A 144,179-nucleotide genomic window follows, 5' to 3' on the forward strand; every position below is an offset into this window, starting at 1 on the left:
CTAGGTAGTGCAGTAGTTCAATGTCAGGGCCTTGTCTCCATGAGCATTCCCACTTTGCTACCACTGCTGGAGCTGCACCAGCAGTACCAGTGGTGGGAAATATTAGGGGTCAGTGGTGACTATAGACACGGCCATATAGTGCTTTTTCTTCAAGGCCAGCTAGTGAGGAAATGGCAGAGCCAGGAAGAAACCTCCAGCTCTTCCAGGCTAGCGTCTTAAAAACTTCATCACATTCTCATCCTTCTATTACAGTTTGGGATAAATTCAGGTCCACTTCCCAATGGTCATCATGCTACAAACCATAGATGAGGAACAAAGACTAGTGAGTTGATCGCATCAGTGGCCCTTCGTCTCATTGGCCTGCATGACCAGTGGTGGGCAACCTGTGGCCCACAGGGTTCCATCTGGAGTCCATGCACCCCCTCTCTGCCCCCTTTCCCCATGCTCCTCTCACACACTTGGCCACTTCCTACTCCAGCCCACTTAATTAGCCTCATTAGCACTGGTCCTACAATTGACAGGTACTTTTTTTTTTTGTTATTTTCATTCCAGCTCATCTGATGAAGTGGGTTTTACTCATAAAAACCCCTGATACTGTATATTTTTGGTAGTCTCTAAGGTGCCACAGGATTATTCATCAAGGTATTGTGTGTCTAGCCACACTGGATGATTTTGAGTTGGTATTTGTGGTGTGCTGGACAATTTATAGTGAAGTGGTTAACAATGATGGTATTTAAGTGATCATAATTGGATTTTATGGTTAATTGAGATATAAACCTCTTTAAAATAGAATACCTCTTTCATCCCTGGAATCAGAGATTAAATAATTTTTTACTAAAGTGTTTCATTCTAGTTCATTGAGGAAAACAGCTAGTTAATATAGTGTTTGAAACCAAGAAGTCTTTTTTAATTGTGAAAAGGATGACCTAATTTCTTCCTCAAGATGCATAAGATTTTTTTATATGGGGAGATTTCTCTAGATACTCTGGTTAAGTAGGAATGAAAATAATAATGTTGGATCCTCAAGTAACAGAAGTTGTCACTGAAGTTGATATCCTGGAAAGTTATAATAAGAGAATCAATGTAATAAGAGAATCAATGTATCTTGGCATGTTTTACTTTTTCATCTTTGACTGTGGATCCAGTACTGAAATGGGAACCTATACATTCTGGACACATTCTGTAGTTGAGCATTTAAAATGGGCATTCACACAACATATGATTGATTGGCAAAAGTCAGGGTAGTTTAGGCATCCATGTTTGAAATCTAACTCCCTCATATGGTCACTATTCAGCTTCTTGCCCCTTTCAGTCATATAGCCACAGAAAATGTCAGCAGCCTCAGGGTAGAGATTTGCAATATAAACTTTCTTTTGAATTGTGTTTCAGAAATCTTTCAAGCATTGCATTTTACAACTTTGTACATGCAAAGAGTGTGTTAGCACAGAGTTTAGTAATGTAACTAAGTGTTGCATATCATACCGCTACACTAATTTAATCTTAATGCTTTATTTAACTTTGGAGTATATAAATTAGATGTGGAGTATTGGTTACATTTAGATCCAATTGAATGCCTAGATCTATTCATGGGTGATTATCTGAACCAAAGCACACCAGTACTCCATGTCTTCTGTGATTTGCCAATCAGCACTTGTAACTGTCTGTACTGTGACACATATATGTGAATTGCAGTCTTCATCTTTACTTTAATTCTTTAAAATGGTTTAGCGTCATTTCAGTAGGATAGGATTCATTCTGTTGGATCAAACTAACATTCATTTGTGGCAGCCTGTTATTGAATGCCATTGACTATAGGACCTAATATATATTCTATGCCATTCCATCTGCTCTAACCTTATTTGCTGTATAGCCGTACTTTCACCTTGTTTCCTGAAGATATCAGCCATTCTCCTAAACTGTCTCATAGATTCATTATGCATATGGCTAATTTTAAAAATATGGGTTCTTCGGACACAGCAAAATACATGCAAAATTAGTATTGCACTGTATTAATTATCCAACATGTTGACATATTAACACATATTAACAGGTCACCAAGATTCAGTATTGTATTTGAGGCTATTGCAGCTTAAGAAATGGTGATACAGAGTGGATCTGTTTTGTTTTACTAGGAAGCAACATAATTAGGGCTTGACTTCGACACAGGAAGGCTGAAGCAGACAGACATCTGATTTTTCAAATCATTCTCAGATGAATAGATTATAGTAACAGAAAATTTTACAAGCACAGATCAGTTCCCAGCATATTTGTTCTAATAAATACAAATTGTTTTTAATCATAAGCCACCATCAGGGGCTCATTTACCTGTACGTCCACTAAGGTGATATGTGACATCAAGAGCTATTAATGTCCCTCTGCCATGTATATTGGCCAAACCAGACAGTCTCCACATCAAAGGATAAAAGGACACAAATCAGACATCAAGAAAACCTACATAAACCCATAGGCGAACACTTTAACCTCCCTGGACATTCAGTAATGGATTTGAAAGTAGCCATCCTTCCACACACAAAAAGCCAAAACTCAATTACAAAGAGAAACAGCTGAACTGCAATTCATTTGCAAATTCAGTACAATCAAATTAGGACTGAATAAGGATTTAAACTGGTTAATGCACAATTTCCCACCTCTTGATAGTCACATCTCCCCCTCAGCTGTTATGAATGAGCCATATCCACCCTGATTTGATTAGCCTCATTAAAACACTGGTCCTACACTTGATAAGTAACTTCTTTCTTTTGTTGCACTTGTATGCATACCCCTTCTGTAATTTCCACTACAATTCATCTGATGAAGTGGGTTTTACCCACATTTTATAACCTAATAAATCTGTTAGTTTCTAAGGTGCTACAGGACTCCTCAGTTGCAGATACAGACTAAGATGGCTACCCCTCTGAGGGTACATCTACACTGAATGCTTATTTCGGAAGAAAAACTCTGAAATAGCTTATTTCGAAACAGAGCATCTATACAGGTTGGAGCCTCAATCACATTTAAAGCCCCCTGGAAGCACTGCAGGCAGGGTTTCAGATCAGCAGTCATTTTCTGTAGCTGCTTCCTAAGGTTCGTGCTTAAAGGGACCCCCCTGTATAGCCATGTCTCAGGCTCCTCTCTTTTGCCTACCTCCTTGAGGGACAGCAAACCCATTCCACTGCCTGCTATGGGTGCCCTTGGGGACACAGCATTCCAGCCATGGAGCCAGACCTGCTGGAAAGCAGTCAGCAGCTTCTGGACCTCCTGGTGCACCTCCTGGTGCAGTTTTTGCAGGCTGCTCTCATGGCACTGCAGAATCTGTACCTGCAGCTCCCTGCAGAGCACATCCTCATCTCTCTCCACAGACTGCTGAACAACCCAGCCCCTCCCACCCCGTGCACTGTCACTTCTGGCAATGGGACACCAGTTCTGACTGGAGGGACCAGATCGTCATGGAGTGGCGGGATGACCAGCAGTGGCTCCAGGACTTACGCATGTGGAAAGACACCTTCCTGGAGCTCTGCAAGTGTCTTGTCCCTGCCCTCAAGTGATGGGACACCCGCATGTGACCTGCCATCCCCCTCCAGAAGCAGGTCACCATTGCACTGTGGAAGCTCGCCACACCGTCAGGAAATAAATCGGCATGGGGAGATCGACTGTTGTGGCCGTGGTCATGCAGGTATGATTCTCTTACTATGTTACTGGGAGGGAGGTGAACTGCTGGAATGGGGAAGGGAAGGGTGGTGGTGGAAGCCTCCTCCCCAGGAAGTTTCTTAGTCTTGCCTTCACAAATCCCTGCTGAGTGTTGGGGCAAGTTAGGGGTTGTTCCTGGTGTAAAGGGAAGGGAGGTTGGGCTCGGGGAACTCCTGAGGGCCCTGGCAACCCAGTGATTCTCTTTGTCTCCTTCTCCAGGTGGTGAGGGTCATCGACACCGTTCTGCTGCGCCAGCTCATCTTCCTAGGACTTTGCAACCATGAGCTTGCCCAATTGCAGGGGGGCCATCGACGGCACTCACATCCCCATCCAGTCCCCCGACCACCGGGTATCCGACTATATTAACCACAAGGGGTACTTTTCCATGGTTCTGCACAATATTCCCGGTAAGCTGTGCGGCACAATATTCCCAGCCCCACCCAGTCAGAGGCTCAGGGCTCCATCTATGGAGCTGACTGACAGGGCGGGGTTGATTCATCACCTGTGAAGCTGTGCTGCCCCAAAGCTTAGAGGGAACACTGGGCCTGCAGGCCATCATGGACCATCAGGGCCACTTCACAGACATTAATATTGTGTGGTCGGGAAGGCGCATGATGCCAGCATCATTAGGAACTCCAGCCTCTTCCAGAAGATGCACACTGGCACTTTTTTCCCCGATCACACCATCAAGGTCAGGGACGTGTACATGCCGATGTGCATCCAGGAGGATGCAGGCTACCTATTGCTCCCATGGCTGATGAAGTCCTATGCTGGACCCCACCAAGGAGAAGTTTAACCCCAGGCTCAGCAGGGCCAGCATGGTGGTGGAGAGTGCCTGTGGGCATCTGAAAGGGAGGTTCTGCTGCCTCCTCACACAGCTGAACCTCAGCAAGCAGAACATTCCCTAAGTGGTGTCAGCTTGCTGTGTCCTCCACAATATATGAGAGAATAAGGGGGAGGCATTCCTGCCAGAGGCTGGGGCAGAGGCTGAGCAGTTGGTCAGGGCCTTTCAGCAACGGTACACGGCTGCCATCCGGCAGGCCCATCAGGCGTCTGTGCACATCTGAGAGGCCACGAGGGAGAGTTTCACACTAGGATACCCATGAGACTCTCCCCTGGGCTTCCTCACAAGGGGTCTCTCAGTGCCCCAGGGTGCCTTTCCTCCTTCTTCCCCCCCCCTTGATAAACTAAAATAAACTAGGCCTTTTTTTTCAAAGAATAAACTGTATTTTGTTTGGGGGTAAATGTAACGGGGATGGGACTGGGGAAAACCTGGGAGGGGGGAGGAAGGAAGTGGAAGAGGGAGGTGAGGCTAAGGAATGGGGCTGGGACTGGCACCTGTCTTGGACGGTCCCAGTGCTTCTTCTGCAGGGCTCCACGTGGCCATGGGGGGAGGCTTACGGGGAGGAGCAGGAGCAGGAGCAGGCGTGGGGCTGCTGGACCACTCTATGGGAATGATCATGTGATCCATGGCAGCTGTGTAGGTTGTGCAGATGCTGCAGGCCTCTTGGGCCAGGTCCTGCCAGGTGTTGAGATGTAGCTCCTGGTCCACTTCCCATCGCTGGTCCTGCTGGTCCAGAGAGTGCTGGAGTCCACATAGGCAGGCAACGTGTTCTTGCTACAGGTCCTCACAGGCTTGTCTGTGGCTTGTCTTGGGTGGTGTTGCGGGAACCTCACTCGCAGCTGGTCCAGCTGCAAAGAACAAAGAGTAGGGCAGTCATCCCAGGAGACAGGGGGCCTGAAGTCCAGCTCTCATCTCTGAGCTGACACCGAAAGGTCTCAGGTCAGACGATGTGCTTGGAGCAAAGCCATCTGTGGCCTACACGGTGGGCCCTTTCCTGCAATGGCACAGATGTCCCCAGGGGGAGCTTTGCTTTCCCCACACCCCACATGCAGGCATAGGAAGGTGCTGGCCATGGTGCTGCAGGCATGAGAGGGGTCATGGGGTGGCTCGCCTTCCCTATGTGCCATGCATACATCTGGCAGTGGCAGCATCCCACAGGGAGAGGACTTCTATCCCTGCCTGCTAGAGGTGGGAGGGGGCTGGGGGAAGGTGTATGTGAGCAGCAGACACCGCTTGCCACAGAGGGTGCTACTTTCTTCCCCTCCCCTAGCAGGGGTTCAGTGTCCTCCACCTCGCTATGCTTGCCTGGAAGCAGATGCTGTCCCGAGAGTGTGGGCCCAACCATATGTCAAGTGTGGCACTGCTGTGCGTGTCCCTGACCCCAACCTCCTTAATAGTGGCTTGTGGTGTCCCACCTCGGAGTTGAGAGTAAGGCAGGCCTCCCTAGAAACCCTGTAAGCAGGAGCACAAGGGTCCTTGGAGGCAGCCTCATAGGAGCTGTGTGCTCTGGACTGGCACCCACATGCACAGGCTGCTGCATGATTCCCAGGTTGAGTGAGGTGCATGCAGCCCCTTGCCTCCCGCTGTCTGTCCCGTGTATGTCTAGGGAAAGTATTGGAGCTCACCTGATGGGCCTTCCCCGGCTTCCTCTGATCCTTGAGCGAGATCCTGGGAGGGTAGTGCTGGCTGTAGGGAGTGGCTGAGCTCCTCGCTGGTGGGCATGGTGGCTTCATTGGCCTCCTTCTCCTCCTCCTTCTGAGCCCTGCCCCTGCCCTCTGGGAGGTTGACGATGGGTGTCTCCAGCCCAGAGTCCACAACTGGCGGGAGGGACTGGACCCCCCCCCCTTTCCAGGATGCGGTGGAACTGGTGAAAGTAGGGGCAGGTCCAAGGTGCTGCCCCTGAGCAGGAGCTGTGCTCTCTGGCCTTTGTATAGGCCTGCCTGAGCCCCTTGACCTTCATGCGCACCTGCTCCTGGGTGCACACGTGGCCCCTCTGGCCCAGGCTGTTGGTCATCTGGCTGTAGATCTTGGCATTCCTGCACCTGGTGCAGAGATCCTGGAGGTTTTCTTCTTCTTCCCAGCTCTGAATGCGATCCAGGATCTCTGCACCAGACCAGGATGGGGCCTGTCTCCTCTGCTCACAGGCAGGGGCTTGGGAGCCATGGAGAGCTCAGGAGGCATGCTGCAGTCTGCCAGAGCAGCAGGGAAGGCAGAGAGAGTTGCTGCTGTGTGGCACAGGGCTGGCAGGGCCTACGTTGTGCCACAAGCCCTTTCCCCTGGGACTGTGGCTTTAAGGGCTGCAGGAGAAGGGGAACTATTGCGTTCTGATGAGTGCAAAGATGGAGGCCACCAGGGCCCCTGTGGGAAGCCCTGGAGACTACTTATTTTGAAATAACTCCGTCTGCCCTGTTTACACACATCCTATTCTAAAGTAACTATTTTGGAATAGGCGTTATTCCTCGTACAATGAGGGTTGCAGAATTCAGAATACAATCCTCATTATTTGGAAATAATTTTGAAATAATGGACTTGCTGTGTACATGCTCACTTTGTTATTTTGAAATATCGTGAGTTATTTCAAATTAACATTGCTGTATAAACGTGCCCTGAGACTTTTGGATATGCTTAGTCTGGAAAAGAGGCGATTAAGGGGGGACATGATAGCAGTCTTCAGATACTTAAAAGGCTGCCAGGAAAAAGATGTAGCTGAGTTGCTCTCTTTTGCTATAAAGGGCAGGACAAGAGGCAATAGGTTCAAACTACAGCATAGAAGATTTAGATTAAATCTCAGGAAAAATTTCCTAACTCTAAGAAAAAGTAGGACTTTGGAGCAGATTGCCTAAGGAGGTTGTAGAAGCTTCTTCACTGGAGGTTATTAAAAGCTGGCCAGGGTGTCTGTCTTGTACGGTTTACAGTAGACACAGTGAACTTTGCATTTTGGCAGGGATTTAGACTAGATGGCCCTTACGGTCGTTTCTGACCCTATGATTTTATGAAATATTCTGATGGGTGTAAATTGGAGCACCGCTATTGAAGTTACCAATAGAGAATTTGAACTTGAATTCCTAAACACTTCCAATATGCATTTCTGTTGTGGATTAATATTGTCTTTCCTTTGGCCGATGCTCAATTTAACATACTATCAAAATGCTTTGTAAATTCAAACAATTCAAGGAAGCATGTCTATGAGAATCACTGACAGCATAATTTGGTTTTATTTGTATCATTGGCATTCATGTGTGGGATTTTCTTTTTTTTTTATGAATAGAAACATTCTATCAGGTAGTAGATTGAAAACTTTTCATTGCCCAATGTATAAGCAAGCAAGTAAACAAATGAACAAACAAACCCTCAATGTTATAGAGAACAAACAAAATAAAATAAAATAAAACAAGATAAACATTAGTACTTGGGTTTTATGTATAATGCATTGACCTAAAAAATCTGAGTCATTCTGTCCATATAAACAAGTGATAGAAGTAACAAAGTGCATGAAGCAAATTGCTAAATTTTAACTAAGATATTAAAATAAAAGTACTTTAAAACAATACTTTTAATACAGTTTCTTGCCATGATTCCATCATGCATCAACACAAATCAAATCCTGAGGCAACCTGTGCCTTTGACAGTCTTTCTGTATTACTATGTAAATAAATGGAAACAATGACCAAAACCTGCAAGAAGGTAACAAGCATTGGAACAAGTCTATCTATATTCAGAGTTGTAAAAAAAAGTCAAAGTGCACTGCTGGTACATCTCATTTGAACTTATTCAGGACAGGTACCCCACAGAGGCCAGATCCAAAGTCCAAAGAAGTCAGTTTCAATTGTCTTCACTGGATTCTGAGTCAGACACCAGGGGAATGAAAGGTGATGGACTTTCTGCTCCTAGCATCACTATAACTAGCATGAAAATCGGAAAGTTGTGCCATATTTTTGGGATATGTAAGTAAACATCCTTTGTATAATTAGGAGGTGCACACTCTTAAATTATCTGATAAAAGAAAATGCAGAGTACTGGTACTTAGTGTTTTGGTACCAGTACCAGACTGGTCCATTAATCAGCATTCAGATCTATCTCTAATGACAGAAAAGGCATATAACAAAAAGAGTAATACTGGTTATTAATATTTTATACAGTTCAGCAACCCAACCAATCGGATTTTACATTGCCAACTTTAACAATCTTCAAGCTTTTGTTTTCCAGTTTTAGATAATACCAGTCCTTGAAAAAGTAAGTGAACTCTGTGAAGAAAAGAAAGTATGTAAATATATTTATTACGGAAAGCACAATTCTTGATAATAGTTTTTGTTTCTTAATTATTTTAGCTAAATCTTTAGGAACAGATTTTTTTCCCTAAGGATATTAATAAGACACTGTTGTTTTTAATTGAGTTTTTAAAATTACATATGTATTATTATATAGATGGTGTCAAGTATCAGAGGGGTAGCCGTGTTAGTCTGAATCTGCAAAAGCGGCGAGGAGTCCTGTGGCACCTTATAGACTAACCGAAGTGTTGGAGCATAAGCTTTCGTGGGCAAAGACCCACTTCATCAGATGCAAGATGAAGTGGGTCTTTGCCCACGAAAGCTTATGCTCCAACACTTCGGTTAGTCTATAAGGTGCCACAGGACTCCTCGCCGCTTTTTTATTATATACATGTATGTGTAATGTATGTAGTAGAGTGCGACTGTCTCTGAGTCTGTTTGTTCAAGAACGCCTCCTAAATAGTCAGAGCTAGGGCCACAAAATTTGGTATGTAGCTTCCTCTCCTTCTAACTTAAAGCAAGGCCAGGTTTCAATTGTGCCAGGACAACCAGAAGCCCCCAGGAAAGGGACAGTTTTCCATAAAATGCAAAGGGAGGGGCTGTTCTGAGGGCAGTGATAAGAGAGTGTCCACTGGAGGCAGCGAGACCACAGGAGAGCTATCCTACAAAAGCTATATCTACACTGCAGTTATTTTTCAGAAAAAGGTACGCAAACTGCGAACTGCAATTTGCGTACCTTTTTCCAGTTCTTTTTTTGGAAGAGGCTTTTCTGACATTTGGCCCATCTACACAGGGCAAAGTGTGGGGGAAAAAACTCCTCTTTTGGAAGAGCCATTTAAGAGGAATACAGGGCATCCGAAAGAGCACACCTGCTTTTTCAGAAACTGATTAAAAAAAGTGGACGTGTTCCCTGGACATGGCAGAGTTTTTCTGGGATACCGCCAGTATTTTGGAAAAACTCTGTAGTGTAGACATAGCCAGAGTGTCCACTGGGGGGAGGGGAAGCAGCAGCTGTGCCATCAAGGGAGTGGCCAGCGGGTCTGGGGTTCCGCCATCTTTCTTGTGAGCACACCAGCAAATAGCCCTTTTGCCCCCAAACTCTTTACTCCAAACCCTTTGCCCCACTACCCGCCGTTGGTCGCAGCACCAGAGGGAGGGAGAGAGAGAACAGGTCGCAGGAGTGCTGGGAGGTCTCTGGCCCCCAGCCTTCTGCACCCCACCCCCACATCCTCAAGGCCCTGTCCTGAAGGACCGAAGGCAATGCCAGGTCAGTCTTCTAGTGTACATATAATTATGAAATCCAGAGAAGGCATCAAGGCAGGCCTGATTTTGAATGAAGCCCATTTTTTGAGCCTAAGTCTTTTGTGTACATTATTTGCTGGCAGAATTAATGGCATTTAAAAATGTAGCTACGTAATATGAAGGTGCGATCAGGTAGGCATGTCCATGAGAGCTCAGAAACACTTGTGCCTTTGAGGCTGTCAGTGCAAAAATGGCAGGACACCTCTGAAAACCATAGACTAGGACCTTATCTGTAGCTGAGAGACATTCAGGGACAGGAGAAGCAAAGGTGACCCTGAGCTATCTCAACACATCCCCCAAGCCTGGAGCTTACCATCGTCTTATTCAGAGCCTGGGAGAATTATAGCAGGGTTGGAACATGCTCTAAATGGCCACCCATAATTCCAAGGAGTCATCTGGGAAAATTTCCTGGGTAAAAGGATTCCCTGGTCATGCCCTTTCCTCCTGGAAAACTAAAAATCAATGGATTTCTTTGTACTCAATCCTGTTTCTAAGAGACTTCCTTTCTAAGGGATCAGTGTCAGGGGAGTTTAAATACTTTCAAATATCAATGGTAGCAGATTTTTAAAAATATTAAGTATTGCATAAAAGTGGTACTGATTTGAAGGCACTGATTTGTTTTTTAAAGGAACCAGAAATGTTCAGGAAAGGTCATAATTCCTAACTATTTTTCTTTAAGAATAAATTGAGAGGAATGAGGTATTTAACTGAAAAACTTATTTCAGCTGGCAGCATGCCAAGCAAAATGACTGAGTGGGCTGCCTGTTCATTAACCACCAGAAATGAATGTCTCCAGGAATTCCAGAAGTAGACAAGGGCAATACACACTTGAAAGGAAGCTCAATAATGAATTATACCAGACTGTAGCTCACCACTTCCTCTGAGATCCAGCACAGCATCTAAGTTATCGGGAACGCCATTCCAAGCATCAGCAATTAATTTAGGGAACCCAGGATCCATTTTCTTCTTTACTTCATTGTACCTATGGAAGACAACAAACCACAGTCACATTTCTTTATTTAATTGTAACATTTGACACCAACTTTCAGGAAGTCATCAGTAACTGAAATTTCACATGGAAATACAATAAACAGTGTTTTCACATTGTTTCCCTTTCTTGAAACTGGTCCAATTTTGTGAAAATCCTGGGAGTTTTTGCAACTTTCCCATTTGAAAATGCAATCTTTTATGGATTGAAACTGTGTGGAGAAATCTCTGTGATATTATACTTTGTATTAAGATCTTGTCCTTTTAGATATATCTTTGTTAAGTGTTCTTATAGAATCTCTGTAACATTTCTCCTATAACTTTGTATTAAAATATCTAGATCTTGTAAGAAAAAAATGTCTTTTGAGCTCTCCCCTTTCCTTGATTGCCCTGTTGAAATGAATGAGGTGTGAATGGAGAATGAAAGGTGAGCACCTCCAGCAGCAGTTGCAAGGGTGGAGAAGGTCTGGGAGCCAGATCCAAGACAAAACCTGCAACGTGAGCTCATTAAGAAGACTGGACATACAGACACCTTAGGAGTCAAGCAGCAAGTGCCTGCCCTTGGAAGAACTCTCTTTGAAGCAGCACTAAGAAAGGCCAGTTGATGACTAATTGGCTGTAGGAGAGGGATAAATAGGAGGCATCTTGCAGAGGGACCCCGGGTTTTTGTCTTGTCAACATGGGAGCATCGATCCGGATCGGCAGAAGCCCGGCTCCACCGCCTCCCCCATCTAATTCACCTGGCCAGTGCAGTTAGGGGGAGCAACTTTTGGTAACAACAAGATGGAGTGTGCTTGTGTATGTGTGAGTGCATGAGTGTGATGTATCATATGCATATGATAAGTATGGATTATTCTATGTGGGTATGTCTACACTACAATGTTAGTTCGAACTAACGGACGTTAGTTCGAACTAACATTCATAGCCGCTACACTAGCGCTCCACTAGTTCGAATTTGAATCGAACTAGCGGAGCGCTTAGTTCGAACTAGGAAAACCTCATTTTACGAGGATTAAGCCTAGTTTGAACTTACTAGTTCGAATTAAGGGATGTGTAGCCCCTTAATTCGAACTAGTGGGAGGCTAGCCCTCCCCAGGTTTCCCTGGTGGCCACTCTGGCCAACACCAGGGAAACTCTATGCCCCCCTCCCGGCCCCGGACCCCTTAAAGGGGCACGGGCTGGCTACGGTGCCCGTGCCATTTGCAAGCCTGCCAGCACCCAGCCAGCAGACCCTGCACCTGGCACGGCACAGAGCCACCCTGGACCGCAAGAGGCAGGCACCTTCCTGGGCTAGTGCGGACATCGTGGATCTCGTCCACGATCTCCGCACTAGGCACAGGAAAGTGGCCGTCTAGGGCAGGAGAGCTACCAGCCTGGCCACCCAGAAGCAGGTGTGCATGAAAATCAAGGAGGTCCACTGAGACCACCGACCCTGAGCCCTGAGCTTACAATGGCCATACTGGGTTAGACCAAAGGTCCATCTAGCCCAGTAGCCTGTCTGCCGACAGCGGCCAACCCTAGGGACCCTGGAGGGGATGGACCGAAGACAGTGACCAAGCCATTTGTCTCGTGCCATCCCTCTCCAGCCTTCCACAAACTTTGGGCAGGGACACCACTCCTACCCCCTGGCTAAGACTACTCCATGGACCCAACGTCCATGACTTGATCTCACTTCCCTTTCAACTCTGTTCTAGTTGTAGCCTTCACAGCCTCCTGCAGCAAGGAGTTCCACAGGTTAACTATTTGCTTTGTGAAGAAGAACAACTTTCTCTTACTAGTTTGAAGCCTGCTACCCATTCCTTTCCTTTGGTGTCCTCTAGTCCTTCTTTATGGGAACTAATGAAGAACTTTTCTGTATGCACCCTCTCCACCCAACTCCTGCTTTTAGAGACCTCTATCCTGTCCCCCCTCCGTCTCCTCTTTTCTAAGCTGAAAAGTCCCAGTCTCTTTAGCCTCTCTTCATATGGGACCTGTTCCCAACCCCTGATCATTTTAGTTGCCCTCCCCTCTCCCACCCTCTCTCTTCCCCTCTCCCACCTCCTTTTCTCAGTCTCCCCCAGTTTTGTTCAATAAAGACAGATTCCATTTTTGAACACAATTGTCCTTTATTTTGTACATCAAGAAGAGGGGCTAGGGAAGGGTAAGTGGAAGGAGGTGAGGGAGGAATGGGGTACGAGCCCCCGATGGGGAGGACTGGGCTGGCTCTGTGGGCTTCTGAGGGTGGAAGCTCTCCTGCAGCCCCCCCCAATTGCCCTCTCTCCCCAGCTGGCAGCCTGCGGCAAGTGCAGCCGGGCTGATGGCTGAGTAGTGTGATGTGCCCAGTGTGGGTAGTCCGGGCAATCCAAGCCAGGACTGCTTTGTAAGCGGGGCACCCCTTAAAACTGTCTGTCCGGGGTGGGGGTCGGGTCCCTTTAAGCACAGCCCTCGGCTAGCCTGAGACAGCATCTCCACACTCTAAGTCCTCCTCTGATGCCCTGCCGGCAGTGCTTCCGGCCATCCTTAAGCCCTGTTCAGAGTCCACTCAATGTGGACTTGCTAGTTCGAATTAGCAAAACGCTAATTCGAACTAGTTTTTAGTTCTAGATGCGTTAGTTCGAATTAGCTTAGTTAGAATTAACTAATTCGAACTAAGTTAGTTCGAATTAGCGCTGTAGTGTAGACGTACCCTGTGTGATCAATAAATGTGGCATGTTGCCTTATCCCCCTGAATAAGATCCCGAGTACTTCTTTTAAGTACAACAACTGGACCCCATTTTTTCCTATTTTCACCAACTGAGGATCCAATGCTTCACTCTAGACCAGCCTGTGCACAGGGAGAGAAACAATGCCAGAAGCAAGTGACTGTCCCTATGTGACCCTGGGGATACAGGGTATCCATAAGGGCACAGGAGGAGCAAAGGCCTGACTTTTCACCACACATGGGCCTACTGATTGAGGCTGCTTCCCAGAAGGAGGAGAGAGGAGATTATGCAAGGGACAATAGCAAGCTTCCCTTATTAATTCTTGGATCTGGACTTCCAACATTCTGGTCATCGGAAGAAGTGGTCTGTGCCCACGAAAGCTCATGATACCATCTACATGATTTATCAGTCTTTAAAGTGCTCCTAGAATATTTGTTGTTTTTTAAGTTTTTCCTGATTTATAGTGATGGAGCTTAGATCAAAATTAAGTCCACATAGTCAGAGATATTTAAAATAATGACTTTTTTATTACTGTAATATTTAAGCAAAACCTTTTGGGGGGGTCTAACCTACCCAGTAGTGTAGTTTTAAAAGTTTTAGCTGGGGAATGTATGAACCATTTGCTCTTGCCACTGGCCCAATGAACTTCCCTGGTTTAACAATCCTTCTTTAATTTGTGAAGATGCCGAAAGGGAGGCAGTGGGTTTCATTCTTATCCCTCTGTTTAAAGCATGCGATAATGACATGAAAAGGACTTTGAAAAGTAGTTATTTTGATACTATCTGGCAGAATACTTGTATAAAATAAAGCAACTGCATGTGTACTGGTTATAATGTCTGTGTTAAACACTGTTGCCTTTTCCCAAATGTTTTCTGCTTGCTTGCTATCTTCTTTAAACAGATATAAATCAATTAAGCTGTTTGGCTGCTTAACAATCAATTATACATTCTACAGTGACTGCAACTGATAAAGGGCTTTGATAGGAATAGTGTCTGAGATCAGAGTGATAAATTTCTTGGAGACTCAAAGCTACAGTTAATCAAAACACTGAGTGTTAAAGGAGGAAACTTGCAGCTTTGTTAACTCTTGGTCTGTAATCTAAGTTTTACAAATGGCTATATTACGAATATTGAAAACATTAAATATGATCAGCTGCATAGTTAATATTTTCAAAGTGAATAGGAAGTCATTTTTGCTTTTTAAGATCAATGCCTATATTTACAGATCATGGGTACAAGAATTGTAATGGTAATTAATCATACTTGTCTTTTAAATGGCAAGCTTTGTGAAAGGATATTTTATGTACTAACAGGAATTCATATAAAAGACACTTCATCTACTCCATTCACAATGTGAAATTATTGCTTGTATAAAAATTATTCATGTTCAAATTCACGTATCTTTGATATGTGAGAGAGCTTCCATTTCACTGGAAGCATATTTGAAACTTTGGGAACATATTACCAGACCTCTGTGCAGATAAAAATTTGTATCTGCATCTATATCTGCAAAAATGAGCTGCAGATATCCACATTGACATATGTGGATACTGGGGGATATACAGCCAATATTTGAACATTTGCAGGGTTCTTGATACAAAATTTGTATCCACAAAAACAAGGGGTGGATATTCGCATCCACATCTCCAGATGCAGATCCACAGCCACATCCGTGGATGCAGATGCAGAAACCCTTCCCCACTTTGATGCTTGGCTTGTACTGAACATACTCAGTAACACTATTGAACCCTCTCTCCTCAGTCCGCGCCCCCCATCACAGCATGCACAGGTTGGTGCTTCACCCTCAGCCACTAGAATCTGAAATTGCCCCCTGCAACAAATGAATGGCTCTTATTTCTACCTGGAACTTAAAGTTTGTTCTTAAAACCCACCTCTACCCTAATTCCATGTGTAAGGAAGGTCTGTCTGGTGAAAGAGCTGTCTTTTTCTTCTAGAACAAGTTACCCAAAGCTTCCTTCTGTGCAGTTCTTTGACTGTTTTATTATTTGGGAAGAAAGAGTAGTTTTCAGGAAAGCTGGTTTCAGTTCCCAGCTCTGCTACGGACTTCCTATATGAATATAGTGATGTCATTCCATCTCTCTGTGCTTCAATTCTCTTTCTGTAATTTTTAATCTCTCCCAGGCCTGGTCTGTCTTTTCTATTTAAAATATAAGCTGTTTGAATCATAGAATTATAGAATACTAGAACTGGATGAGACTTCAAGAGATCATCAAGTCCAGTCCCCTGCCCTCATGGCAGGACCAAGCACCATCTAGAACTCTAGATCATCCTTGATAGATGTCTGTCTAAAATGCTCTTAAATATCTCCAGTGATGGAGATTCCATACTTCCCTTGGCAATTTATTCCAGTGTTTAACCATCTTGACAATTAGGAAGTTTTTCCTAATATCCAACGTAAACTTCCCTTATTGCAATTCAAGCCCATTTCTTCTTGTCCTATCCTCAGAGGCCAAGGAGAACAATTTTTCTCCCTCCTCCTTGTAGATACTTGAAAACTACTATCATATCCCCTTTCAGTCTTCTCTTTTCTAAACTAAATAATAACTAAATTCTTTCAATCTTTCCTCAGAGATCATGGTTTCTAGACTTTTAATAATTTTTGTTGCTCTTCTCTGGAGCTTCTCCAATTTCTCCACGTCTTTCTTGAAATGTGGTGCCTAGGACTGGACACAATACTCCAAATGAGGCCTAATGAAGACAAAGTAGAGCGGAAGAATGACTTCTTGTGTCTTGTTCACAACACTCCTGTTAATACATCCCAGAATCATGTTTGCTTTTTTTGCAACAGTGTCATACTGTTGGTTCATATTTAGCGTGGGGAGATTAACTGTCAGGGCCGTGATTATGAAGGTTTGATTCTTTTATGATTGTCCTAGAGGGTGGTGAACAGCTGGAATGGGGTTCCCTAGGGAAGAGGGAGAGTGGACTCTCCCTCGTTGGAGGTTTTGAAGACCTGCCAGGGACAGGGGAACTTGGGGTTTGCGCCTGCTGTGGGAAGGGAGTTGGGCTCGGGGAATTCCTGAGGGCTCTGGCAACCCTGTGTTTGTCTGTATCCTTCTCCAGGTGGTGAGGGACATCCTCATGTGCAGGATAATCACAGAATCATAGAACACTAGAACTGGAAGGGTCCTCAAGAGGTCATCGAGTCCAGTCCCCTGCCCTTATGGCAGGACCCAGTAGCATCTAGACCATCCCTGATAGATGTCTATCTAACCTGCTCTTAAATATCTCCAGAGATTGAGATTCCACAATCTCCCTAGGCAACTTATTCCAGTATTTAACCACCCTGACAGTTAGGAAGTTTTTCCTAATGTCCAGCCTAAACCTCCCTTGCTGCAGTTTAAGCCCATTGCTTCTTGTCCTGTCCTCAGAGGCCAAGGAGAATAATTTTTCTCTGACCTCCTTGTGACACCCTTTTAGATACCGGAAAACTTCTATGATGTCCCCTCTCAGTCTTCTCCTTTCCAAACTAAACAAGCCCAATTCTTTCAGTCTTGCTTCATAGGTCATGTTCTTTAGACTTTTAATCATTCTTGTTGTTCTTCTCTGGACCTTCTCCAATTTCTACACATCTTTCTTGAAATATGGTGCCCAGAACTGGACACAATACTCCAGTTGAGGCCTGATCAGCACAAAGTAGAGCAGAAGAATAACTTCTTATGTCTTGTTCACAACACTCCTGTTAATGCATCCTCGAATCATGTTTGCTTTTTTTGCAACAGCATCACACTGTTGACTCATATTTAGCTTGTAGTCCACTATGACCCCTAGATCCCTTTCTGCAGTACTCCTTCCTAGACAGTCGCTTCCCAATCTGTATGTGTGAGACTGATTGTTCCTTCCTAAGTGGAGTACTTTGCATTTGTCCTTATTAAACTTCATCCTATTTACCTCAGACCATTTCTCCTGTTTGTCCAGATCATTTTGAATTATGACCCTATTCTCCAAAGCAGTTGCAACCCCTATTTGCCCTAGTTTATTGATAAGAATATCATGCAAGACTGTATCAAATGCCCTAAAGTCGAGGTATGCCATGTCCATAGCTTCTCCCTTATCCACAAGACTCGTTATCCTATCAAAGAAAGCTATTAGATTGGTTTGACATGATTTCTTCTTTTCAAATCCATGCTGGCTGTTACCTATCACCTTATTATCTTCCAGTTGTTTGCAGGTAAATTCCTTAATTACTTGCTCCATTATCTTCCCTGGCACAGAAGTTAAACCGACTAGTCTGTAGTTCTCTGGGTTGTTCTTATTTTCTTTTTATAGATGGGCACTATATTTGCCTTTTTCCAGTGTTCTGGAATTTCTCCCGACATCCATGACTTTTCAAAGATGATAGCTAAAGACTCTATCAGCACCTTGAGTATTTTAGGATGCATTTCATCAGGCCCTGGTGACTTAAAGACATCTACATTTTCTAACTGTTGGAGAACACTTTAATCTTCCTGGACACTCATTGATAAATCTCCAAGTGGCTGTTTTGTTTCAGACCAATTTCATAAGCCAAATACACAGAGAAGGATTGGAGGTTAACTTCATTCAAAAGTTTAACTCTTATGCCTATTGTTTGAATCAGGATATCAGGATATCGGATGGCTCGTATATTATCAACCAACCAAACAATGAAGGTACTAATGGTTCTTGATGTCTTTTTAGATTCTGGTGTTGGTCATCTTCCTGTCCAAGTGCTAACTAATAGTTCTTATCAGCCTCTTGTAACTATTTAGTCTTGAAGGGTATGTCTAGACTACATGGCTCCGTCGACAAAGCCATGTAAACTAGTTTACCCAACATAGTCAATGAAGTGGGGATTTAAATAATGCCTGCTTCATTAAAATAAAAATGGCCGTCGCACTGTGCCGACAATCAGCTGATCTAAGGCATAAGGGAGCGGTCGACAAAGGCTTCCCTTGTCAACCGATCCGCATCTAGACTGCCGTGCTATGTCGGATCAGCTGATTGTCGGCACAGCACGGCAGCCATTTTTATTTTAATGAAGCGGGGATTATTTAAATCCCCGCTTCATTGACTATGTCAGGTAAACTAGTTTACATGGCTCCGTCGACGGTCATCTGAAGAAGTGGGTTCTGCCCACGAAAGCTCATGATACCATATACATGTTTTGTTAGTTTTTAAAGTGCTACTAGACTATTTGTTGTTTTTTAAGTTTTTCCTGTTACAGACTAACTTGGCTATCCCTCTGAAATTCTTGTTACCCTTTATATGTCTAACTAGATTTAGCTTGTTTTGTGTCTTTGCCTTTCTAATCTTGCCCCTGCATACTTGTGTTGTTTGCTTATATTCATATTTTGTAATTTGACCTAGCTTCAACTTTTTATATGATTCCTATTTTATTTTTATATTGTGTAAGAGCTCCTGGTTAAGCCAAGGTGATCCCTTGCCATACTTTCTGTCTTTGCTACACAGTGGAATAGTTTGCTTTTGGGCTCATAGTAATGTCATTTGAAAAACTGCTATCTTCAGTGGTTTTTTCTCTTAGTCTTGCTTCCCATTGGACCTTATCTACCAGGTCTCTGAGTTTACTAAAATCTGCCTTCCTGAAATCCATTGTCTCTATTTTGCTGTTCTCCCTTCTACCATTCCTTAGAATCATGAACTCTACAATGTCATGGCCACTTTCACCCTAGCTGCCTTCTACGTTCAAATTTTGGTGCAGGAACTACCTTTTACTGTATGTAACTACTCTGCATAGCATAAATGGCTCCTATCTTTGCTAGAACCTCCAGGCACCATCATAATATGTGATGCAAAAATAATAATACGACATTTGAATTCTGGATTTAATTACTCATGTTACATAATATCATTTTAACTCCCTGACAGATATTTCCAACCTGATTCTTTGGGTAATATAATATTCACACAAGTATTTATGAGTATCTGTGGACATCCTTACAAAAAGTGTTCACATCACTATTCATAGAAAACATGAAAAGAATTCCAAATGCTGTCAAAATAAATTTCAAATTGAGATTTGACAAAAGAGTAACAGATGTACTTCTGTGGGATGTGCCCACCTCCCCTCAGAACCAGCTAGAAGAGTAAAGCAAATATGCTAGTCCTTTGTTATTTCAGTTGTTACAAGAAGAGTAGTTATCCCAAATCAAGTTTTATAGCCTTGTATTGTCCCTTTTCCCCCTAATTCTGTCCAGTGCCCTTCTGATATGGTGACTTAAGGGGAGATTTTCCAGAGGCACATATGGCAGTTAGATGACTGCTAGTAAATTTCACCTAGCTACTATATGTGCCTTTGAAAAATCTTAGAGATTTATTCCACACCTTGTTGCCCAATCACCTTGTTTCTGTGCTGGAAAGGGGTATAATCTTATTCAGTCTCTGTGTAGCAAAATATTTTGTAGCAAACAACTGAGCCTAAATGAGAACAAATCTCCATCGCAAAGGCTATGTCTAGACTGCAGGCTTCTTTCGAAAGAGCCTCTTTCGAAAGATCGCGTCTAGACTGTAGGCGGATCTTTCGAAAGAGAAATCCGCTTTTTCGAAAGAGAGCACCCAGCGAGTCTGGATGCTCTCTTTCGAAGACGGCCTCTTTACATTGAAGAACGCCTTCTTTCGAAAGAGGAACTTTCGAAAGAAGGCGTTCTTCCTCGTGAAATGAGGTTTACCGCCATCGAAAGAAAAGCCGCGTTCTTTCGAAATAATTTCGAAAGAACGCGGCTTGAGTCTGGACGCAGGGGAAGTTTTTTCGGGAAAAGGCTACTTTTCCCGAAAAAACCCCTGAGTCTGGACACGGCCAAAGGCTGCAAGCTTAGTTGAAGGCTCACCGCCTTAACAGTAATGTGTCTCACCTCCAAAATTTGTCTCCGGCAAAAATGTATGTCTTGCTGTTTTTGCTCCAGTTAAAAGCTGCATTGACCTGTTGTACGTCGGGAGGTAACCCCAGACTGGTGAGTTTCTTTGGATAGCCTCTCTCCAAAGTACTGGCTGAATAAACCCAGTATTCATTTCCTAAGTGAGAAAAAACAATTAGTTACATGGCACTTAACTCTGATACATATCTTCCCCTCTCTATGCCAGTTCCCCTCCTGCTTGTCATCTGGCTTATTTAGTTAAATTGTAAATTTTCTGGGAGAGGGAGTTCCCTTGTCTATGAGAATGCATAACAATGCCTTGGTCTCAGTTGGATTTATTATAGTATAAAAAATTAATGATAATTTGGTTGGATGATGAAGCAAATCTTAAAGCAGGGCAGTTTGATGGACAAATGCTGCCCAGATCCTGCCCACATCCACTTTGTCCATGTATCGGGGTTATTTCAGAAATTTATATTTATCGATCAACTTAGATAGAAGGGTATCACATAATAACGTCCATCGACCTTTTAAAAGGCCTCGGTTCTGTGATTTTTGATTTAGCAAAACTTTTGAATATGACCCAAAATAAATACAAATCACAGGGCCAATTTCTGCAACTTTTACATTGATTGCTGTCTTGCTCAGTGAATATTCCTATTGAGTCCAGTGAAATTATGCACTGGTGACCATGGAAGCTTTCACCATAATTACAATAATTATGAATGTCAGAAAGCTTTTCATTGACTTCACTGAGAGTTGGATACCAAGCTAAGTTAGACTGAGAAAGGTGTACGGTACAGCACTGAAGTTTCCCAGTTTCCAGGTTCAGAGGGTTAATTGTAATAATCTAATCTGACATGCATCAGACAGGCTATAGAACTAACTCAAAATAATTGCTAGAGCACATTCTCCATGGCCAAGTGTGTTTGCTCCACTGGTTAAATACTTTCACCATTAAAAATGTACTCCTTATTTCCAGTCTGAATTAGTCTAGCTTGAACTTCCAACCATTGAATTGTTTTATACCCTTTTGTGCTAATCTAGAGCCTATTATCAAATATCTGTTCCCCATGTAGATACTCACAGACTGTAAATCAAGTCACCCCTTAATATTCTCTGTGTTAAGCTAAGTAAATTTAGCTCGTTGAGTTTGCTATTATTAGCCAGGCTTTTTCATCCTTTAATCATTCCCATGGATCTTCTCTGAGTCCACCCTGATTTTTCAGCATACTTCTTGATTGTCAGTACCAGTACTGGACATACTGTTCTAGCAACAGTAGCACAAGTGCCACATATATAACCTTTCAGCTCTTCAGTTTGTACATGTCAGAAAGGCATTAGCTGTCTTGGTCATTGAACCATACTAGGTGCTCATGTACAGCTGATGATCCTCCACAAATCTCTCTCACAGGGTGTGTCTAGACTACCTAGTTTTGTCGACAAAAGTGGACTTTTGTCGACAAAACTATACCAGCGTCTACACTACCGCTGAGTTCTGTCGACATAACGTCGACAGAACTCAGCAGTTTTGTCGACGCTGGTATACCTCATTTTACGAGGCATAACACCTTCTGTCGACAGAACTCTGTCGACAGAAGGTGTTATTGCCTTTAACGTTGCGTCCAGACTACGGAGTTCTGTCGACAAAGCAGCTTGCTTTGTCGACAGAACTCAATGTGTCTGGACGCTCTTTGTCGACGGAAGTTTTGTCGACAGTAGCTGTCGACAAAACTTCCGTTGACAAAACGCGGTAGTCTAGACGTACCCACAGTTACTGCTTCCCAGGATAGACTTTGCCATCTGGTAAGTTACCATCATGGGTATCCAGGAGTAAAATATAGACTGGGGTTGGCAATGTACGGCATGTGTGCCATAAGTAGCATGCAAGATGATTTTTTGTGGCACATGCAGCATGGTGTAGGGGTGGGCGGCCTGATTCTATGCTGGGCTCCGCATCCCTCGGGTGTGCAGCTCCCGGGATCTAACAGGTTAACAGCCCTCCCCCTCCCCCCGCTACATGCTCTGCCTCCTGCTCCAGAAGGGGGCGGGGTTGGGGCAGCTCCACAGATTGGGGTGGTGCGGCTGGTCACACCAGGCTGCTGCTTCTGTGGGGCACCGGGGCTGGGGCCTGGGCTATGCTGTGGCTGCTCCAGTACCCTGCTGAACACGGCTGGGGGCTGGAGACAGCCCTGGGCAGCCCCAGGCTCTGTCTGCACCAGCCCTGGAGCAGCATCCTGCAGGTGAGGGGCAAGCCCCAGGCAAAGGGCTGGGTAGGGAAGTGACTTTGCCCCCCCAGCCCCGCCTTGCCCCAGCGCTGCTCCCAGGGGGCTGCGAATCCCAGTGCTGCTGCCCTGCCTGTGTGTACGCTGGGGGCACAGGGATGTGGAGAGTTTGAGGGGGTGAAGGAGGATGCAGGGGCAGGATGGGAGGGGATAGGGCTTGCACTGAGGGGGATGGGGAAAGTTAAATCTTGTCATGGCCCTTCTGAAAAGTTGCTGACCCCTGATATAGTTGCTTCTGTACAAAGGATTTTCAGATACTTGGGCTGGAGGCAGTTTCCTACTGGCCTTTAGCATTTGCTAGGTTTTCCTCTTTAGCATTTTTTTTAAAGCAATTGCATTTCCTTGAATAAAAGGAAAACAAAAATACCAAACCAAACAAAAAAACCTCCACAAAGTCCCCCACAACCAATAACCAGATTTATTGGAGGTGGCATATGAAAGCATTTTGTCTGTGCTGAGTTTTTATTTTTTATCATGTAGCCAATCAAACATGTGGAATAAATTACCAGTCCTTTCCCCCCTATGCAGAAAATATACAGCAGCAGCAACCATGTGTTTTTTTTACATGATAGGAGATATTTAGTCATGTTGCAGAGGATTCTGGAGCATAGTTTTGGCAGGCTCGGTTTTCCAAACAGCTGCACTAGTGTGGCCAGGCTAGCTGGAGTGGGTCATATTTGCAATCCTGATTTAAAATGGATAGTATACCGATTCCTATCTACTATTGTCCTCTCCCATCAAGCTAGCCAGCATGCCTGCTTGCAACCTCTCTTCCTGATGAGTGATCTAGGTTAGACTCCTGGAATGCAGAATATGAATTTGGCTTTGACGGAGAGGAGAGGTGCCACAGAACAACATGGGGAGGAGTGGAATTATATCTAAGACAGCCAGAGAGCAGTGATCTGTACCGACACCGTAGCTGGACAAAGTGAAGCGTGACATACTGTCTGAGTGAAATACTGAGCATTCACCTACGAACCAGTTCTGCATGTTGCTCAGGTTTCCTCTCAGCGCCCAGTGGGTTAATTGCAGTTAACGGTGTGCAGCAACTTGCAGATACTGGACCCTTAGTGCTTGAAAAGGAATGGCTGAAATCTGACATTATATCAGGCCTGATATGGCTGCCCTCAGAGATACATTTCTCTGACCCAGCTTCACATTAAAAAAAAAAAAAGACTCAATTTGAATGCAGCACTTATGCAAGCTATGTTTACAACTTCAAACCAATACCTGAAAAAAACACGGTCTTCTCTTCCTGAGGGGCCTCATAGACAGCGTCGATTTTTTCTGGCACCTCCGGCCAGAATGTAGCAACAAGCAAGGGACCTGTGGGTTTATTTCGGGGGTTTACAGTCCTCCACATGAATCTAAGCAGAACAGAAAATTGCACAGGCTTTACAATGAATTGATTCATCAGCACATCTGTTTCTCATCATGTCTGGCAACGGTGTATATGCATGCACAGGCACATGCTCTCACATGGTCTAGCAAGAGCAGCACAAACTTAGAACTGCTTGGCTATACCTTCAAAACAGTGCCTGAGAGGTTCAATGAATCCTTCTCCAGCATGTTAATGAAATGGTTGCATAATCTGCCGCATGCTGGACCCCCATGGAACTGGAGTAGATTGATTGCTGAAGGGCTCACATTGCTTCTTGTGCCAGACTAGAATGTGTTCTGTGCTTCAGTTATACAAATTAAACCATTTACAAAGCAGTTACACGATCACAGTTACCCTGCTGTTGCGTATGGAGCAGATGGACAAGCAGTTGACAAATACAGATATTTGCATTCCATGAACTGCTCTTACAATTATTATTGCAGTGACTAAAAGTTCATATCTAATAACTATATATCAAGCAGCTGGATAGTGTGCTTGGCTGTAAGAGAATCCTTAAGCATTAAAAATGTTAATTAGAGAAATGCTTATTTTATGTACAAGCAATAACATCATTTGATTTAAGATGTAAAAAGCTGTAATTATCTTTAAATGGCAGTGCATTGTGTAGAAGGCATTTGACATTAACAAAGGCACTACTGTTTTACTCCCTTATTGAAATAACAGCCTTCCCCCCCAACAGAACAGAAAGCTTATAGCAGTTTGCCAATTTTATAAGACGAAAAATCAACAAGCTAGCTGAAGCCCCGTTGCAACATACATTAGTTTGTAGCTAGTAAACTGATTATCAGGCCCAATCTTTCTTTTATTCTGAAAATTAGATGCTGAAAAAAGTGCCACTTTTCTCATCCCTAACTGGAATCCCTAGTCTCATGAACCTCCCAGAGACTGAAATTGTATTTCAGTTTTGCTCAAATACTGGAAGATCTGGCTTTAAATTGCCTTTGTAGATTGTGGTATAAAAATTAAAACTAAAAATTAAGCAGCTATGAAACTAGGATGTGGTAGCTGAAATGAGCAATGCAGAAAATGGCTAAATATATGTTACATTCCCTCTATTTCACAAAAATTATGTTAGCTATAAACTGAGATATGATCTTGACTGAAAGAACGATGTATGAGCGTATCCTATTTTTTCACCAACATAAACATATCAATTTCATTTTTATTGTTATTTTTAATCAAGTAATCAGAGTAGCAGGAGCAGGATAAAATCCAGCAAATTTAGAGATACAAAATATCCTGTTGCCTATTATATAAATATTTTCCTTCATAGAGAAGTAGATTACATGCAACATAAGGAATGACATGTAACACATCTCTGTCACTACCTTTATAGCGTTGCATAACTGATTATCCGTAGAGAAGGACCCAAGATGCAGAATTCTGATCCCTATTAGTAAGTCTGCTCCCCTTTACAAAGTTTGGATTCTGATCTAATTTGGGCTCTAGTCATTAGAAAGGGCCAATGATCCATATCCACATTAGGATTCTAAACCTCCCTGAGCCCAAAACAGTATGAAAGAAGAGATCTGATTCAAGCTCATTACTAATTAATGGTCCCATCAAAATAATTTTGCCACAACAGTTTTCTGTTGAAAAATTCTGTTTATTGAAAATCGATATGTTTTGTGGTTATATGTTGATTCCAGCACAAAATTCAAGGGTAAACAAGGAAAAATGAATTCTTTCAACTTTCTTGTTTCATTTAAAAAAATTAGTTTCACATTAGTGAAACAAAATGATTCTGTGGCTCTGAATTTAAATTTTTGGACTTTTCATTTTGCAGAAAATTTTGAAATGTTGATTTTTTTTTCGACTTGGCAGTGAAAACAGATTTCTAATAACTGGAATTTCCCACTGAACACAAATGCTTGGGTCCTTAGCTCAATTCATTTTTGTCTTTCTTCATTTAAATCATTGCTTGGGGGTGGGCTGAGGCTGAGGGCTTCAGTATGCAGGCTGTCCCCAGAGAGAGAGGACTAGCCTCTCTATGGCCACTGCAGCTCCAGCAGGTACAGCTGGGGGAGGGATGCATTCCCCTAGGCAGATCCAGGTTTGTCTACCTCTCCCCTTCCCCCCCCCCATGTGCTTCAGCCAGTGTGAGGAATGCAGCAAACTGTGCACTTTCCCTCACTCCATGATGAAGGGGAACAGCCAGCAATATTCACGTACAAATTGGGGGATGGGGGGAGCTAAAAGGCACCTGGGGAGTGGGAGGCTTGGGGCTGGGGCAATCCTGGATTGGGCTTGGGAGAGCACTCCCAGCCAGCCCCTTTCACATTCCTCTGTCCTATAGGTTCTTTGAGAAGCAATCCTGTTGTAGGCACATCTTGTTTTCCTGGCACAATGAAACCCTTACCTTGATTTAAGTTACGATAAGAGGAAGCTGTATTCTGAATTTGGCAATCTTCACTCTTACTATTTAGGAGGAGTTCTTGAACAAACAGACACATAGACAGACACACACACACTGAAAAACTCTCTCAAATATATAGTAGTTTGGAAAGGCCGGTAGGTCTTTTAATGCAGGGCCTCTTGCTGATGTAAGGTAATACATATTCACCATATTCCCTTCTCTCATTTATTGAGTCTACATACATTTGTATGGGGACAAAACAAAACAAAACAAAACAAACAAACAAAAAACCCCCTTTTAAAAAAAAAGTTCATCTGGTCTTTCGCCTTAATCATCACTCATCTTTTCTGTATGTAATATAACAATAACAATTGGATTCTTTGGTAATTTTTATATTGAGGTGGGTGAGTCATAAAAGTCACAGGCCCCATGATTCAGGGTTATTTCTTAATTTCAGAGTGGATCAGAAGGTTGTTTTCCGCTTTCCCCCCTTATGTTGGCAAATCTAGGAGACTGAGAAGCAAATGAGTTCCAAAGTAAAACAAATAAATTGTTACATCCTCTCTTTGCCGAATGTTAGATAAAGTATGAGTCAGTCTGAACAATTTGTTTTAGCCTTTATATTGTTCTTGGAACAATTAAGTTATACTGAGTGCATGTTGAATTTGATATTTTCCTATTATTGTATAGGCTATAAAAAGTTGAACTGACATGGCTGATACCTTGCATATGCACATTCATAATCCTTGCACATGAGCTTCACGTAAGAGATCTATGTGAATAATATAAAAGCAAGGCAGTTGTTGATTATGCTAATGCTATGGCTTGCACTGCCACTAGCAACCTGCAAACAAAGAAAGGAGGAGAGAGAGTTGACAAGAAACTGCAAGAGGCCGTGGTTAGGTTCAACAAAGATGCCCTCCATTAGGGAAAAAAATAAAGCATATAGCATATTTGATAACCTCCTCTCTTTTCCAGGAAAATGAATGGAGGGTTTTTTTTTTTTTTTTGAAATCTTGGGTTTTGGGGCTAGAAAACCATGTTTATTAGGATCTGTTATAGGAATGGAATTCCATTTGTGCCAGGAAATAACTACAGCTGTTTTTTGTGGACTATTAATATACAGTGCAGTCGTAAGTGCTTTCCTGAATCAGGACCTGATTTCTCTCCCTGCATTTAAACGTTGTTGTCATTTTGGGTAAAGGTGATTGACGTTACTGAAAGGCCATGTGTTTAGCTAAAAGGAAGCCTGAGCTATGGGCTGCCCTCAAATATCAAAGCTAGCAGAAGTGTGTATCCTATGTATGGTAAATAGGAAGTGGTTCATGTCTTGCAGCCCAGCCCTTCATAGCTCAGGCATGGAATAGTCCAAAGGTGGCTTTTTGCTCTCCATGGACTGCTAATACAGCTGCCCACAGCCCATAAGGGACCATTCTGGCCTCTGCACATCACCAGATTGTAGGGAAGCCCTGATCTTGTCTGCTTTTCTGGGGGCTGAAGGGAATAGTCCAGGAGCTTCTAAGGTGTCCCAATGCCAATTAAAAATTCCTTTCCATAGAAAAGCTCATAAGGTCTCTTACACTGACAATAGAACAAAGCAGCCTCAGCAGGCATTGCCTTTATAGTTTCTTTACTGGGTTCCCCTTGCCTCCGTCTGTCACCCCAGGTTCTGTTACTGAACCAGAAATCCAGTAACAGAGCAAAAGTTCGCCCTTCCAAACCTTGGCCCTTGATTATGATCTCTCGTGAATGTAAGTTTGGAGTCAATCTGTTGAATCATTGGAGGGACACCAGTGGAGTTACACAGTGGGGAATCAGGCCCAAGAACTTGCCTCTGACTTCTGCTTTTTCTCTGGATGGATGATCAAAGAATATAGCTTAGGCAATATTATTTCACAAAAACTCAAAAGTGTTCCAGCTGAAAATGAAACATGGAGGAGATTTCTGGGCATACGACACCAGCAGGCACAAATGATTATTAAATGGCCCTGAAACTGGAAGCGCCACTGCAGATATTTTGTGAGCATGCCCCATTTGGTTATTTAGTTCTGTTCAGTGGATCCAAGCCTCTTGTGTTTCAGCAGATCACATAACTGCAGTGGTTTCCAGCACTTCTGGAAAAATGGCCTTTAGGCCTGTTTATCTGGGACAATAATATAACCATCAACATTCTCATTCATGCCAATTTACAGCATTGCCTAAGCAGTTTTAAACAAGGAAATCTGCTTATTTTAAACAAAAGTTAGATTCATTTTTACATGTTATTGAAAAGCATGCTTTCTAAAATGAATTTACTCAATTATAAATGAATGTGGAGATGTATATCTATGTAGTCCTACATACACATTATGTACATAAACATATACATTTGGATTCATAGATGTCAAGGCCAGAATGAGCCATTATATGATTATTTAGTCTACTCTCCTGCATAACACAGTTCTCTATTTTTGTGGCAATAATAAAATATTGGATTATTGGAACAAATGAAAAGTTTGAATGTACTTTTCAGTCTTTTATTGTGTTCCTTTTTTTTTTGAAATGTATAGACACTGAAGTTGAATGGACCAGGTCCATTTAATAGTCTGGCCAGCTCATGTTCACTTTCTGGTCCTAACTCGGAGACTATGTCTACACTACAGAGTTTTTTTTTCTGAAAAAACTTGCAGAGCATTCACACCTCAAGCGTTTTTTTGCACAAAAAAATGGAAAGAAGAGAAGGGGTTTTCTGGCATAGGTATTCCTCATTCTATGAGGAAGAATGCCTTTTTGCAAAAGAGCTCTTTCACAAAAAGGTGTGTGTGGATGAGGAAGAGGTTTTTTGTGCGGAAAGAAGAAAAAGCTTAGGTTTCCTGGTGGCCATGCCATGCATAGAAATCACAGCTTTCTTTCAAGAGAGCGTCCATGCAGTCTGGACACTCTCTTTCACAAAAGCACATCGCTTTTTCGATGTGCTTTTGCAGTGTGGACATGCTCTTGCACAAGAAGTTCTGCGGAAGATCTCTTCCGATAAAAGCTTCTTGCGCAAGAAGCCTGCAGTGTAGACATAGCCTGAGCTGTTGTGTTTGACTTTGATACACACATATACTATGTGCACATGGCCAGAACCTCAGCTTTTGTCAGGGAACGCAAGGGGGGCAAAAAGGTGCTGTTTATACTCCCCCAATTAGAGCCAGTTGGGAATTTTCTGCCTAAGCAGGTATTCATTACTGATCCATCAAACCTGGACTCTTTTGCAGAAACTGTTTGTATCAATGAACTTCTGAAAAACATAGGTTGGTTCCAATGGAGTCCTGCCTAATTTCCTGCCTCCTTATCTGGTGTGCTGCTGGGAAGCCCAGGCTTCCAGGACCAGTAGCTCTTGGGAGCACCCTGCTATACAGACTGTCTCTGAATTGGGGACCTCAGAGCTTCCAGGCTCCCTGTGGCAGAGCCTAAGCTACTACAGGTATGGAAGCCTGGTTGGGAGCTCTAGCTCTAGAGAAACCTCCCAAACCTGCAGAAGAGAGTCTGGAAGCTCTGAAAATTGGAGGCTTCCAGGACTATTAGGCCCTTGACTCCCTTTCATATAAAAAACAAAACAAAAAAGATTATTTCAAAACTATCCTTCCTCTCCAAAGTGCACTTCATGGGAAATTTCAACATTTCTGCTTTGTTCTGAAACAGAACATTTGGTTTGTTTAGAATTTTGTATTTTCCCCTATGTGGAAATTTCTGTTTTTGACCGCCCCCTGAAGGTTGCTCTAGGTTACATCAGAGCCACCAGTGACCCTGATGAGCCTTTACGGAAGCCTCAGATCACATTACACTTTTTACTGGTGCTTGGCGCCATATGTGAAATCATTGACACTTCTATGTTACAAACACAGGAAAAGCAACTGTTTAGGCAGGTGACATCATAGCAACATCTGTGCTGCAGTGCATCATGTATTTATAAGTAAGACTCTGTCTCTATAATAGAGTATATACTTATGGGTCATTAGAGTTGAGCTACAAATTTCAGACCGTATTTTTAGATAAATATATGTCTCCATTGGCTATTTTTCCAGTTTCCTTGTAACTGGATTTGAAAATTCTACCAACATCTAAATGCAGACTAAACTGTAAAATCTAGGACACCAACCCCTATTGAATTCTTTTCAACACAAAATGGGGGAGTACCATTGCTGGATTTAAAGTACTTAGGTTTATGCTGTACAAGGCATTCAGAAGTGGTTTACAGGGAATAAATCTTCCATTGCTAGGGGATGGGTTGGATTCTAATGCATCTATTCCGGATCTAATTCTGTGAGTAACATTGAAGAGAGTAAACCATCAAAGGGTTGCAGTTTTTAGGTCTGGTTTGAATAAGCATTCACGAATTTGGGTTTCTTTGTACTATTTCATCCTCTTGGGATGAATTCATCCTTGGTGTCACTCGATAAAGGCTGGTGGAGGTACATCAAGTATAATTTTGGCCCTTTCAGTTTGCAAAATGGGCTGGAAATATGATGAGAAAAGGCTTTTTATGAGGTTTTTGGCATTTCTAGGTTCTGATGCTGGCTAGAATTACTGCCAGACTAGTCTTTGTCATGGCTTGGCAATAGCACTCTCAATGCAGACCACAAACCAGAAATGAAAAAAAAACCCTGAAACCCACAAGACCTTCCAGAATCTCATAGAAGTTTGGTTTTAAGAAGAGAAGAATTGTATTGTAACTCTTATTTTATAGGAACCTGCTTCACCCATTCCTAATGTTCTACATGATCAGATATCGAATCATAGAACGGGAAGGGACCTCAAGAGGTCATCGAGTCCAGTCCCCTGCCCTCACAGCAGGATTTTGCATGACAACATGCATGGTGTCATCTGCTTTCCCTTATGAATCCATTAGGATGCTTTCCCATAATTAAGCCGGGGGGGGGGGGGGGGGGGGGGGAGGGCAGGCACTGTTTGATTATAAGTCTTTGATTATAACCCTTCAGGTTTTACAGAATTGTTTTGACAGTATAGCACAAACTTTCCTTCTGCTCCAAGTAATTATCAAATCAAGGCTCACCTAGTGTAACCCCACTCCCAAGATGCACAGATACTCCAGCCACCAGTAAAAGAGCTTCCATGACCTCCCTAGGCAATCTGTTCCAATGTTCCCTAATTTTTTCCATCCATGTGTGGAATAAATTTTGTTATGTGCATGAAGGTGAATGTGGCTGAGCACTACCAATAGAAACACAAGATGCTAGCTGCAGGTGGCTGTGGGAGCTCTTCTAGTCAGCTGGGTGGCATTTGCTTCTTTCCTGAGTGTCTGCACAAGTGCACAGCTTACAGGGAACACTGCTCTGTTCCATTGTCCTACTATTCTTACAGTTAGGAAGTGTTTCCTGAGATCTATGTTACATTTGCTAAACTGTATTTGAGCCCATTGCCTCTTGTCCTGATTTCTGTGGCAAAAGAGAATGGCTTTTCTCCATCTTTTTTATGGCACCCTTTTACCACTAAGCAACTTCTCTCACTTACCTGTCTTTGAAGAAAAACGTTTCTCCTCTAATTTGGGCGACACCATCAAATACAATGTCTTGTGTGCATAACACTGGGGTGACAGGTCCAAGCGTTGGATCCGGACCTGGCCCAAAATCAGTGGATCCTCCTACAAAGAGGAACAGATCTATACAGTAATGTTCAAATGTATGGTTCTAGGAATGTGAAGACTCCAAACTGATATAAAACATGTAAAGGAAGCAACTACTTCAGCTGGGTGGAAGTTATATTGGATAGAAAATGCTTCTGGGAGTTTGTAGTTCAGTGAACAGGTCAGCAGGTTAGGACTCAGAAGGTGCTGGGGGCAGGGGTCTATTTCCAGCTCTGCCACTAGTATACTGTGTGACCTTTGTCACTTCTATGTGCCTGGATATCCCCTCCCAAAATAGTTGATCTAGGCAATTTACTTTGGAAGACTTCCAGGACAATTTTAGTAGCAATTTGTGAATATTATCTTTGAGAATTTCTCCTCCCCCTCCCCCAGCAATGGGGTAATTTAAAATATAATAAATCAGTTTCCTAGAACAATGCATGCCATTGTATCTGTGCTGATGTGCAGATAATTCTGAATACTCACCAGCTCCTTTTAGTGCAGTTTTCCCAGCCTGCTAATAGTTTGCAAGGAATAAATACACATTTTGAGCTACTTGTAGCCTTTCTCCCCTCATTGAGAATCAAAATGGTCTCTTCAAAACATGTACTTTGCCATCTGTTGGATTTTATTTTGTTTTGTTATTTAGCCATGACAGAACTGCCCGGTGAAGCATCTGGCTGCTCCTTAGCAATCAGGTGGTTTTCACATCATTAAACAAAATGCGACGCCAGCGGATGTGATGGCGCTCTGAATAATGCTAGAACATGTGTAACGAACAAAATCCCAAAAGGAAAATACAAGGAAAAATTTTTTTTTGTAAAGTATTATTTCAGTTAAAGAGGCAGGAAGGCCCAGGCCTGGGACTTAAGAGACATGGGTTAAATTCTGAGCTTTTCTAGACATTTTTCTTTATGAGCTTGTGAATATCACTTCACCTTACTGTGCCTCACTTCTGAGTCTTTTGGTAGAATGCTACATCCTTCTCTGCTTCTATCCCTTTGTCTTGACTAGGTAGATTGTAAGCAATTCCAGGCAGGGATAACTTTCCTATATTTATGTGCAGTACCTTGCACAACGAGGTCCAATCTTGATTGGGCTCACCAGACTTTACACAAATAATTAATTCAAGAGCTCAGAAATCGGAAAGACTGAAGATCCAAGTCAGGTTTTTGATTAAAGAATTTTCATCTGGTAGTTATTTGGTATTATAATGAGCATTTCTAAGGTGCCCAGAACTACAACAACTCTTAATTACAAGGCACCAATAATTAAGATGTGAGGCAGGTAGAAAACTGAGAAGCATGGCTAGAGAAATGATATGATCCTTTCAAATGGATCAGTAGCCTTCAGAGACATTTGCATCCCTACATTGTGTGCAGCCAAAATCATTGTGTGAGGAGCACTTTCACTGATCACCAGCTGCACCCCGTTATACAGCATTTTATTCGTTAATAACTTTCTCTGACACAGTGGAGCCAATAGCCTCTGCAGGTCCCCAGGCAAGGTGTGTGTGTGGGGAGGGAGGGGAGAAGGAGGGGGGGGAACTCTGTGCTCCCAGAAGGGGCAGGGCCCAAAGCACAATGTGTGTTCCCACCCCAGCCCTTAGTGCTTCCCAGAGCATGCAGGGCAGGGCAGTGCAGCAGCAGGTATTTAAAGGGCTACTGTGGCAGTGGCATTGGCCACAGTCAGGGGCCCCTTTGAATCACTGTCCCCCTTTATCCTCTCCGCCCTCCTCCCCCATCAGCGTGATGCATTCAAAATTGGCCAACTACTGGAAAAAGAATAGCCAAAATGGATTTGGTCTGGTTAGGTAGCTTGTACCTTTCCCTGCACCTCCTTTCCCCATCACTCCCTGGAAGTTTGTCTGATGTCTTTCATTGCAACCTTTTAAGAACACTGCCACTCTGTATAGTTCTCAGCACATCATCCCTGCGGTGCATTGTAACAGCTGTTCTTGAAAATGAACCTCAGATCACTGACTGCCTCTGTGGGCCCCTGGGCGAGGAGGGCGGCGGTTCTGCACTTCCCAGAAGGGGTGGGGCCTTGGGTAGGAAAGGTAGGGTCAGGAGCAGCCAGCCCTCTATGCCACCCAGAGTGTGCCACGCCGCCCTCCTCGATCCTTAGGGCCACAGGGAGTGAGAGCTGGGGCTTTCACAGCTCAGGAACTTCAGTGACTGTTACTGAATTGAGCCATTAACAGGAAGTAGGAATATCTTGAGTGAGGCAGTCAAGGAAATAGAAATTTGCATCTCCAATGCATTGCAAGCACACACTGTTTACAATAACATGAAAATAATAGGCCAGCCTGCACTCTATGGCGATGGATAAATGATTAATACTTTACCATAAAGTTCCTGGATTCCTTTAATATCATCCTGAGAAAGTCTGAAGTTCTTGGTAAAAGTGTAGATTGGAGCCATAAGTGCTCCAGGGTCCTCCGAGTGCTCTAGTCCCATGGCATGGCCAAATTCATGAGCAGCAACCAAGAAAAGACTGTAACCTGCAGAACACAAGTCAATAAGATTGCTTGTATCTGATATACTGCATCTATTATCATAGTGCCATGGAATTGCTCCTCCTCCTCTCTCGACCAGAAGATTCTCACAATCAATATTGTTTGATGTGGAAATTCATATAAAAACACTTTCACAGCCTCCAATCTCACATGCCATGCATGTTGCCAACTCTTAGGAAATTTCATTGGATAGAAAGGTTTTTTTTAAATCTTATTATACAGTTGACTCATGAATATATTTTATTTGTTTCCCATGTAAATTGCCCTTGAACATAGACTTAGTACTTCTGAGAAAGAAGGAAGGAATTCAAGTGAAATGGTTGATTTATTTAGCATGGAAGAATTAATCTACAATCTGGACCTTGAATCTTGCTTTCAATCATTAAAAACCATACAGGGCTACACAGATGTACTGATTTTTTAAAAAATATTTTAGCAGAATAACTGATTTCATTATTTGTCTAGGTTGAGTTGAAGATAAGATGAAGTGGGTGAAGGCCCAGGGTTAATGCAGTAATCTTTCACCTTTGAATTTCAGAGTCTGAAGCCTGGCTTAGGTCACTAGCATTTTTGTACTGCTGCCTTAGACTCTAGAACCTATTTGTTAACACCAAGATGTCCATATTAGTGCAGAAAAGCATTGGTTTAGTTCTGTTAAAGCAGTGGTCACCAACCAGTAGATGGGGATCTACTGGCAGATCTTGGAGCTCTGACAGGTGATCCTGATTGGTTTGGCCGGGAGGCTGTTTTTAGCCGCCTCTTCCCCCACCCACTGCTGTGCCACTACTGCCCTCTGTCTTGGAGCTGCCCCCAGGAACCTCCTGCTTGCTTTCCAGGGTAGAAAAAGTGGATGGGGGGGGGCACTGAAGTCAGGATGTCCCCTTTTCCATGTCCCCCATCTCCACAGAGTGAGTAGAGCGGGGCCTTGGAGAAGGGGCAGTATAGGTGCAGGGATGCCGGGAAGGAGGCAGAGCAAGGGTATTTGGGTTTGAGGCAGATCCTGTATTGACTTCAGTTCAAAAACTGATCTTGTGCTTAAAATGTTGGAGACCCTCGTGTTCAAGTAATACTGAGGAGTGAAAAATTATCCATATTACAAAAGGGCAGCATTTTATCAACAGCTACCCAAGTATCAGAATAGAGCAATTATTTCCTGTTCTAAAAAAATAGATAAATGGAGATATACCTATCTCAGGGTATGTCTACACTACAGCACTAATTCGAACTAACTTAGTTCGAATTAGTTACTTTGAACTAAGCTAATTCGAATTAGCGCATCTAGACTTAAAAACTAGTTCGAATTAGCGTTTTGCTAATTCGAACTATCATGTCCACACTGAGTGGACCCTGAACCGAAGTTAAGGATGGCCGGAAGCAGTGCCGGCAGGGCATCAGATTAGGATTTAGAGCGTGGAGCTGCTGCCTCAGGCTAGCCAAGGGCTGTGCTTAAAGGGACCCGACCCCCACCCCGACAGACAGTTCTCAAGGGTTCCCCGCTTGCAAAGCAGTCCTGGCTTGGAGTGCCCTGAGTGCCCACACTCGGCACATCACAGCACTCGGCCATCAGCCTGGCTGCACTTGCCGCAGGCTGCCATCCGGGGGGGGGGGGAGGGTCAATCAAGGGACTTCAGGAGAGTTTCCACCCCAAGGAGCCCGCAGAGCCTCCCCATCGGGGGCTCGTACCCCATTCCTCCCTCACCTCCTTCCACTTACCCTTCCCTAGCTCCCTTCCGGATGTACAAAATAAAGGACACGTGTGTTCAAAAATAGAAACTCTCTTTATTGAACAAAACTGGGGGAGACTGGGAAAAGAAGGTGGGAGAGGGGAAGAGAGAGGGTGGGAGAGGGGAGGGCAACTAAAATGATCAGGGGTTTGGAACAGGTCCCATATGAAGAGAGGCTAAAGAGACTGGGACTTCTCAGCTTAGAAAAGAGGAGACCGAGGGGGGATATGATAGAGGTCTATAAAAGCATAAGTGGGGTGGAGAGGGTGCATAAAGAAAAGTTCTTCATTAGTTCCCATAATAGAAGGACTAAAGGACACCAAATGAAATGAATGGGTAGCAGACTTCAAACTAACAACAGAAAGTTCTTCTTCACAAAGCAAATAGTCAACCTGTGGAACTCCTTGCTGCAGGAGGCTGTGAAGACTAGAACTAGAACAGAGTTTAAAGAGAAGTGAGATAAAGTGATGGAGGTTGGGTCCATGGAGGTTGGGTCCATGGAGTGCTATTAGCCAGGGAGTAGGAGGGGTAGGAGTGGTGTCCCTGCCCAAAGTTTGTGGAAGGCTGGAGATGGATGGCACGAGACAAATGGCTTGGTCATTGTCTTCGGTCTATCCCCTCCAGGGTACCTAATGTGGGCCACTGTCGGCGGCAGACAGGCTACTGGGCTAGATGGACCTTTGGTCTGACCCAGTACGGCCATTCTAAGCTCAGGGTCAGGGGGCTCAGTGGACCACCTTGATTTTCATGCCAACCTGCTCCTGGGTGGCCAGGCTGGCAGCTATCCTGCCCTAGATGGCCACTTTCCTGTGCCTAGTGCGGAGGTCGTGGATGAGGTCCACGATGTCCGCACTAGACCAGGTGGGCGCCTGCCTCTTGCGGACCTGGGCAGGCTCCCGGGAGCCGCCAGCCTGGTCCTGGGAATAGGTGGAGGGCTGGGTGACAGCGGGTGGCTGGCTCGATCCGTGCCAGGTGCAGGGTCTGCTGGCTGGCTTGCACCTGGCATGGGCACTGTAGCCAGCCCGTGCCCGCGGCCCCTTTAAGGGCTCTGGGGCCGGGAGGGGGGCAGAAGAGGTTCCCTGGTGGTGCCCAGAGTGGCCACCAGGGAAAGCTGGGAAGGGTTAGCCTCCCACTAGTTCGAATTAAGTGGCTACACAGCCCTTAATTCGAACTAGTTAATTCGAAGTAGGCTTTAGTCCTTGTAGAATGAGGTTTACCTAGTTCGAATTAAGCGCTCCGCTAGTTCGAATTAAGTTTGAACTAGCAGTTCGTGTGTGTAGCGCCTATCAAAGTTAATTCGAACTAACTTTGTAGTGTAGACATACCCTAGAAAGGACCTTGAGAGATCATTGGATCCAGTCCCCTGCCTTCATGGCAACACCAAGCACCATCCCTGACAGATTTGATTTGCCCACATTCCTAAATGGCCCCCTTACGGAGTAAACTCATAACCATGAGTTTAGGAGACCGGTGCTCAAACCACTGAGCTATCCTTCCTCCTTCTGTAGGTCTCTGTATAAGATAGCTGAATCTAGCAATTGTTGACCAATGTTGGAACTACTGCATGTTTTTAAACCTCAAACTTATTTATATATAACATCAAAGATGATTAAAATGAAAAGATTTTTTCAAATTATTTTTCCACTTTTTTGAGAATTGTGGAGGGGTTGCTACTCCCTTAGGGAACATGTATGATTAAAACCTGTCTTTTAAAAATATCATGCAAATATTTTTATGCATTTCTTTTGACAAGCTTTTTGCAAAACCTAACTTTGGGTGCCAGATGTGCTCCGAGAGTATCTCTTTATTTTTTTTTATTTTCAAGAGCAAAATATGCAGCCCCAAATGTTTAAGGAAAGTAATGCAAGTGAACATGAATTTTAAGTTTGGTCCAAGCTTATCCTGTGTGTAATACCAATTATATCAATTGCTCACATCAGTGTAAGCAATTGCTCAGTGTTCTTCTATTATTGGCTAGCCTGGGACAGATACAGGAGCAATACCCATTGTTACAGGGGTTGAAGTATTTATTTAAAAAACCACATTACCTTGATCTGGACAAAAGCCCCATTTGCGGTCATCATCATAGTTACTAGTGGAGGCACACCACATCTTGCCATCACTGCGTCCAGCACTTGTGCAGGATTCATACTTATTGCCAAGGAAAGTGAAAGGAAACACACAAGGAGCTCCTTCTGAATTTCCACCCACCGTTGACATTGCTGGGGGAAACAACATTTAAATACAATAAATAGAGAATCCTCCAGCTTTTGAGACATAAAATTGACTTTTCCACTTCTCTTACACCTAAATCCAGAAAGCATCTGGAAAATCTGACCTTTTTTAACAAACGCCGACGATGTGACTGAAAATAACAAATTTGAAAGGGAAATTGTCTGCAACAGAGAAAAAGGAAGGGAAAGTCTCTTCCCACAGTTTTTGTCTTTAGCTTCAGTGGCCCCAAAACTACAACTGAGTGACACGTGGGTGGAAGGAGAACTGATTAATTAACGTCCTGGTGTTAGCCTGATTAATCAGATCTTTTTTGGTAATGTTTTCAATTGTCTTCCACAAGTAGATTTATTGCTAGAAACTTTATAACTTTGTTATATATCAGCAGATTGTGAAGTGTCACGCTGAGGTTTAATTAGCTTTTGAGGACAGAAAGAGATCTTAGAGGAGTCAAAAAATCACGGCTTGCACACTGACAAGGTTGAGGTGTACTGACAGAAAGGATCAAATTAAAATCAGTGGTTTTAAAACTAACTCTAAAGCAAAGGATATAAGCTATATATGAACCTTTCTTTGGAGTAACATTTCCATCATAGGAGATCACAGAAACAGCTTTTGTCTTCCTACTTTACTTTGGAAAGAGGCACTAATATATACTGCAAATCTACAGAAATTTGAAACAAAGACTAATCAGGCCAGTTAGAATATTAGTAGTTTGCATACACCATTCACAAACAATAAATAAATGCAACAGTCTGATGACATATTTACTTCTCTATCTGCTCAAACTTAGTAATCATGTGTATTACTATTAGCCATGGCCAGAACCCGACTGTGCTAGGTCCTATACAAAACAGTAGAGAGAGGGTCCTGACAGAGTAAGCAATTAAACTACTACTGGCTATTGTTAAGATTATTGAGTAAGAATTCCAATATATTAGTCACAATACTTTCCTGCTCATTTAATTATCACTTAGATTTTTCTAAAACAACTGAAAAAATGGTCTGGTAGCACTTTATAGACTAATAAATATAGATGGTATCATGAGCTTTCATGGGCACAGCACACTTCTTCAGAAGACCAGAGTGTTGGTCATCTGAAGAAGAGGGCTGTGCCCACGAAAGTTCATGATACCATCTATATGATTTGTTAGTCTATAAAGTGCTACCAGACCATTTGTTGTTTTTTTAGTTTATCCCGTACAGACTAACTCAGCTACCCCCTGAAGCTTAAGATTTTTCTCTGTCCCATTACCAGTTATGCTAAATTTGATACTTTTATTTATTTATTTTTGACTTTTAATAGTAATGATGGGTGAGATGATCAGAAATAATCACCAACCAATCAAAATGCTCCAAAAACCTATTTTAAATAGAGATGGGATTTAAAAAAGGGTTGAAAATGGATGAAATCTCCTTGCTCATCATGTGACCATGGTTCCAGAGTTAGATTTAGTTGTGCTTTCATTATATTTGGTGGTTTCAGCTTGGCTCCTTGAAGTACCAAAAATGCTGAACCATCAGATCCTGTTTAAATGAGTGGTCGAGCCTTTTTTGTGTTTCTTAGAAAAATGATTCCCGCCAAGTTATACAATGCTTTAAACTCATTTTGTTCCTGAAACATGCTAGGTAATAATGGCGAAAGCAAAAAGATCATTCTTCTGGAGAGAAGAGGTATCAATTTGTTCCCTAGTGTGATGTAAATTCATAAATGCATGTTTAGTAAGTTATATTTGACTGTCCTAAACACTCGTTAAAAAATTTAAATGTTAAGCATTAGTCATTGGCTGTTTAAGTTTTACATTCCCTTTGCACTGCTTTTTCATTTACAGCCCAAGTTTCAGGGACATTAAAAAGTAATCATTTCCCCATGTAGATCATGGTAATTCACCATGGTAATAATTTACCATGTAGTGGTAGACACTTAATTTAAGGGCATGTTCCTACATACATGTGTATTTATACTCGTTCCTGATTTAGCTGTGCAAGTTCCTGAGGTCTATGGGCAAGCTACTTAAGATTGTGTGCATGCAGCCAAGATTTTTTCATCTGAATTGGATACATGCAGAAATGAAAGTAACCTTAGATGAATATGGCTTTACAAATTTGGGCCATACATGATTGGCTTATACAGTATAGCTCAAATATAGGACTGTTATTGTGGGTAAATCCATTTCCATTTGGAGACTGGAAGAACCAAGGAATCTGGAAAAATTACTATTTTTTACTTGCTTACGGCAGAAAAACGTAAGCAAACTCTTTCAAACCTCAGTAAGGCTTCAGCTCTGAGCTTTGTCCCAATGTTCCAAGTGTGGGTCTCATTACATCTGAATGGATATATTCATGGTTAGTCAGGTGACTGGGGAGGTGAAGGAAAAAGACATACCATGGCCTCAGTTCAGTTTAGGTTTAAGTCAAAGGGTTAGTTCTGATCTGTACTGCACAGCTCTCTCTAGCAATTTTCCAGCACTTGTGCTGAGTGTCCAGAGATATATGCATCTGAGACCTGCTGGAAGAGCATAGTCAGTAAAGGGGACTCAGTTCTGGAGCCCACTTTCCTTTTTGTCTAACAGAGCCCGACTTCCTACGTGCTAGGCATATTAAATAGCTATTTTATTTTCTCTGACTTTTCCTGAGACGCAGAAAGGACTTGAGTTTTTTTTTTTATTTTTCCTGGGGGTTGTAGGGTTGGATGGGAATTCAGTAATTCTTTATTCTTGTTTAACTGATGTTGCCTTGGTTTAATATTATATTGCATATAAACACACATATGTTTAATATGGACTTATCTATGGGTTATATTGCATATGTGCCCAGAAGTCGCAATCATCACGTATGCCCCTAACTCAGCCACTTTTAATTATACAATTAAAGGATGGAAAATTAAATGTGTGACATACAGGTCAATGACAAACTAGATCGATGACAAAATAGATCATACAGGTCAATGACAAAATAAACCAACAGATCAACTCAAATGTCCATTTACCAGTCTCTGGGCAGAAGCCATATTTTTTATCTCTGTCATAGTCTTCAGTAGTTCCACACCACCGGTACCCATCTGTCCTTCCTTCTGTTGTACAGCTGTCGTAGGATGTGCCTTGAAATTTGAAGGGAAACTTGCATGGTTGCCCTTCACTGTTTCCACCCATTGTGAAAAGAGCTGCAGTGAAAGTGAAACAGAAAAAAAAAGAATATTTTAATGGCTATTATATACATTATAATTAGAAATTGCTAAGAAAAACATTATTGGTTAATTATGTATAGTATGGCAGCATGTAGGGGCCCAGGACAAAGACAATTCTGGGAGAAAGGAAGTTATGTCCCCATTTCACACAAGGGGGAACTGAGGCACATGTGTTCACAATCATTATTAACACGACTCAAGTAAAGTGCACTGGGCTGATCAAGCTTATGGCAACATAATCTTTATGCCCTGCCTCATACGACTTGGAGAGAGTGTTCCCGGAAGCCATCTATTTTCTTTAGTGCTTTGCTAATTTATTTACACTGAGCTACTGAGGTTACTAAAATAGGATCTTAAACATGTACCAGATTTGTAGCTTGCCATTAATACTTTAGATGATGATTTTCCTACTGGGTATGTTATGTGACATTCCTGTTTGTTTAGATTGATGACTACAACAAAAGATATAAGCAGGGGAGGCCCCACCTGGGTATTTTTTTCGATCCCACTTATCTTTCCTTTAGCTCTGCTTCACTTTTCTGACTGTCCATACAACAGTCAATTGACGCTGCAGTGCTTGACACTATAAATATCTATGCTACATAGACTGAGCTTCACTTCTCTGACAAGAAGGATAGATAAGCATGACTCATGTGCTCTCTCCCAGTTAATACTCTTAGATGTGAGATGCTCCCCTTCAAGAAGTTCAGGTTTCACCCTCCCTGTCACCCACACATGACTCATGAACATTCCCAAGTTTTCTACAGTTACTGAGAATCCTTCTATCATATAAATGGGGAAGAAAGTTCTTGTAGTTTAAGGCACAGAACTAACTCTACGTCTGGACATCTGGATTATTTCCTCAGGTTTGCTACAGCCATGCTATGTGGCCCAGGGAAGGGCAATTAAATGGTTTTGGCCAGGTTTTCAAAAATATATGTGAGAATGAATAATGTATGTGTGTGCTAATGACTTGGTATCCATCTAAAGGGAGCATCAACCCCTGCTGAGCCCTGTCTGTCTCTTCTGCTCTGCCACTGTATCAGCTAGGATCAGCAGTGGCAGAAAAGCTCCTGTGGGTACCAAGCTACCAGTGAAAGGAAACACTAAGAATATCAAAATGAGCCAAGAACTGAGAACAAAAGATCCCCCTGTAAGAGTAAAGGGCCACAACATTCTACTGTGTCCCTGGGTTGTTAGGAGCAAACACAGCAAAGTGAAACCCTTCACTCCCTGCTCCCCCCCCCCCCCCGGACTTTTTCCCTCATTTGCAACCAGGTTTGAACAGAGCAAGAAAACAAAGCGTGTGTGAGAATCATTTAAATACTTTTCTGCACTATTTTAACCACATGTTCTGATTCTAAAAAAATACCTGAATGCTAATAAACTGGCCATGTGTTTAGCAGTGCAAAATCTAGAGGTCAGAGAGCTACACCTAGGGCATAGTATCTTTCTTTTGAGGTGTATGCTACTTTTAGCCTTATATTTCAGCCAGTTCTGATTACTGACAAATTATCACAGACACTTTGTATTTGTGGGATTCGTTTTTCTCTGGTCTTAGTCTGTCATGTTAGTAGGAAGAAGCCATAGTGACCTATCCATTGTTTCTTGGCTTCATTTGCTTTTTGGAGAAACAAATAGGCTAACAGAGCTGAGTGGCATCAATACTGAGTAGGGAAGAATTGTGACACAGGTACTGACTGGGGCATTAGGGAGCCGCTTTCCAGTTAGTATGATTAGGTTCCTTTGAGGGATAATGTTCAGAAGTTACCATGAAAGAACAAGTTATTGCTTAAATGTGTCAAGCATGGTCCTATGGTGTGACCATACCATCCTAAGCACAGGATCCAGGAGAGAAGGGCTTAATGCTATATTTATGCTTCCCTGATGCAGTCACATTAGAAATTTTCTTCCAGGGGGCACTGCATCCATGAGGGACCTACAGATCTTAAGACTGTCTGGAATACTCTAACATGCCCTCTATGCTCCCTGTGTTCTGGGATAGGGAGCCCAGCCACTGATTTGGACTCAGAGAGGATTGCATCCCATTGATCACAAATCTTTTTAATATCTTTAAGAAGTCATTCAGTGTTATCCCTCTCAACATCTAATGTAGCATTGGATGCTTCAATTACAAGATTAGTTTTGTGGATCATTTTTAGCAGCTTCATCCACATGGATGACATTAAAATGCATTCACATTTGGATGTATACTTTTGAATTGACTTAAGAAATCCCAAGCATTGTTACAGGCTGGGGACCAACCAACCAAGTAGCAGTTCTGCAGAAAAGGACCTGGGGGTTACAGTGGATGAGAAGCTGGATATGAGTCAACAGTGTGCCCTTGTAGCCACAAAGGCTAATGGCATATTAGGTTGCTTTAAGAAGAGCACTGCCAGCAGATCCAGAGAAGTGATTATTCCCCTTTATTCGGCTCTGGTGAGGCCACATCTGGAGTATTGTGTCCAGTTCTGGGCCCCCCACTACAAAAAGGATGTGGACGCATCAGACAGCATCCAGCGGAGGGCAACCAAAATGATTAGGGGGCTGGAGCATATGACCTACGAGGAGAGGCTGAGGGACTTGGGTCTGTTTAGTCTGCAGAAGTGAAGAGTGAGGGGGGATTTGATAGCAGCCTTCAACTTCCTGAAGGGAAATTCCAAAGAGGATGGAGAAAGGCTGTTCTCAGTACTGACAGATGGCAGAACAAGGAGCAATGGTCTCAAGTTGTGGTGGGAGAGGTCCAGGTTGGATATTAGGAAAAACTATTTCACTAGGAGAGTGGTGAAGCACTGGAATGGGTTAACTAGGGAAGTAGTGGAGTCTCCATCCCTAGAGGTGTTTAAGTCTCGGCTTGACAAAGCCCTGGCCGGGTTGATTTAGTTGGGATTGGTCCTGCCTAGAGCAGGGAGCTGGACTTGATGACCTTCTGAGGTCTCTTCCATCTTTATGGTTCTATGATTCTATGATTCTAAGCCTGTGCTGTGAGAGTAAGAGATTCAAACTCACTTAAAACCTTTCTCACAGAGTCCTAATGCTGTGCAACCAGTTTAACACCATCTGTTAATGCTGACCATCTCATTGTTGATATGCCATGAAGGGAAACAGGCAGATGCTGCTTCAGAATTTTCCACTTTGGAGGACTGATACTGAAGAGATTGTACAATTTCTGGATTGTTCCAAATTGTGTGCTTGCTTCCTTGCATGATTCAGAACAATCATCGCCAAGAAGATTTAGTGTGTGTTGCCACAACTGGAGAAAATACAGTTTGGATTTTGCTCAAGAAGGACAGTTTGTACTCCATTGTACTTCCCAGCCACATTGGATCCATTGTAATAAGCTTGGCCAATGCAGACTTGAAAATTTAATTTGAAGCCTTCCAGAATTTCTGATACACCAGCAGCAATTTCTTTGTGTGTGAAATTATCGAACAAAATAAATTGTTCTTCTATTGAAATCTTTGAACTTCATGTAATTTTAACATAATGAACAACCTAGGTTGTCTGTTCTTTATGAGAACAGTTTGGAGTTGCATCAACAATAATTGAAAAGTACTTTGCATGTCATATTGCTTCAAGAATTGTTGTTTTTATAATGTCCCCGCAACTCAATAAGCTTGTTTTGTATTGTTGTAGACAGATAATGAATTCGCATGAATTCTCTGCTCTCTTGTAATTCATGAACATGCTAAGGATGGCCTGATAAAGTGGGTCATACTTGCTAAGAAATCCAAATATACCAAGAAAGTTTCTGTTTGTAGGGTCACCGATACATTGACTGGAACCAAACAAAGCCACTCCCAGATCAGAAAGAAAAAGAATGACATTCAATATGCGCGCAAGCAGTTTTTGCCAATTATCAGTTTCTGTGTTTATTTCACTCAGGAGTAAGTTTTCAGTTGAACTGTCAGCTAGTGCTGCTCTACTAACTGATTTTCATGTAACATAATTATCTTTATGCGATACTGAAGTTTCATGTGCAGGTATTCAGTTTTTTGACTTCCTCCAACCTCTACTGATGCTCCAACTGAATAGATCAAATAGTACTGATGAACTGGAAGTATTACAGTTAAAAATGAAACAGAGTACGTTGTACAGAGTCTGCTTTCCTATGCTCCAGCAAAGACAGTCTCTTGTGTAGATCTATCCATTTGGAAGAGTTTTTGTCAGCAGACAAATGGGAAAAGAGTGATTTTCAGAATCTTTCGGTATATTACTTGGTATCTGAAAACAACTAACTTTGAGAAATGATTACATTTGAGCAATATTGTTCTTATCAAGAAATCCAATATCAGGTTCTGATGCCACTGTTGTTACACTGTGTCCTATGCTTGTCATAAGTTCTTGTTCTTGCTGTGCAGCATCTCTGAGGTCCTAATTTTCTGCCTGCACCAGCTCTAAATCAAGTGCCAATTCTGCATCTATCTCTTCTATTGGCATTTCTGTGTCTTGATTAATGACCTTCTCATTTTGAGGCAGTGGCATTGAAATGTAATTTGTAGATACAAAATTTTCATCATCCAAACTGGAAGTGTCACTGTCAGTATGTTCACTGGCTAATGGCTGAGGCATCTTTTCTATGATAAATCATGTTATTGGCTTTAAACTCTTAAATGCTGCTTCACTGTTACTCTCACTGTCTCTTACTTGCACCACTTTCAAATCTTCGCTTCATTTTTATAAAGGGGTTCTTTTAAAACACAGCAACACACAGTACATTGATTCACTAAAGGCTATTGGTTATACAAAATTTTAATTGTATATACTTCACAATTAATATGATATAATAACAGTTTGAAGGTGTTATTTAATACAGCCCTCATGGCCTTATATAGTCTTGAAATTTCATCTCCTAACATGTTCCTGTTATTAAATTCCTCTAATAACTGGTACGTTATTGCGAATATTAACACAGGGTGATTGCCAGATTAGATCTAAAGTTTATTAAACTAGAATTAAAAGTTTATTATCACAAAAAAGCCTTTAAAGGGGAATCTAAAACTGGATGAAGAGATAGCTTACAGCTGAGCCTGATATGGTTATTGTATACGAAGACACGTAAGAAAAAACAGGAATACGAAAATCTCCTATGCAGAGATAAACATCTAATTGAAAGGTTAAACTCACTCTCAGACCAAGCAAAATCACTTTATGGTAACAGAAACTAATTACAACTTTCAAAACCTCTACACTATGCAAAGACTGTAATCAGTGTTTCATAACATAGATTCACTGATCACAGAAGCTGCTCCATCTCCAGTCACACAGATGAAAATTCAGATGAAAATTCAGATGTGACCGAAAAATTGGTGAAGGTCCAAGGTCCCACAATGATTTAAATCAATTTTTGCAAATATATATCACTTCTTTTGTTGTCTCTGTTATAACTGCAAGGTATATAATAAATGGAAATGACTTGGTAGAAAACTGTCAACAGTTGAGGCCCCTTTGTCTTCTGAGGCCTGAGCCAAATGGACCTCCTGGATGCCCTCTGACAGGGCCTGCATACCCTGTGAGTAGTTCTTCCACGCGTCAGAGCTCCTGGTCTGTGATTCAATTCAGCCTTCCCATGGGATCCCCAAAATGGGATAAAAGTTCTCCAAACGTATCCTGCTCATTGCACAAAACAAACCTTTTGGGTTTGATTCTCATTTACACAAAGGGCCTTCCACAGCATTTAGAAAGTGCAAAGAGGCCTTCAGGTGGGATATATTCTGGGCCTTATTACATAACCAGAATGTTGAGGTGTCAGTGTAGATGAGAACCAAGACCATATATTCTGACTATATATGTTAATGGATAGTTTGATTAGTGTTCTGGAAGATGCCGGTACAGTGTTTAAAATACAGGCAGTCCCCGGGTTAGGTACAAGATAGGGACTGTAGGTTTGTTCTTAAGTTGAATTTGTATGTAAGTCGGAACTGGTACATATTGTAGGGGAAACTCTAGCCAAACATTTCTCCAGAGCTCAGTTTTATTCTCCCACACCTCACTTCCCTCAGTCCTTTATTCTCAAGCTGAGGTGTCTGCTGAGAAAAGCCACTTCGCGTCTCCCTGGTCTGCTGGGTGGGGCGCTAGCTTCGCGTCTCCCTGGTCTGCTGGGGGGAAAAGCAGCTAGTGCGGGGTTGCCTCACCCCGTTTGTAAGTAGGGATCTGATGTAAGTCGGATCCATGTAACCCGGGGACTGCCTGTACTTTACTTTACTTTACTTTCTCTGGGCAGAATAGCTTTTAAAAAGCTTCTTTCAAGCATTTCACATATATTATCTGGTTATATAGTTATATAACTTGTAGAATTTTATGGAAAAACTAAAGAAACTCTCTGGCAATGTCCTAACCTGCCCCTTAAACTAGGGGAAATGAGCAAAAGTGACAGAGCCAGTGCCAAGTGTGTGACTCAGTATTTAAGTCTCAGATTCTGGTGGCAAGCTAGCCAGGATACATACATTGAAGAAGGCAGTCTTTTCTGATGGGTGAAAATTGTTTCAGAGAAATAAAAGATCAATATGCTGCTAACTGCAAATTTCTCCTGACCTGACAGACTCCATGATATCAACTCCTAATCCTGTGCTATTTGAATCTATTTCTAGGTTTTAGAAAATGGTGTCTTGGAATAATAAGTGAACAATACCACAATGTGTTTAACAAGAAACATCTGTGCATAGCCATTCAAAGATCTTGCAAAACAATGACATCACAAACAAACGGCTCAAAACCACCAAGTCAGTTTCAAAACATTGGCACTAGTATTTGGGGCAAGCAGAACCATAACTCCTCTTGACATTTGAAGAGACAGTTTAATGTCTCTAGTCCATGTAATCTTAGGCACAGAAATAGCCCCATATGCACAAATATCTATCTATCCATCATCCCTGTAGTATCTAAGCTCCACTAGTATTTTAAGGAAGTAACAACAGCAGTTTCTCTCTCCTCCTTCTTTCCAGTTTCAAGGAGAAGCAACTTGATGAATTTGGAGAGATGAAGAAGTTGGTGGAAAGACTTGAGGTCTTGTCCACACAGTGAAGCAAAGTGTCCCGAGGGAGGGGGGTTATTTATAGATGCTCTAATGTGCTGATTTCTGTCTGCCCCACGTACACCCTGATGACATGCTCTTAAAGGTACCTAATGGACAGTAACATGATGTGATCTAGGTACCTCTCAGACTCAGAGTGCACCAACAAGGCAATTAGAGCATAGCACATTACAGTGCTTTATAATATTGCCATGCGCTTAGAAATGAAGGTGCCCCCTTTGGCACCTCTGGCTGGAATACGGACATATGTGGCACTATACCTGAAAACTACTGGAAATTCTAAAAAACATTGATCTTTTCTGCTAAGATTGAAAATCTTCTTTTCTGAAACGCGAGCCCAAGGGACAACATGAAGTCTGCCTCTGAGGCTATGTCTACACAACCAGGATATTTTGAAATAAGTTATTTTGAAATAGGCTTATTCCTCTTCACAAGCAAGAGTCATCAGTTTGAAATACCAGGCCCCTTATTTCGAAATACCTAACTTGGTAGTGCGGATGCTCACCTTTGCTATTTTGAAATAAAGGGAGTTATTTTGAAATAACTCTCCAGTGTAGACATGCCCTGATTGGGATAAGAAGGCTAATAGGAAAGCATTGGAAAAGAGGCTATGAGAACACTTTTTTCTATACAATAGCTATTATGGTCGCTCTACAAATTATGGCTGCTCGACTGACAAATATATAAATAGAAATACCTACGTGGGCAGTTATTGCAGGACATGTCGCATGGTAGTTAGGTGTTTTGGGATCTGTTAGTCTGACCTTGATGCTGCAAGATATTGAGCATAACTGGCTCTAGCTTTGTTTCTAAACACTGATTACGAGGTATATTAACCTGCACTCCCTTTCCCAATACAATCTATAATTTTCTAAAGATAATTCATCCATAACCTTGCAAACAAGTGCACTACAGGTTGGACCTCCCTTGTCCAGAATTCTCGGGACCTGACCAGTCCTAAATGAGGGGATCTGCTGGACCAGGGGAGGTCCCTCCCAACATGGCCCATGCTGAACTCCTGCCCCATTCTAGGGCTTCAACATAGCACCATTGCTGCGTGCCCAGCCATGGCTCCCCAGGCTGGAGCTCACTAGCTACCCCTGCTGGACCTGAGCTCCACAGCCAGGGCTGGACCTCCCTGGTGACAGACAGGCCTGGAGCTCCATAGCTGCTACCAACCCCAGCTACCTCACAGCCACAAGCAGCAGAACTCTCCGCTGTGCCACCTGCCTCTTCGTGTTCCCCCTCTCCCTCACATGGGGCTCCCAGCTGAGTCGCCAGCCCTCCTGCCATGCTCCTATCCCATGGCTCAACCTTGCTATACCTGGGCTCTATGGCCCAGGAACATCCCTGGTCCTGCCACATCACAGATGTTCCTGGACCAGAGAGTCCCAGTTAAGGAAGGTACAACCTGTATGAGTGTTCCAAGGAGGAACCGGAGATTATAACAACTCTGGTTTCAAACAAAATCTCCAATATTATTTATTTAATTCATTCCTTTCTGACTCATTATTATTATTGACTATTGGATTACGGTATTATCTGGAGGCTTCAAATAGGATTGTGGACTGTTTGTGCTAGGCACTGTACAAAACACACCAGGAGCACCCCCAGAAATTTTTGACATCACAGCTGAACCACTCTCACTTTAACTTAAAAGGTTGTGACCAAGCGTCTGCCAGGCTGAATTTCAGTGAGCAGCACTTACAACTTGGTGCATGGAGTCATGGCACAACTAGTGCCAGTGAACCCTCTGTCAAGGAGCTACTGGGAGAAACCCAAGGGATGCTGTGAGCCCATGTGCCAGGTTGCATTGCCACTCAGTTTGGGGGCTCTCACAAATGATTGCTTTTGTCCTCCTGTCCCAGGCAACAGTGTCCCCCCAATTGGCACCCCTGCCAATGGAACATAACACGTATGGAGGCAAGCAGCACATCAGCTCCTGATCTCAAGTGCTTGCATTCTAAGTAGTCAAAGAATGGAAGGGGGATGTAGCGATGAAGTGATTTGCTCAAGGCTACCTAATATTCTAGTTGCAGAGTAAGAAATAGAATCTAGTTATCTTGCGCTGTAGGCCCCGGCCTGACCCAATGCACCACTCCAGGATATTCCCTGCAGTTTCACATCCATTACATCAAATTAAAGTTTACATAGCATGAGAGTTTTCTGTAATTTTCCACTCTGAAGACTCACCTCAAGATTTTAAATAATGCACATATTTGAAATATATGAACAGAAGAATGTTAGTTACTTAAATACAATCACCACACTCCATATAGTGAAAAAAAATTCTGAGTGAATGAAATTGTTATACAGATTATTTAATCTGCATGTGATCTTTCCTAAAAAAATGATAGATTATGAGACGCATTTTTTTGGAGGCTTAGCACTCTGCTTGCAATTCAGAAAGCTTAATAAAAAAAATCCTTCAGATGAGCTCAGCGTTTCAAAACCAACAAACATTTTTCCATTAATATGGTTTTTAATATATGGTTTCTGAAATACACACTGTCATTCCTCTGTCTGCTTTGGACAACTGAAAGGGCTTTTTTTAAGTAAAAAAGTCATTTGGCATTTGTTAAAAATAAAAAACTAATTCTAAAGGCATTCCCACTTACCTGACTCACATTTTGCAATGAACCATTAACTATGTAACTTCATACCAACATTTATTTGCAGTTGAATTTCAACCATCATGATTCTGTAAAGGAGTCAGAGCATTTCTGTGGAACGTGATATGATGTAACAATATCTCCCACCACAGAGAAGCGGGGCCAGGGTTCTAACAATAGGCCAAATCCTCAGCTATATGAATTGACAGAGCTTCAGTGACATCACTGAAGGTACAGAGATTGGGCCTGGCCCATTGCATCGTGAGAATGTCACAAACAATGGGGTCAATTGTTACTTATGGGGGAGCTATGATTCCTGCTGTAGCAGCCTGGTGTTCAAGGGAAAAGACACGTGGCCAAAGTATAGAGATAAGTTGTAGCATGTGCCTCTCTCTGACTGTCCCATCTTGCTAAGAGAAGCTGATTCTATAATTCCGGGTGCATGGGGAATGTGCTTCTACCTAGTTTCTGGATGTCAAGGAACTATTCTTTCCTCCTGCCAAGCAGCTACATAAAGGCCAGGTTCAGTCTGATACTATGACAGTAATATTTAATATCAAGCAAGTCAAAATCCAAGTATGGTACATCAAAGTGAAAAATTCTTTCTTTTATCTGTCCTCATTCTCTTTGTAATTACATCACACCCTTAATGGGACTGTTACCCACTGGACAAGCCTGTGATGTCTTCAGCTGACTGCGATATGCCAAAAGATATGTGGATATTCAGGGGTTGTATAAATCAAGGTTAGTTCCTGTAGCATGTGGGGAAAATGCGAACGTGCTTATGAAAATGTGAATGCTTGCCCATGCAATGGTTTGGCCCTGCCAAATCCTGGTCCTGTGGAAGTCAAGAGCCAAATGCTAGTCCTTTCCATTGTTACTTTGTTATGTGGCCTCTCTTTGGAGGGGACCAATTAGCAGGACTGAAAAGGGGGGGGGAGGAGATATTTCTTACTGTGTAGTCAGTTCGTTTATTCTATTCAGTTCACCTGACCTGCGCAAAAATTGCCTCTGTGACGCCAAGGAGGAGATGGAGGGGGGAGTCGTTTAGCTAGTGTGTTCTGTTCATGCCTTCCCCATATTTCCTTGTTTATTGTACTTGATAAGGACCCAGTGATGTCAATATGACAATTATATCTGAGGAGCTGAAGCTAGTGGCCCAGATTCTATGCTGGGTGCACTGAACCAGGGAAGGAGGGAGATGGGAAGGGCCACAAAGGAGTTGATACCACTACTTGTTCTGTGTCAGTTTCAGCATACAGGCAGTCCCTGAGTTACGTGGATCTGACTTATGTTGGATCCGCACTTACGAACGGGGCTTTCTTGCCCCGGAGCTCGCAGGCAGTGGGACCGCCCAGAGCGCAGCGGTCCCGCCACCTCGACCTCCGGGGTGAGAAAAGCTGCTCCGGGTGCCCCTCGTCTGCTGGGGACCGTCTCCAGCAGACCAGGGACACTGGTAGCAAAGCCGGGGAGGCAGAGGGGTCCCGCGCCTCTGAGGCTTTGCTCTGGCAAAGCCGGGGAGGCGCGGGACTCCGCCGCCGCTGCGGCTTTGCTCCCGGTGTCCCTGGTCTGCTGGGGACCGTCTCCAGCAGACCAGGGACACCGGGAGCAAAGCCGCGGAGCACACGGGCAGCGGAAAGCCCAGACGTGCCGCTGCTGTCCCGCTGCCGGCGTGTTCCGTGGCTTTGCTCCCCATCTCCCTGGTCTGCTGGAGACCAACAGACCAGGGAGACGGGGAGAAAAGCAGAGCAAAGCCGCGCAGGACTCGGGCGGCGGGACCGCAGTGCGTCTCGGTCCCCCGCCTGCGTCTCCCTGGTCTGCTGGGGGGGGCACAGCTAGTACGTCCGGTTTTCTCCAGACGCCTGTGGTAGAGCAGCTGTGGCACTGCCGGTTGGTCCCGCAGCGCTGCTCTGGACGCTACTGGACCAACCCGGCACCACCCCAGCTGCTCTGCCCCAGGCATCCTGATTCAGCCGCTGCTGGTCAGTTTCAGCAGCGGCTGACTTGGGGACGCCTGGGGCAGAGCAGCTGGGGTGCTGGTGGATTGGTCCAGTAGCGCCAAGGAGCGGCGCTACTGGAGCAACCCAGCAGCACCCCAGGTACTCTGCCCCAGGCGTCCCCAAGTCAGCCACTGCTGAAACTGACCAGCGCTGACTACAGGAAGCCCGAGGCAGAGTTGCTCTGCCCCTGGCTTCCTGGAATCAGCGCTGATCAGTTTCAGCAGCAGCTGACTTGGGGACGCCTGGGGTTCTTAAGTTGAATCTGTATGTAAGTCGGAACTGGCGTCCAGATTCAACGTGTTGAAACTGATCAGCGGCTGATTCCAGGAAGCCCAGGGCAGAGCAACTCTGCCTCGGGCTTCCTGTAGTCAGCTGCTGGTCAGTTTCAGCAGCGGCTGAATCTGGATGCCAGTTCCGACTTACATACAGATTCAACTTAAGAACAAACCTACAGTCCCTATCTTGTACGTAACCCGGGGACTGCCTGAACTTTAAAATGGGGGTAGGGAACATTTTGGGTTAGGAGCCACTGACCCCCAGAGAAATCAGGTGGGGGCCACATGCAAGTGAGAACCAAAAAGACCCCTCCCACACACACACACTGATGTGGCCCCCAACTGAGAAGCAGCAAAAAAGACATTCCCCGCACTCCCCTCAAGCTCTAGTCCCATGGAGGGAAGGAGACAGTGAGGCTCAGGCTTGGGTCAGATTAACTCTCCTGGGGGCCTAGGATGAGTAGACTTTTGGAGTACGTCTACAATACAGAGGGTTTTTTTTCGGAAAAACTGCCATTTTTCAAAAAAACTTTCACTTACGTCCACACTGCAATCGTGTTCTTCCATAAGAAAATTGAAAGAACAGAGGGGTTTTTCTGACATTGGTAATCCTCATTCTACAAGGAAGAAACCCTCTCCCAAAGAGCTCTTTTGGGAAAAGGTGTGTGGACGGGGAAGAGGGAGTTCTTTCGAAAGAAGAGGAAAGAGGAAAAAGCACAGGTGCCTTGGTGGCCACTCCTCCCATAGTGCACTTTTGCAGCGTGGACATTCTCTTTCGGAAGAAATTTTTCCAGAACATCTCTTCCGAAAGAAGCCTGCAGTCTAGATATAGCCTTGGGGCCCCACTAGACTCTGGGGGGGAGTGAGCCTGAAGCCTTCCATCAAGCCACTGGCTGAATCCAGCTGTAGGTTCCCCACCCCTGCTTGAAAACACTGAAGCTTGCTAGAGTGCAACTCTGCTTCAGACTCTTTGCCAGGGTCTGGGGAAAGAATTTGACAGGGCATAAATACTACTGACAGAGTCAGGTCATCAGCAGGAGGGATTGAACTTGGGACCTTTAGAGCTAAAGCCATGTGTTTCTACTGCATGAGCTAAAAGCCCACAGGGCTGTAGAACAGATTTCATGCTCCCACTCAGTGCCTCTAGTTACATATGAGTCACTGTCAACTGGTCCAAACTGAGAGAGTCATTAGCTAGGGAAGTCAAGGAGACTCAACAATAAGAAAATCCAGACAAATAACTCCTAAACTGAGAATGTGGGGGGGTGGTTCAGTACAGGGATTACAGCTGATACTTGGCTAAAAATCTGCCATGAGACAAGCCCCCAACCAAGTGCTCCACTTACATTCATGGGGACAGAATCCGTATTTGCCATCAGAATCAAAGTTGTATGTGGTTGAGCACCAAAGGAAACCGTCATTGCGCCCTGCATCCGTACAGCTGTTATATTCCTTATCATTGAACAGGAAAGGAAATTTACAATATTCGCCATCTGCATTCCCATACTTCACCTTAACAACTGTAAAGGGAGAAAACACAACAGTGCATTCTGTCACCAATTGTTTTCATCCATTTTTTCTGCATACAGGTTTGTTTCTTTTCTAGAGTGGAACTTAGCTATAAGGGACACTGATGTAGAAAGTTCAGGTGCATTGACACATTGAACTAATATATCCCCATGGGTTCCCAGTTGGCATAATGACCAAAACTGAAACTGTAACAAGTAATTTTGAAAAACAAACAACAAATTAAATATTGCTTCTATTGAAATGTTCAGTTCTCACAAGCAGCCCAGAAAGATAATTATAGTAGTTGATATAGCAATGCAAACTTTAATCCAAGCTATTAATTTGTTTAGTAAGTTAGGTTCTTTAATAGCATAGTGTAAAAAGTTCCCTATAATTCAAAAGGTTCCAGGGAGTAGTTTCAGCATAATCTTAACATGCCTCATAAACCATTTTGGCTTTTTCATTCAGAATTGAATCTGATCTACTGCTGTGATAGTGGTTATATTAATGCACACATCTCCTGAGCCTGATTTTTATTTCAGGAGTTAGTAATACATAGAAACTTTCATTAAGAATACAACATTGGAATGGTAACTTATTTTAAAGTGCATTCAGCCTAGCTGTCCTTAGTGATTTCTCAATGTGAGGAATTAATTGACCATTTGCAGAATAAATCCAAATACGCAAAACAGTTTCCTATTCGCTGTCACCCTTGAGCAAACATTCAGTCCAGTAATGACAGCCACAAAGCTATTCCTTCTGCTAAAGCTTGAAAAAAAGCCAGAAGAGATGGAACATAACTGCCAGGGCATAAGGATTCCATTGTTTTTCCAATGAACAAATTACTCCAGAAATTTAGAATTTGAAATGAACTAAAGAAATGAGGATGCACTTTAAATTCTGCTTTTTGTGAACCTGCATTCCTGTTTTGGCACAAAGAATTATAATTGGTAGACTATTATTTTTGTCAAATTAAAGAGAAACATTTACCATAATCAGCAGTAATATTTAGTTCTAAAGGGTGAAATAAATGGCCAAATCATGCTGGCCAACCTCAGGTGAGATTTTATTGAGATCACAATTTGACTCACAAGGTGTAAGGCAAACAATATTTGGTCAATAGTTTGCATAAAGAAAACATCCTTTAATTGTCCAAAAGACAAACTTGCAGACATCCCCAAGTCCCACTGGTGCTGGCTTCTAATTGTAGTTCAAGGGTGCTCAGCCACATTATAGCTCCAGACTACACCCTTATTCCACTCCTTCCCCTAAACCCGCCCTCCAGCCCCCCCAAGGCCCTACCCCTGCTCTGCCTCTTCCTCCAAGAACAGCAGATTCCTGTTCCTCCCCCCTCACTTCCAGCACCTCTTGTACCCATGGAACAGTTGTTCCGCAGCATTCAGGAGGTGCTGGGAGAGGGAGGAAGAAGCTGATCAGTGGGGACCGCTGGCAGGCGGGAGTGAGGGATCTTGGCTGTCATTGGTGCTAAGCACCAGCTAATTTTTCTCTGTGGTTGCTCCAGCCCTGACGCTGAATCTCTTTTTTTTCCAGCCCTGATTTAGATACATTTCAGTGCAAGTCACAAGCCTGTGGAGCACAGACATGAACTAGCAAATTCTTTCTCAAGTGAATGGACCCACTGAAGATAAGGGGGCAACATTTTCAACAGTGATCACTAATTTGGGGTGTCCAACTTGAGACTCCCTAGAAGGGCCCAGTTTTCAGGAAGCTCTGTGTCCTCTCCCTCTAAACAGCAAGACTCCCTAAAAAGGTATCTCGGGATATGTCTACACTCCAGAGTTTTTCTGGAAAAATAATCCTTGCATCTACACTGCCATTGAGTTCTTTTGACAGAAAATCGAAAGAACGGAGGGGTTTTTACAATGGCGGTAAACCTCTTTCTACGAGGAAGAGGTCTTTTTCCGAAAAAGCTTTTGTGGAAAAAGGCATGTGTGGATGCAGAAAAAGGAGTTCTTTCAAAAGAAGAGGCCTCCAGGAAATAACACAGGTGCCCTGGTGGCTACTCCGTCCATACTAAATGCAAGATAGCATTCCATGCAAGATAGCATCCAATCAATGTGGACGCTATCTTTCGAAAAAGCACATTGCTTTTTCATTGCACTTTGTCTGTGTAGATCAGGCATGTCAAACAGGCCCCTGGAGGACCGCATGCAGCCCCCATTGAAATTTTTTGCAGCCCGCCACTACATTTTATAAAAGAATAAAGTGTGGCCCGCAGGCCACTCGGAGCATGTGGCTGAATGCAGATCACAGCTGGCCGACTGGCCACTCTGCGCATGGCACCACAGCGATTGCTCACTGTGTTGGGCGCTCCAGCACATGCTGACAGCCGGCTGGCTGCTCTGCACAGGCATCAAGCGCCTGCTCACAGCTGGTCGCTATGCTCACACCGCCCCATCGCCTGAAGAAGAAATGTGTGTTGGCGGCGGCAGCTCCAGGACCCAGGGATTAGGTTAGGGGGAGGCTGGGAGTGCCTGGTTCTGGTGGAGGGAGGAGGCATTACGTTGGGGATACCTGGCTCTGGTGGATGAAGGAGGCATTACGTTGGGGATACCTGGCTCTGGGGGAGCGAGGAGACATTAGGTTGGGGGTGCCTGGCTCTGGGGGATGAAGGAGGCATTAGGTTGGGGGTACCTGGCTCTGGGGGAGTGAGGAAGCATTGCGTTAGAGGGGGGGTGTGCCTGGCTCTGGGGGAGGGATGAGGCATTGGGTTAGAGTGGGGGGGGTGCTCTGCGGGAGCGGAGGGGGATCGGATTAGAATGGGGGTATGGGAAGTGCCTGGTTCTGGGGGAGAGAAGGAGGATATTTTGTTAACATTTTGTTTTTTATTTATTCCCAAATAAAATCACAAAATGTATATTAATTTTATATCACTAAACATGTCAATTTTTTGCAATTTCATGAATATTATGTTTATGCAAAATCTCAAACTTACAAAGTACCTGAAATTTTCACCGAAGCCTGTTCTGTTTGATTAACAACTGTCTATACGTTTTCTTTTATTTCGACAAAACAAGTTATGTATCATATACAAAATTAAAAAGTACATTAAATTTATATTTAAATTAAAAATTATCTTATATGGGCAAATAATTTTACACATCAAATTATTGTATTATATTAAAACAAGACCTGAAAAATTATAAAATATACCTAAAACATAATCTATAATAATAAATAATTATGACTTTCAGATAGAAGTACGTTTTCTTTGGTGGCCCTGAGAGCTATCAGTTTTTGTTTGTGTGGCCCTCAATAGACTTCGAGTTTGACATGCCTGGAGAAGATGCTCTCTTTCAGAAGAAGTTTTTCCAGAAGATCTCTCCAAGAAAAGCTTCTTCCAAAAGAAGCTTGCAGCCTCAGATTGGAATGTCAACATGGAAATACCCCAAACTCCCTGTTACTCTTGAAAATCTTGGCTTTGCACTTCTGCCTTGAGGGCTCTTTACACGAGTAAAGGGTTGCAGAATCAGATCTATGATTAATTCTAATTTCTGGGAGAAATGGGGGAGAACTATAATTAAATAAAAATTGGATAAAAGCAGAATTTAAAAATTATTGGAATTAATAACCATCAGTTGCCAGTGTAGTAGTTTTGTCGTTGCATTTACTACTGAAATCATTTCAGTAACAGAATGAGGTGCAATCTCTGGCCACCATTTAAGACAAAGCAGTCGATAGGTGCTTTGAAATATAAAATTGCTTAGGTACCTTGTCCCTCGCCCAGAGTCCACAGTTCATCATCATCAAAATGGGAGTCACCGCCAACACCTGGCCCAGGTGCAAAAGCGTGAGCCAAGAGGCCATCCTTGCCATCAAATGGGTATCCATCACCATGCTCTGTACAAGAAAAACCCAGAAGAGGGGCATTTATAATGGGCCCAATCCTGAAAACCCACTCGTGACTTTAGTCTCATGGGCGTTCCCATTGAAGACATCACTGGGAATGCATCACATGTGGAAGGTTTGCAGGGCTGGACTCTAGGAGAGGAAACTTTCATATAAAAAAGCAAGCACACATGGAGATTCGCGCCTGTGTTACAGCATGTTTCCTTATCTGTACGGAGGATATTTGGAAGGGATGCTGGTGTTAGTGAAGCTCTGTAAGACAGTCTCATGTTAAACAGTGCTATACACATCCATGAGATGTTCTCAATTTTGACTGGTGTGAAGAGTAAAATAAACATTGCAGTGAAGTTATGTTTTCAGGGGAATATAAATGTCATTATCGGTCTGCAACCGACAGCATCAGACCTGAGGATCTACTTGGCTTTGCAGGCTCCTGTAGTCTCTTCCACAGCAAGCTAGTCCTTTACCATTTAGGGTATGTCTACACTACCCCGCTAGTTCGAACTAGCGGATTTAAAAATGGCGGCTCCCCGCTTATGCTAATGAAGCCTGGGAAATTCAAATCCTGGGCTTCATTAGCAAGTGCGGTATGCATACATTACCCCGCTAGTTCGAACTAGCGGGGTAGTGTAGACATACCCATACTCTGTTATCTTTTCCTGTATGTCTCCTTCTCTGTGCACAGGCTGCCAGTGCTGCCTCATAGGAAAGCAAATTAGCTTCATTTTTCTCAGCCATGAATCCCTGAAAAGCTGGTTCCTATTCCGTGTCCCGAAGTCTGAGGCTCAACCCATCCTACTCCCACATCAAGCATGCCTCATCTGAGCCTGCTTGCCAGGCAACTGCCTTTTCAGTAGTTCTCCTGTTACTACTTTAACAGCTTTTCTTGGAAGCTTACCACACCTGGGTAACGCAAGCTGGCATGGGTATAGCCCTGTTATTCACAGCTCTCTCACCACACTGCTCTGGCAATTTGAAGCTTCCAGGATCTCCAGTCACATCACTAAAAGCCTTTTGGTTTGATGTGCCATTTCACAGAAGCCCTAAATACACATGCTGAATTTTCTATTCCATTACACCTATTTTTGCTGGCCTCCTTCCCAATATTCCCATGTGTCCAGCCTTAGTCTTTTTCTTTGTCAGCATAGACTCCGTTTGAGAAGATTTGTGAACAACAACCTCAAAATGCTGTGTAGAGTCCCTGCCAATTTGAACCTTAACACAGGGGTGTGAACACAGGGGTGTGAACAGTGATTACAAGAACTGAAGCCTTAGGGAAAGCAAATCTTATGCTATTTCTAGGCTGTAATCAAGAGATACTAAAACCAGCACGAGAACTCTGCATTTTGTGAGATCAGTTTTGTGGACCCGGGTAAGAATTTGAAATATTGGGTGCTGATCCCTACTGCACCAAAACTTTGAACCTTCTGAGGCTAAGCCATCACTAACTGAAGCAAAGAAAACTAGCTTGAACTGGAGACCTCCACACACAGCTCAGCTCTTCCTTTGGTTTCCTCTCTTAAAACACTGAACATGCAAATGGACTTATTAAAAATGACATGGCTTTCTATGGCTTGTTGGTTAAGTGCCAGAAGTTCCTAATGAAACCCAGGCTCTTTCTATGTGAAGTCAAATTAACAAACTGAATCCAGTCTAATAACAGTGCCTGTTCAGATCTAGATTTTGGAACTCCCAAAAGCAAAACATGTTTGGACTAAGTTCAGCCCGTAAAAGCAAATAGAGACTAAGTGTGAAGTTCAGATGGCACATCCCAATTCATATTTAGTGTCTAGGAGTATTAGAATAGTCTGTCCTCTGCAAATAGCATTTGAAGCCAATTGAAAAACCTAGCAGAGATTTCTCAATAAACAGTACAATATCATTCCATTCACTCCAGTGGACCTCTGCCAATTCACATCAGCTGAGGCTCTGTCTCAATATTCCCCAGATCTATTGCTGATTGTTTACATTCAGAAATATTTTTGTCCCTTAGCAATTCTCTTGTTGCAACAGATAAATATAGACCAAGGGTGTATGTCTACAGCCATACTCACAAACTCATGCAGGGGCATGGTTTATCAGAAAGGCTGATTGGAGTGCTTGCTTGCAGGTAGGTCATTCCTAAACTGATGATTAATGGAAGGAAGAAAACAAAAAGCATATGTAAGAATAGCAACTATACCCCATCGTCCAAAATTAATCATAATGTCTGCTTCTCCATCATTAATTCGGGAAATTGTCAGTGGTGTCACATCACTCCAGACTTTAAAGGCTCGTGCAAAGGCATCATCTACTGTTTCAGAGTCCAAATCCGGTGTATACCCTAAAATCCTTAATGATAAAAGAAAAAAGAGCACAGTCTGAAAAGTTAAACAACACATAAATGTTCTGTTTAGAGCACTGAAAGTACCATTAAAATTAACTCCTTTGGTAAAGGGAGATGTCAACCATACTAAATGGTTCTGGATGTTCCCAGAGCTCCAGGGTATCAAGATTTTTTTAGACCAACCTGTAATTTAAATGTAATTGTCTGTCAGAGAGCTATTGATATTTCCTTTAAGAATGAGGGCACTGCAGGAAGCAGCATGCTACGTAACTGGTTATCTGACTCTGCATCCCATATTATTATGGCAATGTGTTTTTAAATATGAATATGCATAATTCAAATATGTTTTATGCAAAACTGAGCAAGTAACCTATCATTCAAGAGCTTGTAACTCCGGAATATGTATATTCTATTTGTGTGCATGTACAGATTGCACTTCAAAAATCCAGGATTCTCTGGTTCAGTAACATCCGTGATCCAGCATCACTGTGGATGTTTTAGGATTAGAGAGTCTTGGCATACTGCAGTGGGATGAGGGCCTGGTAGCCGGTATGTGGTTCAGTTGGGCTGTGGGGGTGGAGGGATGGAACCTGGCATGGCCTGCATGGGCTGCAAGGTGGGGCAAGGAGCCAACATGTGGCTTATCTGGGCTGCAATGGGGGGGGGGGGAGGGAGTTCAAGGGAGCTGGCACGTAGCTTATCTGGACAGCAGGAGCTGGCATGTGGCTCAGTTGGACTTCGAGACGGGGGGGGGGTCAAGAGCTGGTTTGCGATTTAACTGGAGAGGGGCCAGGAACTAGGAAGCCAGGAAGTCCGGTGGGGAGATCAGCAGGAGGCCTGAAATGACCTCCCCTGGTCCAGAAAAATCCCTCATCTGGGACCAGTCATGTCCCAAGGTCATGCCCATTGCTCAAGACAAAGAATAGCCTTGTTTTTCCTATAAGTGTAAATTGTGGTTGGTCCTACAAAGACATGTGACCATGCCCTGGGAAAATTCTTTTTAAGGAATGGGAAGCAAACAATGACTGTCTTCAACTGGTTTCCCAGACTGCGTCCCATCACAAGAGGACATGTGAAAAGACCTGGAAACAAATAACTCTAACAAAGAGAAGTAGAAGCAGATGGGCCCTGGTTAGAAAATAGATCAGATTTGGCCTGAAGGACTTTACTTGAAATAAGGACTAGGGTGAGAAATTGTGGCCTTTAACAATTTATTTTAGTATATTAGGCTTTAGCTGACACATTTTGTTTATTTTATCTTAGTAACTTGCTTTGATCTGTCTATTATCACTTGCAACCTCTTAAATTCTCCTTTTTATATTTAATAAAATCACTTTTGTTTATTATCAACAGCAGTGTAAATAATTGTTCCGTGGGAGGAGGGTGGAACAGCTGTGTAGATCTCTCTTTCATTGATAAAGGGGGGGTGGTGAACTACAGGAGCTTTCTCTGTGTAAAACTCTCTTCTCAGAGTAAGATGGATTGATCTGGGGTTTAGGTCCCACCTGCACTATGCTCCTGGGTACGGTGAAGTCCATGTCGTGAGCCCTCTCTGAGCTGAGCTGTTGTAAGTATCTGTGTTAATCTGCTGGGGGGCTGTTACCACAATTCTGTACCTTTGCTGGGGGAGACTGGAGCTTCTGGTTCAGCAGGACAGGTCAGTGACACACCTGAGAGGGCAAGTAGGTGAGTTCAGTGTCAGCCCATCAAGTGACAATCTCTAGGGGATCTCTTTGACACAACATGTTACTGATTATTTGCTCAGTGGCTGTGTTACTTACATCTTTAATGCACACTGAACTGAATATATGTATTGTATGTCATAGCTGGCATGCTGGAAGAGCCATACCAAACATTATGTTGCTTCACTGAAATCAAAGATCCTTTCAGTCATATCATCCTATTAGACATGTGTACACGAGCATCCCACCACTGAATCATGAGACTGTTGGGACCCTCCTGGCTACTAGAAGAAATGTGGAGCTCAAAAAATGGGCACTTTTCCCCTTAAGCTTAAAAAATGCCTTTTTCTTCTTAGTCATGTTTTGATTTTGTGTTAAATAAATAATAGATAATTCCATGCCAAGCAACTCTGCTATCAAGGATGTGGTACAGACTGAGACATAAGACACATAACACATAGAGAGACAGCTCACAAGTGCTTTTGTTTCTTCATCTTGATTTATTCTGACCAGGCCTTATTCATACATCTGATTTCAGACAATGATCTTCCTGTAAAGAAAAGCTTCCAACATTGTGCAGCTTCTTGTGGTTACGGGGCCTGCTTTGTGTCTGGGGGTACGTCAACACAGCAGTGTTATTTCAGAATAACTGATATTATTCTGAAATAACATAGTCTATGTCGACACTACAAACATAAGAACATAAGAACATAAGAACGGACGTACTGGGTCAGACCAAAGGTCCATCTAGCCCAGTATCCTGTCTACCGACAGTGGCCAGCACCAGATGCCCCAGAGAGGGTGGGCCGAAGACAATGATCAAGCGATTTGTCTCCTGCCATCCCTCTCCAGCCTCTGACAAACAGAGGCCAAGGACACCATTTTATCCCCTGGCTAATAGCCTTTTATGGACCTAACCGCCATGAATTTATCCAGCTTCTCTTTAAACTCTATTATAGTCCTAGCCTTCACAGCCTCCTCTGGCAAGGAGTTCCACAGGTTGACAACACTCTGTGTGAAGAAGAACTTCCTTTTATTAGTTTTAAACCTGCTACCCATTAATTTCATTTGGTGTCCTCTAGTTCTTCTATTATGGGAACTAATAAATAACTTTTCTTTATCAGCCCTCTCCACACCACTCATGATTTTATAGACCTCTATCATATCCCCCCTCAGTCTCCTCTTTTCTAAACTGAAAAGTCCCAGTCTCTTTAGCCTCTCCTCATATGGGACCCGTTCCAAACCCCTAATCATTTTAGTTGCCCTTTTCTGAACCCTTTCCAAGGCCAAAATATCTTTTTTGAGGTGAGGAGACCACATCTGTACACAGTATTCAAGATGTGGGCATACCATAGTTTTATACAGGGGCAGTAAGATGTTCTGGGTCTTATTTTCTATCCCTTTCCTAATAATTCCTAGCATCCTATTTGCCTTTTTGACCGCCGCTGCACTCTGTGTGGAAGTTTTCAGAGAACTGTCCACGATAACTCCAAGATCTCTTTCCTGATTTGTCGTAGCCAAATTAGCCCCCATCATACTGTACGTATAGTTGGGGTTATTTTTCCCGATGTGCATTACATTACACTTATCCACATTAAATTTCATTTGCCATTTTGTTGCCCAATCACTCAGTTTGGTGAGATCTTCTTGGAGTCCCTCACAGTCTGCTTCTGTCTTGACTATCCTAAACAGTTTGGTATCATCTGCAAACTTTACTACGTCACTGCTTACCCCTTTCTCCAGATCATTTATGAATAAGTTGAAAAGGATTGGTCCCAGGACTGACCCTTGGGGTACACCACTAGTTACCCCTCTCCAATCTGAAAATTTACCATTTATTCCTACCCTTTTTTCCTGTCTTTTAACCAGTTCTCAATCCAAGAAAGGACCTTCCCTCTTATCCCATGGCCATGTAATTTACACAAGAGCCTTTGGTGAGGGACCTTGTCAAAGGCTTTCTGAAAATCCAAGTATACTATATCTACTGGATCCCCCTTGTCCGCATGTTTGTTAACCCCTTCAAATAACTCTAATAGATTAGTAAGACAGGATTTCCCTTTACAGAAACACTTATTCCAACATAATGTTGAAATAATGTCACGCTGGAGGAAGCCTTTACCCTGACTCTTGTAACCCTCATTTTATGAGGAGTAAGAGAAGTTGGACTAAGAGTCTAACTCAGAATTCCTGTTGTGTCGACAGCGCCAAAAGCCGAAATAAGCTTATTTTGACTTTAGCAGTGCTGTGTGGATGTGCCCTGGAATTGCTGTAGTGGGATGATATTATCTGGAGCATATCCGCAAAAGAAGGCCTGCAAATCTACCACAATATTCTCCAGAGTTTGCTGGTCTACTCCCAGTATGGAGGATAAGTGATGTCAATGAGAGTTTGTCCATTGATTTAAATAGAAGCAGAATTGAACCTTAACTCTTAGTGATTATAATAACTAAAGAAAAATGTGCCCATTTATGAAATACGTTTGCTGTTTGTTAGACAGAATGCCTCACAGTCATAAAGATGGTCAAATTTCAGGGAATATTAACTCTTCCTTCCTCTTTCATCAATTTTGCAAGTTTTTCATGAATCAATCTAAATATCTAAGGCCATTTTGCCATTCTTAAACATTAATCCTCTGTGTGAAAAAAAATGTCACCTTACAAGTTTGAAAACTATTCACTTCCACAATTTGCTACTTATTATTCTTCATTTATAATGAGTTAAGTCACATGATAGTCCATCTGTACCTTCATTGGGTGAAAAATCTTAATATTATACATTAAAGAACAGTAAATATTGACTGCTTTTCATGCCTTTGTTTTAGTAGCTTCTATGGGCTTCATCGCCATAGTTTCTGAAGCCTGTTGAGCTTATCAGGAATACTATTGTACCTATTGTATAGATAGGAGTGACATTAAATCATTCATCCAAAATTACGGAGAAAGTTTTCAGGAGCAAAATAAAACTCAGATAATCTGAGTCCCTATCCAGCACTTCAACAACAAGATAATCCCTTCTTTCCTTGAAATTATGTACCATTTTTGGATGAATGTTCATTAAACAGTAAATTTGGGAAAGTCACAGATATTTTCCATTGGTTGACCAAACACAAAGGGTTTATAATTTGGGGATTCCTGTTTTAAAGTCTGGAGCACAGGCCAATAGAAAATTCCTCCTTTTCTAAATTCCTCCATTTCTACTCTCAGGGCATCTGTGGGAAAAAAAAACCAATATTACCTGTATGTTATCTGATTTTTTTCCCATTTTGGCTTTCTTGGAAAGAAGTTATAATTGGCCACATCTGGATTACCGCAGCGGGGTTTCTTCATCGTCTCAATAGTGTTTTGATCCAGATCTCCTGTTTCAGGCAGCCCAAAGAATTTTTGCATTTTCTTCAAAGTATCTTTCAGCACAAATAAATTGCAATTGTCTTTTGGGCACCCATAGTATTTATTCAGGTATTGCTTCAAAAGAGAAAGAAACACAGAAGTAACAAAATCTTCAAAACTCTGAAACGCAGAGACATCCCTATAATTATTGACACCACATATTAACTTTTATATCTGTACTTTGTCAGGTTTTTAAAAATTACTGTATTAACAGCTAACATTCAGATAGTCTTCTTAGTTGACACTGACCCCACTTGGAGACAAAACACTGCTGCTAAAGGAATTGTTCCAGTTATTAGAAATACAGTATACAGGAATACATTATTTTTGCCTTTGTTTTAAGAATTCCTTGATAAAAAGCAAAGCACGGGGGATTAAACATGAACTACAAAGGAAATGATGGGCTTCTCTTTTATTGGTTGCTTTGTCGTGTATAAACCTGCTTGTTTTAGACTTCAGAGTTTCTCTTTTTATCTATTCTTTTTTGTTCTGGAAGGGTCTATGGATGACTGAAGAACTGTAAGGTCATAGAATCAAAGGAAACCAACAATGGGAAATAATTTTCAGACACTAGATATTCCATTTAAAATGGAAATGCCTTTTGTGGTCAGTTGTGTCTAATCACTAATATGCATTACACTCAATCTGTTTCCTAGCACTCATCCCAATTAAACAGTCTTAGTATTCATCTGCATGCTGATTAACTGGATATCTCTGTTTAACATAAGCAACGGGCATAGAATTGTTATTAAGAATATTCTTTTAAGGTGTGGTGTTTCCTTCCCAAAATGTGTATATGCATAGAATTAACCGATCAACAAACCACCAACCACCCTATTTTATGCTTCCCTTCCTCTAAGCCATAACTGGTCTGTCTCGCTGGGGGTATTCCTACACAGCAGCATTATTTCGGAAAAACTGACGCTATCCAAAATAACATAGTGCACGTCTACATTGCAAGCCATTATTTTGACATAACGTTGAACTGGAGGACTTCTTCCTTTGATTTCAGCTGTGTAGACAGTGCCAAAAGGCTAATTAAACTATTTCGATTTCAGCTACACAATTGTGTAGCTTAATTTGACTTTTGCCCTGCAGTGTAGTCATGTGGGAGCTTCAGGTAATGGCTGCTTCAGTCTGGCTGCAGATAAAGGCCCTATACTTTAGGCCTTCCAGTATGGCTACAGGTCTTCAAGTATGGCTACAGAAAAACTATATTGTTACAGGGATAGGGACAGGGACCATTCCTGTTTGAATGTCTGTCTGGAAAGCACCTAGCATATTGTGGAACCTGCTATAAAATAAATTATTATTAACAACAACAACAACAACAACAAAACACTGTTTAGCAGTCCTTTTCTCAGTTTTAATATTTGCACTTCCATTTCCCCTTTGTAAGTACTTTTTCCCCCCCTGAAACTTTTAGAAGACTTAAAACTATTTCTGAAACATGTAGTACATGCTTTGTTGACTGCAAAGCAACCAGAAGTGGGTACACAAAAGTGGGTACACAAAATTAAATTATAATTAGATGCCTTAGCTTCAAAAGGTGGATTTCAAAAGCCCTACCTAATTTTCATAGCGCAGGGTGGCCAGACTGGTTTGGCTTATAAAAGAGAAAAATCAGCAATGAGATTTGGATTTGGTACAGGCAGTCCCCGGGTTACGTACAAGATAGGGACTGTAGGTTTGTTCTTAAGTTGGATTTGTATGTAAGTCGGAACTGGTACATATTGTAGGGGAAACTCTAGCTAAACATTCTCCAGAGCTCAGTTTTATTCTCCCACACCTCACTTCCCTCAGTCCTTTATTCTCAAGCTGAGGTGTCTGCTGAGAAAAGCCGCTCCGCATCTCCCTGGTCTGCTGTGTGTGTGGGTGGGGGGGGGGGGGGGGGGGAAGGGAGGGGCGCTAGCTTCACGTCTCCCTGGTCTGCTGGGGGGGAAGCAGCTAGTGCGGGTTGCCTCACTCCGTTTGTAAGTAGGGATCCGATGTAAGTCGGATCCATGTAACCCGGGGACTGCCTGTACTATGTTTCAATCCGGGAATGGCTATCCCTGCCCAAGTGTGATGGTGTTCAGAGAAATATTAAGGAGAGAGGTTGAAGTATGTCTTTAATAATAATAGTAACTAATATGTAGATCACAGCTGTTATCCAAACATCCCAAATACCTTGACAAACTAGCCTACGGCCTAATTGCATGGGTCTCACAGAGTTACCCTTGGGGAACCATTACTTTGATGTAGAGACTCATTGACTTGAGTGGAATTCCAGTTTGAAGTCTGTTGTCTGCAAAGCTCTTTGCCTATGTATAAAGGATTTGTTTCAGTCAGGCCCCCCAATGAGGGGAGGAAAAGGGGGAAGTTATCCTGGACCTGGAGATTTAAAGGAGCACAGGCCTTCCGGTCACTGCCGGTGCTATCATGGCAGTGGTGGTGGCCAGAGCCCACCTTTAAATTGCTACCAAAGCACCGTTAAGGACCTTTAAATTGCAACCAAAGGACCAGGCCATGTACTCCAGATAGGTCTGACGGCAGGGATGGTGCACTGCACACAGGGCAGCACAGAGGGCTTGATGCCCCTTCTGCCTGAGAAGGGACCCTCCCCTATCCTGCCTACTGGGCAAATCTCCCTACACCAGTAAAAAGGGATATTTAAGGACCTCATCTAAAATCTGGCATGTCCAGCAAAACAGTGCCCCATTTTAAGGAATTACTTCATTGTTGTCTCTGAAGGGAATTTACCGTAACTTTGTACAACAACTTGGGTTCCTCTGAAGGTGCTTCATTCAAGAACTGACCTGACTTGATCCTGCTTAGCTATACAATGTGATGACACCACAGTTTGAGGTGGTATTTTGCTCTGGAGATCATTGTATCAGCATATACATTAACAAACAATCCGCAAGCCAACTCCTCATGCTATGCTACCACCATGAGGTTCCTTCTGCCAATGCATAGTTAACGGGGCCTATTAGCTTCATGTGAAATGGTTCACATTCTACACACATCAGCATAGGTTATCCTGATTTTCATATTGGCATGTAAACATTCTGATCACGGCTCTGTTTTTCTCTCTCGATTATGTGCCATGGCCTCAAAATTAGGGTGCATGAGTATGAAGGGGCAGGCTGCTTCTGCTACCATATACTATACTTTGGGAGATAGTTGAGCAAGAAGTACAGAGGCGCAATAAAGATATTTACTAGCTAACTTATAAATCAGGATATCCATATATCAATCTGCCCTACAGCAGAGGCAGGGTTGAAGAGAACTGAACACTTCGAGAACAGGCTTTTGAAAATGGTCTTGATCATATAAATTAAATGTTGGGTCAAGCTGCAAAATTCACCTCACTCCAAGTCTGGGGGGAAGTGGGATGCTCTGGGGTTTTTGATTCAGGCCATTATAGAAACAGAAGCCAGCTGCAAACTGTAGGTTCCAATTCTGAGCCTTAGGGTTGTTCAGATCTAGAGCACATGGAAAACCTAGCCATTTAGCATTACCTAGGAGTGCTACAAGAGAAACCAAGAAGAACTCACATGTTAAAATAGACTATGATTTTCTTTGGAACATGCACAATAAATCAGTTTGCTGAATGAAATGCAGTTGAGATGATTACCGTTATTCAGTAAAAGTCTGATTGCGTCTAACAAAATGGAGAGCATATTTAAGAACAGTTGAAGTACCATTAGAAATATATGACCCATCCTCATGCTGCCAAGGTCAGTAAAACATTTAGTGATTTGTTCTGTGAGAGCCAAGCCTGGAAATTGCTATTTTGAGTCAGCTGGCTTGCTTTTGCTAACCTCTCCACCCCCCTTTTGGAAATTATCCACTCCTTGCCCCCACACCTCCCTTCTGTCTGGCAAGTTTCTCTTAGTTGTGCATCAACTCCAAATGAAAGAGGGACCAACTTTCTATCATTTGCATGCTAAAATAAGAATAATCTATCTCAATCTTCCTGAAAATGGATTTACTGCTGAGGAAGAGAAATGTCTATAATTTATATACTAAAATAAGGATAATCTATCTCAATATCCCCTAAAATGGATTTCCCCATTATGTCATTTTAAGAAAGTCCACAGGGTTACAAGAAGGTTAGGATAAAATTCTTATACATCCATAACTTTCTAATGTCACATTCAGAAATCCCAAATGCAATCCTTTGTTCCAGATTGAATTTGGCTTAAGAAAAGTATATTGCAAAGTTAGAAGTCGTCATTATCTTCTTTGAAGCTCAAACCAGCTTTAATTGCCCAATCAAAGCTGTGCTTATGCAATGCACAGTAAACAACAGGGAAAACAACATTTGAAAAGCTGTGAGACCTGTGAACAATAAGTTCAGGTTTATGTGTGTTCCTATATTTTTCTATTGCATTTTACTTACTTCGAATTCAGATTTAACTGTCTCTTCCCCCCACCTCCCGCTCTTTACTACTTCAGTGAAAGTCAAAGCAATTTATTGAAATAATCCTGTATGTGTTCAGACTTCAGGGTAAAAAAAAAAAAAAAGACTCCCGGAGCTGGCTTTAAAAATGTTAAGTGAGGAAACATTACTTGGCTCTCGCTTTTACATCTGAAAGCTGATATCCTTCCTAGCCAGCTTTCCCTTCCAGAGACTCTAGAGAGAAAAAGCTACAGTCATTTCCTAGTCTCAGCTGAAACAAGAAAGAAACATCTGCTTATGGAGAACAACAATATAAATCTGAAACAAAGACAAAACGAAAACTTACCACTGCTAGTTCTTTGTCTGTTTTGGGAGAGCTGTCTCCAGGAAACTTAATGATGGGTGATGGAGCAGCTAAAGTTTGGTGAAAAAAATATAGCTGGATCAAGAGTACTTTAAAAACGAAGGCAAAAAGTCTAAAGATAATGTGACTCTTCATTCTGCCTGAACTTGTGTTACCCTTCTTACAAAGAGATTTCTCGTAACAGACTGTCGGTCACTTTGGCTGCAGAGTCCACTAGTTGCTTATCGGCACATCTTAACTCTCTGCACTGTTTTCCCTTTTGCTTGCTCTAGCAATTCCTTTGTATGTTTAAAACATCCAGATGCGCAGTCTCAAGCTACCACAAGAGGAAGTCTGAAAACCAGTGGAAACATGAGAAAAAGGGCAGTTACCAGATGTGATCTGCTATGATTTTAAGGTAGCCACAGGCAGATATATTGATGTAGGCTGAAAGAGACAAAAGGCCAAATTCTGCCCTTATTTAATTACATTCAAGCCCTAGATGTGCCCAAGTGCCACCTGGGGCAATTCTGACCCAAGATTAATTGCTGGTGACGCATGGAATTCATGTTTGGTACATTTTAAAACTAAAATCCTAAAGATTACTTTTTTAGGTTTGGTATTTGCATCATTTTCAACAAACTTTTTCTTACCTCAAACAAGCTTTAGTCCCACGTGTGTCAGTATATTACAGTGCATTTTAGTAAACAGTTGGAGCTAGATTTGGAGACAGACAGTGCACCAGCACAGGAGAAAGGGAGAGAACTCTTCTGACACTCCAGATCAGTCCATATGAACCATGGATGAATGCATTCAGAGCTCATAAGGAGTCCTTCCCTCCAATAGTCCCTTCCTATGTGCAGGGCCCTTCGTTTTCTGCTTGTATTTTGTTTAAAGGGTAACACAAGTTCAGACAGAATGAAGAGTCACATTATCTTTAGCCTTTTTGCCTTTGTTTTTTAAAGTATTCTTGATCCAGCTATATTATTTCATTTCCTATTTCTGTGGGAATTTTCAGCATTCATTACCACAGCAACCAAGATAAATGAAAAACAGTGCAAAAACAATTAATACATTTTTCTGAGTAAATATTGAAATTCATTTTGGTGGACAGAAAGACCGGGGGAAGGGTGGGGGAGATATTCAGTAGATTAATACTTTGAATTCCATTCATCAGTGTGGTCTGTTTCAAAACTTAAACAGAACTCAAAATGTAATGCCATTTCTGAATTTAAGAAAACAACATCTCATTAATCCCCAAATAACACTTTTCATTTGAATAAACAGTTTACTGCTGTAGACTTAGAACTATTAGCTTATAAATATTTACATTTATTAATTAGACTACAGCATTTGCAGTGCACTCAATTTCAGCCATTTCTCCAGTTTTTTAAACTTTTGAATACTTCCTTTTGTTCTGAAACATATTCCGATGCAGATTTACATTTTCTTCCCATTTTAGCATGTCAAATATTTAAATCTTTATTTGCTAACAACTTGAAATGTCTATATGGTGGGTGTGAAATTCTTCATTACGTTCAGATGTTTGTGTACGCTAGAGTTCGCATGAAGGCCTGTATGTTTGTAGTGTGTATCTTCTAAACTTAAACATAGTCTTACTTCAACAGGAAGCTTAGCACAGACAGAGAGAAAGTGCTATTCGGTATAGAATATATAATACATTAGTCTGAGTGTCTATGCCAAGCTGCCTGTTATAGAAAGGCTATGTATTATATATATATATATATTCAGTGTATTTTCCTAATTTAAAAAGTAATTTTTATATATTTGACTGATACAAAAGTAGTATGAAAATTGAAAAAAAAAAGAATATTACTTTTAGTAAAACCCAGGAATTTTTTTGGTAAAAATCAGTTTAAACTGAAAATGAAGGCTCTCTAATTATTGTGTATAAATATAAAAATATGATCAATATTCATTTGGGATGACCTGTATGACATATATGTAACTTTGTCCCCTATATACAATGTACATTTTCCCCCTTTCTCAGTACAATAAAGACAGGTTCATATTGCAAATCAAAGTAGCAATGTCATGTGGATGGCATGAATGAAATCTAGACCTTATTTATACTAGGGGTTTTATCCATTGGTGTAATTGTTCTGATGCAACCTTTTAGTATAGACTTGGCCATACTCATGGTACTTTTCATTTTGTATCTTGTGCACGGTGTGGCCAACTTTCTTGGTTTTATCAGAAGTCTTGTTATATTTAATGCTTTTCTTAAAATCCCAGCATCTGGAGTGGCAGGTTTAGATGTGAATCTCAGCTTTCATCTGCTATATATTTTACAGAGTTTGTCTATTTTATCAAGAACTCCTCCTAAACAGTAAGAGCTATTACCACCAAATTTTATATACAACATCCTCTTATAATAACTTAAAGCAATGTAAGGGTTTAGTTGTGCCAGGAGAACAAGATGAGCCTGGAATGGAATAGCTTCTCATAAAACCAAACAGAAAAGAGACAATCGCCAAGCAAGTATAGTCCTCAAATTTGACATATCTGAGCAAATAGTCAGAGACAGAATCAAGATGAGCTAGAAAAATAAGATGAACTTGGTTCTCAATAAACCTTACAGAAAAGAGATAAAAAATGGAGAAATCTGGAGTAGTGCTCTGTTTTGGCATAGTTAAATCAATGCTTAAGATTTGAAAATTAGAAGTCAATGTTGGAAACCAAATTGCCTATAGCCCTTTTTTGTTAAAAAATAGTAAATGATATGAGTTTATAGGGATGAAGAAAAAAATACACTTGATGGAAATCCCACTTTAAAAAAATTACTAAAAAAAATGTAAATGGACATTCAACAATCCCTTCTGTAAATAAGTCCAAAATAAAAATTCTCTTCATCAAAATAACACTATATTTCCAAAAAATACAATCATTTAAATAAAACATGTACATTTTCCTTTTATTTACACCTTTCTCTCCCCAAAGGAAAAAACCTTAAATGAGCTAAGGACCTTAGTAATGCTGGGGAAATCTGCTAGTTTAAAATAAAAATACATTTCTAGAACATAGGGTTGCAGAGAAAAACTTGAAAATGTGACCCAAATGCACCCTAACAGCTTGAAACAAAAAGACTAAGGTGCACTTTCCTTGTAGAGTGCATGTTTGGGTGGCCACCCAGGAGAGATTGAAGTACTGCCCAGCTGATTAGCTGAGTGCCCACAGCCAGTAGAGAGTGTTTCTACTGGCGGTGAACATCTGCATATGCCTTGGTGTGCATTAACTCATAAATGGAAAAAATTAGAAGGAACGCTGCCCCATTCTATAATTCAGTGAAAAAACGAAAGGGTTTGTTTTAATCTTATGACTTCTAGGGCCTGATTCACGGTTTCTGAATGCCTGGGTTTGTAAAACTGCATGCATACCATGTGTATGTTAATCAACAGAAACCCACAAAATATGTTCTGGTAAATGTGAAACATCCCTCAAAGTGTTCACCAGTGTCTCTGTGATCCAAATGGCACCACAGAGATTTCATTGACATCATAATAATTTTGCCTGAATGAAATGTAGCAGGATGCCTGGAACTTGTGCTTTGTAGCCAAGTGCATCCGTTTGAAAAAATGGGAATTTGTTCACTAAAAAGTTTTTATATTGGACATTTTGTATCTGCTGTGTTGCCAAGCCATTGTGCTAACTGAATGACAACGAAAGAATAAGGCACTTTTATCGTGTCTATGAACTCAGCTCTTGTATAGTGGGGCACAGTTTCAGGGCAACTGTACTTGCATTCTCTGTTGAGGTCCACCAATGGCTCCCACTCTCAGGCTACCTGTGCACAACTGTCTCCTCCCTTGGGTCAAGACTTGCGTCTCTCTCCCTCTGCAGGGGTTTTCCAGGCTGCACAGTTCCCTGCTTTACATTGTGACATGTCCAGCTATGCACTTTGTTTTCTCTCCACAGATGATGCACAATGTATTGCCTGCAGGTATAGGTCACCACACAGTTCTTCCTAAGCAAGCTTATTTATTCTTAAGGTGAAAGTATTACCTAGAGAACCCATTAAAACAATAGAAGAACCTGCACAATCACTAACAAACTTACCAGAGAACGATCATCCACAACTCCAACCTCAGGTAGATGCCAGTCTTCAAAAACTACATATACCTTAGTTACAAGTTCATAACAACCTAGGAAATGATTGAGAAGAAGCACCTGAGCAACAGGTTAAAAAAGAACTCTGAAATCTGAACATAACAGGTTGCAGCAACATAAGTTTCCTGGTAAGATGTTATTATACATGCTTAGGTTAGTTTCTAAGGTGCTGCAGGACTATCCACTGTTTTTTAAGTTTTCTCATCTATACCTGGCAGAGAAGAAAAGGACCTTATGGGGAACAAAGATTCTGTGCATAATCAAGGTCTGTAGCTAGGCTATATCTGCTACATGGGCACCCCCCCCCCCAACACACACAATTCTTACTATTAGGTAATGGCTTACCAGCCCTGCAATGGATTTACATGGATGGGCCCTCATTGACCCATGTGGCTCTGCGGTGGAGCTGTATGTGCACAACCAAGGTTTTAAGGGTGGGTTTGCTTAAGGACTCAGGGTATGTCTACACTACAGAGTTAGTTCGAACTAACGGACGTTAGTTCGAACTAACTTTGATAGGCGCTACACTAGCGCTCCGCTAGTTCGAACTTAATTCGAACTAGCGGAGCGCTTAGTTCGAACTAGGTAATCCTCATTTTACGAGGATTAAGCCTAGTTCGAACTAGCTAGTTCGAATTAAGGGGTGTGTAGCCCCTTAATTCGAACTAGTGGGATGCTAGCCCTCCCCAGGTTTCCCTGGTGGCCACTCTGGCCAACACCAGGGAATCTCGTCTGCCCCCCTTCCGGCTCCGGACCCCTTAAAGGGCCACGGGCTGGCTACAGTGCCCGTGCCAGGTGCAAGCCTGCCAGCACCCAGCCAGCAGACCCTGCACCTGGCACGGCTCGAGCCATCCACCCGATGCCCCACAGCCCTCCCCCTCTTCCCGGGACCAGGCTGGCGGCTCCCGGGAGCTTGCCCGGGACCGCAAGAGGCGGGCACCCGCCTGGGCTAGTGCGGACATCGGGGACTTCGTCCACGATCTCCGCACTAGGCACAGGAAAGTGGCTGTCTAGGGCAGGAGAGCTGCCAGCCTGGCCACCCAGGAGCAGGTGTGCATGAAAATCAAGGGGGTCCACTGAGACCCCCGACCCTGAGCCCTGAGCTTACAATGGCCGTCCTGGGTCAGACCAAAGGTCCATCTAGCCCAGTAGCCTGTCTGCCCACAGCGGCCAACCCTAGGGACCTTGGAGGGGATGGACCGAAGACAGTGACCAAGCCATTTGTCTCGTGCCATCCCTCTCCAGCCTTCCACAAACCTTGGGCAGGGACACCACTCCTACCCCCTGGCTAATAGCACTCCATGGACCCAACCTCCATCACTTGATCTCACGTCCCTTTAAACTCTGTTCCAGTTCTAGCCTTCACAGCCTCCTGCAGCAAGGAGTTCCACAGGTTGACTCTTTTCTTTGTGAAGAACAACTTTCTGTTACTAGTTTGAAGCCTGCTACCCATTCCTTTCCTTTGGTGTCCTCTAGTCCTTCTTTATGGGAACTCAGGAAGAACTTTTCTGTATGCACCCTCTCCACCCAACTCCTGCTTTTAGAGACCTCTATCCTGTCCCCCCTCCGTCTCCTCTTTTCTAAGCTGAAAAGTCCCAGTCTCTTTAGCCTCTCTTCATATGGGACCTGTTCCCAACCCCTGATCATTGTAGTTGCCCTCCCCTCTCCCAGCCTCTCTCTTCCCCTCTCCCACCTCCTTTTCCCAGTCTCCCCCAGTTTTGTTCAATAAAGAGAGATTCCATTTTTGAACACAATTGTCCTTTATTTTGTACATCAAGGAAAGGGGCTAGGGAAGGGTAAGTGGAAAGAGATGAGGGAGGAATGGGGTACGAGCCCCCGATGGGGAGGACTGGGCTGGCTCTGCGGGCTTCTGGGGGTGGAAGCTCTCCTGCAGCCCCCCAATTGCTCCCTCTCCCCAGATGGCAGCCTGGGGCAAGTGCAGCCGGTCTGATGGCCGAGTGCTGTGATGTGCCCAGTGTGGGCACTCCGGGCACTCCAAGACAGGACTGGTTTGCAAGCGGGGCACCCCTGAGAACTGTCTGTCCGGGGTGGGGGTCGGGTCCCTTTAAGCGCAGCCCTCAGCTAGCCCGAGACAGCATCTCCACGCTCTAAGTCCTCCTCTGATGCCCTGCCAGCACTGCTTCCGGCCATCCTTAAGCCCGGTTCAGGGTCCACTTAATGTGGACATGCTAGTTCGAATTAGCAAAACGCTAATTTGAACTAGTTTTTAGTTCTAGATGCGTTAGTTCGAATTAGCTTAGTTCAAATTAACTAATTTGAACTAAGTTAGTTCGAATTAGTGCTGTAGTGTAGACATACCCTCTGTGCCTAGAATTGGAGATTTTTCTGGTACCTGGGAACAGAATTTGGTCCATTAGCAAAATCCCTGGCTGAAGTGTTGATGTAGCTTCATATCTTTTCCTCCTCTCTGAATGTGTTGCAGTATTCAAAAGTTTGCCTTGTATGGGCCCACGTAATTCAATTATCAGAAAGTTAAAATGGCTTCATTTATAGTAAACGGCTATTTATGGCATCACCCTTCCTTTCCGTAGTGCAGTGGTTCTCAAACATACCTCGCTCAACGCAGACCTTTCTGCGGACCACAGCCAACCACCCATGATGACAAAATGAATGCATGAGGGGGCTGAGGCTGTGAGAGAGGGTGCAAGAGCCAGCTGAGCCAATGGGAGCAGTGGGAAAAACCTCCAAGTGGACCATTTCCTGTGTTGCCCTCTCCCCAGCCACTTCCTTTGCCTGTGAGGCTCGCCCCACCCCTCGCAGGGGGAAGCTGGCACTAGCGCGTTGACCTTGCATGAGGCGGTTCGAAGGGGCTGGAGCGCCAGCCAGTCTCCCTGCTATGTGTGAGGGGGGCAAGTCCCAAGCCTGCTGCTCACCTGCAATATATTCAGGTCTACGGACTACACTTTGACAACCACTGTTGCAGAGTGAGCAAAATCCATCCTATTCTTAAAACCACTGGACTCAGCAGGGGAACTTGCTAGAATCTCAGAACTGCCTGATTTGACTGTGGCAAAACATAGTGAAAAGAACAAGGAAACATGATGTGTAAGATGCTCCACTCTCAGCTCATCCCCTTGGCTGGTGTGGCTTCCGAGAAACTGATATGCTGCACACCACCTCTTTTGCTAATGCCTTGCACACCAGTGAAAGGGCAACCAGAATCGAGTACTGATAGAGACACTAGAACATCGCCAGACTAGTGCACCATCCTGTCCAAGCTGCTTGTGATCCTTCTACCTACCCACAACTGCTTTCTCTATGATGCCTCATATATGTCTGAAGTCAGCTTTATCCTGTAGGTCCAAAAGACAAGAAGTTACATTGACACATGGAAGCAGTTTGCCAGCTTGTCATTAAATTAAAAATGAATCTTGACAATTCAATTAATTTGGTTAAGGCCTTTTATATTGCAGTTGAATTCCTGGCCCCATCAAAGTCATAATGGGAGTTTTGCTGTTGATTTCAATAAGGACAAGGTGTCACCCTATGATTTGATTTATTATACATGCACATTCTGTCTAGGTTGCTTACCAAGATGTTACAGCAATGAACATAGAAGAAATCACTAAAAAGAAATAATAAAGCTTGGGTGGCCAGAATCCTGGAAGAGGGTTCAATCCAAGGAGGTGCAAGGTTTTGCTGTCTGGAGGTGAGCCCAGGAGGGGAGCATAACCGTGTGTGTGTGAAGAGAAGTCCAGGAGAGGCAAAGAAAGTTTTGGTTTAAGACTAAACCTCAGAAGAGGGCTCAGAAGAGGGTAAGTGGCTACCAGAGTGGTTGCCCCAGGAATTACATGTACACATGGTACGAGAAGCAGGGTCTGAATAGGACCGAGAACAAAGGGATGGACTATGAAGGAAAAAATACAGAGAGAGAAAGATTCAGATAATAAGAAGGACCTTTTTGGTGAGCTCGCCCTTCTTCTTTGATGTATAAAGGTTTAGGTTGGATATTAAGACAAACTATTTCATTAGGAAAAACAAAAAAATAGTCATGTAGCACTTTAAAGACTAACAAAATAGTTTATTAGATGATGAATTTTCGTGGGGCAGACCCACTTCTTCAGATCATATTCTGAAAGGCTACATCTACACTGCAGACGTCTTGTGCAAGAACTGTTTTGCACAAGAGTTCTTGTGCAAAAGGTCTTCCACAAGAGCACGTCCACACTGCCATGTGCGTTTGCGCAAGAGATGTGCTTTTGCACAAGAACGTCAATGGCAGCGTGGATGCTCTCTTGTGCAAGAAAGCTCTGACGGCCATCTTAGCCATAGGGGTTTCTTGTGCAAGAAATTAATGTTGCCTGCCTACACTGCCTTCTTGTGGAAGAGCTCTTGCACAAGAGGGCTTATTCCTCGTGGGGAGAGGAATAACTCTTCTGAAAGAAGCCCTGTTTTCCGACGTTGTACTATAAATTTACTTGCGCAAGAATGCACGTGCAGTGTAGATACTCTGCAAGTTTTTGCACAAGAACAGCCATTCTTGTGCAAAAAGCCTGCAGTGTAGACGTAGCCCAAGTGAATAGGCATGACCATTATATGACAGAGGGAAAGAAGGTAAAAAAAATTACAAACTGACAATTCAGCTCCATAGAACAGAAGGTGGGGGCGAGGGGGAAAAGCAACAAGGAAGGAGGAAATTGCTTATTGTAAGAGTCAATTAAGTGGCTAATCTGGAGTCACTACAAATATCAAAAGGTGGGGAAAAAACAACAAATGGTCTGGTAGCACTTTATAGACTAACAAAACATGTAGATGGTATCATGAGCTTACTTCAGATGACTGGAGTTATGAGTAGGGGATATGAAAACTCGAAATAAATAGGAGAGGGGAAGGGGAGGGGGGAGAAAAAGAAAAAAGGAAGGGGTGTGTGAGACAGAGCATCATTAAGTTTCTGGAGAATAGGTACTTAAACTAAGCAGATAAAAATCAAAGTCAATAGATAGATTCTAAGACAGGAAGGATACCACTCAGAGAACTGTTAGCACCTTCAGTGGTTATTAAGTAGATAGTGTCCTAGCCAGCCCATATCACGACTGAGTCCATTACCATGTGAATTGAATTTGTGGATGAACTGTGATTCCAGTCCTTCCCTATGTATCTTGCTTCACAGGCCAGCTCCATAAGCCAGATGCATAGGGAAGGACTGGAATCATAGTTCATCCACAAATTCAATTCACATGGTAATGGACTCAGTTGTGATATGGGCTGGCTAGCACACTACCTATTTAATAGCCACTGAAGGTGCTAACAGCTCTCTGAACATAAAGGATGGGGAGGCTGTCTTTGTAATCTGTAAGATGATTATTATCTCGATTAAGACCCATTCGCAACATGTCAAATTTTAGCATGAATAAAAGTTCTGAGGTCTCCCTCTGTAATCTGGTGTTAAAGTCTCTTTGTTGTAAGACGCATGTTGTCAGGTCTTTAAGAGAATGATCAATTTGATTGAAATGCTGGCTGACAGGTTTTTATGTGTGGAGATTTCTGATGTCTGATCTGTGAGCATTAATTCTTTGGCGAAGTGACTGGCCAGTTTGTCCAATATACATCACAGAGGGGCATTGTTGGCACATAATGGCATATACCACATTGCTGGACATACAGGAATATGAGCCCTTGATCGTATAACTGACACGGTTAGGTCCAGCGATGGTGTCTCCAGAGTAAATATGTGGACAAAGCTGGCAATGGGGTTTGTTGCAAGGGAAAGCTCCAGGGTTAGTTTTATTTTGGTATGCACTGTGGTTGTTAGTGAGAATCTTCCTGAGGTTAGGTGGTTGTCTATAGGGGTATGTCTACACTACAAAGTTAGTTCGAACTAACGGACGTTAGTTCGAACTAACTTTAATAGGTGCTACACTAGCGCTCCGCTAGTTCGAATTTGAATCGAACTAGCGGAGCGCTTAGTTCGAACTAGGTAAACCTCATTTTACGAGGACTAACACCTAGTTCGAACTAGCTAGTTCGAACTAAGGGCTGTGTAGCCCTTTAGTTCGAACTAGTGGGAGGCTAGCCCTCCCCAGGTTTCCCTGATGGCCACTCTGGCCAACACCAGGGAAACTCTATGCCCCCCTCCCGGCCCCGGACCCCTTAAAGGGGCACGGGCTGGCTACGGTGCCTGTGCCAGGTGCAAGCCTGCCAGCACCCAGCTAGCAGACCCTGCACCTGGCACGGCACAGAGCCACCCACCCGATGCCCCCCAGCCCACCCCCTCTTGCCGGGACCAGACTGGCGCCTCCTGGGAGCTTGCCCTGGACCGCAAGAGGCGGGCACCTTCCTGGGCTAGTGCGGACATCGTGGACCTCGTCCACGATCTCCGCACTAGGCACAGGAAAGTGGCTGTCTAGGGCAGGAGAGCTGCCAGCCTGGCCACCCAGGAGCAGGTGTGCATGAAAATCAAGGGGGTCCACTGAGACCCCTGACCCTGAGCCCTGAGCTTACAATGGCCATTCTGGGTCAGACCAAAGGTCCATCTAGCCCAGTAGCCTGTCTGCCGACAGCGGCCAACCCTAGGGACCCTGGAGGGGATGGACCGAAGACAGTGACCAAGCCATTTGTCTCGTGCCATCCCTCTCCAGCCTTCCACAAACTTTGGGCAGGGACACCACTCCTACCCCCTGGCTAAGACCACTCCATGGACCCAAACTCCATGACTTGATCTCATTCCCTTTCAACTCTGTTGTAGTTGTAGCCTTCACACCCTCCTGCAGCAAGGAGTTCCGCAGGTTAACTATTTGCTTTGTCAAGAAGAACAACTTTCTCTTACTAGTTTGAAGCCTGCTACCCATTCCTTTCCTTTGGTGTCCTCTAGTCCTTCTTTATGGGAACTCAGGAAGAACTTTTCTGAATGCACCCTCTCCACCCAACCCCTGCTTTTAGAGACCTCTATCCTGTCCCCCCTCCGTCTCCTCTTTTCTAAGCTGAACAGTCCCAGTCTCTGTAGCCTTTCTTCATCTGGGACCTGTTCCCAACCCCTGATCATGTTAGTTGCCCTCCCTTCTCCCAGCCTTTCTCTTCCCCTCTCCCACCTCCTTTTCCCAGTCTCCCCCAGTTTTTTTCAATAAAGACAGAGTCAATGTTGGAAGAAACGTTATCTTTATTTTGTACATCAATAAGAAGGGGGGCTAGGGAAGGGTAAGTGGAAGGAGGTGAGGGAGGAATGGGGTACGAGCCCCCGATGGGGAGGACTGGGCTGGCTCTGCGGGCTTCTGGGGGTGGAAGCTCTCCTGCAGCCCCCCAATTACCCCCTCTCCCCAGATGGCAGCCTGCGGCAAGTGCAGCCGGGCTGATGGCCGAGTGCTGTGATGTGCCCAGTGTGGGTACTCCGGGCACTCCAAGCCAGAACTTCTTTGCAAGCGGGGCACCCCTTAGAACTGTCTGTCCGGGGTGGGGGTCGGGACCCTTTAAGCGCAGCCCTCGGCTAGCCTGAGACAGCATCTCCATGCTCTAAGTCCTCCTCTGATGCCCTGCCGGCACTGCTTCTGGCCATCCTTAAGCCCTGTTCAGAGTCCACTCAATGTGGACTTGCTAGTTCGAATTAGCAAAACGCTAATTCGAACTAGTTTTTAGTTCTAGACGCGTTAGTTCGAATTAGCTTAGTTCGAATTAACTAATTCGAACTAAGTTAGTTCGAACTAGCGCTGTAGTGCAGACGTACCCTAGGAGAGTATAGGTCTGTCATCCAGAGCCTTTTGGAGTGTAGGAGTGTGGGGAAGCACTGGAATAGGTTTCCTAGAGAGGTGATGAATCTCTATCCCACAAGGTTTTTAAGTTCTGGCTTTACAAAGCCCTGGCTGGGATGATTTAGTTGGGGTTGGTCCTGCTTTGGGCAGTGGGCCGAACTCAATGACCTCCTGAGGTCTCTTTCACCCTCATGATTTCATGATTTGATACAGGAGCAGATATAAACACTGAACTTCCTACACCCATTTTTGGGGAGGACTGGGTCTGCAAAATCATCTTCAGCTGCTCAGTGAGGCTTATAGCTCCTCTGGGATAGATACAGTAGTGGTTACCACACCAAGTAGACAAGAGAAATCTGAAGGACTGGAGGCTCAGCCAAGGAGATTTCATGGAATAGACAGTAGGGACATATGAGAAGAGCCAGGTGGGGGAAAGATGGAGTTACTGAGGTGGATCAGGGGCATAGCCACAGAAACTCTGCCAGTGGCTGAGAGATGGACAAGGCTTAATTGCTTGTATTGTGGGAAGGTGGGCAACATCCAAAGATATTGCCCTTTGAAGAAGTAGACTCATTGAAGGAAGAAATGAAGGAGAAGCAGAGGGCACGAATGCCTAGAAAGCAGGTGCATGTGCAGCACGGCTGTAAATGGAGACAATGAATGATGTGAGTGCTCAAAGGGATACAAACCCACCAGGGCGAGGGTGAAGGAAAGTGGAATGAAATAATTGTGATCACTGATGGAAATCCCCCAGAGGTGTCAGTGCCCATAAAAATGCCCCGATGGGGTTCTAGAACTGTCAGTGAAGAGCCTACAGGAGTAGTTGCTTGTGGACGTGGGCCCCTTGAGGGAGAAGCATGTGGGAATGCAGGACACCAGAAATCTAAAGGGTAATGTGGCCCAGTGATGAGTAAGTTTTAAAAGAAGGGAAGGTTTGTGATAGGCTTAATCCCCATCACCTCTAAGACCAATGAGACTATACTTGAAGATGCTCCACAGTAGGAAGTAAATTAACTGATTGTCTCTAAGGAAGTGAGGCTAGGTGGCCTAAGTACAGGAAAGAGCTCAGTTTGGCAGGAGAGAACTTCTTCTCACTGAGAAAAGCCTGATAGTTTGTGACTGGCTGTGACTAGAGGTACAGGAATGAAAGCAGTTGATCCTGGGGGGTCTTGATCTTGGGTTTGTAAAAATCCAGGGAAGGAGGTAGAACTCCATAATGGGTGGAAAGTCAGGCCAAACCCCACATTATGCAGCACAGAGCATGCCTCCTCCATAGGATTTTTTTGGTGGGCGGAGTTATCTTTAAGTCTCTGTTTTACAGGATATGTGTGTTTCCTGTCTAGCAGATGGACGGGTGTGATAAAGCACTGGGGAGCTCAAAGTGTGTGGAGCTTTTTGTTGACAATAATTTTGATGTTATTCGCAGTAGGCCATTTATTTATGAGACAAGGTTATAACAGGACAAGATTATTCTTTTATCCTTTTTCTTGTTCTGGATTTGCTGGATTTCTGAGGGTATGTCTACACAGCAGGGCTATTTTGGTATACCAGAAATATCCTGAAATAGCTACCTTGCATCTTTTGAATGTTCTCATTATTTCAAGATAGGTCTCAAAATAGTGGATACGCTCTTTCCGTATCCCTGCAACCCTTGTTTCGTGAGGGTTAAAAGAAGTTTCGGAATAGTGTTTTATTTCAAAATTTGGCACTGTGTAGACATGCCAAATTTTGAAATACTCTATTTTGAAGTTCAATTGAAATAAGATATGCAATTTGAGAAGCACAAATGGCGTATCTTATTTTGTGTTTTTAGGGAGGGTAGCAGATTACTGATTCAAGTGGTGTTGAATGGGAACCCAAGAAAGACAATTCAAATAGATCTGTACTGCTTATATTCAAATAAGTTTTATCATGGGAATTAGTGCCTGCAATTTACACTGCTATTTTCCTCTCAGCTTGTGACCGAGCTTTATTACTTTTAGACCGTATCAGCCAAACCCTTACCATTGAGATTGCTATTTTCTACTGCTCAAAGCCCCATTGACTTCAGCATAAGAAAATCTCTAGCAATTTAAAGGCCTGCTTTTGTGTCCTTTACTCATGGTAAGCAACTCTTTGTGAAGTAGTCCCACTTCTTAACCTAGGGAAAGAAAGACACTTCTGGTTGATCACAGCTGTCTTTAAAATTGAATTTTATGTTAAGGCAAAGAATTGCCTTAAAAAAATACAGCACCCATATGTCCTGACAGAAGAATTTAGTGCTGAAGGTGCTAGACTTCCCTAAGCCTGCGTAACAAGGCATGGTCATAAATGGCATTAGGGGAATATTCTTTATCATCCTTATCAATGATGATTAGTGTCTTTTTCAATTAGACTTTTTTAAATACTCCTCCTGATCTAAATGGGGCTACTTACAGAGTAAAGTACTACTCATTGTGACTAGGCTTGGAAATACTAGTTTTTTAATCAGTAAATGTTGATTTCACTATACACACATAAACCAATGAAAAAATATGGCCATTGATAATAATCAAACGCTACAGATAGGCGAACTGAGAAAAATGTGGATTTGAGAACTTATAGGAATTTGATTTAAGGATATTTACTTTGTGCATGTTAACATAGGATGTTACAATTTATGTTTTCATGGTTATGAAGTCTAAAAAATACAATTTAAAAATGCTGAAGGCCCATAATTTTGCATAAGGCTGAGCATTTAAGCTGAAAAAAAGAAAACAATAATCCTTACCCATTGCTATCATTTGATGATGCTTGTCAAAATGATTACAAATAAATTTAATTCTGACAGGCCTTAATGTGAGTAAGCATGGAAGAGTCTAACCACTTTGCACATATATTCCTAAGAAGATCATGACTACTCACAGTAGGCACTCTTAGCCAGAAGGGCTTGCAGGATCAGATATGTAATCACATAACGTGGGCCTTTGTTACTTTGCTTTTTCAAATTTCCTAGGCTCACCCTGAGGAGTAGATCATGGAGTGACCCATTTATTTAGTCTAAAGATGTGCATGGTGCTTCCTACCATGTGTCATTCCAAAGGGTGACTATTCCCCATTGTGAGTGGGTTTGTATTCTTGAGAGATGTCTTTTCGGGAACAATTGGAAAGCGCAGTCCCAAGCATGTCAGAATAATAGTTCTGCTTGCTTTGCTATTGCTGCTGGGGAGCCTCTTGCTGATAGGCACTGTCCATCTCACTCGTCATTATAATGTTAGTGTGCAGACACCAAGGGGCTTTAATTAATGACTGTGAAGATCTGGTCTTTTATAATTCATGACAGAACTTTAATTAAAATCAAATGCATGGTGGTTGAAATAGCAAAGGATTTAAAGTGCATAATCTTTGATGGGGAAAGTGATTCCCTCTGACCACTAGCATATAGGCTGAATGCAAATGACTTTTAATTAGGCTAGATTCAGAGATGAGAATGTGCTTTTCTTAAAAGCAAAGAGGTCCCTGTTGTCATGCTCTTTGTGAAAGAGGAAAGACTGGGAGCCGTTAGTCATTGGATTCTATTAGTTTCTTTACAGAGTTCACATACAGGTGAAAAGTATGCTAAAAGAAATTTGCACAGGTTTGCTTAGCACTTATATATTTAGTTAATATTTGTCTAGCATTTGGGTGGCAAAGGCTACTAAAGCACTACAAATGAGCAGCAAGATAAACCCCCTTTTACAGGTGGGGAAACTGAGGCACCACACAGTAAAGTTACTGGCTGAAGACAATGAAGCCAGGATTACTTAGAACTCCAGTCCAAAGCTAATTAAAATCAGTGGGAGCTTTTGCCTATGTCTCATGAGCACAAACGTTCTTTGCATGCTAGATCCTTAAATTAATAACAACAGATTTTAAACACCCCCATAAATAATCATTCAGGAATTAATGTGAACAAAAGTTCTGAAACGGTCCCTTCCATAGTGCAGCCCTGCTATAAATAAATGACAACATGTGCTCTGAGACTCAAATGCTTGCAACAATGTTCATAGTCTGTTAAGTCAAAGTTGGAATACCTCTACTGCTACCATTCTCATCCAGAAGGAGTGAAATTGGTGAGTAATTTAAGGGCTACAGGCTGGCTTGATAATCAATTATGTTTATTTATGGCTATGTTACAAGTAAGCTTCAGCAAATATTGTAACATTACTGTTCCATAGCTCTCTTTCAAATATAGTGAAACCTTTGTTATCCAGCACTCTGTTAACCAGAAAACTTTGTTAACTGGCATTGCCACCAGCCACAATACTGTCACATCTTCAGGAACACAGGCTTGGCTTGATTTACCATGATTGGCTTAACAATTTTTTATTGAACAAGTACTAATCATCTGTAACTCAATATAGAAATGTGAGACCAATTGCCTCACACTACAAAACTACCGATATTAAAAACCTGAGTTTTACTATTATTGTCCACTGGTTTTTCCTAGGTTGAAGGGACCCTCAGATAACCGGAATTTTTAGATACCCGGAATGCTCTAATCCTCGAGCATGCCAGATAACACAGGTTTTACTGTAGTTTTTTCTGGGAGTGTGTTTGTTACAATGCCATTTAATTTGTTCTACTCATTTTCCTCTTGAAATATTAAGTCAAAATAAAGCTCCTATTAGCCAGAAATTCTTAATTTAAGAAACTTCTAAGGGATTTATACTGCTTGCCAATTACTACACTATGTCTATGTCTACACTGCACAGTTATTTTGGAATAAGCTATTCGGGTATGTCTACACTACAGTGTTATTTCGAAATATCTTATTTCAAAATAGTTAATTCGAAATAGCTTATTTCAAAATAACGCGTCTAGACATAAAATGCACTTCGAAATAGCATTTTGCTATTTCAAAATAGCGTGTCCACACTAAGTGGACTCTGAATCGGAGTTAATACTGGCTGGAACCAGTTCCAGCAGGGCACCAGGTCAGGAGTTATTGTGTGGGGCTGCTGCCTGAGGCTAACTGAGGTCTGGGCGTAAAGGACAGAAAAGCATTTGTGAGGGACAGCAAAGCATTTGTGTCTCTGTATGATCTTGTTGCCCTGACTCAGGACACCACAGCACTCTGCAACATGGAGCCAGAGCTGGGCACTCTGGTGCTTCTCGTGGACACGTTGCTATGAGTCTGGCTGCACTTTCTGCAGGCTGCCATCCAGGAGGTCCATCAGGGGGCTGTCAGGATCCAGGAGGCCCTGCAGGAGAGCTTCCATCCTGAGGAGCACTAAGAGCTTCTCCGGTCTGCCCCATTGGGGGCTTGTGCTTGATTCCTCCCTCACATTCTTCCACTTACCCTTCCCTAGCCCCCCCTTCCTGATGTCAAATAAAATACACATATTTTCATAAACACAAATTCTTTTTATTTAACAAAACTGGGGGGAGGATGAAACTCTGGTGAGACTGGGGAGAGGAGATGGGAGAAGAGAGGGTGGGAAAAAGGAGGGGGAAACATGGGAGGAGGGAGCTGGAATGGGGAAGCAAGGGGAATAAGTTGGAGGGGAAGCCCAGGGCTCAGGGGTGGGGGTCTCGCCGGACCAACTTGATTTTCATGCGAACCTGCTCCTGGGTTCGCATATGTTCTTTGGTGGCCAGGCTGGCAGCTATCCTGCCATAGACGGCAATTTCCCTTCATCTAGTGCAGAGATCATGGACGTTGGGGGCATCCCCTCAAACCTGAATAAGGTCCATGATTTCCACCCTGGACCAGGAAGGCGCCCGCCTTGTCCAGGCCCTGGCAGGCTCCTGAAGCTGGTAGACTGCTCCTGGGGAGCGGTGGAGGGCTGGCTGCCAGTGGCTTGCTGCCTCATGTTTTGGGGTCCCTGGGTCAGGGGCAGTAACTACTGGCTCTGGGCTGGCAGGCTCGGAGCTGGCACAGGCACTGTGGCCAGAGTCAACCCCTTTAAGTGCTCTGGGGAAGGAGGGAGGGAGAGGAGCAGTGCCGGCTTTAGGAAGTGGGGCACCCAATTCGAACCATTTTGGCGACCCCCCCCCAGGATTTTTTGTTGAGCAAAAAAAATACCACACACACACAACAAACCACAACCACACACAAATATCACATCAGAAGTAGATCTGATCACAATGTATATCAATATAGTTGAACATTTTCCAAAAAATGCCATCCTTTATTATGCAAAATTTTACACAAAATTAAATCAGTTGCCTTGAGTGTAGGTCAAATATTTTCAGTTGCAAACGATCCAATTTTTTCAATAAAGTTTAAAGTTTGATTTTTAAAAAGTTACCAGAGAGCGTTGCAGTTTTCTGTTACATTGATTTACTTTTTAAATAGCAAAAATTGAGTCTTTGTTAAGAAAGTGTCAGTTCTGTGGTCAAATTCCAGTCCTTAGAGATTTCAGCACCAATGATTTCACTAGGTAATATGGTACCTCACCACCGTTGCCTCCTTTGCCCTTCAACACACTGCCTGCATGTTGAGTCCAAGGTCAGTCTACACAAGATTTTATCAATGATTTTTGCTCAAGAGATCACTGAGACAAGATAAGGACTCTCAATTAATTCGAGTCAGCTCTGCCTTTAAACACTGGGGCTGTGTCTACATTGGCATCCCTTTCCAGAAAAGGGATGCTAATGAGACGAGTCGGAATTGCAAATCCGCGGGGGATTTAAATATCCCCCATGGCATTTGCATTTACATGGCTGCCGCTTTTTTCCGGCTTGGTCAGTCTAGACGCAATTCTCCGGAAAATAAGCCCTTTTCCTTTCAAGTAGGAATAAGAAATCCTCCGGAAAAGGGCTCATTTTCTGGAGAATCGCGTCTAGACTGACGCTTTTCTCCGGCTTATCCCCATTTAATCATATAATATGGATGACAACATTTCATTCTCCTAGCTCCAAGTCTTAAGTGAATTTCAACCCAAAAGAGCCAAAATTGATCACCTTGACACAGCGTTTTCCTATAGTTGATTAACAGATGGCAGTAGATAGCTCATTCAGACCACTGGCTGATAATAGTTAGTCACCCTGACCAGTCATTAACCATAGTTACAGACTCACCCTACTCTCCATTGTCTCTATGATTCTCTGATGACCTGTGACAAAAAAGGAGGGTGGAAAGGGAAATTGAAGGGAGAGACCTCTCTAAATTCACCAATCAAAGAGCAGTATTGTCAACTCTTTAGGGTATTCATGTTTTAAAGCTTTCCTTCTTTTCCTTCTTAGCTGTAAGGCCCAGAAATATAGAGAACTTTTTTTAAATGAAAGCTGAGATTCCTAATCAATTGACTCCAGGGGACTTTAGAAAAACACCAAATGTTTTGAGACTCATGGTAAAACCATGGAGGAATTCTTGTGAGCCCATGCTTTGCCCACAGTATAAATAAAAAAAACCAATATCTTCTCCACAAAACATCCTAATGAGATACTGCAAATGGTGAACTGAATTCAACAGCTCCTGATATGAACAAGTATCAACCTAGTTTTTCAGGAATCATACATGACAATATGAAATCTTTCCACTCTCAAGTCAGCATATTCACAAAGCACCAATAATTTTGATCCATGCATTTATTGGATAGTGAAAGAGAAAGGAGGGGAATTAGTGTAGATAAATGTTCAAATAAAAAAAAAAGCCTGAAGGAAGTAGGACTGGGCTCCTTCATCTCACGTTCATAACTGACTAGGACACTTATGACCAGATTTTCAAAGGTGTGTAAAGATCAGATTGATATCTTTGAAGATCCGAGTTGGCAACTGTCTCTTTAGGAGCTTAATTACCTTTGAAAATCTGAGCTTAGATTTCCAAGTCCAATTTTCAAAAATGACTTTAGTCACTCAAGTGCTTTTGAAAATTTTAACTGGGGGCCTAAAGAGACAAAAATAGACAAAAGGCAGGAGATATGATATTCCTTTAAAAAATTTGTGACATCTATTTTTAACTAAATTTTATATTATTTTTCTCCCAGGGGCAACTGACCCCTCAGCCCCCACACTATGCCACTGCCCCTCCTCCTGCATTTCTATCCTCTTATGTATGTGCAAGATCTGTGAGAGCCGTCCCATGACTCTGCAGTTAGTGTCTGTGGCGCCTGCTTCTGGGTGGTGTCTCAATGCTGCCACATTCACCTCCAAAGAGGGGGCTTCCCAAAGCGGGCCCTTGCTGCTGATGCCCAAGGCATCCACAGGTCCAGGTCTCCTTTCAATGGGCCCACTTCCCAGGGCTCATTGATCTTGGATCTGGCTTCCATCCCCTCTCCAACCCCCATCAGAATTACTGTGCCCTGCTGGCTTAGGAAAAGAATAAACGGGAGGATTGGAAATCAACCCACCCAGTCTCACATTCCCTAGGCAGGGAATGAGCCATCTACATTAGGCCCCAGCTGGAGTATCATGTCCAGTTCTGGGCGCCACATTTCAGGAAATGTGAAGAAACTAGAGAAAGTCCAGAGAAGATCGACACAAATGACGAAAGGTCTAGAGAACACGAGATATGAGGCAAGGCTGAAGAAATTGGCTTTGTTTACCTTGGAAAAGAGAAGACCAAAAAGGGACTTGAGAGCAGCTTTCAAGTATCTAAGGGTATGTCTACAGTACCCCCCTAGTTTGAACTAGGGGGGGTAATGTAGTCATACGGAGTTGCAAATGAAGCCCGGGATTTGAATTTCCCGGGCTTCATTTGCATAAAGCCTGCCAGCGCCATATTTAAATGCCGGGTTGGTCGGACCCCGTGCCACGCGCTACAGGCGGTATGGACTAGCTAGTTCGGATTAGGCTTCCTAATACGAACTAGCTGTACGAGTGGAACAAGGTGTACAGCTAGTTCATATTAGGAAGCCTAATCCGAACTAGCTAGTCCGTGCCGCGTGTAGCTGCGCGGCACGGGGTCCGACCAACACGGCATTTAAATATGGCGCTGGCAGGCTTTATGCAAATGAAGCCCGGGAAATTCAAATCCTGGGCTTCATTTGCAACTCCGTATGACTATGTTACCCCCCCTAGTTCGATCTAGGGGGGTAGTGTAGACATACCCTTAAAGAGTATCATAAGGAGTAGGAAGAAAAATTGTCTGCTTGGCCTCTGAGGTTAGGATGAGAAGCAATGGGCTTACATTGCAGATATTTAAGACCAGGTTAGACGGACACCTGTCAGGGATGAGCTAGAGCAACTCAACTTTGGAAGCCCCAGGGGCCACACTGATACTTACAGAACATGCTGAGGGCCTCAACTTAAGTGTGGTTGCATATGCAATCAAATATATACAAATAGCTTCTCTCACACTGACAGGCATGAATACAAAGATTAAGGCAGACTACACAACACACAGGCCCCATTTAAGTCAGTTCTGCTGATATTAATAAAATGCAATATTTACCCAATTTCTACCTACGTGACAGCATTTTTCATGAGCAATGACAGTCCAAGAATTTAACTACTAAAACACATATCAACAGAAGATCATTACGCTGACACTTTTTTGTTTTGGCTCCCACTCGCTGGCCACGTGTTGATCCCCACATAAACCCAAACTGCACCGCGGGGCGCAAACAAATTGGCCGTGGGCACATACCAAGTTATTAATAAATATTTTATAAACCTTTCCCTTTTCTCTCTGCTGCCATGTCTCCTCTCCTTGCTCCATCATCTCCCCTGGTGCCTGCTGCCCCCAACTCCTCACCCTCCTCTGTTGTCCTGACTCCTGCCCTTCTCACTGCCCTTAGCTCTCCTGTGACCTACCCCCCTCCACCAGCCCTTCTCTCCCCCTGTGCCCACTCCTCCAGTAGCCCCAATCTGATCATGTGAGCTACCCCTCTTCTAACACCTCCCTCTACACACCTGCCCTGCCTCTCTCCTCTGGTGCTGGTCCCTCCCCTGCAGGTGTCTGCCTTTCTGCTTCACACCCTGTAGGTATCTGCCTTCCCAGAATCCTCTGGCACCTGCACCTTCCCTTAGCCCTGCACCCTCCTCGTGCCTCCTCTTTCCCTCACTACCCCTGCCCCCTTTTCCCTGAGGCCCACCCCCTCACCACCCTCTGCCCCCATTCCCCTCCTGCCCCTCTGTGCCCTCACACATGCTTTGCTCCATCCCCACCTTTCTCATGCCCACCCTTTCTTTCAAGCCTTCTCCCAGCACCTCCCCCTCCAGCCCCCAATGCCCTTCCCCTCTCCTCTCCCAGCATCACTCTGTCCCCCCTCCCACTGACACCTCCCCTCCTGACCTTTCCCTCATTGTCTGCACTTGGCCCCTGGCATTTGTCTCTCTTCCACCCTGTCTCTTGATGCCTTCCCCTTTCTTCCCCCTCCGCACAAGCCTCTTCCTCTCCCACACCTCCCCCTAGTTTCTCCCTCCCCTACCTTCTGCCTTCTGCGGGGGCTGGACTCCAAACCGCGTGTGCCGCCGCCACCACCTTTTCAGTTTCTAAATCCCGGGCATGACATCACATCATGCCCAGGCGTCTCCTGTTTACCTGCATGGCGGCGGCAGCAGCCAGCAACGTGTGCAGGTAAGGGCAGGGAGCCCAGCCCGCTGAGCCGAGGGAGCCAAGTTCTCGGTGCAGGGCGCAGGGCCCCCTTAGGTGCAGAGCCCGATTCGGCCGAATTGGTTTAAGGCTGGCCCTGGAGAGGAGTGTTCTCGATTGAGGCTGGAGTGGCCACCAGGGCACCCTAGGAAGGCTGGAGGCCCCCTATTTCGATTAAGTGTCTACACAGCACTTATTTCAAAATAGCTATTTCAAATTTGGCATTATTCCTCATAGAACGAGGTTTACCAAATTCAAAATAAGTGCTCCACTATTTCGAATTAATTACAAAATAGCAGTTTGGCTGTGTAGATGCTAGTAAAGTTATTTCAAAATAACGACTGTTATTTCGAAATAACTTTGCTGTGTAGTCATACCCTTCCAGAATAGTTATTCTGAAATAGCTTATTTCAAAATAGCACGTCTACATTGCAGGGAAGCCTCAAAATTAATCTGAGGCAGGCTTCCCTAATGTAGACATGCTATCTTGATTTAAAGCCCCAGGAATAAATTAAAATGGCCCTAGTGAGGGGCTATTTCGAAATAGCAGAAGTAGAATGTCTACACATGCCTTATTTCAAAATAGCTATTTTGGAATAGGCATTATTCTTCATAGAATGAGGTTTACAGAAGTTGGAATAAGCTATCCATTATTTCAAAATCATTGCAAAATAATGGCATTTCTGTGTAGATACTTGCATAGTTATTTTGGAATAACGGCTGTTATTCCGAAAAAACTTTGCTGCATAGACATACCCTATCTGAGAACCTTCCACATAAATCAACGGCAATATTGAAGACCTAGTTGGCTTCATGAAAGCTCTAGCACTTCCTTTTATGAGGCAAAAACTCTGGTTGGATTTATAGTTTTGAAATATAAAATGTTAGGTTAATTGATTTAATATTATTTGAAGGGTGTTTTGGTGTTAGTGGTTTTTTTTAATTAATTGGCTAATCGTGTCTCACTTGATGAATGTTGCATATTTTTGCTAATTTCTTCCCACTATGTAGAGAAACCTATTTCTATTATTTCTTCCTCAAACAAATATACTCAAACTCATAAACTTACATAAGCTAGCACATTATACACCTTTTTAACAGAGATAAGGAAAATTGGATAACAAGGCTGGGGTGATCTTTCACAATGAAGTGGAATGAATAGTGTAAAAAGTGACTGAATGCTGGTAACTTCAGGAATAGTTTATGGTTTAACAATGGGAAAATAATTTTATTTGCAAAACATTTATTCAGTAGCTGATAAAAAGTGTATGATTAAACTATTTTTGAACAACCTACAACCAGTTCTAGTTGCCACATTTGCCTATATCCAGGCAGTAAATTCTAGTTTATTGCATATAAAATAAGTTCCTTGGAAAAGAGAGATTAGCAAGAGTAGTTATTCAAGATATCAATAAATCTTGGAGGGAGTTACAAAGTTTGCCTGGTTTATATTACTAACTTTTCACATAGTAATTTAACCAGCTGTTAAAACTAAAAATTGAGAAGTGTCTTAGCAGGTTTCCTGTGCATGATCTTGGGGTGAGATGCTTTTCTGGAGTTTTTCCCTACTATTTTTATCAGCTGTTTAAGTAAACTGTTGCATCAGTTTGCTTATTTAAGACTACAAAGCATCTGTCTATTAGTATTAACACTGCTGGCTGTTGTTATGGCAAGGCTAGTAATTATCAGTCATTTAGAGTTATATGTGGATTTTTTCCTAAAACTAAACTTAAATAAAATAAACATCTATGGGGTCTTCCTGTTTGATTTTCAGTTATTCTGAGTCCTTACATTTCAGTCAACTTGGGCAACTTTCACAATTAGGCATATGCAATTGCATGACCAGTTTGCGTGAGGAAGTACCAAGACTGTGCAAGCAACTGGACTAACTATGTCCAGACACTCAGCTGGTCCTGAGTATCCAGACTTACTGTTTGAATGTAAGCCGTCCTAGTACAGGGGAGTAGATTAGAAGAAATTGCACTATCACCATTTCTCTGATTCTACGCAATTACCTAATTTGTGAATAAAGTTGAAAAAGGGGTCTCCTAATTTTATTTAGGAATTACATTTTTCATAATTACCGTAGCTGTAACCTTCGGCACGTTTTCTTTTAACTAGACCAGTAAGTCGGCAGGAACAAGATACACGTCTTAGTTCTATGGTACACACTTTGTGATAGAACTGTGACTTTGAGGGGGAAACTACTGGTAAATAATGGGAATCCCAAAGGTGGTGAAAGCCTAGCTGCCTTGTGGATAAAAATAAAGGTATTGAGTTCAAAAGAAACTAGCCATTAAAAAGAAAATGTGAACTAGTGGTACCACCTGTATTTCTTCAGATGACTTGTGTTAGTTGCTAATGGGAACAGCTGAATAAAGGCAGCAGTTAAATGGCCAATGAGAATGTGTGTGTCTATAAAAAGATTAAATTCCAGTGTTTTGTCTTTTAACATTTTTATTGCCCTTCCTGTGCTTTTTATGAGCTGTTAATTTCTTTCATACTTGACTATTGTTAATACCGGGCAAATAAATGGCTAAACTGCTTCCAGAGGCAACTTCATCAGCTTTACAGTACTTACATGTTTTCCAGTTAGTGAGCCTGAGTCTAGGTTCCCTTCCCACATTTTGCAAAGGCTTAACTCCACTGATTCAAACTGTTTTTTTTCCCTGATTTTAAGCCAGTGAGAGATCTGGATTGCATCCATATTTCTGTTCCACAGAATAAAATATCTAAGGTTTTACATAGGAATCTAAATGAAGATTTACTTTGCCTAGATAGCTGTCTTTCCCTTTGTCCTTTCTTTATGTTATACAGAAATTGAATAGCTGAGCAGGAGTTGGTTTGGCAAGTGTGATCATGAACAGATCACTCTGTGTTTTCTGTTGAGTCAAACAAGTAATGGGTACTTTTCTCCATGAAAGTATCTGCCCAGCGATAAATAAAAAAGCAGCACTGAAAACATCCAGCCTATTTGGTTCATGCAGCAGCTTTGGTTTGCCTTTGTAAGTTTCCTTTTCTGTTTTTTAATTTTGCCTACTGAACTGTGTACATGTGGGGTGCATCTAGACTGGCATGATTTTGCACAAAAGCATTTGCTTTTGCACAAAATCTTGCTGCCTGTCTACACTGGCCACGAGTATTTGCGCAAGAACACTGACTTTGTAATGTACAAAATCAGTGGTTCTTGCGCAAATACTCTGACACTCCCGCTCAGAGATAAGCCCTCTTGCGCAAGTATTCTTGCGCAAGAGGGCCAGTGTAGACAGCAACGTTAATTTCTTCTGCAAGAAATCCCGATGGCTAAAATGGCCATCACAGCTTCCTTGCGCAGAGAGCGTCTACATTGGCATGGATGCTTTTGCGCAAAAGCAAATCTTTTGTGCAAAGGCACATGCCAATATAGATGCTCTCTTGCGCAAATACTTTTAATGGAAAAACTTTTCCATTAAAAGCATTTGCGCAAAATCATGCCAGTCTAGACCCAGCCGTGGAGTAATTGATGTTCAGTGTGTCTATTGCTTATTTACTTATTAAAAATTGTCTTTGAAGAAACCAGGTGCTCTTTGACTTGGCACGTCACAGCATCCAGGGGGAAGGACTGAGGATGAAAAATGTATTTGAAAGGCAGAAAACAGAAAGAGATGGATGTATAAATTTGCTAAGCCAATGTATGGACAAAACTAGTACTATGCACTGCTCAGGTTACTGTCATCTCTGGAGCTCCACAAGCTCTACTTGAATGCCTCCTATTGACTTCCCTGGGTATCGGATAAGCCCATAAGTATAAGGCATTCACACAGCTGGTTCTATATACCCCATACCCAAAAGGGAGAGAATCCTCCATTGTTTCAGTCAGTTAATCCCGGGGGGAAAATAATTTCTAACTGCTCCCCAGTCTGAAAATTACTTTAAAAAAAAAAAAGACAATTATCTTTGAATACAAGACACTGAAATCCTGATGTTTCTTTTCTTTAATGACAAGCCACAAGGGTGGCACAAGACCAGAATATGAGATATTAGCTCTGCATTATGTTAATCTATTCATCTAATGATATATGTTATGATAGTGATAGAACCTTTACCATCTGATTGTGGTGTTTTTCTTTTTATTAATAGAATGCTAGGTGCACCTCCCTCCCCACATGAAATATTATGTAATGGCAAACTTTTTTTGCAGTTTTTTCCAATGAAGTCGGGTTGGAGAGTTTTTCAAATGCCTCTGCTGTGGAAATGAGTTTACTGAATTTTGACACATATGGAATGATCACAGGCCTCTTACCTGGTTAGGAAAGGCTTTCAAGAGCAGAGAATGATAAATGGTACAGTTACATGGTCTCGAGGAGCTCTGTGGCCTTTACAAACTTTAACAGAACCCTGCCCTGCTAACATATGTGAGGAGGTGAATGGGAGAAACTGATCAAATATTGGGTGAAAAATCATGAATACTTTGTGAGTGCACAGACATGAGTTCAGCTCATGCTGGCCATAGTGATTTGTGCCCTGCCAACGGCCATATACATGCCCTATACTCCTTACCTGGTGATTTGGTGATCTGCAACAGCTGAGAAGATAAAAAGGCTGCAAGTCAGAAAGGGTGGTTGCCAAACAGGGTGAGGAACCTCTGAGAAAAAGGTTCTTCAGCCAGGGATTGGTAGGGAGCCAGGCAATTTGCTGGTCCTCCAGAGGAAAAGGCTCACAGATTGTATGTTTGGGAAATGGCCTACTGTAGAGAGGGGCTAAGAAGGAGTTCAAGGAAGTAGTAAGGAATTGGGTAAAACTGGTTGCAAGGGCTTCATACAGGTTCTCTGGGCAGGGCCCCTAGAAGAATGGTAGGCCTGGATTCCCAAGCCCAACAAAGGGGTTAGTAAAGTTTGCAGAGTAAACATGAGCCCCCTAGAATTGCCCCTTTGCTAGAGTTACCAGCCACCTGACTCTTGAACCCTGAGAGGGGAGAGACTATTAACATTCAGAGTGGCAGCAAAACAAGGAACCACCAGATGGGGCTAAATGGTGATTGGTTGAACCTGAAGGGGAGCCTCCTTAACACCTGTTCCTCCAGTATGGGGAGGGGGAGAAGCCTGTGGCTGAGAACAGCCCTGGCTTCAGTATAGTGTGAGCACATGTTTCACTTTAAACTCATGAAACCAAGGGGACTACTTACAAGCTTAAGATTAAGAGATTTACTGGATTGGGGTCTATTGGTTGAAGGAAATAAACTGTATTTGTCCTGGCTGAAAGAATACATTTCATTCCCTCTGATGAGCTTTAATAGTCATGTGAATATTCCTAGGTGTAAGTAGCATGAAGAGGGAAGAAGTCACCTCAGAGGCCATGTTAGTAAGAACATTTTATATTTGTGACGCTTGACAGCAAAGTGTCAGGTAATGAGTTTGTCAGGCCTGACAGGAACTGCTTTTATACAGCAGTGAATCAATATGCATCAAGGGGATTGTAGGGTCACAATACTAATTTAATACCTTTCATCCAGGAGCACAAAGTTTTGTACACTATGATTGATTAACCCTCACAATATCCTTGTGAGTTAAGCTAAATCTTATTCTCAGATGGGGAAACTGAGGCACCGAACCATTTTTGACCTATCCACATGACTCAGTGGCCTCCAAACTGAATCTTGACTCCCTCTGTCATACAATTAGTGCTCACTCCATCTGTTCAATCATTTACACGGTATGTAATTTACAGGCTTTGTCATTCTATTGGGGGTTCCAGGAAGTCATTTTTAGAAAGCTATTTCCATGTAGTGATGGTTACACTTAGAATAATAAAATCCTATAACTGGAATGGACCTCAAGAGGTCATCAAGTCCAGACCTCTGCCCTCACTGCAGGACCATACACTGTCTAGCTCATCCCTGACAGGTGTCTGTCTAACCTACTCTTAAATAGCACCAGAGATGGAGATTCCAAAACCTCCCTAGGAAGTTTATTCCAGTGTTTAACCACCCTGACAGGAAGTTTTTCCTAATGTCCAAACCTAAATCTCCCTTGCTGCAGTTTAAGCCCATTGCTTCTTGTCCTATCATCAGAGCTAAAGGAGAATAATTTTTCTCCCTCTTCCCTTTTAGGTACTTGAAAGCTGCTACCATGTCCCCTCTCAGTTTCTTCTTTCCCAAACTAAATAAACCCAGTTCTTTCAATCTTCCCTTTTAGATCATGTTTTCTCAACCTTTAATCATTTCTGTTGCTCTTCCCTGGACCTTCTCCAATTTCTCCACATCTTTCTTGAAATGTGGTGCCCAAAACTGGACATAATACTTCAGTTGAGGCCTAATCAGTGCAGAGTAGAGCAGAAGAATGACTTCTCATGTCTTGCTCACAACACACCTATTAATGCATCCCAGAATCATGTTTGCTTTTTTTGCAGCAGTGTCGCACAGTCATCCACTCAGACCCCTAAATCCCTTTCAGCAGTACTCCTTCCTAGACAGTCCCTTCCCATTTTGTATGTGTGAAACTGATTGTTCTTTCCTAACTGTAGTACTTTGCATTTGTCCTTATTAAACTTCATCTTGTTTACCTAAGACCATTTGTTTATTTTTCCAGATCATTTTCAATTTTGACCCTATCCTCCAAAGCAGTTGCAACCCCTCCCAGGCTAGGTCACAGCTGTTTTTCCAAAACAAAACTTCACTTATGCCCACACTGCAATTGTATTCTTTAAAAAAAAAAAAATCAGAAGAACAGAGGGGTTTTTCCAACATTGGTAAACCTCTTTCTACGAGGAATAAGCCTTTTTCTGAAAGAGCTCTTTCAGAAAAAAGCATGTGTGCACGGGGAAGAGGGAGTTCTTTTGAAAGAAGAGCAAAGAGGAAAAAGCACAGGTGCCCTGGTGGCCATTCCACCCATAGTCATCCCAGCTTAAATGTGAGATAGTGTCCATTCAGTGTGGACGCTTTCTTTCAAAAAAGCAGATCTCTTTTTCTATGTACTTTGGCAGTGTGGATGCTCTCTTTTGGAAGACTCTTCCGGAAAAGCTTCTTCTGAAAGAAGCCTGTAGTCTAGACGTAGCCTAAGCTACTCAACTTCAGTTACGTTAATTGCGTAGCTGAAGTCGAAGTAGCTTAACTCAACTTTTGGAGCTGTCTACACTGCAGGAAGTAAGAACACTCTTACTTTGACTTCCCTTATACCTTGTGAAAGCAGGGTTACCGGCATCGACCAGAGTTCCCTCTCACTTTGAATTAGTTGTCTTCATTAGACTGCTAATTCAATCCCTGGAATATTGACAGCGGCAGCTTCAATCTTCCTCTGCAGTAAAGACATACTGTCAGAACTTTTTTAGATATGAAGGTTTTTTGTCTTTTGTGATAGTGCCTCTGGATTTGCCTTCACTCTGCATTTCACTTCCAGGCTACGTCTACACTGGCATGATTTTCCGGAAATGCTTTTAATGGAAAAGTTTTCTGTTAAAGGCATTTTCAGATAAATCGCGTCTAGATTGGCAGGATGCTTTTCCGCAAAAGCACTTTTTGCGGAAAAGCATCCGTGGCCAATCTAGACGCGGTTTTCCACAAAAAAGCCCCGATCGCCATTTTCGCGATCGGGGCTTTTTTGCGGAAAACAGTACTATGCTGTCTACACTGGCCCTTTTGCGCAAAAGTCTTCCGGAAAAAGACTTTTGCCCGAACGGGAGCAGTATAGTATTTCCGGAAAAGCACTGATGATTTTACATGAGATCATCAGTGCTTTTCCAGAAATTCAAGTGGACAGTGTAGACAGCTGGCAAGTTTTTCTGCAAAATCATCTGATTTTGCGGAAAAACTTGCCAGTCTAGACACAGCCTAGTGTACAATAAGTCCAGAGTGACCAAGTCATCTTGTCAATACATTTCTACAATAAAACTCTGGATAATGGCAAGATGTGGAAAGGGGACTCTCATAATGGGGTTTAGTGGGAACTGTGAGATAGGTTACAAGATCCTGTTCCCATTTACAGAGAGGTAGCCATATAAGTGAGCATCTTTAAGTGCCACAAGAATCCTCATTGTTCCCAGTTAGTAATGTGGCACCATGTTTTTTGGAAGGGACACAATCCTCTAAAATATCCACAGTAGCTCCCATGCCACCTAGTGACTCCTGTGTCTTTATAGTCTCCACCAGGCCAAACCTATTACCTGTTCTCTTCATCTTGTATAACAAGATCCAGAGACAGCTAGACCAGACTACCATGGCTACATCTCTATTAAGATCTAGAGAGTGGATGTTTGTGTAGTCTTCACTATAGAATTAATTGTATGGCTCATCCTGCTAAAAAATGTTTGCATTCATTATGATCAACACTATTGTGTCTGCCTTTCCTGCTTCATTATTGCATATTGAAAAATAAGAACCTGAGACTTATTAGTGCTCCAGGATGGACAAACAAATCATTTTAGAATTGGTGAGAAAGTTTTAAACTGTGATGAAATGACTGGGTGACATTTTGCTCCCTGTAGTTTGGGTGTGTAGGATCCTGTTGTCATTATTCTCTATGGCTACGTCTACACTGCAGGCTTTTTGTGCAAGAACTGTTTCGTGCAAGAGTTTTTGTGCAAAAGTCTTTCTTGCCCAATAGCGTGTCAACACTGCCATGTGCTTTTGCGCAAGAGTTGTGCTTTTGTGCAAGAGCGTCCATGGCAGTGTGGATGCTCTCTTGCGCAAGAAAGCTCTGATGGCCATTTTAGCCATAGGGGTTTCTTGCACAAGAAACCCCTGTTGCCCGTCCACACTGCCTTCTTGCTCTTGCTCTTGCTCTTGCTCAAGAGGGCTTATTCCTTGTGGGGAGAGGAATGATTCTTGCGCAAGAAGCCCTCTGTTCTGATGCTTTACTGTAAATTTACTTGTGCAAGAATGTGTGTGCAGTGTAGACGCGCCGCAAGTTTTTCCGCAAGAAGCCTGCAGTGTAGACATAGCCTATGGGTATGAATACACTGCACGCTTATTTATAAATAAGCTATTCCAGAATAGTTATTCTGAAATAGCTTATTTCAAAATAGCACATCTACGCTGCAAGGAAGCTTCAACATTCGTCCGAGGCAGGCTTCCCTAATGTAGACGTGCTATCTCGGTTTAGCGCCCTGGGAGGCACTGGGGAGGAATAGCTTAGAATTGTCCCGGTGAGGGGTTATTTTGAAATAGCCGCAGTGGGGCATTCCTTTGTTTTACTGAGGAGCAGGAGAGGGCCCTTGTACTGACACCTTTTAATTCTTTGCAATTATGAAGTTTTCATTATATAAAATCCAACTTATGATTATTCTTAGCTCCATTCCCTCATGTGATGCCCCATGCTCCTACTTTGTAGGATGCAAGTGACTTATTTGGAAAAAAGCCCATTTTCTGAGCAGAATGGCTCTCATACGCTACACTTCTGAGACACATCTGCTTATTTAACCAACTGAAATGATACAGAGATGACATAATTATGGGCAAGTGAAGGGAGCTGAATTTCTGTTCTGCCTAGCAATTAATCAACATCATGGGTAGCTAAATTTCACATGCCAGATCTTTATTAATGCTAGTGATGCGTGAGCCATACAGATCACACGCTGACTTTCAGATTACAGGTTGAGTCCACAGAACTAGCAGCTTGAAAAAAAAATCATCTTTTGACTGGCATAATCTGAGTATGCCTTTTCTGGAAGACTTTGAGATGCTGCTGTATACTTACAGCTAAATGGTGTCTTACAGCACATTAGCCATGAGAGGGAGCATGAAGAGCTTTAACAGACAGAAGGTGGCTCCTCATATTTGTGTACTGCAACTGTAGACAAAATATTTCAGCAGCAAGAGGTGTTCTGTGATGGATGGAGTTAGTTTCTTTTGAAGAGGTGTCCTCAAACAAGTATGCATCTTCTGGGAATTAGATGCATACAAGTAGATGTGCAGGGAATTAGAACCTCCCCAATTATCCTACCTTGATTGGACATACGCTCTTGGGATTTAGAACACTACTGGCCATGCTAGTTGCTCCTTCCACTAGCTGTACACAAGTAAAGTGACAAGTTGGTCATTAAGTTTCAGAATTCTCTTTTGCAGTCACTTTTCAGAGTATTGCCACATTGAAAATGCATCCTCTTTCTACTGCTGTTTATTTTAGCGCCATCTCCATCCCTCCATTTTCTATGGTATTTTAAATTGTTGCCAGTCACAATCTAAAAGAATTGTGCCAACAAGTTATTTTTTCTTAGAATCTGAGGGATAAGCCCAGTACCAAGAATTCAGCTTCAGGGATCTATTACCTTGAAATATGGAGTTCTGGTGCATTAAATGGAAAGTAGTCAAATCAGTGATGGATTAGCAAACCAGCATCTTCCATTCATAATACTAACCAAACCTGTGCTGTTTCCGTCTTGCAAATTCTCATTTCACGAGGAGGCAGGGAAGTCAGAGGAAGAGTGTTCTGCCTTTGACTTCCTGCTGTGTAGAAAGCGCCAAAAGCAGAATTAAGCTATTTTGACTTAAGTTATGCAATTGATATAGCTCAGGTTGCATAGCTAATTTCAGCTTTAGCCCTGCTGGGTAGACATGCCCTTAGACTGGTGTAAATCAGGAATGATTCCATTTAGGTAGATTCAGATACACCTGTGTAAGTGAAAATAGAAGCATGCCATGTGCATTCATTGACAGTTCTCTGTTTTTTAGTCCTTTGTGCCTGTTGGATTTAACATTATTTAATCTAAAATGCAGCATTATAGAGAAGGGTTAGGCTTTACTTGTAAGTGGTCACAGCCTGTCAAAGTAAGTACTGGCAATCTCAGAAGAGATCATGCTCTCACTATGTGCACGACAAGGAATTTTCCCCAAGGAATGGGGATTTTGTAGAAATCTGTGACATTAATTTAACAAAAGAGCAGATCTCCCTTGTCATACCTACTGGGGAAGAGGAAGCAGACTGGATCTCAAGACTTTCACTAGATCAACCTCAGATTCCAAACTAATTTGAAATTTCTGGAAAAAGTGTAAAGCAGCTTACTCCCATAGTATCATTCTTAATCTGGGTCTGCTCCCCCCCCCCTTCAACCTCAGTCACCTGTAGGGCATCGGCTTCCTTCCATATGGGCTTCCTCTCCAGCTAAGAACTCCTTACTGTATACTGCTGTTCTCTCTTTTCTTGTAAGGCCTGTTGAGGGCTCCATTTACCATTTCACTGGGTCATGAGCATTTCCATTTTAGGACTCAGACACCACAGAGTTCTAGAAAAAAATACAGGAAAATGGGAAAGGGCACGTGTGAGTATGTGTATGGGGCAGAAGTGGGGAAGATGGAGGATAAAACATTAAACACGAGGGTAGAAATTCAGTTGTAGCTTCTAATGTAGATGCAAAGAATTTGCCAGCATTAATTTAGAATCCAGGGGAGTAGAGATCTCAGCATAAAGATGCCACTGGTTTTATTGCTGCCATCTCTTCAATCTGAGGAGCACAAGTTACTGGAAGAATCACACACAACTCTACATAGTCTGAGCATGAAAAATAAGCTGTGTTCAATTCTTGCACCCATTGACAGTGCCCTAAGCTACCATGCAGAATGACCTCTCTTAGATCTTCTTTATAACACATTTGTTGTTTATAGGAAAAAAGTCATACTAGATGACTTACTGTTATGTGACTTATCATGACATAGGGCATGTCTTCACTCACCATGCTGAAGATAGCTCTTCTGGCATTCAATTTAGTGGATCTAGTTAAGAACTGTAAATTGAACACTGAGGGCAGCTTTGGCCAGTTCCAGTACTCCTCACAGTCATGAGGAGTAAGGGAAACCAATGGGGCTGTGTCTAGACTGGCAAGTTTTTCCGCAAAATCAACTGCTTTTGCGGAAAAACTTGCCAGCTGTCTACACTGACCGCTTGAATTTCCGCAAGAACACTGACGATCTCATGTAAGAATGTCAGTGTCCTTGCGGAAATACTGTGCTGCTCCTGTTTGGGTAAAAGTCCTTTTGCGCAAAGCTTTTGTGCAAAAGGGCCAGTGTAGACAGCTGAGATTTGTTTTGCGCAAAAAAGCCCCGATCTTGAAAATGGCGATTGGGGCTTTTTTGTGCAAAAGCGCATTTAGATTGGCACGGACGCTTTTCCACAAAAAGTGCTTTTGCGGAAAAGCGTCCGTGCCAATCTAGACGCTCTTTTCCGCAAATGCTTTTAACGGAAAACTTTTCCGTTAAAAGCATATGTGGAAAATCATGCCAGTCTAGACATAGCCATGGGAGTATTTGCTCCTGTTGGCCTCCCTCTGTGAAGATGGCACCAAGCTCAGGTTAAGGTAAGCCAATTCCAGCTATGAATTTTATATAGCTGGAGTTGATCTTCCAGATCTAGTGTAGACCTGGCCATAAAATAGCTGGCAAAAAGGACAGCAGATACAAGGATGTATACAATGTAATGCTGGGTCCCCAGATCTTTTGATACAGATCACTTTTCCTTTAAGTTAACAAGATGTGAAGCTACTGATTGGTATTATTTGTTTTGGTATCAGTATTAGAATGCCACCATACTTAAATGCATTTGCATCAAGAGATCAGCTCACTCTTTAATCATATGTTCAATGCTGACATCTTAACTTTGGCAGGACTTACTCTTCCCTCATATTTTATGAAGCATATAGACATGATTTTTAAATTTTTAATTCCAGCACAGCTTATTAAACACTCAGGCATGGAGAAGCACCACCAGTCAAAGTTGTCATTATTATATGCATGGAGGGTTATCGTCTGCCTTTCTATCCTCATAATTCATTAATGATGCACAGAGCTTTGTCATTTGTCTTTTTCAATTCTTTGTCTTGATTGTATTGCTTATGCTTTATGACACACAGAGACTTGTGTAGCAAGTATTCATCATCAGCATTATCTACGCGTTGGAATATATCATCTGTTAGGCCCCAGAATTAATTTTTGTTTTCATTGTAATTTTTCATATTTATTTCATTCTACAGTAATTACTTACCCATGCTGTTTCTTTTTAATTCTTTAATTTACTGAGACAACTATCAACACAGTTAGACCATATGTTAAAAGGTAACCAATCCACAGAGACTAACCTTTTTTCCATTTCCTATCCACTTATCCCCTGACTATTACACCAGGGTTATTCATTTTATTCCTAGCTGTGGAATTCCATGTTATCATTCAGATATGACCTCCAGTAATGCTATCCAGTCTTCCATAAAACTGCCAGTTAGGAATGTCTCTCACCAAACATGTTGGGTATGCATGTCTGTGATGCAAACTCGAGTCCATGGGGAGCTGTGCATAGACTACTAAAGCACTTCTGATTTCTCTGAATCATCTTGAAACCTCCCCCCAAGACACTCTGATCATGGGATGTAGCGAATGTTTTAAGTTTTGCAAGCTTGGCTTAAAAAGCTTCATCAAATGTTCTGACACAACTGGCACTCATTAACATTTTTGAGCTGTAAATACCCCAAACCAGGATTATCTAATTGCCAGTAATTAAACTGCAAGGTTCTTTGTGAATCGTTCTCCTTTTTTTGATAAGTCTGAAGTGTTTCAGCTCCCTGGTGGCATTCCTACATAGATGTGGGCCTGCCTCAGGCTCCCTGACTGCCTCTCAGAAGGTAAAAGGGAAAAAACTTGGGCTGTGTGTACTCATCTTGCATAAACAGTTGAGCTGGGGCTACTGGTGTGAGTTAGTAGCAACAATTTTCTTGGATGACTTCTTCTTATTAAAAATATATTGGCTCACTCCACTCATACCACTTATTGCCAGATAGGACTTTTTAAAGGATCTTGGTGTGCACAAATTCAGAAAGGGAGGCACCTCATTGAAATGGTTCTAATATTCAGAAGCGTGAGACCACATTGTTCCATTTGGAACTGGGTTGCTTTACATTTCCTCTTTTTAAAATGGGGTAAGCCTAAATAATTTGGAAAAAATCAGGTACCTTCAAAATGGAGAATTATAGACCAGCCAACATTTTTTAATACGTTGAAGGCTTTTATATATAAAAAAAGACAGTTCTTCATGTTCATTGAAGGCAGGTCAAGAAGCAATCATCTTAATCTTCAGCACGGGGTAGGGGTGAACTTTTATAACTATAAGGGAGTTTTTGGTATCCCTGTCATTGAAGGTTTTAAAGAACAAGCTAAACAAACACTTGTCTGGGATGGTCTGGTAAACTCTGTCCTCCCTCAGAGCAGGGGACTGGAGTAGATGACTTTTTGAAAGCCCTTCCAGACTTTCATTTCTATGATTCTATGCTGGCAAGTATTCTTGCTTCTGAAACTGGTCACATCATCTTACAGACGTTGGTTGTCCTTGATTATCTTTCATGTGTTTTCCTGAACTTCCTGTTCCCTCTAGTCAGGCCAGAGATGCCACAAGAACAGCCTTTGTTGTGGCATTTTGGCACTTCTGCTTTTATTTGCAGTCAGAACAAGGAAATGCAAAAGGGGTGGAAACAGGCTTTGTGATGGTGGCAGCCTGGGTCCTTTCAATCACTACTGGAACCCCAGGTAGTGTGTTCCGGGTGGTGCTAAGATCTGGTGGTAAGAATAACTAGAGATGTGGCGGGTCCAGCTGCCCCCAACCCTACCGTTCTTCTCAAGACCCCACCCCTTCTGGAAGCTTGGGGTCACCACCAACCTTGCCCAGGGGCCTGGCAATTCTGTTGCCCTCCTGGAGTGAAAATATATCTTTGTAAAAGGCTAACCTCTTGGGAACTGGGTGTGTCTAGAGATATTTCTCACTGCTACTCAGTGGTGTTTATATCAGTATTGGAAACCTCTGCCCCAGTTACTCTTGAAGTGGAAGTTCCTGTGTATTTTCATGCCCTGGGGCCTGAATTCCATATTTACTGTTCCTTTTGCTGGGCATTTCCATAGAGGCATATGGATCATCAACAGTGAATTACTGGTACAATCCTTTTGGATCCCTTCAGATAATGAGGGATATAATGGGGTCTGATAGGTGGGTTCTAGCAGCATTCCCCATGCAGCAGGAGAGCTGTTTCTCAGCCAAAAAGAGAGAGGGTATAAATGGCCATGTCATGCACCCATGTCTCAAAACCACCAACTGCAGGATAACTGATGAAAACATGTGATCCTATGTAAGCCCTGCACAATATCCAAAGAAGTGCAGTCAGCCCTGTCACCATTATTTACCTTAGGAGCTGATGGGGGAGTGAAAATTGAGATTGTGCACAACCCTAGAGGGTCTTAGAGGGTCCCTTGAGTCAAAACCCAAAAAGGAATTTAATATTCCTTCTAGGAAGCAGGAAGGAAGAAGTATTGACAGGCCTGAATGCCTCTAGATGTGCTCTCTGAATGTGGGTATCCCACAAGGGGTGGAACTGTGACTTACATGGAAGGCGAAGTCACCAAACCAGCCTGGAACGTACTTGTGACTAGGTGAAGTTGCAGAAAACCAAGGAGAAACTGAGCCAAAGCTTTTGCAATACTCCCCTTATACTGAATGTGCTCTGAAGCAATGAAACATGTAATAGGAGGGAGGCTACATTCCAAACCAAAATGCAGAGTTACATTCCTGGAGAATTTGGTTCAGTGTATGTGCACAAAGGCAAGTTGGAGAGTAAAGAAGGCAAAAAGAGAGAGAACTGAAACAACTCGCTGTAGCTTTATTTTCCTCTTTCAAAAATCAAAACACGCCAAAAATAGATGTGTCCCTTCTATCTCAGGCTCTCATTTGTACTAGCAGCATGCATGCCAATGGGTGTCTCACACATGGTGCTGTATACAATGATGGGAACACATTTGGGAAGCAGCCTTCTGCAAACTCTGCTGTGACTGTAATGCCATGTTGGTACCACATGTCTGCTTAGACTGTCCACCCTCATGCGCCAAAGACAGCATCCATGACCCACAGGGAGAGGATCAGGCTTGAGGCTGCCAAGCAGGCTGTGTTCCTTTGGATGCTTGGGAAGCTCATTAAGAACACATGTGGGGATGAAAGGTCACATGCTGTGTGTTTGCAGGCTCAGTGTGAGCCCACGGCAGACTGAACTAGCTAGAAAAGAATGGTGCTAAGGGGAGCTAGCCAAAGTGTGTAATATGCAGTTATTCCAAGTAGTGAGAGACAGCCTTTGAAGTCGGGGTGCACAGCCCACACATGAGGTAAGAAGTACCCAGTATTCCCCTGAGCACACTTACGTGGGTTAAAAAAGCATTCTCAGGTAGAGTGCAGGCCAAAATGCAGAATTCCCTGTTCGTGCAAAATGTCATGTTTTCCAAACCCGATATTGTTCCTTATTGGAACACAAACAAATTCTATAAAATGTACTGTGAACTGCAAATCTACCTGAAAACCAGGGTGTTTCCCCAAAGGCAATCTGTTTCTTGAGACCTCCACAGCTGGCAGAATGTCAGTTATCTCAGCTGCTGCCACGTGTCTGCGGCTCCAAGCTGGTCTTGCCATAAGGGATTCTCTGGGAGGGTGGTTAGATGGACTTGCACAGGCTGTGCTGAAGTGCAAGCTATTATGTCCTCACTGGTTTGAGACCCAGGCTAGCAAGATCAGAGCTTGTAAAAGGAAGGTCTCCTTGAGGTGCAGCCTTACCCTGTGGAAATACCAGAGTGCCTAGGCAACTGCATTCTGCTCTGTCCCTTTGAAGTTGGCCTTCACAGACAGCTCCTGTAGGGCAAAGGCACAGAATATACCCATCCCAGGAGTAGAGCATACAGTCAGACTCAACCAGCTCTGATGCCCAGTACTAAGGGAGGCAAGGGACATAAATCCACCAACCCCTCCACATCCTTTTTTTAAGGTGTTGTGCATCTTGAGAGGCTGTTTGGGTTTGTTCTTGGGGAGCAGGAGGGCTGCATTTTGCCTGCCAACAAGAGGGAGGGAAACCTCCTAATTCCTTGCTCCATCTCCTAGGCAGTTGAACAGCTGGATTTAAAGTTTCTCTAGGCAGCTATCTTATCTATGTATCTGCAGAATGGCCAGTACATTTTGGGGCACTGTATAAATAATAATTCATCAATAGTTTCCTGCCCAGTAGAGTTGCACTGTTCTAACAATGCTTTCCCTGTGGTAAATCAGGGAAGAATGATATTCATTCTAAGTCTCCCAAGCAGCAGTATTCTTTCATAGAAGAGTGTAATAGTGGCTTGTTACACTGCTGTAAGCCTACTGAAGTCAGTGCATGTATACCTGATCTCCATCCATGCAAGCAGAATATCTGGCTTTTAACTAGGCTATCCCTCAGCTGCTAAAGTTGGGGGATTAGAACCCACCTACCTGCTTTCTCCAGCCCACTGCCCTATCCCCTAGACCATGCCAGAACCTGAGTGAAGCTCAGGCCCATGTTCTTCTTAGTTGTACTGGTCATGGGGCAAAGCAGGGCTGCTCAGCAGAAAGGCACTACATAGAGTAGAGTGATGGCTCTGGTGGATATGCCAAGGCAACATTAAAAAAGAGGACTGGCAGTCAGTGCAACTTGTTGATGATGAAATTCTGGTAACTGTCTATCTTCCCTTTGAGTAAATTAGGGAGAGGTTTTTCTTTAATGCTTTGTTGACATGAAAAAAAAATATGGTATCTATCTCCTGCTTGCTCCTCCAGAACGTAAATAAATATAAAAACGCCCATTTATCTGTTCTGATTATAGTCTCAGTTCTGAGCAATACAGGAGAGATTAAATCCATGTGCTTTGTGTACAGCCTGAGGCTCTTTCACGGTGGGAGCAGAGCTGTACCTTTGTTCCATGTGTTGCTCCAGATTCCATAGATGTCTCTCTTGCTGCAGTCACTTACCGCCATATAAAGATCACTCCAGTTCTCTGCACCAGCTTTGCAAAATGCTTGTTCTTATTAGTCTGAACAGTGGGAATGTGTTGTTGTGGGCTGATGTAGAACATTTCTTTGTCTCCAAGGGAACATTTTTTGCCAATCTACATGTTATTGCATTTGTCTGGGAGCCACAGGCATGCTACTTGAGAACATATAGGTTTGTTTTTGTTTTTAAATCCACAGCGTCATATATTTAAGGCCAATTTTTTCTCTGTAACCAGTATAAATCATTAATCCCTTCACAGATTTCATTTAAATTAGATTTATACTAGAGACTGTAGACAGAATTTGGCAGTCTAGAACTTTTCCTATATAGCTGAATGAAGAAAACTGTCATTTTCAATGTCTAGATTTTATAAGTATTATATTTAGATTTGAACATGAATAAAAGTATTTATTCACAGTCTGTAGGAATCCTTTATGTAACTTACTAAAGATACAAGAGAAATATTAGCCAGTTGTAACTGAATTACACCTGAGCAATTAAAAATAATAACCCAGGCAACTAAAAAATCTCAAATCACTTTTGTCCTTCAGCGTTCCACTCATTTGAGGAAAAGATGTTTATTTAGAAATAAGAAGAAGGCCTGGTTCACAAAGCAACTTCAAGTTTCATGCCTATGCAATTCCATTAGTTTCAATGGATTAACCCTGGAGAAATACAGAAGAATGGCCAAACTGTGTCAGACTAAAGTTCTGTATCCTGTTTTCCAATAATGGTTTATACGAGGTTAGGAGTACAGGGATGACGCAGGCCCACACATTGAATCAGAATATCCAGAAAAGTTATTGCAAAAGAAATAGGTCAAATGTTGCTCTCCATTGCAATATTTTAAATTCACTGAATTTAAGCTGTTCTAACTTAGACCTGCATTTAATGCAGGTTTTGTCCTACTGAATTAATGCTAGTTTGCTATTTAGGCTGTTTATGGGAAGGGCCAACACAGGACTTCACTAACCTTTGAGATACTGGCCCATGAAGAAGCATACAGAGGCCACATACAGGACCGGCCCGAGGTATTCTGGCGCCCTGGGCACGGGCGTGCAGTGCCACCCCCGGGCACACACTGCATGCACGGGCCCGCCCATGGGGAACGGGCCCGCCCTCCTGGCGTGCGCAGGCCCGCCCCCGGGGCGCACGGCACATGGGCGGCCTGGCTACAGCCACTGGCGCGCAGCCTGGGGTCCGCCCCCTGGGGCACACGGCGCATGCGCGGCCCGGCTACAGCCACTGGCGCGCAGCCTGGGGCCTTCCCCTAGGGCGCGTGGCGCAAGTGCGGCCCAGTCCGGCCCGGCTGTCGCTGCTGGCACACGCGCCGGGCCGTGTAGGGCCCCGCAGCCATGGGGGGAAGAGCGCTGCTGGCTGGCTCCGCGGGGATGCGGGCGGGCTGGTGTTGCAGGAGCTGGGCGCACAGCACCTGATGGCAACTGTAAGGGACACCGCGTGCCACTTACAGCTGCCATCAGGCACCCCCCATCGGTTGGTGCCCTGGGCAGCTGCCTGGCTCACCCATGCCTCTGTCCGGCCCTGGCCACATACCTGGTACTGCACTCCTTTGAAGCTTGCTACTTGCCTTCTATGGGTACGTCTACATAGCAGCATTATTTTGGTATAAGTGTGCATCTACATTGAAAGCCTTTATTTCGAGATAATGTCGAGCTGGAGGACTTCTTACTCTGACTCCTGTAACCCTTATTGTATGGTAAGGGAAGTTGAAGGAAGAGTGTTCTTCCTTTGACTTCCTGCTGTGTAGACAGCGCCAACAGACAAATTAAGCTATTTCAACTTCAGCTTTGCAACTGATGTAGCTGAAGTTTCGTAGCTTAATTCGGCTTTCGCCTTGCTGTGTAGTCATATACCCTATGTGACCAGGCAGTTCTGTTGGCTATTGCAGTGGGAGATGGATGTGCTCTCTTTTGCCACCTTGCACTCCTGGAGAAATAGTGAGAGCAATCCCTCTGTATTAAAAGGGATTGTTTTAAATATTTTCCAGTTTAATGACCAATCCCTCAAATTACCATGGACCTCTTCATTAAAAATAATAGAACCTCACTAGTTTGTAGCAAGGATGGAGAGGCCTTTTGTGTATTAGCAAGTATGCAGATGAAGATAACAGACCTAGGAATATCCTTACTCTGATGTTCATTTTCTATTGATTACAATGGAACTCCACAATACACTAGCGAATGTTCTGCAAATTATTTATTAAAATATTTGATCTCTGGAAATGATATTGGAGCCTCTAGTAGTTAAAGGTCTGAGAGGTGGGGATTGCTGAGCAGATCTTTTGGTACAGATTGTGAAGCATGGAAATCAGTGAACTACATATTAATGAGGTCTAAACAGAACATGGACTCTGCCATGGAGGCTTCACAATGCATTATTGAAGCCTAGTTTTGTCTATCACAGTAACAACACTAAATATTGGAGCTACTGAAAGCAGCAAGACCTTTGGTTTCCTATTTTTACTTCTGCCATGTAATGCACAAGACAGGATATATCTTGTATATTCTCACAACTCTTCTCTTAATACAGATTGAACCTCTCTAGACTGGCAATATCTGGGGTTCCACATGATTTTAGTTATCTGGATTTTCATTTTTCATGGGTGTGGCCAAGTTTCCCACAGTCCCGTAAAGTTTGTTTACAGGCACCTGTCCTGGCTCTCAGTGTCCTGTGCTGCTATTTAGCTCTAATTTACCCATCAATGTCCTCTAACAGCCCAGTAAGGAATGGAAGTGCTGGTAATGCAGCTGAACAATATTGACCTTCCGTGTTCGGCAAATTCTCAGGTTTGGAACAAGTCAGGTGCCGGACTAAAGAAGTTCAACCTCTTCTAGTCACTTACATCCAGTTGTCACTGGCTGTGCATAAGAGCAGAGAATTGATATTCAGGACAGCCCCTACCCTTCCTGGTCTGGAATTCTCTTGGTACTAAACTAAGTTTTCTAAATATTTATGCCATCATTTCTCCCAAATTAACTTAGAACCAGACAAGACCAAGAACTGAATTGTACAAAGGGCTGTGCACTTGGTCATCCTTATTGTAACCAATTGGACTTTGAGTCACGTCTGTACTATGTTAGACAGGAATATAATTTCCTGAATTGTTTGATGTATTAAGTCTTAGTGAGCAAGCCCATATACAAGGTCAGGTCTTCATCTGTTGTAAATCAACTTACCTCCATTAAAATGGAAAGACCTTTTAGTCAGTGGAGCTACATTGATTTACACCAGCTGAGGCTCTGACAGATAATCTGTATTTAAAATTGATGGGGTTGATTTTCCTCTCCATTCACTTACGTGGAGTTACTCCGGATAGAACTCACTATGCATGAAAGAAAATGTATCTAAAATGTGATGGTTCTGTTTAAGTTTGAAATTTAAAGTTTGTCAACTTCACTATTGAGCCACTTTCACCATAGGCAAATCAAATAGTTTTGGGGTACACCCCACTTTAGTTCCAAAATTTCCCCCCATAGAAAGGTGTTTCTTTTCAGTATGCGTTTCAACAACAAAAAATTAGATTATATATTTCAAGTTTTTCCCAGAGCTTTTCCTTCATTTCTGTGGGAAAAAAAACATCCCGTGTCTTTCACTTTAGACTCCTCCACATTTTCTTGCACTGGGAAAAGAGAGATAAAAGGAAAAAGAGCAGGTCTCTCCAGCCGCACATATAGCCTAGTTTCTTGTATTTAAGAAAAATAAAAAATTGTAATGAAAAATTGTCAACTACAATATTTTCCAGTCTTTTTTAGAATTTTATTATGGAATATACCTACTGTTTTTCCTGTCAATAGAAATTTCATTTGTTCAGAAAGGCTTCACACCATTATAAGTTCAACTAGGGAGGCTAATGAGGGCGACCAAAATTGCAAATGAAGCATGGGATTTAAATATCCCATGCTTCATTAGCATGTTCCCGGGTGGTCACCATTTTGGAAACTGACTTAGCCCGGAATAACTGCCCGTGTTCACACTCCTCATGGAATGAGGTTTAACAGCTAATTCGAGTTAGGTGTTTACTTTGAACTCCCATTTCACTGCCGCGTGTAGACGCGGGCAGTTATTCCGGGCTAGTCAGTTTCCAAAATAGTGACCGCCCGGGAACATGCTAATGAAGCATGGGATATTTAAATCCCGCACTTCATTTGCACTTTCGGTCACCCTCATTAGCCTCCCTAGTTCGAACTAGGGGGCTAGTGTAGACGTACCCTAAGACACGGTGGTGGTAGTCTCTACTAAACTGTGGCAGAACTTCAGCTTTGTCTTAGGGATCCTGTGCTTCGGGGGGGGGGGGGGTGGCACTTACCTCAGAGGCTCACTGTGACCCTCAAGGTAGCCTTGTTACGGGGTCCGTGAGCCCACCCCGTCCTGGGCAGTCACACTCCCACGGTTGCCGTCCCGGAAGGTCCCAGTCTCGGTGCCGCGGCGCCGGGTCGGCCCTCCCGGTGGTTGCCCCGAGGATCCCGCGAGCGAGGAGGTGAGGGGGGTCCGGGCCCTCCCTCTCTCCAGACCCCAGCCCAGGGCCCTAAGGCGGGGGAGATGTTCTTCTCTCCCCCGACCTGGCTGATGGGGCACAGAGCCGCAACGCATCAACCCTCGGGCTCCAGTACACCCGCCCTGGGCTGCTTCCTCACGCCCTCGCTCGTCCGCTCACCAGCTGGCTGGTCTCGCCGCCTCCTCGGTGTCTCTCAGTCTCTGCCTCCAGCGTCCTCCTTCTCCTCCTCCCCCTGCTTCTGCCTCTCCTGACTTTATACCTGGGGAAGGTGCCGCCCCGCCCCTCCAGAGCACTCACACCTGTGCTCATCCACGGCTCCAGCTTCTCCTCCCCAGCTGTTTCCCCTCACCCCCAGCGTTCTCTCCCTCTCCTGCAGCTGTGGGGCATAGGGCCGGCTGGGGCGCCCGCGGGGCTGCCCGCCCCGAGGCTGGTGGGGTGCCGTCCCTGCCCGGTTGTCCCCACTAACCTTGCCGGGGGGGGGTTCTTCCCCCGCGCTGTCTCGGGCTGCGTCCCTGGAGCCGCCAGCCTGGCGGCATGTCCCGGCTGCCCTGCTGCCTGCGTCCCCGGCGGCAGCAGGTCCCGCCGTGGCGTCTCTTCCTGCCCCGCTGGGGGGGCCCTCCTCGGTGCGGGGTTGCCTCACCCCGTCACCGCCCTCCCCTGTGTTGCTCGGGGTCCCGCCCGCTCGCCCGCCTGCCGAGCGGCGCGTCCCGGTTACCCCACCGGACGCGTCCTCGGCGGCGGCGAGACAAGCCGCGCCGCTTTCCCCTGCCTCGCTGGGGGGGGCCCTTCTAGTGCGGGGTTGCCTCACCCCGTCACAAGCCTCTTTTCCTTTCCTGGAGAGAGGCATAACATAATTCAGCCACCTTCATCATAGGCCAGTCAAACAGGTTTGATGTGTACTTCTCTTTAGTCCCATGCTCACCCTTCAGGGCTAGTCTCTGTAGTGGTGCAGGAAGAGTTGGGGGGGCACTGGGCCCATCTTCTGCTCCAAGTTCCATCCCAGGGACCCTAAAAGGCAATGACAGCAGGTAGTGATTCCTCCACCACCAGAGCTGCAGCTTTTCCTTGAGTCACTTCCTCAACCTATTCCTCCCAGTATCTTTCTCCTGGTACCTCAAGGTCCTTCCACGTTTCCTCAGCACCTCTTCACTCCCCATCCTTTGGTTCCAGACACTCCCTGAAAGGAAGCCTTTTAAACTAGTTGCTGCAGGACTTTATTGGACCACTGGTGTTCTGATTAGCATGTCTCTCTCTTGCATTTCACCAGCTCTTAATTGGCTTAATCTGCTTGCTGTACAGCAGCCCTCTTTGCCTTGGTCACTCGGGGTACATCTACACAACAGCATTATTTTGGAATAACTAATATTATTCAGAAATAACATAGGCTACGTCTAGACAGTGGAGCTATTTTGGGATATCGGAAGTATTCCAAAATAGCAATTCTGCATCTTTAAACTCGCTTGTTATTTTGAAATATATTATGAAATAATGGGCATGCGACTCCGGCATCCCTGTAATCCTCGTTTCATGAGGGTTAAGGGACTTGTCAGAATAGCACTTTATTTCAAGATTTGGTGCTTGAAATATGTGTGGTGCAAATTGTGTAGCTTATTTTGAGGTAAGAGTGCTGTGTAGACCAACCCATAGTGCGTGTCTATGCTACAAACCTTTATTTAGAAATAATGTCAAGCTGGTGGACTTCTTACTCTGACTCATGGTAACCCTCATTCCACGAGGAGTAAGGGAAGTCGAAGGAAGAGTGTTCTTCTTTCGACTTCATGCTGTGTAGACAGTGCCAAAATCTGAATTGAGCAACTTTGACTTAAGCTACGCAATTGACATAGCTGAAGTTGTGTAGTTTAATTTGACTTTAGCCCTGCAGTATAGATGTACCCTTGGGGCAAAGAAAACTGTTTGTCCAGTGGCTATTATATGGACCTTCTATCAAGCTACTGTAGCCTACTGATCTGGATCTGTAACACTGCCTTCTGCAACTATCCTGGAAATATTTCCAAGATTAATTTAATCAGGTACCAGGCCTGGTCAGATAGCCAGCTGGTGTAAATCAGCATAGTTTCATCAGCACGCAGCTACACAGTTTCCGCTACAAATGAAATTCTGGTCCAAAAGGGAGAGAGAAAAATATGGAAATAAAATAACCAGACATGTTTTTTTAAAATAGGATTAAGTGAGCCTGGGTGAGTCACATTCTAAAACAGAGTAGGCAGTTAGTTATTCACTTCAGGCTACTGAGTAATAAATTATATTTTAACTGTGCTTGGGTAAATGAACTCAAAGGAACTCAGGAATGGTTTATAGCCATATGGCTTCATTGCTTCACAATAAGCAGACTTACTTAAACAACATGAGAAGAGGCAAATAATTGCATATTTCTGTGCATACTGGACTCTTGTGATGTCTCTGTGATAGAATTGCATTGGCCATTTGGCAAAGTTAAACAAACCACAAAGTAAAGAAACAACACGAGACTGCAACTTGAAATTCTGCAGATATTGTCACTGGGCTAACTTAATATTGGTACTGTGCAAAACTCACTGCAGGCTAAATCATAAGAGTGGTATTTCTAGTGCTCTTACTATTTTTTTTCTTGGTTTGATGATGATTATTTTATATATTGCAACAGTGCCAGGGGTCCCTGAAGGTTTTGCAGACTGTAAAATATTCTATCTGTATTTCTCAGAGTTTGAAAAAGAGAAAAGAAAACAAACGTGTGGGATGGAATGTTTCCTAATGAAATATAATATCCAAGTATTTTGTTCATGTATAGAAATCTGGTTATTAAAGAGATTGCTGTAATCTTAACACAAAAGAGCCTTACTCTTGTCAAACTAATTCTGAAACTAGAGGTTCTGATTATTATTCCCCATTTCTCTTTGTAGTTTGACTTACTTCTAATTACTGAGAGTATTGACAGTATGTTGCTAGAAATGAGCTGTTTCATAGAGGTTATGATGAACTTTAACTGCCTAGGGCATTAACTAAGATTATTGTGTCTACATCTTCCCTTTCCAGGCTTAAATCTCAGTTCAGACAGTTACTGAGAGGACTTTGGAAGCCTAGTGCACTTTTTAATAGCAACAGAACATCACAAATCAGCCAGCAAAACTGTAAGTGAAATTCTGGTCCACTGAAACCAGTGAGAGTTGTACTCTTGGCTTCAGTGGAGCCAGGGTTTTATCTGTGCAAATACATGTTTAATTTGTATGTACCATTAAATGTTCAAAATGGGTAAAGAGATACTAGTGCATCCAACTGAGAGACTGCAGATGCAGATAACCAATCTATACCCACAATTAGGTGCTAGAATGTACATATTAATCTCATTTAACTGTGAACATTTGATTGAGAATAGTTTTGGCTTTGTTTTCATAACATAGCTCTCAGTAACGTTTGCATGTGAGCATATTGAGATTTAAAATGCTCAAATGGTGATATCTAATGGACTTGTAAAAACTCCAAACCATTTTTATGCTCATTTAAAACAACGGTTAATTTAAGGATGAATGAGCTAGAGTGTATTTTCTGTGCAATTAGATGGGGTTGCAAAGTCAACATTTAGCAGGAAGATTAGAAAGAGACCCACAGCTGATATCAGTTTAACAGCCATTTAGAATTACTCTGTCTCCATTCAGAAATTACAGAATTACAGAGGAAAAGTTCTAAAGCTGGAGGAGTCTAGGCACAGAGACTGTGAGAGTAGCAAAGAGACTATAGGAGACTGAAGAACAATCATGACCATGTGCTTCAGAGAAATAAAGGGTATCATTAAAGTCAATTGGATTATTGCTATTTTCTTCACTGGAAGAGGGTCAAGGTCTCAAAGTTGATCATTTTATAAACAACGATCGTTTTGTAAGCAACCTCAGAGATTGAGGTTGGAACTGTGCAGAGCATTTGTCAGGGTGCACAGAGTTAGATGGAGAATTTCATACTTGAACAAAATCTGGTGAATTCCAAGGGAAAGGGATTATACAAGTATCTTAATCTGAAACTCTGATGGTAAATTGTGATTGCAACCATTTTATGACTCTTAAAGTTCAAGTTGAAAGTACTGCACATCATGTGGACATTTGCTTTTAATTAACTAATTATTTGTTCCCAGCAGATATTCTACACTTAGTAGCAATGGGTTACTCTGGAATTCCTTGCACAAAGTGGTCAAATCCAGAAACATAAATCCAATATAATCCTACATTAACCTTCTGAAAGTAGTAATCAAAAGTTGTTCACCAAACCACACATGAAATAACAGTGTATATCTTTCATCAGGCGCAAAGGAAAACCCAATGTTTTTCTCTTCTGCAAAGATCATTTTAGAAAGCTAATTACAGTCTTTCATCATATAAATGATGAGATTAACCTCATTAGTATAATTCAGAAAAGTTTACCTTCCACAGTTTTGGTCCATTTAGATACATGTTTAGATTCCCAACACTTCCGCTTGTCATGTCATCTCAGCACTGCTGTGCCACTTCACATTTATTTTAGCTTTGAATTTCTATAATCATTTAGTGACTCTTTCTTTATCTTGCCATTTAGTCTATGTCTAGACTACAAGCCTCTTTCGAAAGAGAGCATCTATACTGCAACCACTTCTTTTGAAAAAGCAAGCCACTTTTTCAAAAGAGAATTCCCAGGTAGTCTGGATGCTCTCTTTCAAAAAAGCCCCTGTTTGCATTACATAGCGCCTATTTTTCGAAAGAGCACTTTTGCAAAAAGGTGTTATTCTTCATAAAAGGAGGTTTACCGTGGTCCAAAAAACCGCCATATTCTTTTGAGTTAATTTTGAAAGAACACGGCAGCAGTCTAGATGCAGGGGAATTTTTTTAAAAAAAGGCCACTTTTTTCAAAAAAAACCTGTAGTTCCAGACACACCCTTAGTGTTTCTGATCACATGTCCATAGTTATGGAACATTCCCATCTTGATGTCACTAGGGTTTGTATTATCCCCTGCTATGGAAATACCCCAGTTGGAAAGGAAATTATTCCGTTTTCTGTGCTTTTCGGGAACTTTATTACTATGGATTGCTAGAAAATATATTGTCTTAATCTACAAAACTCCATCTGAGGGATTTATAATCCTCATAAGCATTTATACTGTGTTCATTCTTCCATGACCCATTTGTTCCTTGTACTTCACAAACATATTAAACAGACTGTCACTGCCCCCAGACAGTTTACATCAAACTTAAATTACGCACTTTCCATGTACCTTTGTTGGCTTCTTATTGTGACACTAAGGGTAGTCTGACATGACCTTCTTATCAATAAATTAAGAAAATGCAATCTAGATGGGGCTACCATAAGGTAGGTGCATAACTGGCTGGACAACCGTACTCAGAGAGTAGTTGTTAATGGTTCACAATCATGCTGAAAGGGCATAACAAGTGGGGTTCTGTTCAATAGCTTCATCAATGATTTAGATGGCGGCATAGAGAGTACGCTTATTAAGTTTGCAGATGATATGAAGCTAGGAGGGGTTGCAACTGCTTTAGAGGATAGGGTCAAAATTCAAAATGATCTGGACAACCTAGAGAAATGGTCTGAGGTAAACAGGATGACATTTAATAAGGACAAATGCAAAGTACTCCACTTAGAAAGGAACAATCTGTTTCACAAATACAGAATGGGAAGTGATTATCTAGGAAGGAGTGCTGCTGAAAGGGATTCAGGGGTCATAGTGGATGACAAATTAAACATGAGTTAACAGTGTGACATTGTTGCAAAAAAAGTAAACAAGATTCTGGGATGCATTAACAGGAGTGTTGTGAGCAAGACAGGAGAAGTCATTCTTCCTTTCTACTCTGCACTGATCAGGCCTCAGTTGGAGTATTGTGTCTGGTTCTGGACACTACATTTCAAGAAAGATGTGGAGAAATTGGAGAAGGTCCATGTAGTGGTTCAGCATGGTCTCCTGCTGACCCAAAAGGGGAAGCCCTCCATAAATTCTCCTGGTAGGCAGGACCAGAGATGCCCACCCCCACCCCCAGGAAGTGGAAGGGTGGGGATGGGACTATAAGGGCAGGGGCAGAGAGCACAGTTTGAGCCCAATGAGTGAGCAGGCCAGACACTCTCCTTGGCCTCCCCAAGAGAGAGGCACGGCAGCCCTGCCATTTGAGGGATGACTGGATTGTGTCCCTGGGACACCTGCCTAACCCTGAGGATGCGCCCCGGGTACCCCAATAACCACCAGCCTCAGAGGATGGGTGGAGATAACCAGAGGCCATGCCAGGCCCTGGAGACTGGGCTACACCGCTGGGGCCATTGAGTGACCCAAACCATGAGTCTATGGCTGGCTCACAGGTTACCAAGGCAGTTGAATAGCAGCTGGAAACCTAGTAGGATGCTCATGGAATGACTGGATTAAAAAACCTGCATCATGTGATGCTGAACCTACCCTTCCCATATCACCCTCTAGCTACTTATACATTGGGATAGCTGCTCTCTGTGCACTGTTCTCTGTGTTGACAATGCAAGATGTCAACTTATATTATATTAATTATTAATTCAATTAATTATATTATAATTCTATTAATACCCCCAGATGAAAGCTCATTGCTCTTGTTTAAGGTCCAATTCTTCAATCCTTGCTCAAACTGAGAAGTATCTTAATTCTACAAATTGTCTCCCTGAAATAAGGATTCCTCACAGAGTGAGTAATGCTACCCAGTGCTAGTAAAGTATCAGATGTTATATGCTGATTAAATGCGTAGAGAATTGTTGCCTTGTGGAATATGTTACTCATCTGAGACCTTAGGAGCTATTCACTATTTTAAAAAGTCCCATGAACTATTCCTTTCATTTAATCAGGCAGTCTTCCTTTTTTTGTTGTTGTTATCTTGATGGCTTGATTCCATGAGCATCTTGATAATGATCGTAATGAGTCTGGGATAGCTGCACAATGAGAGAAAAAAAGGTTTTATAACCTGAGTGGGAATTCCCAATCGAAGCTGTGTGATGATGCGAAGCTGAAAGGTTTGGCAGGTCTGGACAGTGTTACATAACACATTATAAATGCTCTGAAATGCACTTTCCAAAGTCCAGTACATGCAATCAATGCCTAAGTGATGCTCCACAAACTTTCCAAAAGAAATGATTGGTTTTTAGCAGTCTTGATCTGTCATAATTTCCAATAAATATGAAGCAGTGTGCAATAGGACAATGTTAAATTGCAAACTGACCTGCCCTTTATGGGGTCATTTAAGGCTTTCTTATGAGCCAGGAGGAGGAAGAAGAGGAACAACATCTGAAGACATTGGGTTTGCCTGCAGACATGAGCCATTGCACAGGGTGGGTGCAGTTGTGTGTCCAGGCATTCAAATATATAGCCTCTGCCCAGCCTTTCCATCACTCAGGGCTGTAACCATATTACAGCTGCTTTCATCCCACACAAGCAAGCTGGTACGGGGAAAATGTCTCTCCTATCTATGCACGCAGATGCATTATTTAGTCTTTGTTTTTTGTCAATGCTGTTTGCAACTTCCCACCACTTGGATGAGGGTCTTCTGAATTTGAAGGAGCCTCCTTTATCCTGTGAGAAGATGGAAGAAGACAATCTCAGTTGATAGAGGAAGGTTTCCACAAATATTTCAGCATCCAGAAAGGAGAGGTACTTTGGTGCACATAAGAAAAATGCCCATTTTTAACTACCTCATTTCTTAAGCTGGTCTTCCACTAGTGTATTGCCTAACAAAATCCAATTGTAAAGAAATAGTTGCGTAGGAGAGCCTATAACTCACTATGGTTGCCTACTGAAAATTCTCAACTAAAAGGGTGTCAGAAGGCACAAGTGAGATTCTGTATATCTGCAAAGAATCTTTGTGCCCTCTTCACAGATTAAAGAAATTAAGGTCCCCTGAATGAATTCAGGGAATTCTTCATGACAAAGCAGGTCACATTTATCTTCATAACATTTCTAAAATGTAATACTGACATTGTTCTACTTAGGGAATAATATCTGATGCCCATGTCAAATACAAAAATACATCATGGATCTGAACTTCCACAGTCTTTTTGATCAAAGGTCAACTGTACATATTTCACTGAGGTTTTCATTAAGTGTTTTTTTTTACTATGTTCTCTAGAGCTCCTGCTGAGAAGGTTTTAAAAATGAAAACCAAAAGTAAAACATCTCAAACTGACAAAAACAGCTGAATTTTATTCCTTTAAAATTTTCTCTACAAAGTTCCTACATCCTAGGTTTATTATATGACCGACAGACAGGAATACAACATTTTGGAATATTGTCAAATGTATATTTATAGAGTTGTTATACTTCCTCTCAGTGAAAGTATTCATATTCCTTTGAGAACAATTCTAAGTGGCACAGTATAAAATAAAATGATTTTGAACTCTGCGTACAGTGTAAAGGTTAAGTAGATCAGTTTCTGAGGCCATCTGCTCCTGCTCTTATTGAATTCATCTGGAGAAAGATGGGGGCACCAAATCGCTGTGCATAAAATACTTGAATGAGTAGAAAGCAGAAGGATAGGGAAGCAAGGATGAAGCCTTCTCTGCATATTTAGGCTTCTAATACTGCTCCCACTGGCTTGCAGGATGGAATTCTTTGGAAATTCATCCTAGCATGGGCAATCCATCTCTATGTGCATGGTATTTTACAACAGCTCCTTTTCACAAAGAGGGTTGGTTGGGCTACCAAGAATGTCAGAGTTTATACAAAGATGCATGATTTACTTGCAGATATTAAACAGGATTTTAGTCCCCATCCTGTCCTCTTGGGAGCATTAACTCACAGACCTTCCTGGTTCTGTCCAGGGAACACTAAACTAATAGTCTCATGAGTCCTAAGAAAACAAGGTTCAGTGTCTCTAGCCCTGGCTCCTATTGGCCACGGCCTCTTGGACAGGATTCAAGGCAGAATGTGTTCTTCTCTGCACCCAGGGTTTCTCCTTTGACCCCCAGATTGCCCCTTAAAAATCTCTTTCCTTAACAAAGCCTATCTAGTTATTCCCTTTAGGACTGGCAGTGGTGGTGGAGCTTTATTGGTCCCAGGATATGAAGGAGACAAGGGGATGAGATAATATGTTTGTTAGACCAATTTGTGATGGATTAGCTTTCAAGCTACACAGAGACCTCTTCCTCAGGGATGGGAAAGTGATGGAGACTGCCACAGGTAAATAGAAAATCGGACAGGTAATTTAGCATAGTAATTAGCATACATGCTAAGGGACTATTCAGGGTGCAGTGACCTACCAATGTCCCTGTGGTCATAGGACAAAAAGGGTTACAGATTGTTTTAACAAGCCACAAATCCAGCGGCTTTATTAAGATGATGATTTTTAGTGTCTGGCAGAGTTAAGCTCCCAGGCTCATCTTTTGAAAGTTGTGGAAGTTTCCTTTGAGGGAAATCACTGATAGGTCACATATAAAGTTTGTGATTGTTTTGTGAAAAGGGTTCACCCACAGGTGATAGAGTGTTTTCATCTTTTATAATTTTCCTGGCTAAGAGCACAGTGTCACCCACACAATTGTTATTAGGGCATTCAGTGTATGGATGAGGTACACTACGTGTTAGTATAGGCATGTGTAGGACCCATGGATCTTGACAGGTGTATTGGGGTGTTGATCATCAAAGAAGTGGAGATTTCTCTGTATCTGTTGTTCAGGCATTTTCAACCCTCTGTGAGGAAACTTAGCAACCTCTTCCTTCCCAAAGTTGGCTATAGGAATAATAAACACTCTTACATAAGCAGATGTGGGGCATGAGTTGAGTGACTGAGCCATTGGTCTTTGCATCGCTTTCTCATATGCCAGCAGGGATTGGGTGGCTGTGAACAGATCAGAGAAGTCATCATATCATGTGTATGTGGGGCAGGGGGAAGAGTTTGATTAGTTGTTTCCCTCCCCCACACATCTAATGAACTTGGGCTTTGTGTATGGAGGGAGGGATTTCACCTTTGGACATATGTAAAACTCATTGGTCTGCCAAATTGAACTAGAATCTTCTAAAAACAGGCATTTGTGTTTCCCTGTATTTTCTGTTCCAGCGCTAGCCACAACCAGGAAATGCAGAAGCAAGAGAAACATCACAGAGAGAAGTTGGCTGGACATTTTTGAACTTCCAGTAACATCTGGTTTAAGTTCAGTATAAAAGTTTGAATTGTCCAGCCCTGCTTTTCTCTCCCACATTACCAAAGGAAAAAAAATCAAAACCAGTGTTCTGCATATATAATGTTAATAAGAGCACTAGATCTTGAGATTCTTATTCAACTTTTGCTCAGCCCTTAGTTGGACAGAGCTCCCTTTGAAGTTGATGCTTTGGCTCAGTAAGGTTCTGAATTGTTGCCATAAAGGGCCATAAAGCCCATTTAACCAGCGATTTAAAAATTCTCCCAACATAGGGGTATTCTACTGCACTATGTGATCCCTGTGAATGACTATATCTTGTTGCCTAGCTACCACATAGTGCTCTTAGCCATGGATAGAACTGCGCTGATAGCAATTTGAGGCACTCCCCCTTGGGCAGTGTACAGCTCTATAGTGTGGACCTGTATATGAATTTCAGAACCTGGTTGTGTAGCAAAGACAAATGGGCCTAAGGTGTTTGGTCAGAATAACATTGGTATGCTTTACCCTCTTAGACCCTTCCTTCTGAATCACTTCTTGTGCATGGATGAAAAGTTTCATCTATTTATTTATCAGATATTTGAAAAATATAGTGGTATTTCCATTGCAAGTGTAAATAAAGGTTCAGGCAAAGTGTAACACAGTAAGTAGAAAAGCAAAATGTACTGCAGCTAAAATGAAAGCCTGGAAAGATAGCCATTGCTTTACAAATATCAGGTCTTTAATTACTCCTAGCAATTCTGTCTGAAATGAGATCTACTGTGATCACCAGACAAGAAGTAGTCGACAATTTCTTTTCAGAGTGACTTTTTGATAGAAAATGGAGTTTTTCAAAATTGAAAAATTCCGCAATCAAAATTTCCCACAAGAAAACCTTTGTAGATTTTTTTTCCCAATGTTCCTCTGGGAATGAGGAAACAAAGTTTCATTTGGGCTCCATTTGAGCTTAATCAAACTATATCAGCTTGTTGAACTGACCTGAAATGTTTCCCTTTGAGTGAGTTCAACATTTAAACTGCATTTCCTTAGGATGGCACATTGCAGTTCAGCATGCCTGAGGCACTCATTTTCTCCCAGGAGCTCAGCCCAGAGAAGAGAAAGAACACGGTCAATGTTGTAAGAACTTCAGGGTTTTATTCCAATATTTATTTTCTTTATAAAATTTCCCCTAACATATTTGCCACAATGTGGAAATGTAAACAAAGCCTCTGTGTACACCCAGGTGCTTATTCAGACAAGATTGTGCCTTTAGGTACAGCCTAAAGCAAAGGCTGACTCGCGAGCTGCATCAAACCTCCAAGACACATTGCTTTGCTCTTGCTCCTGTAAATGCAAGTAGAGGCTTTTGTAATGGCTGCAACAGGGGTAGGAAAAGTTTTTTTAGGGGGGGCTGCTGAGCTGCAGAAAAATAAGTCAGGGGCCGCACACAGGAAAAACAAATCCTCATAGCACAGGCTCCCAATGCTGGCGGGGGATGGGGGAGCCCTGAGCCTTGGGGGTTGGATCTAGACAAGTCCACACAGGCAAGTTTGATTGTCCCTTGTGTCTGACAATGATGTCATACCATCACATGTGTTCTCATGTGGCCATACAGCCTGAGCCACACATACAAACTGATGTCACACAGGAATGTGCAAGTTCCCGCTAAAATTCGATATGACATTTGGTCCTTTTTCAATCAGTTTTTCGGTCTGTCTTCCTCAGAGCATTTACAATCTTATAGTCAATGTTATCATTTGATTTCTTTTGTGACAAGACAAATAAACTAAAACATTTCAAGTCTGAATTAACTTTCTTTTACAATTAAATGTTCTCCCATGGCATTTACCCAGTTTCTGAGCAGTTAGGCCACATCTACAATGCAGAGCTAATTCAGGATATCGTTGGTATCCCAAAATAGCTATTCCGCATCTTAAGAGCAAGCCTGTTATATCGAAATATAATGGGCTCACTATTCTGACGTCCCTGTAAACCTCATTGCACGAGGATTAAGGGACCTTTCGAAATAAGCTATTTCGAAATTATCTTGAAATAAGCGACGCAATTTGCATAGCGCAAATTGTGTAGCTTATTTCGAGGTAAGTGTGCTGTGTAGCTACATCCATATGTAAAAGGGAATCCTCTGAACTGTCATTCATGTTAAAATTCGACACTTGCCAACAAGGACTTAACAAGAATTTGAACTATCTCACCCATTACCAAGACAGTTTCCCCAATTATCACCTGTAATACCATTAACTCACAAACATCCCACTCTCCCTACCTTTAATATCATCAATTCACAGACACTTACCTTCCTTCCTCCTCCTCCCCCCCCCCCCCCGCATCCCCCTTCTGTTCTGCAATGTGATTTGTCCTTTTCATATTTGTTCATTTTTTTAATTGTATCCTTTGGTATATATGGTTGTGACTACTTTCTTCCACTATTTGATCTGAGGAAGTGGGTCTGGCCCACGAAAGCTCATCATCTAATAAACCATCTTGTTAGTCTTTAAAGTGCTACATTGTCCTGCATTTTACATCCATATGGTTATGGTATAAAAAACAGTAAGTGAAAATGTGAAAAGGTTTGAAATGCATTCCGGTTTAATAGTGCAACTGCAGAGCATATAGCTAAAAGCAAATTAGATTTTTTGAAAGGTACTAAGAATGTTAATAATTAATTTTAACATGATCATTTAAAAAACATCTTTGAAAAACATGGCTAACTATCTCTGTGTCCAAATATAGCAGATTCAAGAAGGTATTCGATAGTTGGACAGATAAGGCTATCCAAAATTAAAATACATATGTGAGAAAAATACATATGTGTGATGGTCCCCCTCATGGTTATGAAAATTGGTTTATAAATATAAATATGCATAACTCGGAGACACTTTGGACAAAATACATCATATAACCTAGTAATGTTAATGTTACAATATGCTGGATCTGTGTATCCTATTTTGGTGCATGTATCATTCTTGTATGAGAAGTTAGAAATATGAAGTATGAGACTGCTTATTGTTTTAAAAGTGCTAATGAGAGCCGTTGCTGGTAACAAGTTGGTGATAAGCTTAATGACTTGTAAACAGCCTTGTTTGTCCTATAAGTTGAAGCACTGGTTGGTCATATGAAAACGCAACCATACCGCTTGGTACTGAATTCCATTTTGACCTTGGTATTTTTCAATAGAAGGGAAAAATTCTATTTAAGTAATGGGAAGCTATCAGCCATTTGTCTTTGGCTGGCTCACTCTAGGAAGATACAAAGAAGGTTTCCGGGAGGTGGTAACCCCAAGTTTGCACTTTGTCTGATGACAGACCAGAGAATCTGGCCCAGCAGGACAGAGTGGTGGGGAGACCCAGAGAGCAAGAAGGCAAGTTTAGTGGCATGATCAGTGCACCAGGGAACAATCCCAAGGGGACTTCTGTGTCTGCACCCCATCACAATATGTGTAAGCTTTGGAAGAAATATAAATGTTCCTCTGGCTTCTGAGATTAACCCAACCTCTAATGGGGGTAAAGAAGCAACCTACTTACTATAGGGTTTCTTGCAATTTCCACTAAAGCAGCTGCTACTGGCTACTGAAGGAAATAAGAGACTGGACTAAATGGACCAGTGGATTGACCCCATATAGCAATTCCTACTTTCTATGTTCCTGTCTATTTCCTTTATTTTTACATGTCTGTACTAAGATTTAAGTGTTTTAAACTTCCTGTTCTCTTGGATTAGGTTTCAGAATCATAGTTCTACTTTCATGCAAGGCAGCATCTGGCACATTGCTAATGAACTTCATACATATTACAATTTTTATGATGCTTGCAGTACTAGTAAAAATAAAAATCCATACTCCCTTATCAGTGCTGAAGGACAGGATTCTCTGGTTCCTTGCTGAAGACTAATGATTTCCAATTGTGTAAAACAAAACATGTTCTTAAGCCCTGGAGCAATTGTGCTTTGCTTCAAAGTTCTGATCAGCATCAGCACTAAAAAGAGAAGTTATTAAGAGGCAAATAGATTCTGTCAATGTAAGACACCCTATACTGAAACCAAGAGTTGTTCTGTATGTATCTGTAGGAACTGTTGTGAAAATACTATCTATTCAAATTCTCTTTGCAGTTTTATTGAATAGGGTGTGCTTGCCTTTGTCCACGACAGTGTTGTGTAATGTTGTTTTGTACTGCTGAGGCTTGACCCTAACCAGTTCTGTATGGATGCTGAGATATTGTCAGCATAGGCTTAGTCTACACTGTGCTCCCCCTGTCAATCTAAGCTACACAACTTCAGCTATGCAAATAGCGTAGCTGAAGTTGATGTACTTACTGCAGTCTCTTCAATGCAGTAAGGTCAGCAGGGGCTGCTCTCCTGTCAACTACTCTTCTCATCCAGAGTCCATGGGAGAGTGCTTGGAGGTTGATTTATTGTGTCTAAGCAGATGCGATAAATCAATTGCCAGTGGATCAATTGCTGCAACATTGCTCCACTGTGTAGTGAAGACAATCCCATATAGTCAGCCTTTCTGACATTAATGAGATGTAAAGCTAATCAATACCTTGTGGGACCAGGGCCCCTAATAACTGCCTTTTTCTACACAGAGGTGTTGCATCAGACTGGTGGATGAAGTTGTCCCTATCTATTAATGTTCCTATCACAAAGAATCTTCAGAAGGGAACAGAAACACCCCATGCAGAGCTGGATGAATGTCTCAAAAGTTTCTCTGAAAAATATTCACTTGAATAAAATCTGGGATCAATTTGAGTAAATTTACTCTCAGTAAATATGTGGCTCGATGAATTTTAAGTAAATCTTAGAGCATATTTGCTGACAGAAAATGTTGACCATGTAAGCATAAGCATTTGCAGGAGACTCCAGTCAAGGGTAATGTTTTTTCAGTAAATGAATAAAAACTGTTAACTGGACAGTATATGTCTCAAAATGTAAATAACACCTTAAATGGTGATAGCCATGAGACCCACCAAAAATAACAAACACCTGTATTTTTAAACACCAAATATGCACAACATATTGCTTGTGAACAATCTACAACCTAGTATTATTACAATACCATACCCCTTGTACCATATGCAGTGGCACCAGTATTGCATCACTGTCTGCTTCTCCCAAAACCTTTTTTTTCCATGCCACACCCATGCATGAAAAGCTTTTCCCTTGGTGAAATACAGAGCCAGTACTTTGTGCTGCTTTATATACCTCCTGAGGAGCCAGTGAAGTGGTGGTTCTTAAGAAGGAAAAGGTGACGGGAAATTTTGTTCCCAATATGCTTTATGGTATACAGAGTGCCTTAATTGGTAACCATGCCCCAAAAGCATGAATTAAAAAATGCTAAATGACTGGGTCATTTTCCAACCTCACATAAAGATTATAGACAATCTATTGGTCATTAGCACAACCCTCCGCCCCCCCCCCAAAAAAAACAAAAAATAGAACTTCTGAAATAGAATCTCTGGTGGAGATTTTTGCAGTCGGCTCCTACAACTTCTTTTATAACCTACTTCGTACCTAAGGCTATGTCTACACAGCAGCATTATTTCAGAATAACTGACATTATTCTGAAATAACATAGTCCGCGTCTACATGGCAAACCATTATTTTGACATAATGTCAAAATAATGTCAAGCTGGAGAACTTCTTAGTCTGACTACTGTAACCCTCATTTTATGAGGGGTAAGGGAAGTTGAAGGAAGAGTGTTCTTCCTTCGACTTCCTGCAGTGTAGACAGTGCCAAAAGTCGAATTAAGCTATTTCGACTTCAGCTACTCAATAGACATAGCTCAAGTTGCATAGTTTATTTCAATTTTAGCTCTGCTGTGTAGACACGCCCTAAAAGTATACCTGGATCTCTTCAACTGCATTCCATTACAGGGGCAGCAGATACCTCTGTGGCAGCTAAAGAATTAATCCCATTTGTACAGGAGAACAGTGAGAGTTAACTTCTTAAAGGTAGGAACCAGCCTATGGAATACTCCCTAATGTCTTCATATGTTGCTAAGCCACAGTGGCCTCTCTTTTTTGATGTTTTTAAGTGATATCTCTTGTCTCGCCACTTTTTACTGTACACTGTTCATAGGTGGGGAAGAACCTTCTTCCTCTGACTTTGAAGATTGCTGCATGTCTAAATAATAGATTTGGATAAAACTAGCTCCTGGACAAATAATAAACAACAAGACATAACTTGCCACAAACTGTTCATTGTGAGTTCAAGGGCTGTATAAATTCGAGATTGTGATTCGAGCACTTCAGTTATAGGCCTTTATAGGATTACTCATCTCCTGTTTGCTTCCCCTTTTTATTCACAACTTTTACCTTTTCTCTGATTTCCAGATTTAAAACAAATTAAAAGCACAATGGCAAAGAACTGCTCTCCCTTGCATCCATTATTGTCAAGTTGAGCCAAGTTATCAACAAGTTGAGTAGTGAGGATCGACTACAGATCACCCATAGTTCATATGCAAACATCATTTTGGGAGCAAAGGAAGATTTTTGTTTCATAAACAGGCTGAAGTTACAAAATATAGCTCTGGATCCAGATTTGAAACTCCACATTCTACAGGAGTTTGAATATGCTGTTTTGATGCAAGCCCATCTCTAATATTATGAAATCATAGGAGAATTATATGGGAGACTCAACCCATATTTAATGGAAGCCAAAAAACTCTCCCGCCCCTCTTCCCCATGCTAGTACAATTGTCCATGTTCTAGTAGCTACTGCAGTGATTAGAAATGACAACTTGGTTTGAAGTGCCCTCTAGTGGCAATTAAAATTTCTGATGAGGAGTCTGAAATAGTAACATCAGATGGAAACAGTAGGCAAACTGAAAAACCAGAAAGTGACGCAAATAGGTAGGGGTCTGGTATACGCATTACTTCACTAGCAATACTGTTAACTATAATAAGGTTTCTGAATCAGATCTGTTATTGCCATTCATAATACTTGCCAGCTATACTTTTTGGCAGCATTTTGCACTGCATAGGAGAGGCTGTCCAAAAGAATACTGTCCTAAAAAGTGTCTGTTTGCAATCAGCAGGGAAATTGTTAGGACCCAACTAAGATGTAGCAAGCTTCTTAATGCCTCAGTAAGTCCAAAGTCTCGGCAGTAGAGAGGAAGTTAGAAAGTAACAGCTGTAGGTGTTATAACTTCCACCAAGGAAAGCTGCTTTTAAGGCTCTCTCTTAGGATATGTAATAAAAACTTTTGGCAGCGGACTAGCCAGGGCAATGGGATCTGGAATAATATGACATTTACACATGAAGCTGGCTTAAGAATTCCTGCAGAGCAGAGTGGTGCTGCTAAGAGTCATGCTGCTAATACAGGCAAATTGGGGGGTGTTATTCCTCAGTTACACCAGTGCAGCTCCAGATACCAGAGGGTGGAATTTGCCTCACTGTATATTTTTAGAAGACTAGGTTCCTTACTCCAGAAGTAGGATGGGTAGTTTCAATGAGACTCATAGGATCAAGTGTTGCTCGGTATGGACAACAATTGAAGAACTGGGACCCAAATAAATTATTCCCAACTGAACTCCATTATGTTCTAAATAAAGTCATCTACATGATGCAACATATTTAAAGGTGGCTTTCTGCAGCTTCACTCCTATACTTGTCCAGACAGGCAGTAGATTACACTGGATGAAGCTATTTCAAACACCTGAGTCAAGTGGAAAAAGTTATTCCTTCCCTCTGAATACGATGGGGGAAAAATTTGTGATTAATATCGCACTAAAACCTTAAACATCTACCAAAGGTATTGCTTTTTTCCCTGCTATTTCAGCAGTCATATTAATAAAACAGTACAATAAGCAGAAGGGAAAAGTGGGAATGACTAATTATGATAGATGACAGCACAGATTTCCATGTGTATTTATATTCCTTCATTGTGGATGTCAAAGATTTATGTACAACACATTTATGTATCTAGAATATGCAAGAAAATACTTGTATATGCACCAAAGTTGAAAAATAGATAAACTTTTACTGGTTGATGTGAATTTTGTAACTGGTCGATGTGAATTTTGTAATTTTGTAATTAAGGATCAATTCTCTCATCACTTTGGTATTTCTTGCTTTTATTGGCTTGAATCACATCCTTACCATGAACACACATACAGAGTTTTAAGGCCCTGGAGGTTTTAGGCCTTGGAGGTTTTTCGCCTTCCTCTGTAGCGTAGGGTACAGATCACAGCTAGAGGATTCTCTGCATCTTGGGGTCTTCAAACTATTTAAAGGCATCAATATCTGAGATATAAGTGAGAGAATTATTCTAGGAGGGGGTGGGTGAGATTCTGTGGCCTGCATTGTGAAGGGGATCAGACTAGATGATCATAATAGTCTCTTCTGACCTTAAAGTCAGTGGCTGTGTCTAGACTGGCCAGTTCTTCTGGAAAATCAGCTGCTTTTCCGGAAAAACTTGCCAGCTGTTTACACTGGCTGCTTGAATTTCCACAAAAGCACTGACGATCTCATGTAAGATTGTCAGTATTTTTGCAGAAATACTATGCTGCTCCCGTTCGGGCAAAAGTCCTTTTGCGCAAAACTTTTGCACAAAAGGGCCAGTGTAGACAGCTCAGATTTGTTTTCTGCAAAAAAGCCCTGATCGCAAAAATGGTGATCCGGGCTTTTTTGCGGAAAAGCGCATCTAGATTGGCATGGACGCTTTTCCGCAAAAAGTGCTTTTGCGGAAAAGCGTCCGTGCCAATCTAGACGCTCTGTTCCGAAAATGCTTTTAACGGAAAACTTTTCAGTTAAAAGCATTTCCGGAAAATCATGCCAGTCTAGACGTAGCCTATAATTATAATATATTACAAAGTAGAAAATATTGTGGAAGTCTCTTGTTAAAATATTGCTAGAGCACCAATGATAAAAAGATTATCTATCAATCTCCATTTATTTTTAATGTTTAGAGGATTACATTTTTGTACTGCAAACTTCAAATTGAAATGTCTAATATTTGGGTTTATCAAAGAAAAATAAGGCCATTCAGCCTCACATTTAAAGGATTATTACACTTTCATTTAACTTGGTTTCCAAATAGCCCAACATTTATATGAGGAAGCAATTATACAACTAAAGCAAATGAGAACCTCTAGAACATACACTCTCTTGGTAAATTAGACTCTGTATTTTTATTTCACTTCGCCATCTAGTGGGCAAACATGTTAAACAACCTGAACTAAAAACATCTAAAAACAAGTAGTCCTGTGGCACCAGCCTACAAGCCTCTTTCGAAAAAGGCTTTTTTGAAAGAATCTTTTGAAAAAGTCTCTTTCGAAAGAGAGCATCTAGACAGCAACCAGTATTTTTGAAAAAGAGAGCCGCTTTTTCGAAAGAGAGCACTCAGGCAGTCTGGATGCTCTCTTTTGAAAAAGCACTGTTTCCATTACATAGCGCCTTTTTTCAAAAAAGCACTTTCAAAAAAAGGCGTTATTCCTCATAAAATGAGGTTTTCCATGATCGAAAAAACTACTGCGTTCTTTTGATGTAATTTCGAAAGAACATGGCAGCAGTCTAGATGCAGGGGAAGTCTTTTTTTAAAAAGGCCACTTTTTTCGAAAAATCCTGTAGTCTAGACACACCCGTAGAGACCATCCAAAATATATGTCATATCATGAGATTTAGTGAGCAAAACGCACTTCATCAGATGAGCTGATGAATATAGTACAATTATATTCATTTCAAGCCATCTGATTTATTACAGAATATGCACCTCACATCTTTTCAGTTTGTGTCCAGTGTCTGAAGACAGGTAGGGGTGCAAAGACTTAGTTTGTAGGTGTCTTCCACTCTTTGCTAATTACTTACACAAATTCAAATGGACAAAGGACTACATTTTAAATAGTAACTAGTTATTTTGGGTGCCTCCATTTCTTGGGAGGGGGCATGAAGTATACAAAACACCCTCTCTTTGAAACTACTTAAATCAGATACAGTAGCGGGAACATTCCACAGTAAAAGTCTTTGAAATCTTTGTATTTATGTCTTAGGCTAATCATAAATATCCACTAATGAAATAGTTATTTAAGTGAAACCATTAAGAATGAAATTTAATCTTCTTGCTGAAGAAAAAAAACCTATGTGCTCTTAACTTATATTGGCTAACATGCAATGAATATCATGAGGTAAAATCCAAAGCATCTTGTAGCTTTAATATGAGTTAATAGCTTCAAGTAAAGACTATGAGAATGGGAGCCAAATATTAAGGACAATTTTTTTCCTAATGAAGATAAGACTTGGGTAGATTGGGTGATCATTTTCTTTAACTCATATAATAGCAATAGTTACTATATTTATCTCTTAGACAGTTAGTTTTTACCTACAGATTTCAATGTGTCTTGAAAGTGAGGCAGATACTTACTGGAAAATCTTAAAAACCAACAAATAGTCTAGTCGCACCTTAAAGACTAACAAAACACGTAGATGGTATCATGAGCTTTTGTGGGCAGAATTCACTTCTTCAGATGAAGTGGGTTTTGCTCACGAAAGCTCATGATACCATCTACGTGTTTTGTTAGTCTTTACGGTGCTACTAGACTGTTAGTTGGTTTTTAAGTTTTTCCAGTTCAAACTAACTCGGCTTCCTCTCTGAAGCTATTATACTTACTGTAACTCAACCTATATTGCTTCATCTCAGCTGTATTCCCTTATTTTTTCTGTTACCTTTTTGAATACAGTTGTCAAAAAATCTACCTTGTCTTCATGAAATAAGGTGCATTAAGCTGTAGCAAGCAATAGAAATGTTTTACTATTATAAGTAGTGGGAGGGCAGAAGGAAAAGGAGGAGAGCTGCTGCCAGGGGTATGCTCATGGTTTTTTCTAGAGGCAGGCTCAAACCGAAATCTCACATACAGCCATCACCAACTCCATCACCTAATGCAGGATTTATTTTGGGGAAGTTCTATCACCTATGTTATAGAGGACATCCAACTAGAAAAGAAAACAGTTCTTTCAGGTCTTGGAAGCTACCAATCTATTAAAACTTTTCAGCAAAATTTACTTTTCTCAAACAATTAGGTCTTATAAAAAATGAAAATGTAATGGGGGTAAAAGCCCTGCTTTAATTGATTTTATCTTTTTGGAAATCATTTCCAAATAAATCTTTTCAAAAATAGACTTTTTTATATTTTTGATTTTTTTTTATTTTGAAGTTGTGGGAAAATGGGAAAGGAGGCAAGTAGGTTTTCACACATCTACTTTTTTCATTTTGTTTTGTATTTATGTTCGAGTAAACAGGGCAAACGCAGATCTTTACCAAAAGAATAGTCTTTATGCATGGTGTAAACTGGATACATCTCCCTGAAAAAAAGGGAGAAAGAAGGCTTGCTTGGTAATTTCCGTTTAGTAAAGCATGCTGGGATGGCGAGAAGGCTCTTCCAATCTCTGGCCTTACTTAGAAAGATCAATTTTAGTGGAAGAATTGCATGCAAGTGAGATCAGGATTTGTTACATAGTAACTTGCTTGGATTTGCACTCAGGGTCCTTGCAAACTGTACACAGCTCCTGTCTGTCAAGTGGCTTTCAAGGTTTGTTTAACATCACCAGTGTGATCAGCACAGCAAAAGGAACACACAAATACAATACCTGCCCTAAAGTTTGTAACCTCAAAGGAAATGTTGCATTTTATGTCCAAAATATGTGAATGTTCCAGATTTGCATGGCTTTGGTGTGAACTTCTATGTCAGTTTCACTTTTTAAGTTTTGGGTTCTGACAGATCTAAAATTTCAAAGTGATGTCAGACTCTCTCAGGTTGAAATTTAAGGAAATATTTACATGAATCCACATGAAACAAAAGCATTGAGTTTCACACAGTTCAGCTCTTGAGTTTAGCATTACCACATGGAGTGTCCTACAAACTAATGCTAACATATTATGAATAAAACTCTCTTTTCTGATTTACTATGCATGTGAAATAGACGCAAAAGAAACAGTAGGATTATCCACATTTCAGACCGTAATGATTATATCATGCCTGTAACCTGGTTTTCTGATCAGATTGATTAATTTTCCAATCTATTCTCTGGAATGATGACAAAAAACCCTTTAAAGCTAAAAAACAGCTTTGATGATATGGAAACTTAGTTATTCCAATGTGTAGTCATAATAATGACTGTGCTAAAGTTTATATTAGTGAGAGAAACACAGTGGGATGCATTGTTTGTGTTTATAAGTGTCCTATGAGTGCAAATGCCATATCGTGTTAAGTGCTTTCATAATGATGTGTTTACAATCTGCTTTGCTTAAAACATATTGTGCAAGAGCACAGCTGAAAATTGTAGTGATATTAAAAAGCAACAGCAGTAAGACTGGCCTGTCAGAAGCTTGTTGATATCACTTTGGTCAAGCCAAGCTTTAGCTGAAAGATTAATTCACTCTAATATTTTAACTGCAGCAATGATTTATCAGCTATTCCTGGTTTATTTGTACCTCTTTGGCCCCTAGTCATTCTTTATTTACTTGGTGAATTTTTCAGCAGATTCTCTCCAGGGCTTCACTCTCTTGGCACCACCAAAGAAATCATGCTTGTGCTAAGAAATGTTGCCTAATACTGCCCTGTGGAGCTTAGGGTTTTGTGGACCCTCAAGTCTTACTTTTGCTCAGGCCTTTGTGTGGCAAGCAGCCCCCAAGAAGGACATGAAATGAGATTAGCTCACTGGAGCTAGGTCTTGCTCGCAAGAAGGCCTCCTAGATTGAGCTGAAGATGGGAAGCCAGAAGCATGGTCCCCCAGGAAAGGGTTGGCTGGCAGTTGGACTTGTGTCTCTCTTAATACACAAATGCTCAAGCAGCTTTGGCATCAAAAGCAAAATGCATGAGGAAAGAAAAGCAGCTGACTGAAGGGGATAAGTAGAGGCAAGAGAAGCCATATAGAAAATTCCTTGCGAAGAGCAGCCAAACACCCATAGGGCCATGAGAAGTCTATTTTATCAGTTGAACTAACCAAATAAAATGTTCAGTGGAGCCAGTGTTTGGTTTTGCCAGACGTATCAGCTTCCTCTCCAGCTCTGTATTGTATAGAAATGTGATGTGTTTGCATACTGCAATCTGAGCAAAACAATTTGCACAGGGAATAAAAAGAATGCCAATTTACTAAAAGAGCCGCTCAGGCATATAAAACCCCTTGACTTGTAAATTCGCACAGCTCCATATGGTGAACTGGTCCACTGAGGATCTGGCTTGTTGGAACTCAAAGCACAGAGTACTGGAAAGTTTAGTTCTTTAAATGGATGAGTTAAATAAGACATAATTAGGGATGACTTGGCCTCCCTTCTTACTCCCACAAGTGACTTCTAGGACAGTGGCCAAGATAGCTGTGGTCGTGACCAAATGATAGCAATTTTGAGTCAATCCTGGAGAGGGGAAATGTGTATATTTGCACAATAATGAGAAGGGAACAACCTACCATTCAGATATGGAGGCTGCTGATAAAATTCAAGAGTACAAATGTACTAGAACATTCATTACACTGAATCCTCTTTGTTCCTTGGTTTCCATTTCACCAAACCTAGTTCTCCCACAAAGGGCTTGTTGCACAGCAGAGCTGAGAGAGGTCATTTATTATATCACTATCATATATTCCATGTTTCCAGTTTGCCATTGACATCAGTAACTGGACCCTTGCAAAATATTCATTTGTGAAGTAATTGGTCAATCTGATCTTTTTGAACCTTGTATTACAGTTAGATAAAAGTGGACCAAACAATCAGCAAATAACTTGTAATGTAAATTATCATTCATGCGAAGCTTTAAAGCCTTAAGGTGGCTGCTCAGGAAGTTTGGGTTGGTGTCATATGTTCAAGACAAATTGGACTAAGAAGTTAGAGTTGACCTTACCCCTAGATAAGACAGGTTCTTACAGGAGTCTTAAAATATAGAGTGGTCCTGCTAGCCAAAGCTGGGTAGCCCAAAGGTGGCCAGGTAATTCTTGTGTTCACAAATTTATCTTGGCTCCTGCAAGCCAGACGTACAGGATAAATGAGCAATTCATGAATGAATCTTCCTTGACATGATTCGGTGTAATGAGTTGCTGCAGTATTGTGATACGACGATTCTAAAAGCACAGAGAGGCAAACTAATCTTGTTCCAAAAGCTGAAACTAAGTACTAGGAATATTAGTTCTAAAGCAGAGTGAATATAACCCAAACCTTGATTGTTTTGCAAATAGCTCCACTCCCATGACACTCTTCCAGTAGTACTAGTTTGACATTTGCATACGGGGGTTTGAGAATGGAATAAACAAGATGATGGGTGGGGAGGAGGAAGGAATGTTAGGAACCACTTTAGGAGCTGCCTGGAAGCACTGAGTTTTTCTGATAACTTGAGCAAACTTGGTCCTATGAGGCTCCTTGTATCTGTTAGCCTTCACTCCAGTGTCAAAATAAAAACAGGAAAGCAAAGTCCAGTTCAAGGTCTGTGTACTCCTGCAGTCAAAGCTCTCAGTGGGAAAGAACATGACCACAAATGACAATAAAACTGTTCATCAGCGAAGGGCGGGGCCAGGGGTGTATGTGGAAACTAACAAACTTTGGAGACAGAAACATCACAGAAGCTGGATTAAGACTGGCAGTCCTCCAAAAAGAGAAATGGTTCAATACCTTACCAAGTTCAGTACTAAAAGCGAACTCTGCTCTTTGCCTAAGTTTTCTTCACGAGTTTCTTGAAAAACCTTTGAAAACTAGGAAACCCTTATAAACTAATCATCCCCCCCCCCCCAGTACAGTTTAGAGACTGAGAGATGGGGCTAAGAGATTGTGACAATGGTCACATTTGAGCTTCTAAAGCTAAGGACTAGAAGGGATAGGAGGGGAATTATGAAAGGTACAACTTGGGGAAGGTCAGTCACGTTGAGCCGACACAGAGGATTCAGGTTAAATTAGAAATTCCAGATGCACAAGAAGAACTGAAGACTGGCTGTGTGAGATCAGGGGCTGTGCTCTGGCCATGAGCCTTTTCTTTGCTCTGAGCTTCCATTCCTGTATGGAGCAGTTTTGGAGGGGAGTGGAACTGGACTAATGGTGACTATAGGGGTGTGTCTAGACTACATGCCTCCGTCGACGGAGGCATGTAGATTAGCCAGATCGGCAGAGGGAAATGAAGCCACGATTAAAATAATCGCGGCTTCATTTAAATTTAAATTTAAATGGCTGCCCCGCTCTGCCGATCAGCTGTTTGTTGGCAGATCGGGGCAGTCTGGACGCGACGCACCGACAAAGAAGCCTTTCTTGATCGGCACAGGTATGCCTCGAGAAACCAGGTTTACCTGTGCCGATCAAGAAAGGCTTCTTTGTCGGTGCGTCGTGTCCAGACTGCCCCGATCTGCCGACAAACAGCTAATCGGCAGAGCGGGGCAGCCATTTAAATTTAAATGAAGCCGCGATTATTTTAATCGCGGCTTCATTTCCCTCTGCCGATCTGGCTAATCTACATGCCTCCGTCGACGGAGGCATGTCGTTTAGACGTACCCTAGGACTGTACTAGTGTCAACAAAGCTCTGGGAGGATGGACTGAAATAGGCTGAGGAAATGTCCATGTTCCTACACTCAACTATTCTTGAGCCTGTTTGGAAATGTGGGTAAGGACTAAATGCCTTCCTCACATTCTGATCCTAACGGGTCCTGCCATATTCCTCTCTTTGTGACTGTGTTCGTTTTAGTGCTGAGGAGTGGGGAAAGAACACTCAGAAGTGTGATGAGGATAGTCAAAATTAAGGTTCTACAAGCTGGGCGAGGATGATGGTTTAAGCAGGTTTTGGAGCCATATCAAAGCCCCCATGATTAAAAAGATGTTCATGCTAACGGTAACTTTTAGCCTCTGGTGCTAGATTTTCCTGAGCTAGAATATTAACAATGAAGTGTAGCCACCCCAATGGGGGCAGCAGAATAAGTTAGTGATCCTGGGTCCAATCCTGACTGGAACCTAGACATGTACTTGGTGTAGCTAGCCTATTCTACTGCCCATAGTGCCCTGGCTACTATTAGATTCTTAATTAACTAGCTTGATCAAAGCTAGAATGCATCTGTCCCACTGAGTTAGAAATTATATCTGTAGTTCAAGTGCAGACTTACTGATAACACCTCTGGTTCCTGCTGTAGACATCTAAAAGAAAAGTTACCAAAAGGTTTCCCTCCATATTTAGATAATATTGTCTCTATTGTCTATTAAAGTATGAGCATCTATCTTCAATCTAAAGAACCTTTCCACATGGAAAGGGATTTAAAGGGGAACACTTCAGGTAGTAGATCTTGTTTCATTTTAATTTTTTTGCTTATTTCTCCTTCATTCAATGACAGAGGTACTGGAGGCTGATAAGACAACAATTCATTCACCTTCCCCATATGCTTTCGCTCCAGGAAAGAATCCAGAGACACTGCTGTAAATTGGTGAGATTTGCACCTCCTTCCAGTGCTTTCTCCATACAAATTTAGACCCTAAACTAACTCATTAGAAGACTGTGTCAGGCGTACTTAGACTCTTGCCCAGCAGTCAGTGTGCAATGTGTACATACCCTTTTTTTAGATTTAGCTGGACAAGTCCTATATTGATGTGTGAGTCTCATCAGGTGTAATTTGCAGATCAAGGGCCAGAGGAGGGGAATTTAGAAGAAGAGGAGCTCTTTGATGGTATTACCTCTTTTCTGAAACTTAGTCTTGCAGCTCCTAGGCAGACTTCCTTAGAAAATGGTGTATGGGTAAACATGTACCTAAAAGCCTGAGAAGGCTGACTGTAAGGGAATGTAAGGGAACAATGAATAGGCCTGTAGGACCTAGAGAAGAAGTGGGTTTTGCCTATGAAAGCTCATGATACTATATATGTATTTTGTTAGGGTATGTCTACACTACCACCCTAGTTCGAACTAGGGTGGTTAATGTAGGCAACTGGAGTTTCAAATGAAGCCCAGGATTTGAATTTCCTGGGCTTCATTTGCATGTTGCCGGGTGCCGCCATTTTTAAATGCCGGCTAGTTCGGACTCCGTGCCTGCAGCTACACGCGGCACGAACTAGGTAGTTTGGATTAGGCTTACTATTCCGAACTACCTGTACACCTCGTTCCACGATTAGGAAGCCTAATCCGAACTACCTAGTCTGTGCCGTGTGTAGCCGTGGGCACGGAGTCCGAACTAGCCAGCATTTAAAAATGGCGGCGCCCGGCAACATGCAAATGAAGCCCGGGAAATTCAAATCCCGGGCTTCATTTGCAACTCTGGTTGCCTACATTAACCACCCCAGTTCGAACTAGGGTGGTAGTGTAGACATACCCTTAGTCTCTAAAGTGCTGCAGGACTACTCATTCTTTTTATAAAGTTACAGTCTAACATGGTTACCCCTCTGAGGTTTTTGATTATAAGGGACCCTAACTTATAACATGCCACCCCTCGGCTTGGAGTTTGGACTGCCATACCTCGCTGTCAAAGGCAGATCTCTTTTGGCCTTAAAGATAGGAAATACTGTCCTGTCAACACAAGCAGGAGTTTACTACTGATATTTGATCCTTACAGCCACAAGAAACCTGGAAAGCCTCGGGTCCCAGAAAATGAGGCATGACAGAATTCAGAGAAGAAATCCATCTGTTGCCTTTATATCCTGGTTCATTATCGTGGCCTTTTAGTAGCATTTGCCACCGCAACAATCTAGACCTCGATACAGAAAGGAACTCTACTAAAGTCTGCACTGATGCTAAATTCAACCTTGTATAGGTTTGGCTGGGAGAATGTTGGAACAATCCTGTGAAAATCTCTCCCAAGAGCCTGGATGCACCATCAATGTGACAAACTGCAACTGGCTTCATTCAAACTATTCTGATTCTTTTAGAAAAAGAGAAAAAAAATGGTTCTAATAGATGGCAAGCCCCTATTCACTCCTACTGTCACGGCACCTTTTTAAATGTAAAATGTGGCTTTGCTGTAGAAATCCATTAAAGAGAGATAATATTTCATTCAGGTAAGTATTGCCTTTCCGCTTAAAGGGAAAACACCATTGTGAGCTTAGTAAAGAATTTAATTTGATGTATATCTGCAGGAAGTAAGCCTTACATCAAAAAGTAAGTACCAGCAGCTGGGTTCAATATGGGATTTGACACTGTTTTCTATAAGCTCTTTACCAAATGTGTGCAGTTTCTGAAATAGCCACATGCCCACCTTATTATGAT

General features: G+C 42.5%; 1 protein-coding gene across 2 annotated transcripts; it reads right to left on the reverse strand.

The window, feature by feature from the left end:
* Positions 1-7,727: 7,727 nt before the first annotated feature.
* Positions 7,728-72,153, reverse strand: MMP2 (matrix metallopeptidase 2). 2 transcript variants are annotated; one of them, XM_075940312.2, is made up of 14 exons: positions 72,011-72,153; positions 71,361-71,711; positions 66,476-66,702; positions 61,416-61,564; positions 59,096-59,224; positions 55,201-55,374; positions 41,737-41,910; positions 38,564-38,737; positions 34,621-34,776; positions 32,162-32,291; positions 24,138-24,274; positions 20,620-20,779; positions 10,959-11,083; positions 7,728-8,775 (listed from the first exon to the last, which is right to left on the reverse strand). In XM_075940312.2, the coding sequence occupies exons 2-14, from the start codon at positions 71,511-71,513 to the stop codon at positions 8,672-8,674; spliced, it is 1,992 nt and encodes a 663-aa protein (XP_075796427.1). In that variant the 5' UTR covers positions 71,514-71,711; positions 72,011-72,153; the 3' UTR covers positions 7,728-8,671. The 2 variants fall into 2 exon arrangements, with proteins under 2 accessions (XP_075796427.1, XP_075796429.1); XM_075940314.2 differs by having other exon boundaries at positions 10,974-11,083; positions 72,011-72,152.
* Between the last annotated feature and the right edge of the window lie 72,026 nt (positions 72,154-144,179).

The sequence above is a fragment of the Pelodiscus sinensis genome, chromosome 12, assembly GCF_052426305.1.
Source record: "Pelodiscus sinensis isolate ZL-2025 chromosome 12, ASM5242630v1, whole genome shotgun sequence".
Taxonomy (NCBI): Eukaryota; Metazoa; Chordata; order Testudines; family Trionychidae; genus Pelodiscus; species Pelodiscus sinensis.

Excerpts from the sequence above, each read along its gene's own strand:
- MMP2 (XM_075940312.2), bottom strand. The coding sequence starts at position 71,513 with ATGAAGAGTCACATTATCTTTAGACTTTTTGCCTTCGTTTTTAAAGTA. Across the intron at positions 59,225-61,415 it reads GATTAATTTTGGACGATGGG|AGCATGGTGATGGATACCCA; the intron begins GTATAGTTGCTA and ends TTTCTTGTACAG. Across the intron at positions 11,084-20,619 it reads GCCGGAGACAAATTTTGGAG|GTACAATGAAGTAAAGAAGA; the intron begins GTGAGACACATT and ends TGTCTTCCATAG.